Below are 141494 nucleotides of genomic sequence, written 5' to 3' on the forward strand. Positions count from 1 at the left end.
ATATGGTTATTGTTCATGTGTCCGACAGCAGAGGGGAAGAAACTGTTCTTATGGCGAGAGGTTCTGGTGCGAATGGACCGGAGCCTCCTGCCTGAGGGGAGCAGGTCAAACAGACTGTGTCCAGGGTGTGAAGGGTCAGCTGAGATCCGAGCTGCACGCCCCAGTGTCCTGGAGGTGTACAGGTCCTGCAGAGATGGGAGTCTGCAGCCAATCACCTTCTCAGCAGAGCGCACAACACGCTGCAGTCTCTGTTTGTCCCTGGTAGTGGCTCCAGCGTACCACACGGTGATGGAGGAGGTGAGGATGGACTCGATGATTGCAGTGTAGAATTGCATCATCGTCCGTGTTGGCAGGTTGAATTTCTTCAGCTGCCTCAGGAAGTACATCCTCTGCTGGGCTTTCTTAATGACGGAGGTGATGGTGGGCTCCCACCATCTTATATCTTATATTAAATATAAGAGAAAGAGAGAACTTTAAGAAATTAATATAGCCACTACAGTGACCATCAAAACGATGAAAAAATATTGCCGTAAACAGTTTATTTTGCGACACCATGAAACAAACGATAGCGTAAAATGAAACGATAGACGTTTTTATATCGTCATCCGATATATATCCTTATATCAAACAGCCCTACTGGATTGTACTACTTTTACTGACAATTAATAATAGTCTCTGCAAAACAGCTACTGCACTGCTGTTGGGTTAATCTGTGAAACATATACTCAGACAGCTAGTGAGTGTTTGATAGGTCAAAGAGTTGTAAAAGTGTATGAGGAAGTTTAAAATTTAGCACAGTGTAGCAGAAAAAAATACACTTAACCACAAGCAATGACTCTTATACAATGAAATATGCAAAATACAAATACAACACACTGCAATAAATACTAATCTAGTAAGACGTGTAACCTTTTAAAAGTAATCAAAAAATATTCATTTAGGTTCACCAAATGTCATGCACTCCTCTGTTGCTTCATCAGTGTATATTGAGGCATTTCTGTTATTTTGTCTTTTCATTTCTCTGTGTGAGTATTGCCTCATCTGCAGCAACTCAGAGGGAGGAGTAATCGAAGATAGAGAGCAAGTATAAGCAGCAACAGATAGAGATCAATTTAGAATAACGTCTGTCAGCTAAAAGAAACATGACTGGGGGTAAGATGATTTACTTTAAATATAAAATGTATTAGCATTGAATGCTGATATGAATTCCTGCTAAAGGGATTTAGATGAGCATGCATGCCTGTTATCATTTCTGATTACAACATAAATTAAGTTAAACAAATTCAAAATTTCAGCTTGCATAAAGTACTTGACATAATCTAGTAGCATATTGGAAGTAAGGGTTGCATAGTGGATGTGACACGGTCAAGATATATCTTGACCGTATATATATATATATATATATATATATATATATATATATATATATATATATATATATATATATATATATATATATATATATATATATATATATATACGTATATATATGTATATGCATGCACACACACACACACACACACACTCACTCATTACCGGTCAAAAGTTGTAGAACACCCCAATTTTTCCAGTTATTTATTGCAGTTCAGTTCAGATCAAGCTTGAAGTGGTACATAGCTAAATGGTTGACTGCCACAGGTTAAAAAAAGGTAAGGTTATCTAAAACTGAGAAGTAATGTATATTTTAAAATTACACAAAAAGACCTGTTTCAGCAAACACAAAATGAGTTAACAATTTAAAGCTGTTCTGCAGCAATGGAGGTTGTCATGCCTTGAAAGCTGGTACTACTAATTCCTACAGGTGTTCCAACTTTTTTGGAGTACTTACAACCCCCTCTGTCTGCATAAAAGCAGTGTTGGAACACACTGTGGTACCATAACCTCGTGAGCATCAGTTGAACAATATTGTACTGCAGAAAGTAGTGTGTTGCTACAAAAATTGTGGGAAAAAAAAGCAATTAGCAACGGAAGAGTGACTGACCCTTGTAACACTTAAAAATGTAGGTCTTTCCTACAAAGAAATTGCAAAGAAAGTCAAGGTGTCAGTGAGTACTTTTTCTTTCACCATCAAAAGGCACTCAGAAACTGGGGAAACTCTGACAGGAAGAGGTTTGGCACAGAGAGTTAACAGCTTGCGTGATAGACAGCTCACACAGCAACAGCTTTAAGCACAGCTTAATATTAGTCTCAGTTTTAACTTTAAGGAGAATACTTCCAGCTGCAGATTTGACAGAATGAGTTGCAGCAAGAAAGCCATTGCTAAGATGTCAGAATAAGACAAAGAGGCTTGGCCATGAAACACTACCACTGGACTACTGAATACTGGAAGAAGGTATTATGGACTGATGAATCAAAATTCGAAATCTTTATTCATCGCGCAGGGTTCTTTGTACGCCGTCAAGAAGGCGAAGTGGTGGTTCCACAGTGTGTGGCATTAATGTCAAACATGGAGGAGGAAGTGTGAAGGTCTGGGTGTTTTGCTGGATTGAGGGTCAGTGACTTGTACAGAGTGAGAGGCACCCTGAACAAAAATGGCTACCACAACATTCTCCATCACCATGCAATACCCTCTGGTATGTGCCTAGTTGGTCAGGGGTTCATCCTACAGCAAGATAATGACCCAAAACATAAGTCCAAACTAACTACCTCAGGAAAAAAGAACAAGATGGTAAACATGGAGTCGCCAGCACAGTCTCCAGACCATCGAGCCGGTTTGGGATGAATTGGACAGAACAGTGAAAGCAAACTAACCTACAAGTGCCACATGTTTATGGGAAATTCTTTAACAGATATGGGAAGAACTTTCTGAAGAATATTTGATTTCTATTGTAGAAAGAATGCCACGGGTGTGTTCAGCTGTTATATTTGCCAAAGGTGGCTGCTTTGATGAGTCAAAGGTTTAGAAAACATTTTGGTCTATAAATTGATTCCATTATCTGTTTGTTTGTTTTTAACTCCAATTGCTTATTTGTACTATGCTTTCATTTCAGAATGCAATTAGAAATTAAACTGCATAATTTTTAATAAAAAACTGAAAAAATTGGAGTGTTCTAAAACTTCTGAAGGTATCTATTTATCTATCTATATATATATATTAGGGGTGCAACAATACACAAAATTCACGGTTCGGTTCGGTTCGATACTTTGGTGTCACGGTTCGATATTTTTTCGATACATAAAAATGTTCATGCCTTTTTAATTTGTCATTTATTAAAATTATAAATATATATTTTAACTCAAAAGTACAGTTTTTAAATTTAACCCTAACCCTTGTGCGTGTTTTTTATTTTGACAGCGAATGCGCACCTGCGGACCACTTATGTGCAGCCCTGGTTATTTAGCTTGTCATATTGCAGCCACAGAAATTCTTTTGTCCATGAAACCATAAAGCTGCACTTTCTTTTTGCCTTATAGTCTGATTTGTCCTAACTTTTCCGTTTTGTGGTAAGCTTTTCTTTGGCTGTCACTTCTTCACCCTGACCTCTCTTATTTGGCTCAGCAGAACTGAAATGCTTTTACACGCTCACTCACATAAGCTCAGCGATTCTCTGCACGATCAACCTCTCACATGTTTAAGCTTGCTGCGGGAGATTTCACTTGTCATGTTTGCATAGTAAGCTAACGATTAATAAGACGATGTCAGAGGAATTGGTGCACAAATTATCATCACTCACAGATCAGTGCTGTCGCTCTCTATACACAGTTCGCACGATTGCAAAGTGAAAGCAAAAAAACAAGCGCAAATTCAAACGCGATTTCAATATGTCACATATTGACAGTGGCTCACCGATGCCAATGACATAATTACCCAGCTACATTTCTGAAAGAATGCAAAAGCATTGACATATATTTTTCCTACAATAGCCCGACGGGCAGGGAAGAGATAGATTTTGGTAGCCCGACTGAAAAAATCGCTAGCCCCGGGACGTCGGGCTAGCGATATTGCGAGCCCTGTATCTGATTGAGGAATCACTCATCTTTGGAAAAGAGAGTTTATTACAGAGAAATGTCTCCTTCCAAAATAAAAGCTATACTATCCGCTTCTTCTGGGCTATATTCTCAGCAGCATATTAAACAGCTGTCTAAATGACTCGGCTAAAGTTAGTAGCATGCTTGCTTGTTTTTGTCTGCTTCCACTTGTCTTTGCACTAGGATGATGTCGGCGTAAATGTGCAGTCATATTCGTTGTGTTCCCACTAGTGCTTTCAGGTTAATCTCGTTGAAATGACCTTAACGCCACAAGACGGCAAATCTCCGTTAACGAGCTACCGCCGATCGCCCCGTGCATGGGGCTAGACGGCCAACACGTTAACGAGCTAACTGCGCTAACACACTAGTTCCCACCCATGTAATTGAGCATTGCATGGCACATCCAACATACTGTTTTACTTTAGTCCATGACTCGCTTACCTTCAGGGTCATACGTCACATGAAAACCAAAATAATTCCAAACACCAGATCTGAATGAGGGTGGGGGAGGTCCATGTTGCAAGGAGAGCTTAGCTAGCTTGCCCTGCTCTCTTCCTTCTGACGATGCTGTCTGTGTTGAGCGCTCAGTGGATCTGCGCTCGACAGTGCAGCCTAGGCGGAGTAGTCGAACGCAGATTCACTGAGCGCTCAACACAGACAGCATCGTCAGAAGGAAAGTTGATAAAATAAATTACAAATGTTGTATTGTTCGATACATATGCGTACCGAACCGAAAGCACTGTATTGAACGGTTCAATATCGATACGAATATCGTTGCACCCCTAATATATATATATATATATATATATATATATATATATATATATATAGTGCATGTAATCAAATATTATTTTTTGTTCTTTTGCCCTATTTTTCTGTGTATGCTGTATAATGTGTTAAATAATAATCTTTCTTAAAATACTTTCCTTCTTGTTTTCAGGTAACATCAGTTCCACAACAGATCAATCATCTGAACAAGATGCAGCTTCCACACACATACAAACAGCCTCTATTGTCATCTACTGTATGATAGTTATAGCTGGAACTTTGGGCAATGCTCTGGTTATCTATGTGACGGGCTTCAAAATGAAGAAAACAGTCGACTCAGTTTGGTTTCTCAACCTGGCCATAGCTGACTTCCTCTTCACAGCCTTCCTGATTTTCTCGATCATTTCTCTCTCTCAGAGTCACCGATGGCCTTTTGGACAATTCATGTGCAAGCTCAACAGTTTTTTGAGTTTAGTCAACATGTTTGCCAGTGTCTTCATTTTAACAGCCATGAGTTTGGATCGTTGTTTGTCCATCTGGGTGGTGGTGTGGGCACACAACAAGCGCACAGTCTGCAAAGCTCGGCTCATATGTGTTGGTATCTGGGTGATTGCTGCGGTCTGCAGCACTCCTTATGCCACTTTTCGCACTGTTTCAGAATACAATGGGGTACATTACTGTGGTTATTCTATGACACATGAACAGAAATGGAGTCTCCACATTTTTCGCTTTCTTATGGGCTTTGTGATCCCATTCCTGGTCATATTTGTGTCTTATGTGGCCATAGGCATACGTGCAATGCGCATGTCAAGAACAAGGAGACGCAGATCTCGCCGAATCATTTTCTCAATCATTTTTGCATTCTTCATCTGTTGGTTGCCCTTCCATGTTTGCAATTTTATAGAATTAAATATGACTAACCCTAAAACCTTGCCCATTGTTAGAATCATGGGTCCTCTGACTTTGAGTCTGGCTTTTCTGAACAGCTGCTTGAACCCCATCCTTTATGTTTTCATGTGTGAAGAATTCATAAAAAAGCTTCGGCAGTCCATATGTTTTGTACTCGAAAGTGCTCTGGCAGAGGACCATTTATCGTTTATGTCCACTCGCTCTGTGTCATCAACCTTTTCAAGGATTTCCCAAAAGTCAGAAGCTGCTGCAACTTTGGAGAAGATCGACCCAGCTGCTTTTGAATCCTGCACAGAAAGCAAAGTAGTCATCACTGAGGAGACACCAAACCCCGAATAAAAACTTACCGTTGGCAATGTAAATTTGAATTAATTTTTTAATGTAAAATTTAATCTCAGGATGATTCAGATTGTAAATTTGTGCAAAAAAATCTAAAATGTTTTGTTGTTTTGTTTTTGTGACCCCTACCGTTTTCTTTAGATTTTTCTAACTATTCCAGGGGAAATCTCACTATGCTCCATGCAGTAGTAAGAAAACTAAACTAGCCATTATAATAGAAAACCTATGAAGCTTTGAATTGTGGTATTTAATTTGTTAAAAATGAATTATGTAATCCATACAGTCATATTAACATTTTTCATTTAAGAACAGCTTTATATTTGTGTATATGAGTTTCTAATGCTCTAGATTATTTCATGTTTTTTAATATCAGCATCCACTGAACGGGGTATTAATTATGCACATAATTAACCTGAATAATTGTCTTGTTTCTTTAAAAATTCGTAATAAACCATACCTTACAGATTTTATATTGTTATCAATCTCAAAACCCACAGTAGCCATTTGTTGTCTTATCTCTGTGTTCTGTAGCAATTTAAAATTGTTCTGTCGGAGGTCCTCTGATTCCTCTCTATTCATCCTCATCCTCTGAACTGTGCTCTTGCTTATGTTCCTGTTGTTTTTCTGTTTTTGCTTTCTCAGTTCTGCATGTCAGTTGAATTTTTCCACTGGCAAGAAGTCACACGACTGCAGGAGGTTCCTGTGGACAACCCTGATATGCCCCTTGACATTCTCTGGCTTGATTTCATATACTGGGCTATCCTTATGTTTCCTTTGTGTCACCCAAAACACCTAGCCCTCCCAGAATGATCTCAATTTCCTCTGGTCCTCTATCTGGTCCTCTATCTTTCCCTGGTCCTCTATCTCGCAGCCATGAAGTTGTCCACTAGACAGTCCCAGATGGCCGTCGCTACCTGGGGGGTGATCTGGCTCACCGTGGACACACCGACTCTGTAACTGAACGCTTGGTCGTGAAGGAGTCCCCGGTGACAAGGAACCTGGACAAAATTGTTCAAAATTAGTATTATGTGTACTGCAGTTACAAAATACATTATTCAAATTCCAAAATACTTTTGTGATGTCAGATTTAAATCACAAAACTTAAATCTTACATAAAACATTTTGTAATTATAAGGATAATTACAAAATGTATATTAGATAATATCTAAAACAGTTGTGTTTTGTTTTAACTTTAACATATCATAATTTGATTGGTAGCAACTTTTACCACTACAGTGTGCCAATCACGCATAATTCCTAAACATGTCAATCAGGTAGGAATGAAGTAAGACATTAATAGAAATGAAGAGTTGTATGTTGACATGTAGCCCTTTCCTTGCTTAAATCATTAATATTTTTGAAAAATTAATCTGTGATAAGACATATCTTATCAAGATAGAACCATGTAACTAAAGATGAACCAAACTGTTCAGTTTTATATAACTCTGTTTTAATAAAGGCTGGTGACCCCTGTTATAGTCTGACAGCTGCAGGGATATATATATATACAAATATTCAACTATACCAGAATTAAACCAGGTCTAAATAAAAAAAGGAGTGAGTATCACTACAAAGATTAACCTACAGTGGTCCTAATACCAGTTTGATATCAGCAAACACCGAGAGCATACGTATGACACCACAGCCATGTTATCAATGCAAACACTGATAACAGCATAAATTGAATTAAATCAGGACTTGATGAGACCTTTCGAGTATCACTAGAAATATTATAAACAGTCGTCTCCGTACCACAGTTTGCTATCAGTAAACACCAACGGCATTCATTGATAGCATAGCACATCCATGTTAGCAGTCTATAAACGATAGTTTAGCATATTAGCACAGGTATCAATAAAGGATTACCGTATTAAACACTTTTACTAACCTCAGGCAGACGGACAGGCGCTCTGCAGGTGGGATTGAGCGCCTGTAGTTGGTGTCTAGGCGGGCGATTCTTGGACAAACGCGGGACAGCAGGTCCTCAAACTGGGCGAGGGGAAGACGGCGATATCGCTGAAGTCGGTCGTCATCCAGGCGCAGCTCCTGGAGCAAGTGTTGAAACTCACCAAACTGCTCACGCGTCTGGAGGACCTGATGGACCCAGGTACGGCGAGGACGTCCTTAACGCTGCTGCTCTGCTCTCCACAGTAAATAGAGAAGGGAGACTCTCTCTTCAAACACTAGCTCGACAGCTGACAAAGATACCGGTCTGGCACAACTTCCTCCCACATCCCTCCCACATTTCCGGTTCACGCGCGTCAAAATATGCAATTTTGAGGCGCGATGGATTTTTCTTGGACACGCGTTGAGGTGCGAATGTGCACGCGTCAAATTAGGGGCGTTTGGGGCGTTTTCGTTCGCGTCTATCGCGTTCGGGGTGAACACACCGTAAGAGAGCGTGTAGGAGAGGAAGGTGCTGGGGAATAGAATTGTGATGTCATTGTTACACTTCTGGGAGTTGCAGTAGGGATCAATGTTTGTCAATGTTGTCAGTTTATTGGAGATTATGTATCGGAATTTCAGGAGCAGGACCATGCCTCCAAACACGCTCCTTCCGACTGTCATCTATATAGGTTCCCCCAGTTCTGCAAGCTGATCATTCTCGTTTACGTGCCCCACCCTCCCTCCCTCCTTGTTCTCTATTCTTTAACTTCTTCGCTTCTATTTAGTACATGGGGATCTGCCAGGCCCGGGAGACATCGCCAGTCCCCTTCGAGGCCTTCCCCAAACTGCAGCTTAATTCATGTCAAAGCCATTCACCTTTACCTACTAAAACGCTGTCAAACCTAAAATGAGGACGTGGGCCCAGCTAGTGAATTGTAGTTTCATAGTTAAGTGAAACATTTATTCTTTCAGGTTTAAAGTTGATAGTGAATTTGATGTTGTAAAGTACATTTCAAGTGTGCTGCAGAGGTTCACATGACGTTATGGACTTTGGTCACAAGGTGCCAGAATTCAGAAAGGTGAGGGTTAAGCCGGAAAGATTTTAATACATTACATTGCCAAAAGTATTCTCTGTAAACCCCTAACTCGAGTGACATCGCATTCTTCAAACTATAAGGTTTAATATGAAGCAGGTCCACCCTACAAATCTTCAGGGAAAGCTATCCACAAGGTTTAGGAGTGTGTTTAAGGGAAGTTTTGGCCATTCTTCCAGAAGCAGATTTATTAGGATGAGAAATCCTGGCTCACACCAAACTTTACACTTGCTGCAATGCAATCAGACAAGTAGCATTTACCTGGGAACCACCAAACCCAGATTTGTCAGTGGAATTTCCAAATGGAGAGGTGTGATTGGTCACTCCAGAGAACAAGTTGTCATGGTCCTTGTGCCTCGCTGGTCGACTCTCCATTAGGCAACATAGTTGTTTCTGTTTTTTACTCTCTCCCTCCTTCCTCTCCCGCTCTCGCTCTCTGTCTTTCGCCGCAGCGATGCTCATTATGGGCTCCCACTGCTGGCCCACACACCTGCTCTCATCACCACACCGGTCGCTGATCACAGCTGATTGCTATTTAAGATGGCGGATCTGCGCTAGTCTTCGCTGAATCGTTGAGCTATCGGCGTCAGTCAAACCTGCAAATCTGAACCTGTGTATCTGTGCGTGTTGTGACTATCCTGCTAACCGGACCTTTTGTGTGTGTAGATCTTTTCTGGAACCTGATTACGGACTACAAGAGGAGTGGCAGTGGAGAAGGAGTTGGAGTTTTGTACAGAAGGTGTGGAGCACCTCTTCCCAACCTGTTTCCCCACGGACCCCTTTCCCCTGCACATTGTGTATATTCACTTGGTGTTGTGTTCACTGTAAATAAATGCACTATCTTTCACCTAAGGAAAACCTGGCCTGTGTGTGAGTCCCTTTAAGAAACCTTATCACAAGTCTTCACTGCTTTAGAATCTAGTGCCAGCCTACTTTACCGCACTGCATCTAATGCTGTCCATTGTGCTCGGTGATCTAAGGCCTGGAAGTAGCTGCTCAGCCATGGAAATTCCATGGAGCTCTCTATGTGCTGTTTTTGAGCTCATCTGGAGCCCATGTGAAGTTTCAACGTCTGCAGCAACTGATTCTGCAGAAAGTGACTTCTACACACCAATTGTCTCAGCATACACTGACCCCACTGTGTGATTTTCCGTTGCCTACAACTTTATGGCTGAGTTGCTGTTGTCCCTTAAACTTTATTATAATACCACAAACAGCTGACTCTGGAATGTTTAGTAATGAGGAAATTTCATGACTGAACTTGTTAGTAGTTTGTAGCATTCTAGTCTGGTACCACACTGGAATTCCCTGAGCTCCTGAAAGCTACACTTTCTTTCACAAATGTTTGCTGAAGCAGTCTGCATGGCTACCTGCTTGATTATATACACTGTTGACATGAAAGTGATCGAAACACCTAAATTCAATGATTTGGATGGGTGAGTGAATACTTTTAGAGAAATAGCATTGATGCATCTTGTCTGTTTCACTTCCACCTTTCTATGAAGCTGTTTGCATTTATCTTGGGTGAAGCTTGAGATGCATAGAGAATAATGATGTCATAATGCTGTGTAAAGTTCTTGGTAAATGTGTATTTGCTTAGGTGAACACTTTTAAGGAGTCACCCGTCCATATTTAACAAGATGATCTATGTTGTGTATTTATTTATTTATCTAATTATTGACCTGTTGGTGCTTTTGTCCTATACTTGCTTAGTGCCTATAGGCCACCATCAAAGGCAGGCAGAGGCTTGGAGCCCAATGCCAGACTTTGACATTTAACAATAGTTATCTTAGCTAGTACCTTAGTATGTCTTGCTAGGCACACCAAAGTCTGTTGTTACTGAGTCAGGTGCACCAAACTGGGGGTCAGAGTGGGAAAAGCAGCAGTTGACTGCACTGCCTTGACTTGTTAGTACACATGACTGTTTAAGTTGATCAGTGAGAGATTTCGCACGTTCACACCTCTAATTTCACACCTCTAAAAGGTGTTTCCAGCAATGTTTCCAGGAAAACATTAATAAAATATATGTAACTACAAATAATTTCTCAGTGAAATATGATAACACTCTTAGTGAAATAAATACTGCTCTTCCAAGATTTGTTCAACCTTTCAGTTTAATCATGGAAATATTAAATAATATCCAGCAAATATATCACTCAGCCTTTCCTGCTGCATGAGCATATTCTGAGATGTGTCTCTTCTCTTTTGCATAAACTGAGAGGGAGGAGTAATGGCAGCAAATAAAAGCAGTAAAAGACAGAGACGAGTGTAGATTAAAGACCGACTCTCTCAGCTAAAAGGAACATGGGGTCTGGTGAGAAACTTTCGACATACATTAGCATTTCTTTTAAACTATGTCAGCTAAAAGATAATATGAACTTTTGATAAACTGAATAAAGTGATTTTTGTTTTAGGTAACATCAGTTCGGCTTTTCTGTGTATGCTGTATAATGTGTTAAATAATAATCTTTCTTAAAATACTTTCCTTCTTGTTTTCAGGTAACATCAGTTCCACAACAGATCAATCATCTGAACAAGATGCAGCTTCCACACACATACAAACAGCCTCTATTGTCATCTACTGTGTGATATTTATAGTTGGAACTTTGGGCAATGCTCTGGTTATCTATGTGACGGGCTTCAAAATGAAGAAAACAGTGGAAACAGTTTGGTTTCTCAACCTGGCCATAGCTGACTTCCTCTTCACAGCCTTCCTGATTTTCTCGATCATTTCTCTCTCTCAGAGTCACCGATGGCCTTTTGGACAATTCATGTGCAAGCTCAACAACTTTGTCACTTTAGTCAACATGTTTGCCAGCATTTTTACTCTGACAACTATGAGTGCTGATCGTTGTTTGTCCATCTGGGCGGTGGTGTGGGCACACAACAAGCGCACAGTCTGCAAAGCTCGGCTCATATGTGTTGGTATCTGGGTGATTGCTGCGATCTGCAGCACTCCTTATGCCACTTTTCGCACTGTTGTGGAATACAATGGGGCACATTCCTGTGGTTATTCTATGACACATGAACAGAAATGGAGTCTCCACATTTTTCGCTTTCTTATGGGCTTTGTGATCCCATTCCTGGTCATATTTGTGTCTTATGTGGCCATAGGCATACGTGCAATGAGCATGTCAAGAACAAGGAGACGCAGATCTCGCCGAATCATTTTCTCCATCATTTTTGCATTCTTCATCTGCTGGTTGCCCTTCCATGTTTGCAGTTTTATAGAAATAAAGGCTGTGAATAACCCAGACCTCAGGAACATTGTTAGAATCATGGGTCCTCTGACTTTGAGTCTGGCTTTTCTGAACAGCTGCCTGAACCCCATCCTTTATGTTTTCATGTGTGAAGAATTCATGAAGAAGCTTCGGCAGTCCGTATGTTTTGTACTTGAGAGTGCTCTGGCAGAGGACCACATGTCGTTCTTGTCCACTCGCTCCATGTCAACCTTTTCAAATACTGCCCAAAAGTCAGAAGCTGCTGCAACTTCAAAGAGGACTGACACGGCCGATTTGAAATCCTTCACAGAAAGCAAAGTGATCGTCACTCAGGAGACACCGAGCACTGAATAAGATTTCAACATCAGGTAATTTCAACTGAAAAAAAAAACTTTTTTAATTGTTCGTGTCAAATTGACTGACACAGTGCACTCATGCATAGATATTAAAAAGTGTGTGTTAAATTGTTACTTTGTTATAAATTGTTCTTACTGTTGCAGGGAGTATCTCGCTGTGCTCCCTCCAAGTGTAAGAAAGAAATGTTACGACTTTTCTGATTAGTCACAGTAACAGAAACCCTTTGTGGCTTTGCTTCAGCTTAAAGTTGTGATTATTGATTTACTGATTAAAACAACCAATGTTACATGAAATGTGTTTTTTAAGGGTTTTCAAGATTACATTTGGTAAGATTTCTATTTGTGTACATAACTTTTTCATCTTCGAGCTTGTTAAACCATGTTTATTAGTATCTGCATCTATTACACTGTCAGAGACTCAACATTTATTGGTCTCTATGTATTTTTAACCTGTGAATAAAAACATGCCGATTAAATGCTTTTGTCTGTCTTCATGACAAACCTGACATACACACTGCTTCACTGCTGATCTAACAGGATGTCACAGTGTTCTATATTTGACTTGGAACACACTATGTAAATAACTATGAAGTGCAGGAAATGAACCACAGATTCACTCAGCTAGTTCTAGGTATCTTGCTGCACGCATATACTGTTCAGGCCTTTCTCACTCTGGGACTCAATATCAGAGCAGTAGTAATTACACTATTCACTCTAAATGTTTTTACTAAAAAAGTTGCTAAAAGTTTGCCTTTCATGAGGAAAGATATTGAACTGTAAAAGCCATAGTAAATATCAGTAATGTTTGGTTTTCACTAAGGATTTCCAGAGGTAAGCAAGGTTATTTGCCAAGTCAGCATCATCAAAACTTTCTATGATTTATATCCAGTAGATTCTGCAGAACTGTAAAATTATACAATATATTGCTATATATTATACTGATATATTTATCACTTTGCCTACACTACACTGCACTTAACATACATTTCTGAACTGGTCTTCGTCATTTGTGTCCTTTCTTCTACTAGCTGCAATTCTAGCAGTATAAAAGGAAGTAAGAAGAAGGAGTGTAAAAACATTTTATATATGTTATAAATCACTCACATCAATCATACACACATTCCTGTGACAATGCAATGCACAGTTCTTCAGTGGTTTTAATGAGGTGTGGCTTTTGATGGATCTTTCAGTCCAGTCCTTGTTCAGCATTCCTCAGCTATTTTTCCCTGTTTCCCTACCTTAAAAGTGGCTTCTTGACAGCCACCTTGATGAGCCTTCATCATGAGCAGTAGATGGATCAGCTGAAGGGCCAGATGCATGTCTAATGTTTTGTGTCAATTTTATGCTTGTTTTTTCTCCTAACTCTTAAGGACATGACTTTCAGATACTTTTTGTAGTACTGAAAGAGAGTACTACACTATTTGACTGCAAATAGTCTGTAGGCCTGCTACTTCTTTTCTACATTTGCCCGGTTCCTCATTTTTTAAGCACACAAAAATGCAATTTTATGAATGTCAAACTGTGTCATCATTGACATTTTTTCACAGAGCCAACAAAAGAAATGAAAACAAATTATGTTTTTGTGAGTCTGCTAATAACAAATTGCAAACTGAAAGGAACAATTTAAAATGAGTCCGTTGCTAAGTTGTCTGTTATGTGTTGACACAACACTCATTCATTCCTTGAGCTAGATGCATTTTTATACTTATCATATCTTACTTACTATCTTACTATCTTACTCATATGTCAGTGTTAAATGGCTTTAAAAAATCCTCTGAAAATGATCAGCTACAAGGACTGAACTGAAAGTGAATGAAAAAGCAGCTGATGTCAAAAGAAAAACCTTCAGGAAGGCTGAAGAACTATTGCTCAAGATCCCTTGATCAACTGCAAAACATTACAAGAAAGTCAGATTCCTTGGAAGAGAAATACAAGAAGCACTTCAAGAACACACCCTTCCACCAACGCAGTTCACTCTCTGGGCAGCATTTACTTTTAAGGAAATAGTGCTGTAATTTTTAAATATTTGTTTTTGTTTTGTTCTTTTTAAACATAGCCTACTTTACAAAGTTTGTAGCGGAGTAAAAGAAAAGAATAGAAGTTTGATCTTAACCCTTTAAGACCTACCATAGAACCAAGTCCGCCAGAGCTTATATTATATTTTTACATGCTGTAGTGCCATTTTTGGGAGCATTTCAAGTTGCTATACATCAATACAACCATTATAGCCCAAATTTTAATAATATGTCTGCATTAAGTGCATAGAAATTACATAAATTGCAAGAAAGTGCAATAAACTACAAAAAAATTGAAAATCGTTTTTGTTTTTTTTAACATATATTTCTAGTTAGAGAAATTTAAGAGGCTTATCCCTCAAAACTGTAAATACAAAAAAGTTGCACAAAATAGTTTCCCACCACAGGAAATTTATTTTGAGTGTCTTCATAGTTTTATTTTTGAAATACACCAATTTTTATACACTGCAGGAAAAACGAAAATAAATATTATAATGCAAATTTGCAAAAAAGCAGCATATGCATCAAAATAAACTATTTCCAGCAGTGCAATTTTAGTTCTAAGCATCCCAGAAACGACACAGAAAGTCATAAAGTCAAACATAACTTTTAAAAACACCAGTATAGGCTCATGAGGCCCTGATGGTAAAAAAAACTACATTTCCGCGAAAATGACGTCACTTCCGGTTTCGGCCAGGTAATGGCGGACATGCGATAGTTCACGCTGACGTCTATTCTAACGTAGGAAGTGGTATGAACAGCTGATTGGATCGGCAAAGCGTGTTTCTGGAATATTATATTTTTGTTGCTGCAAGCGCTTTTTATGCAGTTTTTGCAAAACCATATGTGGAAGGAAACTGTGACCGAGGACAAGCTGATGGCATAAGATGTAAGTACAACTCCTCCGGTTTCATATGCAAAAAAAATTATTTTTAGAAAATAATTGACCTGTAGTCTATGAAGAGCATTTTAACATAATTCCCCCTTCTAGTGTTATAATATCTTATAATTGTAAATAATATCTGGAAGGCAAATTATTCAGACGAATTTACACACAAACACAGACATACACACACACACACACTCGTCTGGTTTGCTATCCTTGTGGGGATATCCCATTAAAATAATGCTTCCCCTAGCCGCTTACTCTAACCCTAACCATCAAAAATTAATACTAACCCTTACCCCAAACCTAACCAGAACCCAACTGTAACCCTGACACTAAAACCACATTTTGACTGTCAAAAATGCCTTCAACTTCATGAGGACATGGATTTTGGTCTCCACGAGGGCTCTTGGTCCCACCAGTATAGTAAATTTCAGGTTTTGGTCCCCATCAAGATAGTAAGAACCCGTACACACACACACACACACCAGCTTAGAGTTTGATTTCATGTCAGAGCTCAAGTCAAGGCTGCCCACAACAACCAAACAGGTAGTATTGATGGGAATTCCGGCACTAAAAAGAGCTGGCTCTTTCCGCACCCAACCGGCTCTTCAGGTTGTTTTGTAGCTTTAATTAATTTATTATCAACAACAATATAAAATTATGCACAAAGGAAATTACTAATGTAAAAAAAAATGTGGTTTTATTTATATATGTTTATATATAAATATATACGGTGGCCCCCAGAGACAAAGCATGTACAAACGCCAAAACACGTACAAACTCCAAAAAGCACGTACAAGCTCCGAAGCATGTCCAAACTCCAAAACACATTGCTAGCGTTAACTGATCTTCCAAAACAGAGCTACCTAGATCACTTAAATTACACAATTGTTTGTGTATTTATACACAAGCACTCATATATATTCAAATAACTTTTAAAAAAAGAGTTTATTTACCTGTTACTCCCACACACCAAATCCGGTCATTGGTACTTGCTGGCTTGTGTAGCCACTAGGTAGCAAAAGCTCAACACTGTCCCTAGCATCCTGGAGCACTTCTGTCGTGTTTTGGAGTTTCTACGTGTTTTGGAGGTTTCACATGCTTCGAAGTTTGTACGTGTTTTGGAGTTTGTACATGCTTTGTCTCTAGGGGCCACCTTAAATATACTTTTGTTTATTCACTCCACATAAAATGTAATAAACAAATCATATAATACAAAGACCAACTATTTACATTTCAACTTTTAAGTATTTAAATTTTCAGCGTTTTCTTTTTAAACAAATTTAAAGTGAAACAACACAAAACACTGCAAACCACAACACAATTAAATATAAATTAAAACGTGCAAAACAAAAAGAAGATGCACATTCTCTGTCATATGGGCCTGCATGACTAAACTTTCTGAATCCTCTATCATCCGCAACTGAAAATAGTTGTGCATGATTACTATACCTTTCTAATGTGACGTTGTTGTCCCCTGCTCTCATTCTTTGTCTTTCCCTCCCGCTCTCTTCCTGTGCTACTGCGAGTGTAACTACCGCCCCTCCCCCCCTCTGCCCATAGCAAGCACAAGGCTCGCATGCGAGTGAAGCAGGAAAAAAGTGCACGAGAGAGGGTGAGAGAAAGAAAAAACACGTCGTTCACTTCAAAGAGTCGGCTCTAACAGCCGTTTTGTTCGCAATCGACACATCACTAACAGGTAGTCCTCTGATTACATGCAACAGAAAACAGGTTACCCGGTTTTACAAAATAAAAAAAAATAAAAAATCTGCACAACCCAGAGGGAGATGGTTATTTCTGAAGGTACCATTAAAACTGGTAACATTTTTCAATGAGAACTTTCCTAATCAGAATGTAACAAGGCAGCAAATCATTGATCTCTATGTCATTTTAGTAACTCTCCTGTCTTGATATGATCGGCCCTACAATTCAGAACCAATTCAGATCAGGGGCTGCTAGGCTTGATCTCTTTTCTTTTATGTTCTCAGCAAGCCCGCGCTACCTTCAACTTAATGCATTTTTGACACTTATATACACCATCAGTGTAATTTTTTTTAAAACCATAAACATATGTTTTTGTTTGCTTAAGCCATCTTAAGCCTTAAGTTAACCATGAGCCTTAACTTGCACAAAATGGCAGATGTAACAATGATACAAATTACTAAGCTGGTTTTTATTATGGTCTTTGGGTCCAGTGTTTTGAGTTTCGTCTGATTTCATCATTTCCTCATTTGTTTCTTTATATTTATATTCCCAGATTTCGGTTTCCTATCCATCCTGTATTGTCCCTATGAATTCTTGTCTCCCTTATGTTCCCGTGTCTGGTCTGTTGCCATTTTTGTGTTGTATATAATATCCCTTTGTATCAAGTTAGTTGTAATTTCTCTGTGGTTATCCCTTTGTTCTTGATATCCTCATTTTTCACTCCATGTTTAGTGTTTATAAACTTAAAATAGTATTCCTAGTTTCAGTGATTCTGGGTTATGTACTAGTTTAAGTTGTTTGTATTCTGTCCCTTGTTTTAGTCATCAAGCTTTGCCTCTGTTCCCCAGGTGTTTCTTTTCCCCTCATTATCTTGTGACTATGTATTGTCTGAGTCTTATGGGCAGAAATCTGTGCCATCAGAAACTGAATTTGAATAAGTTCAATTTGAATTTGAATTGCTCAGATTGAATCTGAATTGTAACTTGAATAAATGCTTTTGAAAACTGAATTTGAATTAGTCTAAATTGAAATTGAATTTATACTTTGAAAATGAATTGATTTGCTTTGAAACTGCATTTTATCCTTTAAAAATTCAGCTCTCGAATAATTTCAGTTTCACTTCTCACCATTCAGTTTCAGTTCTACAATTCAATTTCAGTTCCAAAATTCAGTTTTTTGGAACTTACATCCGGTTCCGGTTCAAGCGCAGATTAATAGAACTACGTTTTACTAGCGGACCGAAAGTGTTACTGACGGGAATCTACAGCGTCTTGAGCTGAATTAAGACTTCAGAAGTCATTCGTCATGTCGAATGACCAGCGGATAAACTCTCAGGTTGGTAATAAATGTATTACATGTATAAGAACAAGCGTCATGTTAACAAATGATAGCCGTAAGGTAACTTTTATGCTTATTGTAGCTGTTAGCTCAAAACGCTAATTTAGCGTAGTTTGCCCTGAATTCAGCTTTGACAAACAAATATGATCGACTGTTTCTAGTAGAATTCCAAAGTTGTCATCTTGGACCCTCTCAGAGTACCCCCTCTGTATGCTTGCAGAGACCCCTACAGTAGGGAAACATGCAAAACGGTGTCCAAACCTTTGTATTTTAGCTTTATTTATGTCTTGTACAGCATCCCAACTCTTTAGCTAACTTAATAACTTTAGCTAAAGTGAATAGTTAGTCTAATTCATTAGTGCAGCATTACTACTTGGTGTGAAAAAAATCAACTGTGGGAGCAATCATCAGAAAATGGAAGACATACAAGACCACTGATAATCTCCCACGATCTGGGGCTCCACGCAAGATCTCATCCCGTGGGGTCAAAATGATCATGAGAACGGTGAGCAAAGATCCCAGAACCACACGGGGGGACCTGGTGAATGACCTGCAGAGAGCTGGGACCAAAGTAACAAAGGTCACCATCAGTAACACACTACAACGGCAGGGAATCAAATCCCGCAGTGCCAGACGTGTTCCGCTGCTGAAGCCAGTGCATGTCCAGGCCCGTCTGAAGTTTGCCAGAGAGCACATGGATGATACAGCAGAGGATTGGGAGAATGTCATGTGGTCAGATGAAACCAAAGTAGAACTTTTTGGTATAAACTCAACTCGTCGTGTTTGGAGGAAGAAGAATACTGAGTTGCATCCCAAGAACACCATACCTACTGTGAAGCATGGGGGTGGAAACATCATGCTATGGGGCTGTTTTTCTGCCAAGGGGACAGGACGACTGATCCGTGTTAAGGACAGAATGAATGGGGCCATGTATCGTGAGATTTTGAGCCAAAACCTCCTTCCATCAGTGAGAACTTTGAAGATGAAACGAGGCTGGGTCTTCCAACATGACAATGATCCAAAACACACCGCCCGGGCAACAAAGGAGTGGCTCCGTAAGAAGCATTTGAAAGTCCTGGAGTGGCCTAGCCAGTCTCCAGACCTCAACCCCATAGAAAATCTGTGGCGGGAGTTGAAAGTCCGTGTTGCTCGGCGACAGCCCCAAAACATCACTGCTCTCGAGAAGATCTGCATGGAGGAATGGGCCAAAATACCAGCTACTGTGTGTGCAAACCTGGTAAAGACCTATAGTAAACGTTTGACCTCTGTTATTGCCAACAAAGGTTATGTTACAAAGTATTGAGTTGTATTTTTGTTATTGACCAAATACTTATTTTCCACCCTGATTTACGAATAAATTCTTTACAAATCCTACCATGTGGATTCATGGATTTTTTTTTCACATTCTGTCTCTCACAGTTGAAGTGTACCTCTGGTGCAAATTACTGACCTCTGTCATCATTTTAGGTGGGGGAACTTGCACAATCGGTGGCTGACTAAATATTTTTTTGCCCCACTGTACAATAACTCCTGGACCTGGGATATAGAGTATGTTTGGGGAGTGTGATTGTGTGTACAGTGTCTGTTTCTGTCTGTCTCCACGTCGGGTGAGTGCTGAATGTTTGCTTATGTGTATATGGGGGTGGGAATGCGGTCCTCTCTGGCACAGCTGGCTGCCAGCAGAGCCCACGGACATGCCACTGCAACCCCCTCTGGCCTCTGCTCCGTGGCTGCTGGGTGACCCCTCGTCTGGGGCTTTCCTCAGCTCTTCCCAGGAGGGTGGCACAGTTGCCCCTTTGGTGGTCCCCCTTTGGTCCTCATACTCTGGGTCCTCTGGATGTCTGGGGTCTGGACCTCCTCCATACCTGCTTCATGCCCTGGGGGACGGGGCTATGGCTCCCCACACTCCCTAGCAGATCGTTACATGGAGAAACCTTTTGAATACAAGCGTGCTGATCCACACAGGGTGTACACACAGGGGTTCACAGACACAAACTACACCTTTCTTGGCAAAGGACATTGTGCGCTCTCTATCTTGCGTGCTGCACAATAACATTTAATTTTTAGTATCTATTGTTAAAAACAGGGCATAATGACTGGATTTCTTGCTGTAGTGTCGAAAAGGACACTAGTTTAATTTACAATCACTTATATCATATTGATACACATGTGAGGACATGGCAGGCCTCTAGTACAAGTGTCAAATGCAGTGTATTAGCACCAGGAGCTAAAGAAAAATCTTGATAAATTATGCACTTTTCAGGAAACTAGGATATCAGGAAACTATAGAATAGATTAGAATAGAATAAACCTTTATTATCCCATGAATGAGAAATTTGGGTGTTACACAGCTCTTATAGCAAGAGGAATATAGACATAAAGTGGTCCTATAAACATAAGCAACCGAAGTTCTTATGCCTAAATAAAATTGTACAGAGATATGTATAAAATTTATATTCATAAAGTTATATTCATATTTACCAGTTACTTTACACAGCAATCTTACTTCACCACCATCTGCAGCTTTACCCAAAGCAAACACAAGCTCTTATAGCAAACTTGAAGTTAACATAGAGTGGTGTGCACATGTCAAAATCTTGGCAGAGTACCCACTCTCTTTTACAGTGCTGCCACCTTGTGAGCAAAGTCTAAAACTTCAGGTGAACTTCTACAGTACACTTGAAATGTACATTAAAACATCAAATTCAGTTCAGATCAAGTACATTTTCAGGGTAAACAACAATACAACACAAAGCTCTGTTTATCAGTAATGTCATTACCACAAATTATATACATTTATGTATCAGAGTACAGGACTGGTTTATGTGTGGTTTATCCTCAACTCCCATTCAGGCCATCTTTGATCCCTACTGCAACTCCCAGAAGTGTAACAGTGTCATCATACTTCTAAAGCTGTCCTCCTCAGCACAGGTATACTGTGCTTCATCTGTTTGTCTACTCTTATCCAACAGCAGCATCCACTGAACCAAATGTGTGGTCACTGGCTGGAGCTGGACTGAACAAACCTGTGACTTTATTTCCAAAGTTAAATTTGCATAAATATTTGCACAGTTTTGCCTACACAAATGTAAAAAAAACCAACAACCCCAAAACCAAAAAAACCAACACTTCTACATAACCAGAATATCTCCCAGAGAAAAATGGGAGGGGGGGCATCATTTTCCATTAGACTCATTAATTTTGCATCCTAGCAAGCCCTCGCTATGTAAAACAAACTGATGCACCCCTGCTCAGTCCTGATCCATCATCAGTGTGTCCTACCTGCAACACTGGATTAACCACACTATTGCTTATAACGTGCAATGTGCAAACAAATACAAAATCTCCAACACATGCATGCAAGAAGGAATACTGTGCTTTATGGCACAGCTAAGGAGGAGCCTAACAAAAACACGTGGTTACTAGGGGTGCAACGATACACAAAATTCACGGTTCGGTTCGGTTCGATACTTTGGTGTCACGGTTCGATATTTTTTCGATACAAAAAAAATGTTCATGCCTTTTTAATTTGTCATTTATTAAAATTATAAATATATATTTTAACTCAAAAGTACAGTTTTTAAATTTAACCCTAACCCTTGTGCGTGTTTTTTATTTTGACAGCGAATGCGCACCTGCGGACCACTTATGTGCAGCCCTGGTTATTTAGCTCGTCATATTGCAGCTACAGAAATTATTTTGTCCATGAAACCATAAAGCTGCACTTTCTTTTTGCCTTATAGTCTGATTTGTCATAACTTCTCCGTTTTGTGGTAAGCTTTTCTTTGGCTGTCACTTCTTCACCCTGACCTCTCTTATTTGGCTCAGCAGAACTAAAATATATATCGTGCTGCTTTTACACACGCACTCACATAAGCTCAGCGATTCTCTGCGCGATCAACCTCTCACATGTTTAAGCTTGCTGCGGGAGATTTCACTTGTCATGTTTGCATAGTAAGCTAACGATTAATAAGACGATGTCAGAGGAATTGGTGCACAAATTATCATCACTCACAGATCAGTGCTGTCGCTCTCTATACACAGTTCGCACGATTGCAAAGTGAAAGCAAAAAAAACAAGCGCAAATTCAAACGCGATTACAATATGTCACATATTGACAGTGACTCACCAATGCCAATGACATAATTACCCAGCTACATTTCTGAAAGAATGCAAAAGCATTGACATATATTTTTCCTTCCTACAATAGCCCGACGGGCAGGGAAGAGATAGATTTTGGTAGCCCGACTGAAAAAAATCGCTAGCCCCAGGACGTCGGGCTAGCGATATTGCAAGCCCTGTATCTGATTGAGGAATCACTCATCTTTGGAAAAGAGAGTTTATTACAGAGAAATGTCTCTTTCCAAAATAAAAGCTATACTATCCACTTCTTCTGGGCTATATTCTCAGCAGCATAAGGAGAATCATGTGCTAACAGCTGTCTAAATGACTCGGCTAAAGTTAGTAGCATGCTTGTTTTTTTTGTCTTTGCACTAGGATGATGTCGGCGTAAATGTGCAGTCATATTCGTTGTGTTCCCACTAGTGCTTTCAGGTTGATCTCGTTGAAATGACGTTAACGCCACAACACGGCAAATCCCCGTTAACGAGCTACCGCCGATCGCCCCGGTGCATGGGGCTAGACGGCCAACACGTTAACGAGCTAACTGCGCTAACACACTAGTTCACACCAATGTAATTGAGCATTGCATGGCACAGCCAACATACTGTTTTACTTTAGTCCATGACTCGCTTACCTTCAGGGTCATACGTCACATGAAAAACAAAATAATTCCAAACGCCAGATCTGAATGTTGCAAGGAGAGCTTAACTTCTGTCTTGCTAGCTTGCCCTGCGCTCTTCCTTCTGACGATGCTGTCTGTGTTGAGCGCTCAGTGGATCTGCGCTCGACAGTGCAGCCTAGGCGGAGTAGTCGAACGCAGATTCACTGAGCGCTCAACACAGACAGCATCGTCAGAAGGAAAGTTGATAAAATAAATTACAAATGTTGTATTGTTCGATACATATGCGTACCGAACCGAAAGCACTGTATCGAACGGTTCAATATCGATACGAATATCGTTGCACCCCTAGTGGTTACATATTTACCATCTCTCAATGTATGTTATATGTACGATAAACAGCACACTAAAACTAACAATCTATATACAGCTGTCTTGGTTTGTTGTTTTTCATATCCAGTGTCTGTGAGGATTTTTGAAAGTGGGCAAAGTGCACCAGACTGTGCTGAAGCTTTGGGTTGTAATTATTGATTTCTTGACTACAACAATCAATGTGACAAATAATGTGATTTAAAAAAAAAAAAAACTTTTAGGTTTTTAGCTGATAATTTTTTTATTTGCAAATGTAACTTTTCATCCTCAAGCTTTTTAAACCATGTTTATTAGTACTGGAATCCACTACACTGCCTTTATACAGATTTTAACCTGTGAATAAAACATGCTGATTAAGTGCCCCTTGAGCTCACTGCAAGACCCCTCCCATGCAACAATCAATTCACTGCCAACCTTAAAGCAAACAGAATAAATCTTTCACATTACTCAGAAATTAAACTATAAAATTATGTGTTTGCCCTCTGGATGCTTATGCATCTTCTTTATTGCAGGATGGCAGTTGATACAGACTATTGTAAGTCACTAATAGTGTCCCATAACAATACACCTTCTTTGTTTTCTTCAGTCCACTGTGGGATCCTGGAAGAATATGATCACCCCTACAATGAAGAGTCAATTCAGATAAAGTATATTTTCAGGTTTAGCAACAACACCAGACGAATTAAAGCTCTCTTAAAATGCGAGCCCTTGTCTGAATGTATTTACTACCCACCAGCTACCTGTCCACCTTCTTTATTGCAGAATGGGAGTATTTTATGTACGGTTTATTACCACATCTTTATTCAGGCCATGACTGTGTGTCACTTGTTTGCCTGCTGTCGTCTATCAGTATTTTCTCTGGTATTTCCTCATCAGTGGATGAGGCTAGACTAAACTGCAGGTACATTTACATGAACATTTGCACAGTTTTGCTTACACAAATGAAATGCTAAAAATAATCATAATAAAATAAATAAATGTAAAAAAAAAACATAATATGCCATCAGACTCTTCCCACTTCATTCTTGGTCCTGTGATGGAATTTTCTGTTAATAAAGTCTGCAACATGATCAGCTGTGGCCAAGCTTTTTGAATTATTGCATGCAGGAGAGCTGACACAAATCAAACATCACAGTTCTACAGTCACGACAGCTCTGTCTTTGGGACATTGCAGCTCGTCTTTTATACCTTCACACACACAGCTCCTATACCTTAGAGTTTCTTTCCCACCCGCGTTGCTGCTGGGCAGAGAGCCACTCCCACTATCTTTCTCCAAGAAGCACCTGGTGCTGGCCTCCCTGGGAATTTTCATATAGTCAGCAGATAACATAGTTGAGCATGCTACACCATGTCATATTGACCTTCAAATAAAGGCTATGCAAAACTCTATGGTGAATTTCAAACCACCTAAATCCGAATGTTAGAATAAACTAGAATTTTTTTTCATCACAGTCCCAGCAAGCCAATCCATGCTGATCCATAAGTGAGTCCTACCTGCAAAACTGGATAAACGAAACTATTGCTTATCACTAATGTGCAAACACATGTAAAATCTGCAGCAAATGCATGCAAGAAGGATTACTCTACTTTAGAGCACAGCTAATAGGGATCCTATAAAAGACAAAAACACATGATTACAAGTTTCCCACCTTCCACAGAGCATTGATATTTCACCTGATGCTTCTATCTGTTTTGATATCTTGTGTTGAAATCCTCAAAGAGTTACTAAATGAAAATGTAACATAGACACAATGCACTGCAATAAATGCTACTCTTTTAAGGTTTGTCCAACCTTTTTAGTGTAATTAGAAAAATGGGTAGAGGTGTGGTGGAGAAACATAAAGGTGTTTCTGTTCTCTGGTGCATAATCTGAGGGGGAGGAGTAACAAGAGCAAATAAAAGCAGCAAAAGATCAAGTTCAACATTGAATAAACACAGACTCTCTCAGCTAAAAGGAACATGGGGAATGGTGAGATCGTTTAAACACATATTAGCATTTCTTTTAAATGTCATCAGGTGAAAGGTGATATGATTTCACGAACTTTTTTGTTTTGTTTTTAGGTAACATCAGTTCAGCTGCATATCAATCCTCTGGGCTGGAAGCAGCTTCCAGACACATACAAACAGCCTCTATTGTCATCTACTGTGTGATATTTATAGTTGGCACTCTGGGAAATGGTTTGGTTATCTACGTGACGGGCTTCAAAATGCAGAAAACAGTGGAGACAGTTTGGTTTCTCAACCTGGCCATAGCTGACTTTCTCTTCACAGCCTTCCTGATTTTCTCGATCATTTCTCTCTCTCAGAGTCACCAGTGGCCTTTTGGACAATTCATGTGCAAGCTCAACACCTTTGTGAGTGTAGTCAACATGTTTGCCAGTATCTTTACTCTGATGGTGATGAGTTTGGATCGTTATTTGTCCATCTGGATGGTGGTGTGGGCCCACAACAAGCGCACAGTCTGCAAAGCTCAGCTCATATGTGTTGGTATCTGGGTGATTGCTGCGGTCTGCAGCACTCCTTATGCCACTTTTCGCACTGTTTCAGAAAGCAATGGGAGTCATTATTGTCACTATAATTTTACAAGCAAGGAATCAACATGGAGTCTATATACTCTTCGCTTTCTTATGGGCTTTGTGATTCCATTCCTGGTAATACTTGTGACTTATGTAGCCATAGGCATCCGTGCAATGCGCATGCCGAGAACAAGGCGACAGAGATCTTGTCGAATCATTTTCGCCATCATTTTTACATTCTTCATCTGCTGGTTACCCTTCCACGTTTTCAACTTCATAGAACCAGCTTCAACTAACCCAGACCTCAGGAACATTGTTAGAATCATGGGTCCTCTGACTGTGAGTCTGGCTTTTCTGAACAGCTGCCTGAACCCCATCCTCTATGTTTTCATGTGTGAAGAATTCATGAAGAAGCTTCGGCAGTCCATATGTTTTGTACTTGAGAGTGCTCTGGCAGAGGACCACATATCATTTATGTCCACTCACTCCATGTCATTAACTTTGTTAAAGACTTTCCAAAAGTCAGACGCTGCAGCAACTTCAAAGAGGACGGACACAGCTGATTTGAAATCCTTCACAGAAAGCAAAGTGATCACAGAGGAGACACCGAACACTGAATAAGATTTCAACATCAGCCAATGTAAACTGAAATACATTATTTTTTAAGCATATCAAACTGAGTTAAATCGTGCACTCATGCACAGAACTGTGTTAATACGTTACTTCATGTTAAAGCACAGATTTACTTTTAACTGTTCTTACTATTGCAGGGAGTACTCTCACTGTACTCTCTTCAAGTGTAAGAAAGAAAAGTTACTACTTCTCTGATCAATCTTAGTACCAGAAAAACTATGTGGAAGTGCTGCAGCTTTGGGTTGTAATTATTAATTTATTGATTAAAAAAAACAATGTGACTTTTATGTGAATTTTTTTTAGACTTTCAAGATTACATTTAATAAGTTTTCTATTTGTGTACATAACTTTTTCATGTTTGAGCTTATTATGCCATGTTTATTAGTATCCAGCATTCAGTAGTCAGCATCCATTTCCAGTGTTGGGAAGGTTACTTTTAAAAATTTATTAAACTATTGATTACAGAATACATGCCCCAGAATGTAATTTGTAACGTATTCTGTTAAGTTACTCAATGAGAGTATAACACATCCTGAATATTTTGTATTGTTTAATACATTATCATGCTTTTTACAACTACATGAGTGTACTATTGCTGTGTGATTTATTAATATTACTGAAGGCTACTCGTCATACCAATACAAACTAGATTTTTAAATAATATAATATGAGTAACATATAAATTTATATAATTAATTAATATAAAATGAGCAACAGTAGGGTGGGCGTAGAAAACTATTTCTGTATCAGTAATATGTTTTCTTTTTGTCTGCTTTCAGAACTGCACGTGATTATTTGCAGCTACCAGGTTGTTAGTTATCCACCAAGTCTAACAGTCTGCAGTCTATTATGAACTAACCTCAGCTAAAGCCAACTAATAATGTTAGCTCAGTGCCGAGTAGCCTTCAGTAATAGTAATAAATCACACAGCAATACTACATCGAAGATACTGAGGTGGCTCATAACCAGGTGGCTACCACAACTAAAACAAGGTAGTTGCAGTAAACTAATGTTAGTTTTGTTTTTGTTTGTTTTAAAGAACTTGCTTCCAGATGTGTCTTTAAGTTGGAGTCTTTTGACCCTGAGAGCAGCTTGGTTGCTGGCAAACAGAGTTTGCATTGAACAGTCAGATTTCGCCCATCCCTTTCTTCTTTAAATGTGAAATTGTGTCAGAATTTCCTAGTAGAGAATGCATTCCTGCCCGTGCACTGCTGGCTTTGTTGTGCTGGCTCCGGGTCCATTGTGTTACGGACTCCGGCAACATTAACAGGACGCTTACATTAGAGCATCTTATTGCGTGTTTGTTTGGGTTTCTAACAAAGCGTGGAATTACCAAAATTAAAGAGGGGATAGGCTAACATATGAAACAAGAAAAGACCGCCGTGTAATCAATTTATTTCAACAAAGTAACTGTATTCTAATTATAATCTTTTTAAACGGTAACTGTAGCGGAATACAGTTACTCATATTTTATTATTTAAATATGTAACACTGGTACATGTATTCTGTTACTTCCCAACACTTTCCATTAAACTGTAATAATAGATTTATTAACACTTATTGCACTTTTTTTTCACTTTTTTAACACTGCAAATAAAAAGATACTCATCAGTTTGATTACCACTCTAAGACTAAAAGATAAAAAACATTGAAATGTTTTTGCTAAAAAAGAGTTTTAAAGAGCATTTGCCTAACACGAGAATCAATACTGAACTGTAACACACAGAGGCAAGGTACACCGTTGGTATATGGCCAGTCTTTCACAGGGCTAACACAAACAGCCAACCATTTGCACTCACATTCACACCTATGGGCAATTTAGAGCCATCAATTAACATAACCCTACTAATTGCATGTATTTTTACTGTGGGATGAACTTCATCGCTCTCTTGATTGCTTCCTTTAGCATGGGATACACTGGACCATCCTTTAAGAAAGGAGAAGAATGCGTACAATATAATCCACAAGATAAACTAAGCTTGACAAATGTGTGCCGTGATGTGTGTGTAACTTTTGAAGACTCACAAGCACATGATCCAGTCCACACACAAATATGAATAAATATATAATCCTTGTAGAACACCTGGTAGAACAGAATTTAGCGTGGAAGAAGTAGTTGATAAAGATGGAAAAAAAATTTAAAAGTGAAAAGGTATTAATAAAAATGCAAACAAGAAAACAAAATTAAAAGTAGATGAAGAAAAATGTGTCCGATTATGCGAAGTTAGCTGTTCGGGATGCACCAACAACAGTAGTACTAGAAGCCCTCACTGTCTTTTCATCAATCTATTTGAAATTGGAAAATTTTAATTTTAATCTATCAGAATCAGAGTACTTTATTAATCCCAGAGGAATCACTGGTCACAGTTGCTCCAAGTCAGTAAGAACAGTAACTAAAGTAAATTAAATAACACACTATATTACAAAGTTACAAAATACAATCATGATGGGCTGCCTAGACCAAAAATGCCCCAGCCCGGAATAGACCAATGTGCACATTCTAACTACTGTATTTCACAATGCTGCCACCTTGTGACCAAGGTCACAAGTGGTCTCAAGAACCGACAATGCCCAGAGCCTTTAGCATCCCGAGAGGAATCTCAATCCAAACCTTGCACCTTGCCACTGGGGAGCTTCTCAGCAACCTCTGCCCTCTTCATAGAGGATATTTTGATTGGGAATTGGAGTTCCTCAAAGTTATCTTTCCACAGTCTTTGTCAGCAACTGTCCTCACTGACCATACATGACCTGAATAAAGCCCTTTTTTTCTTGTGGTATTAACCCAACAGTTTGTCAGAATCTCCTTGAGGTAAGCTGAAAGTCCTCCTGACCTACTCACACAAGTTTTTACTTCTGTTAATTCAGAAACCACAGCCCTTTTGGCCCTTCACTACCCATCTGCTGCTTCAGAAGATCCAAGGGTCAACCAGGCCTAGAAATCCTCCTTCTTTACCCTGACCAGTGTAAACCACTAGTACCTAGCAGTACATCTCATCCTTAGGTTGCCAACACAACAGGCACCAATAACTTTATAAATACAACCTCTGCTTGCTGGCTCTGCAATAGAGGTCTTAAACATGGAGTGAAAAACCTATGGACTGGGCCATCTGCCAGACACTCCTAAATTTTCCCCATTTAGATTTTCCAGGTCAGACAGCCTTCACCATCATGTAATCCAGTTCACCATTGCTAGTCACATTACCCAAGTATCCACAAGGCCTCAGATGACAAAACTATAAAGTCAATCATTGACCTTTGGCCTAAAGGGGCACTGACACCAAGCACACTTATAAGCAACCTTGTGCTTGAACCTGGTTAACTGGTTAACACATAATAAAGCACCACACTGATTCAGAACAAACACGCTATTCTTCCCATTCACCTCTCTTAGGTGTCCGTGTAATTGTGCTTGTGAGTGCCAAAGTCTTGCAAAAGAACTGCAGCTGGCAAGTTATTCTGAACTAAGATATTCTGAACTATAGATGTGAGATATAGATGTGATATTATTTGTCCTTAAAAGTAAAAATAAAAAATAATGAATTGGCAGATGTAAATAGGCTTTTTCCAGAAGATGAACAGTCATGTCTTTAAAAAACTGGTGGAAAACATCGAGCAAAGACCTGACACAGGACCCGAGAGATGTATTGGACCCTTCAGTTGATCCATCTACTGTTCACTGAAACTTCATCAGAAATGGTCTCAGTGTAAGGGTAGCTGTCAGAAGCAGTCCTTAAGGAAGGGAAGTAGGGATAAAAGGCAGAGGTATGCCAAATTAGACAAAAACTAGACTGAAAAGGAACAACAGTGACAACAGGTCTTACAAAGTAAAGAATCCAAATTTGAACATTTTATGTTCAAATGGTCGTCAATATTCATGGACGGGGGCCTAGAGTCTCACAACAGTGTTTCTAGCCACTCAGCATAGAAAACACAGTGGAGGCCCCGCCATGGCTTGGTGCTGCATTACCACCAGTAGCCGTGACGATCTTGTCAAAACTGAAACATGAACGCAGAAATGTGCCATGAAATTTTGATCCGCCTTGCAATATCACCTGGAAAGCATGCAATTCCCATAGCTTTATTGTTCAGCATGATAAAAGTAACAGTAAAAGCATACCTGGATAGAAAAAACAAACAAAAAAACAAACAAAAAAAAAAAACTGTTGGCACTGGAACTGACCTCACCAGAACTCAGATCTCAGCAATATTGAAGCAATGTGGGATCATCTTGACAGTGAACAGATGAAAAAGACAGCTAACATCCCAAGCAGAGCTTTGAATGTTCTTCAAGAAGCCTGGAGAACTACACCTGGAGACTACTTAAAGAAATGACAAGAAAGCTTGCCTAAGAGAGTCCAAAATATAAAGTTATGAAAAGTGGCTCAAGAATTTTGCACAGTTGTGTATTTTACTCTATACAAAATGACATGCAAATTTTAAGACATAAGCAGGTTTTGGTACTTCATCAATGACTATTATAAGTGTGACGTGAATACAAATGAAAGAATGAGTCATGATATATACCTCATTACCTGCAGGATGCTCGTCAACACATGCCAAGATTAAAGAAGTAAAACTAAAAGTGGAAGAGATTTATATTAAAGCACTTTAATACACATTTCATTAATCTTGAGATTTTACAAGTCATTGTGTCTGGAAAGTACTACTGATGAAACAGTTAGACGTATACTCTAGATTTTTACAAATTAATTTAAAAAAATGTACACGCTTTTCTATGAGTCAGACTGTGTAGAAACAGGTGCATTCAAGCACTGACTGCTTCTTTCCAACAAAGTCCTCTCTGTACTGTAGAGCTACAGAGTAGCCAGTCAGTGATCATAGAGCTCCTTCATTTCCTTAAGGACCTTTATGCTCTCACTGTATCTTAATTGATTCTTGTTGGAGCACTCCTTCCATCTATGGAAAAAAAGAAAGAAAAAAAAAAGAAATAGTTTAATTGTGCACCTTTTACCTTTTCATTGAAATAAACTGAAATTATATTATTTTCCTTCTTAAAAGATTCATAAAAATTTTCATACATGATGCTTGCTACATAACAAAATCTGATTTTGAACATTTCTAACTGAAAATTCATACACAGTTTTCATCCAGCAATAACAATATTAGAAGGAGGAGGAATGGCAGTTCAGAGGTGGGCTAAATGTTCAATTTTTATGAGCCAGCCTTTTGAAGTAATTTTCCCACAACTGCTCAACTGTGATCGCTCCTTTTATCCAGCTGTTTCCAAATGAAACAGACACATACTAAATTTTACTGTTTAGTCTCCCTTCTTAATTCAATAAAGTTATTAAACAGCAGGTGGCACTCATGGAGGATCAAACTTTGCAAAGCTATATTTTGGGTCCCATGACAAAGATTACTTCATACCCACAAGACGACAGCTCGTCAATCACCAAAGACACTGAACAGAGTAAACACTGGCAGATGAACTTTAAGTCTGAGCATTATTGAAGGTCATATTTTTACATTTCAATATCCATGGCTCAGTCTATTGTAAAACCTGTGCCCTTGTTTTATCTTTTCTTTCTTTCTTTTGACTTTCTAGAGTCACTGAACATGCTGACTGGCTGGCTTTGCACAAGCTGTGAAATCAAACTGTGAAAGGTGCAATGACTAACTTCACAAATCCACCTGTTTGAGCCCAAATCTGATCAGATAACATATAGGTGTCTTTCAGGAATACTTAAAATCCTTTATATTAAAAAAAGGCATAGAATAACTACACCGTCTGTTATTGACAAATGTTGTTTTTGTGAGGCAGTTTTACTTCACAGGCACATTGGTTGTACCACAGTACCACACACAGCTCTATGCTGAGCTGACACCTTGACATAACAAGGAAAAAATAGTTTTTTGTTTAAAAAAAAATAAAATGCTATTTATGTTTATGTTTAGACGATTAAATATTAATTTATTATTTTAAACATGTATTACATCCTCTATTAATCTTATAATTTGGATTTCCACAGTTAGTCAAAACAGCTCATAGCCTCATTTATTCATTTCTTTGTTAGCTCTATTCAGCCTGTTGCTGTCCTCTTGTGGTAAATCACACTGTAAAAACTTTTCATTATCCATTAAAAGATTTGACGTTTGCCTTCACTCATTTGTACCTGGTCATTAGTGTTACACCCCTTTCTCCCTAAAGAGTTGGTGAAATTAATAACATCTGAATAAGTACGTCCAGAGGTGAAGCCTTGAACAAAGTAGGTTGTTTACAGTGTGTGACTAAATCATTTCAAACCAAGAACATATTATTTTTTGTCATAACTGACTTTTCAAGAAAAACACACTTTTGCCTTATCTTTTTCCAACGTTCCATGTGGTCACATATGAGAGAACCTGACACAGCAACATCTGTCAACTGTGAAAAGAGAGGTAGTTAAAATTCATGGTTTTGTCTTACTACCTGAAGACCTTCATGTATGAACAGATCTGTAAAATTAAACAAATCACAATGCAATAACTTTGGTGAAAGGCATATTATACAAGAACCTTGGTAACAGTTGGTTTTTCAGTAGGCGGGATCCTGAGATTGATGGGTTCACCAGAGGAGTTGACTGGACAGGCGGTCGGAGGAGGAAGTCGGTACACATTCTGACCTTTACCGTTGATTGTGTCTGTAACCTAGGGCAAAAAAAAAAAAAAGATTACTGCTAAACGCTTATTTCCAATAACAATACTTATTGATGCCATAACATGCCATTTTGTTTTTGGGGAGGCATTGACTAAAACAAAAGTACGAGTACACAATCAGATTCAATCAGGTTTCAAATACATTTTATGCACCATTTCCTCTCACAAACAACCTCACTCAAAAATATTGTCACCGTAGGGATCATCCATTAAAAACAGTTTCATTATGTCTTATTCAGATAACGTTGATTAAAACATGTGTAACAAGTCAGTTACATTTGCACTAGGGAAAACAAAAGGAGACAATAGTTTGGCACACAGCGTACTGCAGTTACTTTGAAAACAATTAATTTAATTACATTAGACCTTGTGAAATATTAATAATAATCAAATTATGAGACTGCAAAAGAGATAAGACCCTTTAATAGTAGATGTGGCATGACCTGTGCTAACTGCTAACTAGAGCGAAGGACCCCAAATTTGTGTTGCACTGGTTACTGCGCCCTGATTGTGTGTCATCTTTTGTGGCCGCTCTACACATACTAGATACGTCTGCTCCTTTTCATTTCAAAACATGTATGTCTCTGACTTGTCTCTGACATATCGTCTGCAAGATGTTTAATTAAAATAAAAAAAATGTGCTCATTCATAAAGAACAAGCTTTGTAACTATCCTACTAGTGAAGAGTGTGTCGTTTCCTCAAGACTGCTTTCCTCTTAGGCCCCCAGAGTCGTTGAAATGAATTACTTACTCAAAGGCTCTATAGATCCCTATATATGCACATAAACCTGTGCCAAAAAATTCACAGAACTCAGATACGCACAGAATGTTTCCCTTCATTATTTGGTTAAACTTAGAGCAGCTGTAGGCATCGTTTCTATTGGTCACGTGAAGGTAAGTCACAACACGCAGTGGTCAAAGTCCAACTTGTTTGAACTTTGACCGCTGCATGCATGAGTACCCCTCGCTGGCACGCTTGGGCTGTGCTTTGCTCAGAGCTTTGGTTGGCACAGCGGTACAACGTTAATGTGTGGCGCAAGCAACAGAAATGAATGGGGTTAAGAGCGCAGAGCTGCGCGTGCCACATCCTATGAGAAAGGGCCCTTACACTCTACCCTGCAAAGTTCCACATTAGCAAAATTTAAAAGACCTCATTTTAAGTTACCGTAGATGTAAGAGATAAGTTTAAATTTAAATCAATGTGCCCCTGTGTTTTTTTGTGCATTTGTTGGTTGTACATTTGAATAAAAGCTCCAGCATCTTATCCATTTATGACCCCACCTCTTCCTCTACCATGCTCTGTGGGGAGCTGGGGGAAGCAGCTGGTTCTCGAACGGAAGGATTATTCCTCATCCATGCACGGCAGATAGGATACAGTGGGGTGGCGGTGTTGAACTGAGCCAGATCTACACTGCGGTCAAACAACTTAATAACGTAAGCATCTAGTAAAGGCAGAACAAGAGAAAAATTAATTAAAGGTAAGAAAATGGTCACAAGTGCAACAGACAAGATGGTTACACAGTAACCAAGGTACATCAAAGAAAAATTCCAATCATTTTTCATTCATTTACTTTGCTTATGCTGATTGCTTTCTGGAATGCTCTCATCCATCTCTTTTCGCTTCTTTCTCCGGTGCTGTGGAAATCGAGCCGATGGTCTGCAAAAGAAATGTTTTTTTAAGTAATATATTTTTGGAGCTTAAAAGAGATTCAAAGTAATTTCTCATACAATTTACGTAAAATTATATTTTCATTTCCAGACAAACAGATAAAAAAAAAGTCTAAATATACCCTGTTTTGAATGCCCTGGTATTTCTTTGTGAAGCACTTTGTGATCTTTGTTTTGGAAGGTGCTATATAAATAAAATTTTACTTACTAAATAGAAAAAAAGTTACTGACAAGTCAAGTTTAATTAAAACATAAACACTTGCCTTTTTCCAGCCGATGTTGGCGATAAATCCCTAGAGACAACAGGTGGAATATGCATAAATTGCAATTAAAAAATAAATGTTTAAATAAAATCATTGAATCAGCACACCCAATTGTAAAATATTATATTAGCAGATCATTAAAAACTAAATAAAACCAAAATCACTGGTCCATACTTGTTCAAAGAGTCTGCTGACAATTTTCCTGGATCACCTTCATTTTGTTCCCTGCTGAAAACATCTTTATATTAGTTTTGTTATTAAGAATAAATCGATTCTGTAATAATTATATGCTAAACAATTAATTTTGCTAACCTTTCATTTTCACTCTTCTCTACCAGTCCCTTTAAGACAGCTTCTAATTTGCTGCGTGCACCAGCCCCGTCTAAGTCTGCAAAAGTAATAATGAAATAATTAATGACAACAACAATACTCACTTTAGGTGACACTCGCCACCTGTATTAATTAGCTTTTAAGAATCCTGTATAATCCGAACCACTCAAGTTTACAAGCGAATGTACTCCAAAACAATCACAAGAATTTATACCACACAAAAATTTGGAAAATCTGAAACGTTTTCAGGAAATATTGAGAGCTGCTGGTACCTGGCCTTTCCGTCTTGATCTTGACGTGTTGCATTGTGTCCGCCTTTCTATAAACACCCCGTGGGAACTGACGGACTTTTAAAACCACACTTTTGCTGTTTCGATTATTTAGATTTACAATAAATTATGTTTGATTCCTTGCTAATGGCGCCGTTAGCCAAGCTAGCTGTGTAGTACCGTTTACAACCAGTTAGCTGCATTAGCCGTAACCACTGGTTAACAGTTAAGCTATATAACGTTATTTACGTTTAGCTATTAAAACCATTAAGCAAATAACGGTTATCCCTATCGACTTCCATATAGTTAATAGAAAGATACAGCACAATAGTCGTTTATGATTTATACCAAGGTTTGTGGAGTAATGGCCAAACTACTGTTGCTAACTTAGCTTATTTTTGACAAACGCATACCCTTACTAGACTTTCCTCTTCCGCGCGCTGCCAATTTCCTATTAGCTGATTGGTGCCTGTGCAAACCGGGCCGTCTATATGATTGGTCAAATGTTATATCAATCATTTTTAATTCGTTCCCTATTGGCTGTATGTCGTGTAGTAAATAACGTTCGGGATACACAACAAAAGCTCTCTTCCACTTTCATCGAGAATGTGGTGGGTTTGTAAAATAAACGCGAAGTTACTATGTTTTTAGTCAGAACGTTAAATTTGAATGATAAATAGATGTTCATAGAGCCTAACGGAGAAGCGTAATTTATATTCTTAAAGGGAATTTCTGGCATTTGAAGTAACTTTGTGTGTAGACAAGTAAACTCGGAAGAGTTTAGTAATGGGGGCATCGTCTTTTTGTTAGCTAAGTAACCCACTCAGATTAACACCTCAGTCCAGATATGATTTGGGGTGCACGAGGTAAACCAAGCCCACGTTGAAACTGTGTGTGCTTTCTTGTGGTCGTTGATGTCTCATCGGTCACCTCCAAAGGTTGCTATGAATTCCAGGTGAGGATCTAATGACACATTTTGTAGCACCCTAAACAGAAGAAGTTATAGTTAGTAATATGTGTTCTTCTTACAGTGGACCTGTGCTCACAAAGCAGAATCCCTTCCCACCAGCACCGAAAGTGAGGACGGCACACTACCACCCATCCAGCAACCAACCCCTTTCAAAGAAAGAGAAAAAAACTGTATGTTTTATTTTCAAAAACACTTAATATACTGCAGGAAAAACAGATTCTCATTGTGATATATATATATATCCTTTTTGTTCTTCTTGCAGACACTAAGTCCTGTACGTTTAAACCAGCAATCCAGAACAAAGTTACATAATCTAAACCGAGAGAGCCAGCAGCAGTCTAAGAAGCATGACCGTTTTTCCTCCATTGATGGACAACCTGTTCTTAAAGAGTCCCAGGCCTCCACTGTCTTTGAATTCTCTCCTGATAGAAATACTGCCTTATCTGACATGGACGAACCCAAACAATCTGGAAAAATGGGGAATTTCAGTGTTTCCCAAGTTCAAGGATGCCAGGAGGATTCTATGCTGGCAAAGTATGTTTTAATGCCTTCTGTAATTTTCTTAAACAGAACTAAAAAATAGTTTCACAGTGACAATGGGACAATTTTTCATGATTAGATGACAATGTCATAGTGACCTAGATTATTTTTATTTCATTTTGCATGTGACTTCTTTTAACTAAATCTGACCTTTGCTTTGTCAGATATGTAGAGCGTTTTCGCCATGGTCGGCCACAGAGTCGAGAGGAGCGCCATCAGGTGGCTTCTGCCAGTGGAGAAGAGCAGGCACCTTTTTGGTGGATGTCACATTCATCTCTCAGCAGTTCAACACCAACTAAAACAACAGACGAAGGTGCACTATATTTATGGTCATTGGTGTATTTTATTCCTCGTTACCAGCTGCTTAATTCTATCAAATCTTTCTGTGTACTGCATTTCTCTGAAAAGATGTTATCCAACTTCTGAAAGAGGACCAGGATGCTGCTCTTTATGATCCATCTGCACGGCGTGACCATAACAGATCCCCTTCTCCCTACAGAGGATCCAATAGTGTGAGTTGTATTTATAAGCTAAGAAGAAATAAGCCATAATTTATCAATTTTTGTAGCAAATCTGCTTCGGTTTCTTGAAAAAAAATAACAGATCCATAAGATGGGGGGGAAAGGCACCACCAATTATTCAGTTTTTATTGTTTGTGTATGCCGTCACAGTGGATTATAGGGTTTACATTGTCCCTTGATTTACACCACACATGTCCAAAGTGCCTGGGATTCTGATTGTCTGCAGAAGCAACACTTTATTCCGACTAAGTTTGCATATAAACATTTCCATTTCAGCACCACACTCCATTTGGAAGTCTATGTGTTTATTAAATGCCTGGGAAGTCGCCGTTTATGCAACCAGATTTGACACGTTGTTCAGCCTGCTAAGAACAAATGCATCACCCTTTTAATTAAAATCCTGCAAACGTGTTTATTTATTTATTTATTTATTTGGGAGGATTTATTTACACGGTATTGCAAGTCTTTATATGAAAAAACATGTTTTTTGTTTCCCAGCTTTTGTCCGACACATCACAGGGTGAATTTGATGACAGGGAGATCCTGCACCTTCAAGAAAAGGCCAGCAGACTTCTTCTGAGGGGGTATGAAAACTGTTGAGCAATATTAAAGATAAATGGCTTCAGTTGTAGTAACTTTTTTTTTTTCTAACAGTGAATGTTCTGTGAGTGATGGATCTGTCCCTGTCAGCTCAGAGGGGCTGGGATGCTCAGATTTCTCCTCTCCCATCAGTATAGATGAGCCAGTGAAGCAACCTTTGATTCCCAGTTTATTCAAAAATACTACTGGTAGGGGAAGAGTGTGGACTAGAATACCTTTTGTTATTTATAGACAGATTCTATTTTGCGTGCTGCTGTGTTTTAAACTGTGTGTTAACATTTACAGCAAAGGCCAGCTCAGACTCAGCTCATGGTGTGTCCTTCCAAAAATCTGTCATGCCTTCTTTGGTGCCTCCTACCCGTCCAGAGGAAGACGTATTGTTCCAGTGGCGTTTAAGGAGGAAAATGGAACAAGCCAGAGAGAGGCCCCTGTCTGTGCAAGCCTCGAGTCCTCATGCATTTGGTTGGCAGTCCATGAGGTTAAGCTATCCCTCCATCAGTGAACAAGCTTACAAGGTTGGAATCAAACTGTTTGTTATATTATCCATATTCTTTGCACAAATTTACAGAATAACATTAATTTGCTCTTCAGGAACAGCAGGGTACCCAACCCCCTCAATTCTCACAAAGAGATACTCATTCACACATCACTGCTGCCCAGCCAGAAACCACTGAGGCCCAGAGGTTCTGTCCCCCAGCTCCAGGCCCTTCGCTATTCCCCACCATCAATGTTTCTGGTTCAGTCCCTCAGCCGCAGAGCATTGCCCATGTTCCTTCCCACATGCATTTTCTCTGTGACGTCTTGCCATGTCCCATCCAGTCATCTCATGCCAAAGTGCACCAGAGCATTTCACAAAGGTTAGACGAGTCACAAACCAAAGTTCTTCACAAAAAGACCCAAGTCCCTGAAAGCCTTGGAGAATTAACTCTTTGTGAACGCGTGTCACTCACTCTACCTGCGCCATCTGAGAGAGAGTGGCCTGATCACCAAAAAATGTCTGAGAAGAACAAGAAAAAGAAAATGGGGATGAAGCAATCAGAGGTAAATGGGAAGGAGGAAGCAGCACTCGCTAGACAGCAAAAGAAATCAGCAAGGTGAATTATTGAAATATGGGCACTGTTTAAAAGTCTTAGTGATAAAAATATGTGTTTGATACCGTTAACATTTTGTGGGATTTATTCTTCACAAACAGGATTTCATTACATCAAAAGCTTCCCAAAAAGGTCACATCATGTAAAGAGCAGCATCAACCAGAGAGAAGAGAGGAGCTTCCCAGTGAAAGCTGTGCTGGTGATCATGAACCACCACCATCTCCTATCCGCAATGCATTAGGACAGGTAAACATGCAAATGTTCAGTGTTATTTCTTTATTTGAAATAACACTGAACTTATTCTTTTCTGGTTTTTCTCTTCTCCCACATTTGTGACATCTCTGCAGTATATTTGATAAAGTGAAAGAAAGCTGTGTGTTTGTTCTCAGACTTTGGCAATTTATGATTGTTTACAAATCTTAATTAATCATTTGTAAAGGCCACCGACAGATCTGGTCTTTAGAAGACTGTATATGAAATATTTAAATAAAATACACACAAGTTTTTATTGAATATAATTACAGGTCTACCTTCACTATGCATGTCTGCACATCTTTTTTTAGATGCCACACTAGTCATAAGGTTCAATGTGATCAAGGTAATTAATATGCATTAACTGGGGTGTTTTCATTTGACCTTAACAGGTAGTTTCAGAGGTACTGTTTCCTACGGTGGATTCCTCTTCTCCAAAAAAGATTCCTGTTTCATCTGATTCTCCTTCCTGCACCGTCTCTGCACCTTCACCACCGCCAATTCCTCCAAGCAATGCCCTGAACTCTATGGAGGTCATTTCACAGCTGCTGCAAGAGGCCGAAGGTAAGCTTATGGTGGCAAAAGGCACCAGTCTTTAGCCCGTAAACAGCTGCGGTGATTACATAAATAGATGCTTTTTCCCATATTTTAACTTTTTAGTTCAAAAACCCTACAGCAGTTTTTTTTTGTTGGTGTATTTTTTTGTGTTATGGGAAATAACATAGAAAAAAAACTGTTATCTCAATCCTTTTTTAAGCATAAGCTTATAATATTGTAGTATCTGTCCTCTCACTCAGATTAAACTTTTTGTTTTAGATTCGGATGAAAAAGAGTTTGGAGATGATCCTTTGTTACAAGTTCTTCGCAAACAGAGAAAATGGGTGAAGGAGCAGATCAGGTAAAACTGAATTAGATTATCACCATTACTGTAATGATTAGAATCCTTTCCTGTTTATATTTCTAGCATTAATTTTTTCTTATAATCTATTGGAATCAATTGGCAGTCATGTAAATAGAGTCGATTGCCAGAAAAAGAATGATTTTTTTTTTTATGTTGTTGTTGTTTTGTTTGTTTGTTTTTTTGTTAGTGAGGTGGACTCCATCTTAAATGAATTTGTGGAAGAGCAACAAGTTACTTGAAGAACATCAAGAGACAGTTTGTGTAGTCACATTTATTTATTTTTTATTTTATAAAGAAATAAAGTTAATTTATATTTTTGAGGACATTTTTCTACAATAAAGGTTGGAGATGTGTCTCGGTGGATTATTATTCACAACACTGTGCGTGTACAAAAGTTGCACACAAAAAGCAGGAGTTGGAAATGCTAACAGAGAATATTTACAAAGTAGAGTGGTTACTTGAAACATTATGTAACATTGAGTACTAGCAGAGCAGTATATACAAACCTTGGAGTGCAGGGAACATTAGAACTGTGCCAGGAACAGAGCAGATGGGTGTTTTGGCACATACCAAGTTCTGCTGGGAGCGCAGGAGCTTGAAGTTATTGCCATTTTTGTCAGTGTGACCATAAAGGCTTCCGCTGATTTATTTTTGTGTACGGTAAGGATGGCAGAGGTTTTAGTGTCGTCTGTTAATGCAATTTAAGTAAGAGGTGTGTAGCTCTGAGTGTGCAGCATAGGTGCAGATATGATAAGGATCCCATCTGGAGAGACCGCTGACTCCAAAGCCATGGTGTCCACTCCCTTTGGAATGCGGTAGCGACGGTTAAACTGCCGTGTTGTAAATCCAGGACCATCCTTCTAACATAAAAGAGATGAAAAGTGAGATGTGTAGCACAAAAATGGAGAAAAAATATCCATGTACCTCAGCATACCAACCTTTCTCTCTTCATGCTTTCCTTGCACTTCTACAAAGTCTCCTATGACTTTGACGATCAGGTCCTCTGGGTTGAAATGTTTCACATCAACTTGAACTGTAAATCCGCTGTCATCACAGGTCACCTAACAACAGGAGTCAACACTTCTGCATGATTAAACAAGACATAAAGTTCCTTACAGCAGCCTGCACTCAGTAGATATCCTTAACCATATTTCAGTGTGGGGAAACTGAAAACAGCTTTTCAATAAGACGTGGATCTGACTGAAAGCTCAGAAAAATGTAAAGGACTCCTTTTTTTTCCTTTTACTTTAAGCCAGGGGTTGTCAAACATGTCCAGGGGCCAGAATTGGCCTGACAAAGACTCCAGTCTGATCCGCTGAACTTCTTTTGAAAATGTGGAGGGGATACTTTTTTTGTGTACTTTTACCTGTATTTTTGGTGGTTTAACAGCTTTTACTCCTGATAAATACCTCCCCCAGGCCATTATTTCTGCACTAAAGTATTAAAAATAAATAAATCTATGAATAAGCAAAAAGTGTTACTATTACAGGACAGTCTGTGCAATGAGCAACCAGGACTCTTTCTGTAATTTTACACATTAAATTTTTACAATTTAAGAGCCTTGATGACAGATGTCTTACATTTACTACAGCAGGATTTCTTTATCAGATGTATTGTTTAAATTCTTTTTTTTTTCTTATACTAAGATAAATCAGGGATATCTGCTGGTTAAACCTCTTTACATTGACAGAAAGGGGAGTTTCAAAGGTTTTACACCACAGCCTGACCTTAAGTGGGTATGTGGTTCACAGTGTAAAATGAGTTAAAATGAGAACCATGGACAATTTATACTAACATATGTTAGTATAAAATGTAAATAAATTAAGTGACCTACCTCTGCAGAGCTGGCATTATCAGTCTCTGGAATGATTAATTTTGGGGACCAATTATATTGTCCATAAGTCCCGTTGAGCCGTGGAATAAGAGGTGGTAAAACCTTCTCCCAGGGGATACCACCAGCTGGCATAGTGGGTGGCAGGATGAAGTCCATTTCTAGTAGGCACAAAGTTTGAAAAATCAAGAGCTGACTAAACAGCAGTTAAGCCTACAGCACCCGAGGCTACAAGACATAAAGCACTGAGCAGTTACCTTTGCTTAAATTCTCTGGAGTGGAAAGGAGAGCTCTAGTTACAGCGCTTGTGTTCTCTGTGCTTCTCTCGGCTCCTGGATGAGACTGGCTTGTTGCGTGCCGCGTGTTTTATAGTGGAGTTGCATAATAAGTTGGGAATTCATCCTGGGACACCTTGCTTCTGTTATGTTCTGGACTGCGTACCCTTGGGTGTTCCAGCATGGTCACAGATAAACGTGTAGGCCTATTATTTTGAGAGTGACACAGCTGTTGCAGGCTTATTGTTAATTAACGTTGTTATTGGCCATTATCAAAGTTACAGCATGCAGCCTTTTTACACGGTCAGTGGCACCAACGCGGACTATTCATGTGTAATTATCAAAGCTGTTAAGAGCTGTATGCCTAAGGTTGGTTGTCAAGGAAGGTTTGTCCAAAAATAAATTCAAAAGACGACGTTAACCCTTGTTGGTTGACACCAGACGGACAGTGACAGCAGGGGCGTGCTAAACACATGCTACAGCACGTGTACTACCAGTAAACCACTGTCCTTCCCCATAGTTATGAGGTTTTTTAGACCTTTAGCAATATAATGTAAACATAAAATACATTTAGATTGCATATTACTCGAGTTTTGGCTTATTTTTATTGACTGCCAGTAAAATTTTAGATTTCACTTTAAAATTTTCGTTTTAACTTAACTTTTAGCTCTACATGGTCAGTTCCCCGGTATATCTCTGACCTGTTGAAAGCTCGTTCTTCTTCCCAAACACTTAGGTCTTCAGGTCAGAGGTTGCTGTAGGTCACATGTACTAGTTTCAAAATTCGTGGTGATCGGGCTTTGCAGGCAGTGGCACAGAGGTTGTGGGATTCTCTTCCACCGTCTGTACAGACTCCACTGACTCTTTTAAAAAGCAGTTGAAGACATTTCTATACAGACAATCTTTTAATGAACTTGTTGCTTTATGTTTTCACTTTATTGTTTTATATTATTATTTTATTTTTATTTCTGGTTTTTTAATGTGAAACAATTTTTACCTGTGAAAAGTGCTGAATAAATACATTTTACCTACTTACTAGTTCTTTTCAACCACTTCAGTCCTAATACATCAGATTTAATGAGTCAGTTTTATAAATGGACTGCCTGCTTTACTTAGTCTACCCTCTGTGTTAATGCTTTTTGTTTTTAGTGCAGTTCAGTGAAGCCAACTGTCATATATGGTTGCCGCGTTTCCCCCTGTTAGCAGTGTCATTTAAGCTTGGACTGTGACTAAAATTGGCTCTCAATGTTATGACTCATAAAGGATGACAGGGAAGTGGAGACATTTGGAGGGCTTAACTTATTGGATTTCACAACAGGCGCCAGTGGTCGTCTGGGCTTTGGGAGATTTGGCATATGTGACAATGAGAGGTATATACATTCTATAAGGAGACAAAACAGTTCACTGATCACATATGACAAAAAAACAAAACACAACTATACAGGTTTGTGCATTTAGTGGTATAACAATATTCTAACAACTTCCAAATTCAACTGAGTAAGATTGTAACTTGGCAGCATTGTGGACACTTTTTATTTATTCACACAGAAGTAAAAATAGTGCACAATCATACCATACCACAATAAACAGTTCAAAGACAAAAAAACAAAAACATTAGTGAGTTGTTCATTATCTTATCATTACAAAATTTCCATGATCATAAACATTGCCTATTTCAAAAGATGAATTACCCTTCTCTAAAGCCAAATAACTTACTCAAATGTCTTGGTGAGCACAGAAATGGTTTTGGGTCCTACATTGTTTATCTTGTGAAGATAGGTAACATTTACTCTTCCATTTAGTTGGATTTAGTTGACCAGAAACCAGGAAAACAACTGCCAAAAATCATTCACTGTTGTTCAGGGAGAAAAAAAAAATTGGCCCATTACAGTGGATCATTAGTTTTACTGAAAAGACTAATCAGTTGAAATGAGGGGGAAAAAAAAAAAAAAAAACAACCTCAAGGGATACCTAGAGGAATGGTAAAGGAGAGGTAATCTCCCACCTCCCCCCACTCTGCTCTAAAGTGCTGGTATATGGTGATCCACGTGGTGAGCACTGCTACCCATAACAGTAACCCTAGCGCCGAACGCTTCACATCTAGACGGACAGACAGAAAAACAAGCAATAAAATTAGTTACTGTCCAACAGTGGTCAAAACAACACAGTACAGTATCAAGTTGGCTGCTTAAAGCATTGCTTTAAAAACAAACAATACGTACATGGTTATAGGGCAGTGTTTTTAAAAAAAAAAGTGGATAAAACCTTTCTCAAGTTCTTATCAGAAAATTAGAATTTAAGCCCAAATTATTCTATACAAGGCCACATTATCATAAGAATTATATTTGTATAAATATAGCAAAAGTACTTACTATATTATTAAAAACTAATTTATTTTTAAAATCCTTTTTTCCCCTTTTAGGTAAGAGATCATGTATATTGATGAATACAACTTCTGTAAAAAAAAAAAAAAAAACAACCAGATCTAAAAAGTTACTTGGTCAACTTTTCCTACAAAAACAAACTATTTCATTTTCTCAAGCATTATGAAAGTGCAGTATTACCCAAAACTCTTTAAACAGGATGAAGACACACTTGGTAATGTGCAAGCATTTAAAATGAACATGGAATTCACACTGACAACCTTTGTCAATATCATATGTCATGACTGAATGTTTATTGAGGAAACAAATTGAATCCTACAAGAGTGACATCCAAAGAACAGCTACTGAGAAAAAATTACAAGACTGAATACAGAGTGCAAAACTGAATACTAAATACATTTTTAAAAGGTTCTGAAACTCACATGCTTTTATCTGTAGCTGTTCAGTGTAGGCTGGCTTTAAGAAGGCCTCCCGAAAAAACCAAACAACATTGACAAGCCACAGGAAGGGGAGAAACGCAAAGCCACCTGGAGAAATAAATAAAAATATTTTACAGAAATAATCATTTACTAACCACTGAAATATTTTTAGGCGCATTAGTTCAAAATTTCGCCTTAACTGAAAAAAAAAAGACTCACAGCCAGTGTAACTAACCTAGAATAAACAAAACAGGAATAGGAGGTACAACTGTATAAAAAAGGAACATGAGGATTAATATTAATACTCTCACCTAGATAATATTTTCGGCAAAGGCTGAGCTTCTCCTCATTGGGCAGTCGCTCCAGGTTCATAGTGATATTGTACGTTCCTGCACACAGAAAGAAAACAAAACAGATTACAGTGCTGGACTAGCTCTGTCCAGCATCCAAAAAGAATGATTTTTTTTTTTTTTTTTTTTTACAAATAAAGGAATGCTTGTTATACAGACATTTAAAACACGCTCTTCCGCTGATTCTGAGACGATAATAAATCCGCTTTTTACTGCTTGACCGCTGAGCTAGTTCCTCAGATGACTGAAAAATTCACCTCAGGCTAAAGTTAGCAATCGTTAGCTTAGCAACGTAACATAAAGGCGTTACAAAATCGCTTGCTGTAAGTTTCCAGACTAACTCTCCAGATTGGGTAAATGTTATATAGTGTTTCCAAAATTATGAATATCGTACATTAAGGTAATAATGTAATATCTTACCTTATCGTTTCACAGCCAAAAGTTAAAGAAAAACAAAACAATCAACACTTCCTCCTCCTTCTTCTTCAGAAGCGCTAGCTTCTTCTTCTTCGAAGGCTAACGCCAAGACTGAGATGTTTCAGCGCCACCTACTAGGCTGTGCATCAGATTGCAGATTCTGCAATCACAGAATTTGAGACTGCTCCCATCCCACAAAGAACCTGTAGACCGTAAAAAAGCATTTTCTGCGGTCACTGGTACCGATAGAAACATCTTCTATTATTATTATTATTATTATTATTATTATTATTATTATTATTATTATTATTATTTATTTCTCTACATTTTATTTACTAGTCCCGTGTCCCTTTAAAAAAAGTCAACAACTCAGAGTACTGCAGTGCCACTATTAGTACCCCTTGCGGTAAACTGAGAAATGAACAGGCGCTCAATTCAAGAGTATCTGTTCCAGTGTATCCTTTTCTTGACATTTTCCAATTTGCCCTGCATTATGTTTTCTTTATTCTGAGCACTGTTGGTGCTTTTGCTCCCATTTTAAAAAGCGCCACCTCTACACTGCCCTGTTTAAGTGACTAGTTTAGCCCCAGTGTCTGCCATTTCAGAAAAATAACACTGACAATCCTTTTCTTCAAAATATAAGTATAAAATTGAAATAGAAAAAGAGATAAAGTATAAGATATTAAGAAGAGAAAATAGATACTCAAATACAAATTTATTGTAGAAACAAAACTGGGCTGATGTCAAAATAAGTAAAAAATGATCAAATAATGCAATTCATTTTACAGCCTTCTTATCATTTGCAAGTTTTAACAACTTACTCAAGAGTTTAATTTCATTCAGCTCTCTGTTTGTGCATGGGTTGGATGTAAAATACCTACTTTTGGAAATAGTAATACAAAATAAAAAACAAAAAATATAGCCCTGATAACGGAACTAACCAACCTTTAACCTTTTTTTAAAACTCTGATGTTACCTGAATATTTGCATAATATATATTATTATTATTATTATTATATTATTATATTATATTCCTTACCCTGATCAACCAGGTCCTCTTATATATGGCATGATCTGCAACTCCGTTAATTAATTCCTAATTAACAATAAATAAACTAAGTGGATGAAGGTTTAAACACCTTCATCGTTAGCCTTTCATTATCGCAATAAGGATTCATACTGCCACCTAGTGTTTGACTATGTGTATAGTCAAGAATGCTGGTAGATGTAACGCATTTAATTATCAAAACATTCATTCAGTTATGCAGCCTTAACGCAGCTCTCCTTCAATTAAATTTCATTTCAGTGCTACCTCTGTCAATACTGTTAAATGGAGCGATTAAAAAAAGACGGTCACTGCTCTAATAAATGAACACGAAACTCACAATATTGTGCTAAGTTGCCATCTCTGCTTTGAAGATGATCTTGAACGCTGTGGTTCCATTTAATTATACCAATTGTCTTAAAACGCAAAAAGACACAACATTTGACCATTTTTTGAGATTTAATTATTTTTTTATGTTTTAATAGTATATACAGCTAAGCAACTTTTAAATTTTAAACCATAGCCAGTTGTGTCAAATAACAATTTGACGTACAACCGCACATGTACACGTCACTTTCCCCTCGCTAAGTGGGAAAATAAACTCATTTTCCCGTGCAGCACTGCGGCTCCCCCCTCCCATCTCGCGCCTTCCCTCTTGTCTCTCCTCGAGCTGCTAGCCGTCGGTGTGTGTTGTTGTTGAAGCAATGATGGCGGCAGCGGGATGCGGATCAGCAACCGCGGCTGCCGTAGGAGGCCAAGGTGGAACCGCTACGGCCAGAGGTCGTTTTCCCGGTCGGCCTTGGTCATCACGCAGTCGTTTGCGCTCTGAGAAGCGTTGGCAACTCGGGCGATCGGGCTTAGAAGCTGATGATGTGACTAACGGAGGGCCAAGGCCCGCAAACCTGGTTCTATCGTTAAACGAAGACCAGTCTCACTTGCGCTTGCTTGGAATACAGGAAAGCCACAAGATCCTTGGCCAGGCTGGATACAGCTCTAGTGGGAGTGAAGAGGTGAGGTCCCACACCCACCCAGGAGTTAGTATCTTTATTTCATCTTCTCACATTTTGTGTGATCGTTAATGCACCAGAAAGAGAGCAAGGCACAGCAGTGTGACTGCTTAGTACCATGGAGAAATGTCAACATCCTTCAGGCTAGCGTTAACTTTAGCTTCAAGCTTGCTAAGCTAAAACTGTATGCTAAGTGTTAGCACAGTGGAGCTCTCCATTACATTTAATGAACAGTCGTAACACAAAATAAGCACTTCAGCCAAAGCAGCAAAGCTGTTCAAGTCACCGCAGCACTGTTGCTTAATTTGCACCTAGAATTTTTAAACATTTAAAGGGTCATAGCATGCATAACTGCAAGAGTTTTAATTGTTAAAAAACACATTATGCGGGAACGCGAGTTTGTAATCAGGAGTCTCAGTTATTTCATTTATGGCCCACTCGTTATAGGGCCAGAGTAGCAGCTAGCTAGCTAATAGTGAACACAAAGAAGGGGAAGGATAGCGCCTCCGTACCCCGCACAGTGGCTAACTGCTAACACGCTGCATAGACTCGGGCAGAGTAGTCTGCTTAGCTAACGTTACTTTAAATAAGACCGCACATACGTCGGAGCTTATTTGTACCACATAGATAACTTTAACAAATTAGGTTGAATGCTTTATGGAGGGCTGGGTTTGCTAACCGCTAGCTAATGTCACCAAACACGTCAGGTTTAAATGGTGGTGCAGAAGTGTGCCAAAGTCAAATGCAACCTTGTTGGAATCGAAAGCGTTCAAACTCACCTCATAAAGTTTAAGTAAAATGCCAGCTCGTAAGAGTGGCGCTGTTTTATGAGTTAAGATCCCAGTTGTGGGTATGGGGATGTACAGTACAAAGAGAATAGTAATTATAGCAAGATTTACCAGCAGTTTTTTTTTTTTCGTAGCTGCTCATTTGACATTCATATTAAACCTGTTGACGTATCTTGTTGCATTAGGTAGTAAACGGTCTATATTATGTAATAACATTATAGGAAGTTTTCCTACTCAGCCACATGTTTTTTTTTTCTTTTTTGTTGTTGCTGTTACTAATGCACAACGTATTTATGATATCTGTATAACAACCCATGATGAATGACAGTAGTTGGTTTCAACCTTTACTTAGAAAGAGCAAAACAGTCATGTACTATTGATGAGTTTCATTTTAAAAAGTCAGACTTGTTTGCTATATTGTTAGAAAAGCCCTTGTTCAGATATGCTATGATCCACATATATTGATTTGTTAATGTGTTACGTGTTAAAAGCATGTGCATGCAAAGGATTTTTTTTTTCTGCACTCAGACCTAAAACTTTAGTTATTGTTTATCCTGATGGTTTAACAGTTTCCAGCAAAGTGCAAAGTGGCTTTAAGTGTTAATTGCGGTTTTATTTTTCAAGGGGGATGATTTCAAAGGATTTGAAGCTGAGACAAAAGGTTCCAAGGGACCCATATTGTCTCAACAAAATTCTTCCAAAGGTAAAGAGCAAGCTGTTATTTAATCTCATGAAATATTTGGTGTTATTTGTAAATAACCCACAAGTTAGGAAATGAATTAAGCACGAAATGCAATATAATATATTTTTTCTATATAGATTTGTCAGACGATTTTGTGTTCATTTAATACCTTTCTTTTGCAGGTGATGCTGCCAACACAAAATCGAAACGTCAAAGTGAGAAGCTACCGCTTAAAACGCCAGCAGTGAAGGCAGCTGCACCACCTGACCCGATAAAAGATGTAAAGTCTTCGGAGCAAATGCACGACGTGTCCCTCGAAGCAAAACCAGCAAAAGATTGCAAGAAAGGTTCGAAAGGAAAAAGCACCCTGGATCGACAGCCCGCCAAGAGCAGAGCTTCATCAGCAGCACCGAGGATTACTATAAAGTTGGTGGCCAAAAAGAAAATCAAAACTGTAAAGGAGCCTCAGAAAAAATCTGCAAAGAAGTTGAAGATGAAAGGAGATCAGGATGAGCCTAAAACCAAGGACATTGAGGGTGACCAGATTTTAAGTGCTCATGTCAAATTAAAAGCTGAACCACAAGAGGATGAGCATGGCACAGAAGATAAAGGAGGGGGGACGGTACCTGTGAGAAGGCGTGGGAGATCTGCTTTAAAAACAACAGAGCCTGTATGCCAGACTAGCGCCAAAGTTGTGGTTAGTGACCAAAAATCAAAGGAGAAAGAATCTGTTGATCAACCTGATTCTGTAAAAGAGAGTGGGACTGTAGAGCCAAAATCACATGCAAAGAAATTAAAGCATAAGGAAACTGCTGCTGGCCAGGGTCCTGAAGTTAATCAACTAGTGACTCGTAGGAGCAATAGAGTCACAAACCCACTCTCTAAAAGAGCCACGGTGAGCGCACCTGCAGCGGAAAGTTTGAGTACAAGTGATGCTGTTGTAGCAGCGTCCAAGTCAGAAGCTTCGCGGACAGTAGAGGCCAAACCATTAGCGGGAAGTAACAGACGAAGGCAAAGCAGGAGGCTGAATAAAAACGATACAGTGCCAGAAAACCAAGGTCTGTCATTGTCAGAGACTGATAACTCAGCTGTGCAACCCAGTGACAGTTTGCCTTTGAAAAATGAGGACACGAGGGTCCCAAGCTTAAAGTTAATAAAGATCAGAAACCCTAAATACAATGCGCAGTCCGCGGGGAAGAATACGTCTCGAAAGAAAAAACGAAGAAAATTTATCTGGACTTTGACGTTAGTAAAGGGAGGAAGTCAGACGCCACGCGCTGAAAACACTTTCACAGTAACACCTAATGCTGTAAGTGAGGTTGATCAGCCTGCTCTTTGTGATACCAGTGTCAGTGAAAATTTAAAGGGAATTGATGATGAATCCAAACTTGATGACACAGTTCCACAGGAGAGCGAAAGCACTGAGAAAAATGAGAGTAATCAGAAAGATTCCCAAAACAACGCAGAGGAGCCGTTGGAGGAAAAGACCTCTTTACAAGTTGAAGTTGCAGTGGAACACACGGCTGAAGCATCTCCACAAGAAATCACTAAAACGGACTGTGGGAAAGTTGTCCCCCCTCTTCAAATTAAAAAGGTCTCCTCTCCTGGCAAACATAAAAGTTCAAAGCCTTCTTTTTTAATTCAGCAGGTCAGCCCTGTGGCTGAAAAGATGTTGGAAAGAGAGGAGAAAGAGGATGTTTTAATAGATCAGAATGAAACTAATGAGGATAAATCAGCATGTCTGGATGTTGATGTCACACCAACAAGGAGGCTTAGGAGGAGAACATCAAGCCTTGATTCGTCACCAACAAAGTCTGTCAGTCAGAAGCTGGTGAACACTCCAAAACGAAAGCTTAGAGCAAGTGTACAGGATGAAGATGCCCCACAGGTTCATGTTGAAGATTCTTCTCAGGTTTCAACTGAAGATTCCAGTTCACAAGTTCTTCCCGAAAACCCTTGTCTTGATTTGACTGAGGAGCCATCGCAAACGACCTTTGTAAACTCCTCTGAAATTGTTGACAAGGATACCTCAAATATTGCTGAAGACCCCTCACAGTTGCCAGGTGACGCTTCCCCACCAAAGGTGGAGAATGAGGTAGAACCACAGATTAATGAGGCCGAACCACAGTTTAGTGAGGCCAAACCATTGCCTGTGCCTTCCAAGCCTAGAAGATGTAGGAATAACAAACTAGGGAAAAAGAAGTCTCTTCCCAGGAAGAAGGCTGTCGTTTCCACTGAAACTGCTGTCAACACAGAGCCTGTTACAGTTGACACTACTAACACAGAGCCTGTTCAAGAGGAAGACACTCAGCCTTTAGTAACAGAGGTAAGCCAGCCGGAAACAAAAGATTGCCCTCCGCCAGAGACCAAACAGGACCCTGTGTCAGTGGAGGAAGAGCAGATACAGCCATCAGTAAAGGAAGAAATGGACATTCAGTCAATTGAAAGTCAGCAATCTTTGTCACTGGAATGTCAAACGAGTGATCTAAATGCATCAATGGCATCTCAGAAAAAAGGAAAAAAGAAACGTAAAAACTTGATTGGTCAGCGCCAGAAACACAGACACAGGAGCAAAGATGGAAAATTTGCCCCACTCAAATTACCTGAAAGTGAACAAACTGAAGAGGGAGATGGTGACATTTCTACCCCACTGGCAGCTAACGCACCATCCCCAAGCTCCAAACTTATTGGGGTACATAAAAAGTACAAAAAGAAGCAGTCAAGTCTTCAGTTTATTGGCTCTAAGAGACCAAAACCTAAAGTCATTTCCAAGCTGATAGATACAGGACTTGACAAAGATAGTTTGAAGCAGGAGGAAACAGACACATTAGTTGATGGGGGGCAGGCAGATGTTGCAGAGGCTCAGCGCAGTAAGTCAAAGTTCATAAAAAACATTAAGCACTTCATAATGCCTGTGGTAACTGCCAGATCCTCTCGGGTGATCAAGACCCCGCAGAGGTTTATGGATGATGCAGGAATGTCTGTACTGCCTCGGAGAAACTCCCCAAAAAAGGGTTTACAACTGGGCTTGCAAATACGTCCAGGAAAGAGGCGAGATGATGGGGCAGAAAGAGCAATATCTCCAATCCTGCCTATTGACGAGGAGGACATATTGAGTGAAGCTCAACTGGACGTCGATCTGTTTTCAGCTCAGGACCTCGATGAAAGTATTGATCTCGCCGATAGCCTGTTTTCTGAGAGAAAAAGTGTCAAAAATGATAAGAACAGGTCCCTTCTAAAGAACTCTAGTTTTAAGTGGCATCTTCCAGAAAAGTCAGGCAAGGAAGTGAATACACTGGACAAAACTCCAGAAAACAAAGGTGAGGATCTGTTTTCACTGACACCAGTTGATAAGCCTACAGAACTATCTACTGACCTCCTTGATGTTCAGAAAAAGAAAAGCTGCCCTAAGTTCACTAAGCAAACGACTCACCTCAAGATATATCAGAGGCTGAAGAAGCCACAACTGGGACTTAAAAGCAAAAACCCAACAGAGCCCGATGGTGCGAGCAAACCACTCCAGCCTCCTGTTGATTTAGCAGAAGGACTTGATGATGAAGCCATGAGCATTAGTCTTAGGCAACGGGATACAAGCTTAGAGAAAGACAAGTCCAAGCTTAAGATCGAAGACCTAGATACGCCTGGAGTAGTGAGAAAAGTTTCTGTCTGTGTTAGGACTACTAACCCAAAGTCACTCACATTGCAACATGGCCAAGTGGAAGATATAGCTGCAAAAGACACTGCCCAGCCTCACTCAGGTAACACCATACTAATGTTAAGCAACTTTCGATTCATCACTTACACAATCGTGCAAACAAGACTATACCATAGACCTGAAAATGGCTTGTATTGCTTCCACAGGAGAGTTGCAGTCAGTACAGAACTCAGGCAGATGTGGGGGCATTTCTCTTGGGTCTGTGGAGAAGGGAGTACCACAAAGAGCACGACTCACTGGTGCAAATAAAAGAATGTTCAATCTCCTCAGGAAAGCCAAGGTTCAGCTTATTAAAATTGACCAGCAGAAACAGCTTAAGTCGTCTGGGGTAAGGTCACCGTCACCACAAGCGTGTTTTCAATTCATTGTATACATTGACTGTTTGTTAGTAGCTTAACCTGGCTTAATAACATGTCATAGAGGAAGAAGACATCATATAAAGACAGTTGTTTTGAGCGATACGTTATGGATCAGTGTTTTTTTTTATCTTTTCAAATTAACCTTGCAGCTGTTATCTGGCCCGGCTGGAGCCAGGTCTCAAGATATGACCTCTAAAAGACAAAGGAGGAAGCAGAGGGTGCAGCTTCATTCTGACGTTCCAGTCAAGACAGAACCGCCTCAAGTACAAGTAAGCGTGGAAATCAATAGGCTCGAGGGGAGCGAGCATTGATCTCACTAAAAATCTTGTTTCTGTCTGTGGTTGTACCAAGCGGATAAAAAAAACCCTTGTGTTGAGCTGAAATTGAACAATAATATAAACGGGGAAGCTCATCCCGTGTAAACTAAAGCCTCATGACATTTTTGTTTCCTTCCTCAGCCGCAGGTCATCTCCCCACTGTGCCAGGAGTTCCGTAGAGCAGGAGGTCCACGTATCAAGCACGTGTGCCGTGCTGCATCCGTGGTCCTCGGGCAGCCACGTGCCATGGTACCAGATGATATTCCCAGACTTAGTGCCTTGCCACTGCATGAAAGATCTGGCATTTCCCCATCAGCGGTCACTAAAGGTAGATATGACCAATGACATTACACTGCTTGTCTGAACAGTTCCTATAAACAAATTTGTTTCCTAACTCAAACATAAGTAACGCTATCTAACTTCCAGCAATCAGTTGTACAACTGATTAGTTTTTATTTGATATTCACTGTAACCAGACTTTCCTTGATCATTTATATATTTAGTGCCTCATCATTGCATCTTTACTATTTTTATCTATACCGCTGCTGTTTGATGTGGCTGAGAATGCATTTGGGAAAGAGAACAAGAGCTGCTGTTCAGATAATCGTGCATGAAAGGCATTATTTTCCCATTCTTATTGCATTTTTGTTCTTGCAGATGTTGGTTCTCCATCTGAATCTGACAGTCCTGGGCTGTCAGATCCAAAGGTCACCAAGGTCAAGAAACCATCAAATTTTGTAAAGCGGAAAGGACTTGGACCGTTTGGGTACCGATCTAGAAGGTGTGGCGTATGCAAAGGCTGCAATCACGAAGATGATTGTGGCAAGTGCATTAACTGCCTGGACAAGCCCAAGTTTGGTGGTCCCAATACCAAGCGGCAGTGTTGTGTGTAAGTTATGTTTGGTAGTTTTTGTGGCGCATAGGACAATGTGGTGAATTCTGATTTATTCTAAAAATTTGTATTTATTTTATTTTAATCACAAGGTATAAGAGATGTGACCAAATTGAGGAGAGGAAAGCACGCAGGTTAAGTGGGAGAACGGCACCCAAAGGTAATTTTTCCCCTTCTGTGCACACTTCATGTTGCAGTAGTTCTTACATATCAGTGTCACCACTGTTTTCTTTTAGGTTCCTCTAAGCGAAGGCGATCCTCTCTCAGTGGGGGTCATTCAAGTAACGACGAAGGGAATGACTCACCGTCTGGTCTCCAGAGTGACGGCCACAGTCCATCATTGAGAAAGCAGCCGAAGCGTGTTGTTAAACCCCGTGTCTATTTTGACCTGGTGGATTACGACTCAGATCTAGATGATAAAGCTCTCTCGAGCTCTGCCTCACCAGCAAGGAGAAGAGGTGTCGGACCCCGTTTCAGTCAAGGTAAATTAATACTCAGCGACTGCTTGACACAGTCTAGTTGCTTCTTTTGTTTTTTAAGAATAGCAAGTAGCTGTGTAGTCATTTAAGTTTGGATATTGTGTACTATTATGATTACAAAGCCTGTAATAAAGTAAATTGTTTTTTCCATGATGTTCTCAAGACTTTGTGTCGCTGGAAGGATTCTTGGGAGACATATCAGATGATGAGGTCAGGCATCGAAAGTCCAGTTCTCACCGTGTGCCGTCAGCTCGACGTAAACCTGAGAAGGTGGGTAATTCTGGATTTAATTGGTGCTTAAACTGTACTTAACTTATGTAATGGAAATTTGTGGCAATTGTATAGAAGTATATTGATGTTTGGCCAACAAGGACAAAAAATGTCCAGCTCTGGCACGCTGTGCTTAACATCACACTCGTTACTGTTACTGACCAAACAAACCGTCTCAGGATTTTCTTACATTCCCTTTCTTTTGCTAATTTAATGCAGTGAATTTTAGCAATCAGCAGTTTAATTAGCTATTATGCATGTCTGTAGGTTGCGGTGGTCTCTCAGGGTCTCCAGTCTCAGGGTCCTTTGGAGCAGACTCCTCCCAGTGTCCTGGCTGCATTGGCCCATGGATTTGAGCAGCGAACTGTCGAATCTTCTAAACCTACTCACAAAATCAGGGTTGATTTTAAGGTAGGGTTTTTTTTGTTTGTTTTGTCTTTGTTTCATATATTCCTAAATTCCAGAGTTGTATTCCCTGTCAGAAAGTAATAACTAGAGTTATGTATTTGGAGACATACTTGGTTTCTTATTTGCCTTCCTCAAATATTATTTACTCCACAGAAGATGTACACACAGCTAACACCTGTAATAATTTAAAATGCATTTCATGTTTTCACGTTAGTATAATGTTTTGCCCAGCAGGGGTCGGTGTTAATCTAAGTTCCCACATGTGGTTCCATACATTATTCATTAGAGTTTTGTTCCTTCTGATCTGTCGAATTATTTTTTTAATCTATGAATGAAAGTTTTACATGTGTGAAAATGCAAATTACAACTTGCATTAAATTTAATACACAAAGTTAATCCACAGTTCAATCAACAACATAGTGTAAATATCTATATGGGCATTGATTAATGGAAAGAGTAGGGTAATGGTAACTACTGTGAAAATCTTTAATTTTTTTTATTTATTTATCTTTTTAAATTTTTGTCTCATTTTCAGGAGGACTGTGCTTTGGAGAATGTCTGGAATATGAGTGGATTAAGTATACTGACCTCTGCGCCTCCCATGCCACCCTATGTCTGCTTCCTTTGTGCCAGTAAAGGGCAACACGAGGTAACTGATGATTTCTACTCAATTTTAATTTAAATATTCAGTCTCCTGCTTACCACCTTGTATTTTCAAAAAGTTTAGATAAACATTAAACACTACATGATTCAGATATCAAAGTGTCCTTTTTTGTTATTTACATGTTCTATTTTTTTCTTCCTCTGACCCTCATTTTACAGATGCTGTATTGCCAAGTGTGCTGTGAACCTTTCCACAAGTTTTGCCTTGAGCCAGCGGAGCGCCCCTCAGAGGAGAACAAAGAAAACTGGTGCTGCAGACGCTGCAAGTTTTGCCATGTGTGCGGAAGGAAAAACAAGCTCTCAAAGGTTAAAACATTTTATTTGTCTTGTTTAGCTGTCTTATTGGTATGTACTTAATCTGTTTGCTTCCATGTCTTCCTCAGCCTTTATTAGAGTGTGAACGATGCCAGAACTGCTATCATGCCTCCTGTTTGGGACCAAACTACCCAAAACAAAACAAGAAGAGGAAAGCCTGGGTAGGTTACTCAAAAAAACACAATTTTAGGGATATTTACTACAACCTGCCGATTTCTCATAGTAATATTTTGTGCAGGTGTGTATGACATGCACTAGGTGCAAAAGTTGTGGCGTCACACCAGGGAAGAGTTGGGACACTGAGTGGAACCATGACAAAGGACTATGTCCAGATTGTTCAAAACTCTATGACCAGGGTGAGGCGACAGTTTAACCTTAACAATAAGTTTATCATTTGCTGAATTTTCAGCTTCTTTAACTTGTCTGAATGTCTCTTTTTAGGTAACTACTGTCCAATCTGCTTCAAGTGTTATGAGGACAATGACTATGATAGTCAGATGATGCAGTGTGGCACCTGCAACCATTGGGTTCATGCCAAGTGTGAGGATCTAACAGGTGATTTTTATTATTGACTCTGTAAACATTGATGGTATACAGTTTTGAAGCTTCTTAATACTGGAACAGCATTATCAAACTTAAATGTTATCTGCTACTGTCAGCTGAGCATGAATATTTTTCTTAGATTGCATTTGTGAATTTTGATTATGAGTGGATTTCTCTGCCTCCATCCAAAATATCTCTCCTGTAAAATAATTTCAGATGAGCTGTATGAGATCCTGTCCAGCCTGCCAGAGAGTGTAGTGTATTCATGTCGACCATGTAGTGTGACCCAACCCAGTGCCTGGAGAGAGCTTCTCTACATTGAGCTCAGGGCTGGGGTGGAGAAGGTGCTAGCATGCTTGCTTTCGTCCACCCTCACCCAGCACCTTGTTACCTGCTCACAGGTAGGAGACTTTGCTTCTATTTTTATTAGTGATGCAATGATTGACTTGCCAGGGACTGGAATCGGATGATTTTCGGTGTTCTCAACACCAACCGGTGACCAGCCTGATATATGTGCCGTTATGAGCTGGTCCATTTCATGCATGCACAACATGCACAAGTACTCATGCACCCACTCACAGCCATATGTTAACATGTTGTGAGTGAAGTTTGCTAAAGTAACCTGCAAGGGAAAGCACTACGAAAACTTTTGCCGAAAACTTAATCAGATGCTTAATTCAAACTTATCCAGCCGAACATGGACATTTTTACAGAAGCTAACAAAAGAAAAGTGGTAAAGATAACCAAAGCTTAAAGAAGCCTTGGCATGAGCAAAAGATCAAAGCAGTTACAGGAAAACTTATGGAGACAAGTGAAAAAGAAAAAAGAATCAATGTCCTGTTATCTGTTGAAGTTCTACACATACTGGAAAATGATGCAAGTCCCTGACTCGTTTTTGTTTGTTTTTTTGTTATATGAATCTGCTGCACTTGCTTTTGTTTGCTAAAGGTAAGGTGAAATATGTCAGTTAAAGGTGGGTGCACAGAAACACGTTTTCATGTATGTGTTCCTCTTTACAGCAGTAGAGCACTTTATTTTCAGTTGTTAAAGTGAGAGAAGTTCCTGTAACTTACTGCATATTGGGATAAATTGTGAAGTTTAATAAGTTTATTTTTTATTATGAACATAAAATACATGATTCTTGTTTGTATATGCTGTCAATTGTAGTTCTTAGAAAGAAAATCATAACCAGGAAAAATCGGTATAGGCTGGTCACACATTGCAGTCGGTTCATCTCTAATTTTTATGACTCAAATGTTGGTTTTTATGCTACATATCATTGAATATAGCTAACAAAATATTTCCGTTTACTGTATTATTATTATTTTATTTTAGTAAACCACTCAAATTGCATGATGTTTAATTTTCTTCGACTTCTGTTGTAGTGTGAAAGATCGGTCGACCCTGACAGTGGCATAGAAGGAAAGCCAGCCTGTGACCTCCGAGCTGTAGGAAAGAAGTTTGACAAAGGCCTTTATACTACACTGGTGAGTACACGGCCCCTTATTTAATGTCACATAATCAGTTCAAGTAGATTAACTGGTATAAAACATTGTGCTTCCATTTAAACATTAGGTCTGTACCATCATAGTAAAAATGATGATCATGATCGTTCAGTTTTTATTGCAAATTGTAAACCGAACATTGCTTTCACATTTTCATATATGTACGAAAATATAAGTCAAAATAAAATCGGTCTTCCTTATTCTCCTTATGTTTTTCACTCCTTTCTTTATACCTGTATGATGTATGCAAATAAAACAGTACAAGTTTTGCCACTTTTGATAAAGAATTGCTCGAGCTCGACCTGTGTTTGTCTAATATGTTGACCATTTTCATGAAGCCTTCGTTACTCGCCTCATCTGGTTTGCACACAACTTTTTCCAAATAGAATCCGATTGGCTGGTGATTTCAGTGTACCCCTGTGAGCTACATGAACTGACTCCCTGTACAGGCGTATTTTTCTGGACGTGCGAGTTGATGCTAGACGATTCACATTAGCAACCATTGCATTTTTTTAGCCTTCATGTATTCAAACAGCAGCTTGTGAGTTTGTGGTGTATTCTCAGGCGGTTGAATAAATTAGTTGTGTTTTTCTTTACAGTGCAGATGCACCGCACTCTGATTTCTTCATGGTTAACATAACTTGCGCTAAGTCTTTCCCTGCTGCTGTGCATAGTTCAGTATTTCGAGTCATTGTTATATCTGTCTTTGAGTGTAGTTTCACATGGTCAGACTAGCACAGGAAACTTCAAACTTGGTGGGGGAAACAGCTGTGTTTGGCACATGGTCACGTGCTGATTTAAGAAACGCTTCATTTCTTAGGTGACGGTTTCCTCGTGGCTGCGTGCAGCGGGGCTAAGGGAGGGTCTGTGCTGACGGACGTGGGTTACTGACCTGGTAGCATGGCTGCCCCTGGGTGGGTCTGGGACGGGCGTGGGTTTCTGGGGGTGCTCCGTCTCTGGGCTGGGCCCCTGGCTGGGCCTTGGGTCCTGGTTGGTGTGTTGCCGGGGTTGTGGGTGTATGGGGGCCCAGCCCTGGCGCAGGGTGCCGCCAGTGCATCGAGCCACCTGGGGGGCTCTTCAACTGTTCGGGGAGGCTGTTACATCTTGCAGGAGGTCTCCTCTCTTCAGGAACTCACTCTGCAGGAGGGGGAGATACAGGAGAGGTGGAGGAAGATCTCAGCCTGGGCGTCTATTGTCTTGTGTAGTCTGGAAGATGAGTGGATGACGGGGTGGGTGCCGGTTTCTCTGTGGTGGGGTCGGGTGGGCTGTCCCGGTCTCTTTGGGGCCAGGCGGCGCTGCCGAACTGGGCCCTGGTCCGAATGGGCCTGGGCCCCCTTTTCCTGGCGGGTTGCAGAGTATGGGGGTGCCTACTGGGGTCAGCGGGGGAGCTGGCCCCAGGGAGGGGTCATCTGCCCCTCCCTTCCTTGCCTCCCCATCTCCAGCTGCCTCCCTCTTCCCGCTCCACCACAATCACCCACACATGCAGGGCCTTGGGGTAAAGATGTGTCACCAGGGTGCAGAGGAGGCTACCCCCCCCCCCCCCCCCCCCCCCCCGCGTCCCCTTCTGGCTGCCAGTGCCTCAATTTTATCCCACAACTTAGACATTCACATTACTCACACTCTCATTACACATACATATAGGACCTTGGGGGTGGGCACGCTACATGGAATCCAAAAGACCATCAGGGTGTACACCTCACCCCTGGCGTCGTTGCCCACCTCTTAATTTTAAATACACGTAGACATTGAGGGCTAGCAGGAGGGACTATGCGCTTACCTGCTGCTCTCTGGCAGGTAGCGCCATGCCCTCCTGGGTTTTAAATGCACCTTAGAACACACATGCATTAACACTACATATGAGCGGGCGGAGGGAGGTTCGGAGTCTTCACACACCCCCGTTCTCTGCAGCCTGCTGGAGCGGGGGGGGGGGGGGGGCTAGGAGGAGGAGTTGGCCGTCCGACTGGGGTCTGGAATGTGGGGCCTCCCTGCTGCTGCCGAGTCGGGGCGGTCTGCTTCTCTCCACCCCAGGGAAAAGGGTAACACTACCTGGGTCTGGGTGCAGTTTCCCCCTCCAGGGGCAAGGGTACCTAGACCTGGGGTACAGCTGGCTGAGCTCACGGGCACGTCACTGCAACCCCCCCTGGCTTCTGCTCCGCGGGGCTCTCCTCAGCTCTTTCTGGGACAGTGGCGCGGCTGCCCCTCTGTTGGTCTTCCTTGGTCTCTTGTGTTCTGGGGGCCTCTGGATGTCTGGAGTTTTGATCTCCTCCATACCTGCTTCATGCCCTGGAGGACGGGGCTGTGGCTCCCCCACACCCTCTAGCAGATCATTACATGAAGGAACCTTTTAATACAAGCGCGTTCGTGCTGACAGTTGTACACACGGGTGCTCACACACACAAACTACACCCTTTTTGGCTCCTACCTCAAAGCACACTGTGTTCTGTTGATCTTACGTGCTGCACAATAATGTTTAATATTTAGTATTTACTGTCATATTCCCATAGATCATCGTGATGTTGTTTATTATGTTGCTCTTTTTTTTCTTCTGCTTGTTTTCTCTTTTTTCTTTCTCAACATGTGATCCAGGTGATTGATATATGTATTTTTTTTCTGCTTATTTTGTTGGTTTTTGTTTTTTGCCCTTTATCCCTGTCCCTCTTCCCTGCTGTTTTTCTTTCCCTCTTTCTTTCTCCCCTTTCTTTTCCCCAGTCAAGTCTGTCCCGTATTTAGCAAGTAAAAATAAAATAAAATAAACAATAAAAGGTGAATCAAATGGACCATTACGGCAAGGCTGGGATGGTCTATTTGGTAAAGTAAATCTGTTGGGCATCTTTCTTCTCCTTTTAGACAATAATTCTGATGGCAAAAGAGCCAAACGGGACAGGCAAAAAAAAAAAAAAGAAACGCTTCATTTGCTTTTGCATTTTAATTAGCAAAACATGCATTTTAAATATTGCTCAATTTAATTGTGTAATGCCAAAATCGTCATCTAGATTCAAATTCAATTAATGTACAGCCTTATTATGTGATATAGAATGGTACAGTGGTCCCTCACTATAACGCAGTTCACCTTTCGTTCTCGCTGTTTGGCAGATTTTTTTGGTGCAATTTTGCATGCTTTTTTTTTTGTTTGTTTGTTTTTTACAGCGCATTGTGTTCTGCGTTCTGATTGGGTGTAGACCATTGTCAATCAATATCGTGCCGTGTGTCATCCTGTAATGTCGATGAAACGTTTTGCACCATCAAAGGCAACTGCGGGTGCCTTTGGTTTTATTCTGTAATACTGGACTTATTTTTCTACGAAGGATTGAACTTTGAGGGTGTTTAAACAAGAGAGATAAGTGTAAAATGTTCAAGCCTGTCAGAGAAAAGTGTATAAAGTGTGTAGTCACGGCGTTTAAAGCCATAAAACATCTATAATAATTGTAAAAAACAAAGTTGACTACTTTGTGGATTTCACATATCGGTTATGGTTATTTTTAGAACGTAACTACCGCGATAAATGAGGGACCACTGTAGTTACGTTCTTTTGTTGGAAATGCAGCCGCCCTATCAGCACAAGATTGAACATCCCAAAATATTTTTTCTTTCTTTTTTTTAATAGAAAATGTTCCATGAGGATGTGGTCCAGGTGGTGCGAAAGAGGCTAGAGCAAGAGGAAGATCTTCCAGAGGAGCGGAGACCTACTGCCTTGGCACGATCCTACTACTTAAAGGTGCTGTATGGCTGAAAACACATAAAGTCTCCTGAAGTTATGCATAATTGGCTTTAAGCATGATTTATCTTTTTGTTTGTTTGTTTTCAGTTTTATAACATTTATAATTATGGAGTGATTTTTCTCTTTTAGTTGCTCGAGGAGGTATTTAATTGGTTCAACAGCCAAGACCCAAAGGTGTGGGACCCTTGTACCAAAGACTTGCCAGTGTGAGTATTACATTTTTAACATTTTATAAGTTTAAGAAATACTCCATTAAAGTTATGTACCTAGATAGTGTTGAAGTACACCGATTTCACTGATTATTTTAATGGTAGTGATCAGGCGGAGACTCTTACTTCCAAAATCAGACATCTTTTTATTTGCGCTTTACAATAAAATACAGATGCATCCGGAGACCTAGCCTACTTCCGCTACGTCTAGCGAGGTCTGGCTCACAACTGGAAATCAACACAATCTTATGGGTTCGGTGTCCCGCCCATTGTACCGTCCCCTTCAGCTGTCCTGCCTCCGGTCTTCCCCACCTCAGCACTACAAACAAAATCCTAAATTTACACGTAGCTCTCTAATCTTCTCTACCTACAGTGAAAATATAAAAACACGAGTCCATAATCACATTTCCCTCAAGTACCCCTTTTCACAATAGATACAACAGAAATGAGCACATCTGTGTAAAGCATCACTATAACTAACTATAAAATTAGCTAAAGTCATGTCTCCTTACAGTAAAATACAAAACAAAAAACAAACAGTTTAGATTTACTATATTAGAAGTACAGGCTTCACTGTAGATTAGATATTATTAATCCCTCGGATGGGTTCCTCCGGGAAATTCAGTTTCCGGTAGCACTGCACCAACAGAAGTTGCAGAATATGAGCAGAAATATACCATATATACACATATATAAATACAGAGACATATATAAATACAGAGTATATAATAGGGATAAATAGGAATAGGAATACCAGGGAATTGCACATTTCAACTATTGTGAATAGGAATGTAGGAATATCCTACAACCACTGAGGGTTTTTTAACCAAGACTGAAATCTTTGATTTTTTTTTAATCAATATGTCCACCTTTCTTTGATGGCATACTTTGTCAGCATCTTCACTGCTAGTGTTGCACAGCAGAAAGACAATCTGTCTTTGGTCAGAAAATATGTCTCTACTCGGGCGGTTCTCTTGGCTAGAGATGGTGCATTTTTCTTTCTTTCTTCATAAAATGATCCAAAGGTCTTCTATTAGATTCATGTCAAGTGATTGGATCATAGTCTTTCAGTTCTTTTACATGTATGTCCAACCCTGTGAAATGTCTGGTGTTCATTTAATAACTGTCTGGAAATCACAGGTCTGCTTAATTTTGTTTCAATGACAATAGGTTTTCTAACTTCATCGCCACAGTATTTGCTTTAGTTTCTAATTTTGAGGCTTTATTATTAGTTTAAGCCTGCAGTTATTGAGATACAAGACATTATATAGAACTGTAAATATTTTAAGTGTTAAATATTTTTATCAAGTAGGTAAATTTATGTGGGTTTCTTCACTTCTGATGTGTGCTGTATAATGAAAAGGGAAAGCACCATTCTGTTTTTGTCCTGCTTCAATTTTTGAACTTCTGAACTCTCTCTTCAGGGGGATGTTGTCCCAGGCTGTTCATCCTCCTACAACAGAGCATGTTTATGCTCAGTGGCAGGAGAGAGAGGATCTTTCATCTAGAACTCCACTGGGACTCCTGCAGGAAGACAATGGACAAAGCTTGGATATAAAGGAAGAAGAGGCTCTTTCTCCAATGTCTAGGGAATCTTCAAGCCTGAACCATTTTAAAAGCAGCAGACTCAAATTCAAAGGTGACGTATTTAGTTTATGAGAAAATGTTCTTTTTTTTCTCTGTTTTTTCTCTTCCACTAAATATTTACTTTTGTGTGTTTACTTAGGAAAAAGAGGTCGGCTTTCAAAAGCTGATCTAGACACTGGATGGTCTAAAGATGATGAGAGACAGTGCTCTTTGTGTCAAAAATATGGAGACCTCAAATCGAATGTAAATAATTCCCAAAACATTAAAATTGAGTGGTTCACAGAAGAATGCAAACCCAATTCACTTATTTTTGTAAATTCTCCATTCTCTTTGATTAATTTCATGTTGGATTGTGTTGTTTCCTTTCTCAGGAAGCAGGCAGGTTACTGTATTTGGGCCAGAATGAATGGGCTCATGTCAACTGCTGCCTGTGGTCTGCAGAAGTTTTTGAAGAGGACAATGGCTCTCTGCTGCATGTACACAGCGCTGTCACAAGGGGGCGTTTGATGGTTAGTTGTTATCACCCTGATAAACTGAAAATTGCTTAAAATCTGTAGAGTTGAACCAGATCAGTCTTTGTCTTTTTATTGTAATTACGTTAACCCAAACTTTATTCTTCACTCTTCACTGTCATTAACCCCAATCGTCTTCAGCGATGTGAACGTTGCAATCAGTCGGGTGCCACTGTGGGCTGCTGTCTGACATCTTGTCAAAGCAACTACCACTTCATGTGCGCCCGCTCCCGTCAGTGTGTCTTCCAGGATGATAAAAAGGTCTACTGCTATAAACACCGACATCTCATCAGTGGCAGGGTAAATTCTCCTCTCCCACCTCGCCTCTTTCAGGATTTAAACAAGTTTGAAGTACATTTAAAAAAAAAAAAAAAAGAATATTTTTATTTAAACCCTAATTTTAGTTATGTACCTTTGTTTTACAGATGATAACTGGTCAGGAATTTGAAGTAAACCGCAGAGTGTATGTTGATTTTGAGGGGATCAGTCTCCGCAGAAAGTTCTTGACTGGGTTGGAGCCAGACCTTATCAATGTGATGATCGGTAAGCTGTTTTGTTTTAGTTGATTGCTTGTTTGGGCCCTTAAAGGCGTTCATTAGAATCGGCTTTTGTTAAACTCAGAATTGGTCTCCACATTGTTATGGCACAGGTTCCCTGCAGATTGAAAATCTAGGCGTGCTGACAGAACTTTCAGCGAACAAAGGAAAATTGTTTCCTGTTGGTTTTCAGTGAGTTGTATATTCTGCTTTTAACATTAATTATACTTGATAACACTTGATTATATAAAGAAATTATATTTGCAACATTGAATGAAATTCCCTCTTCCATAATAAGGTGTTCTCGGTGGTATTGGAGTACGGTTAACCCATTGCGGCGGTGCAAATACACATGTACAGTCCGAGAGGTCCGGCCAATTGTCCCAGAGAAGCCAGTTGAGGAGATGCCGAACCAGGGAGATAATCACACCATTGCTCACAGCCCCCGTCCAATACCTGGTGTGTTGATTTGTTTGTTTGTTTTGGGGTTTTTCTTTACTTCTGAAAACTAGATTGCCTTAACAAGTGATTCGCTGTATTCATAAATCATTTCTATCACTCTTCAGTATCAAAAGCTCAAGACACTTATATATCAGAGTGCCACCCCACAATGGAGGAAACCTCGATTCCAGGTATCCACCCAAAGTCAGATCACGGTGCAAGGCCAAAGATTCCCCAACCCAGGAGACCAGCTGGAGGAATGTCAAGACCTCTGCCTTCCCCAGGTATGATAGAAATTGTAACCTGTTCTTATTTAGAAACATAATAAATAAGCCATCACAGAATGTAAATATAGCTGATTATTTCTGTTTTCCTCTTAGGAGTAGCCCAGCCCCACCACATACTGACCATTAGTGATCTAGAAGAGACTCGAGGAGTTCGTCGCCACGGCCCACACTCACAGACAACAGGTCTGCGCAGTCACAGGTCCCCCCCTCCTCTGGGTCCTGTAACTGGACCAGTCACTCTCCGCACTGGAAAAAATTCCCTCCCTACCTCCCCCTTGTTCCCACTTGGTGCAACAGACAGCCTGATAAATTCTACATCATCCCGCCCAGTTGGAAGTAGAGGTTCTTCCTCTGTACGATCCTCTGGGAATACAGCCCACTGTAACTCGTTATTCTTTCCCCAGTCTCCCTGGCAGGAAGGTGCTGGAAATTTTCCCTCTCAAAGTCTACCCTTCTCTTCACCTGTACAACATTTACCCAGAAGTCGACTGTCGTTTGATCTAAGCCAGTCGGACTCAGTCGAGGTGCCACACAACTTCTTAGCTTCACCAGAGCCAGAGGATGTCTCTCCAGCAAATGGTACATCACCCCAGGAGGACTTGGACCAACAGAAAGATGAAGAAGAGTTTCCCTACAGTTCATTCCACAAGGACCCCAACTTGAGTCTGGGCCAAGAGATGCGGACAGAACTTGAAATTGAAGAAACCCTCTTAAATGAGGGGGTGGCAATGAATTGTGGGGAGCAAATAGTGGTGGAAGGTGATGATCAAGAGGAATTTTGGGGAGCAGCCCAAGAAGTACAGAAGAAGAAGACCCTTGTTGCCAGTTTGCCACGGTCTGCAGCCTCAGCCAGGGATGACCTGGGTAACACATCCTCAGATGAAGATATGGAGCACTATTTTGACTTCTCTCGCACAATAGTCAGCTGCCCGGGATCAAAAGATCACTCGAAGTCTCCATCCTCGCCTTCCTCTCGACCTATGGCTCAACTGGATGGGGTAGATGACGGCACAGAGAGTGATGCAAGTATAGCAACCAGTGATGATGCTCAAAAAGTTAACAGTCAAACTCAGATACAAGCCAAAAAACTAAATGATAAAAATCTTCCTGACTTTGAAACCGCTAGCAGCACACAACCTTCCAAAGCATCATCTGATGATAAGCGAACAGATTCTTCTCCAGTCACGATTTCAGAAGCCACAAAAGATCCCGCTGATGGTTCAACCCAAGATGCACCTAAATCTTTTGATACCAGTCAAAGCTCTGAAACCCCTTTAGTAAACCAAGAGCCCATGCTTTCTTCTCCAGTTGATAACATTCTGCCTAACCTAACTACAAATGTGCCTGAAATCCCATATTCAGAGGGGTTATTGCCAGGTTCCAGTTCAGGGTTGTCCTCTGAAACACCTCTTCTTCTTGAGAGATGTGACACTAACCCACAGTTCACCGAAATGCTTCCCGTGCTGCAAGACACACCACTTGAGACCCCCGAACCTTGTAAAGCCCTGAACTCATCACCTGACTGCAGCAGGTTTATATCACCAGCTGAGGGGGCTAGTGTGTTGATGAATGACTTATCATCTACTGCAACAGAGGCCCCAGTAGCAGGTTCTGCTGATAACAGTCAATGCTCTCTGTTGAGTCTTCTTCAGCCTTCCCCTTTAATGTCAACAGATGTACCAAACCCCTCTCAAGGACTAGTAGACCCTCTCCAGATGTATTCTTTGCCTACTTTCAGTCAGCCTCCCTTAACAAGTATTACATTGCAACCAGTGACCGCTGTACAAGAGTCAACAACTTTACCGTCCCTGGAACCTGCTAAACTGACAACTCTTAGTCCCATTGGAGATATGACACAGACACTACTAAATGTCGTGCCTCAGAATGATCCAAGCTTATCAGCTACTGTTTCTCTACCGGTGTATGCCACACAAACACAGCCACTAGGCTCTACAGCTGTCAGCATTGTTTCCTCCTCTGCAGCAATATCGCCTCTGTCTGGACTGTCAACACACTGTTCAGCTGCTCCCACACAGGTACAAACCACCTCAGCTCCGATGATCCTAAATGGTTACAGTTCTTCTGTCCAGAAGGAATCTACAGCTGGCCATACAATCTCCATCAATTTCGCTACACCCAGGCCAACTATCGAACCTCAGCAACCAGTGGTACCCCAGGCATTACCGGGTCATGCCATTCTTACTGTGAAGGAGGTGGGAGGTCCAAATGTAGACCCTACACCACATGTACTACTGGTGAACCGCCTTGGGCAGATCTTTGTGAAAAACCCTGAAAGCAACACTTTCCAGCTGCCTACTCCCAACTCCCCATCCTACAACTGTGTCACTCAGATTGCTAGCCTTTTGCAGAGCAACGCACTGTCAGCCACACTAGCTGCAGCTGGTAATATGACTGCACCACCATCTGTGGCCAATGTGACGACAGTACCTCCTCCACTAGTCACGCCTGCAGTTCAGAATCCATCTGCTGTCACACAGCTGCTCACACACAAAAACAATGACACAATGGTAATGTCCAATGTGAAGAAATCAAGAAAAACTTCAAAAACACCAAAAGATGAAACTGTTCCAGATTCAAGAAAACCAAAGAAGAAGAAGGATTCCAGCGCGTCAAAGAAATCTAAGTCCTCCAAGGCCTCAGGGCAGCCTGCTCTGCCATCCGAGAATCCTCCCATGAGTCCTGCTGAAAGTGCCCAAGCAATTATTAATCAAGCAATGGCGAGTAACTACACCCCCAAGTGGAGTGGGCTTCGAACAATGAGCCCTTCCTCACTAGTTTTGCCACCCGGCCTGTTAATTGAACCAGATCCTCCAGAGTCACCCCGCTCTCCATCACCACAACCTAAACCAGTTCCCCCACCCCGCCCTCGCACCCATGTCCGCATGAAAAGAGTGTCTTCACTTTCAGACCGCATCGTCACAAAGAAATCTAAGGTTGACTTCCTGCAACCAGAGCCCGTCATCGAGGATGAGGAGCGTCGCAAACCAGCTTTTCCAAGCATCTCCAGCAGGGCCTCAGGAGTCCGAATCAAGACCCCCACAGTGAAAGGAGTACTGAACTTGGACGAGTTAAAAGAGGAGCATCTAAGTGATTCTGATAGCTCAGGGTACGTTTTTACCTATCTGAAGTCATTTTTTTAGCTGCCCTGCTGGTTATTGTGTCAGTGATCATTTAGGCTGACAAAAGAAAGAAAAATTCACGTAGTCAAGCAATTGGTGGCTATTGGCTATTGGTGGTATTTTGCTATGTTTCCATTACTCAACGAATTGATGTCTTTCGATTTTTAAATACAGTCCACTTCAAAGAAGTTGGAACGTTGTGTAAAATGTAAATAAAGCATTTCAGTGACTTTTAAATTATTTCAGTCCATTGCTTAACTGAAAAAAGTACAAAGGAGTCATGAAATGTTCATTGTTTTAACACAGGCTCATTCTGAATTCTTTGCCACCAGCATGTTTGAAATATCTGGGACAGCAGTGAGTTTATCACTGTGCCGCGTCACCTGTTCTTTGAAGTAGCGTTTGGAAACTGAGACCACATTGCTGTAGTTTTGAAAGTGAAATGTTTTCACAATCTTTCTTGATACCGTATTTCAGCAGCCCAAAGACAAAACCTACAAATCCTGTATACCTTATGCAGTATTTTATTCAGCTTTAAAGGGTGCCTTCGTAGATGTGCAATTTACCCACGCAGTTAGTACTAATGAGGCCTTGTACTATCTCAAATTATGGCTTTCATGGAGTTTGTGGATAATAGGTCTGATGATTGTTCTTCTCTTTCATAGAAAAACAATGATTTTGCGTCAGAGAGCCTGAGAAACAAATATTTATGTATATGAAGTCATTTTTAAAAACAAAATAATTGTTTCCACTTGCTTTTCCCAGATCAGAGCCTTGGAGTTTCATGTCTGTGAGTGAACAAGGCAAACAGCAGGCCTGGGAACCAGTGGGACACAGCACACTGACTGACTGGAAGAAATATTCTGGTATTCTTGAGTTAAAACTGTATAATTTCACGAGTTTAAAAATACCAGCCACATTTAATATATCACTGATTAATGAATGGTACCTTTTCACTTCTGCGTCCTTTAAATGTGTTGAATTGTTTAAGAACAATGTGAAAAAGGAGCTCTACGGATTGTGTTTTGTTAGGCGCTGCTTCTGCCTCAGATGACGAACCACCTCCATCTGATGATGAGGGATGTCCAACAAATAGAGACCAGCCACACTTACGATTCGAGATAACCAGCGATGACGGCTTTAGTGTAGAGGCAGACACCATTGAAGGTAAGGCCAGTGTTACATTTTAAAAAATTAGCATCGTAATGTTCTCGTTTTTTATGCTCATTGCTTTGAGCTAATCCCATCTAATTGTAAACTCTTCCTTCAGTGGCTTGGAAAGCAGTCACAGATGGGGTGCAGGAGGCTCGAGCAATTGCAAGGTTGAGGCCACTGACGTTTCAGTGGCTCAGCGGTCCCCGTATGCTGGGTCTGGTCCATGACGCATTAGTGTTCTTGCTGGAGCAGCTTGAAGGAGCTCACCGTTGCCAGCGCCATAGTTTCCGTTTCTTCAAACAGTTCAGCCAGGAGGATGATCTACCCGTCAACCCCAGTGGCTGTGCCCGTTCGGAGCTTTACCTTAGGTATGTTTGCCCTTTAGCCTTTTTTCCATTAGTACCTGCTTGTGACTTGAGGCAGTACAACTCGGCTTGACTCATTTTCCATTACAGTTGAGCAGCACCAATGTGCGTGGGGTTGTTATAGCAACACGCCCGGCCCTCCTGTGGCGTCATTTGTATGCAACACAAACGCTACAACAAAGATGGACGTCAAGGCGATGCAATTCCTGCTGCTCAGCCTGTGGCTTTTAATTAGACCACCATGGTGTTGTTTCTGTGCCATTTCCCTCATCGCCGGGTTTCAAAAATGGCGGTTTTGATTTTTGGAAGAAGAATCCAAACTCAGGGTACCAGTACTATCAATTACTCAATTGACCGTACTGGTACTGTCACCTCATGTAAAGCCACCCAGAGTAGGTACTAATGGAAAAGGGCTGTTGGATTCATCCTGGAGAAAGTGAGTCAGAAAGATATAACTCTTCTAGAACTAACAGCAGTTTATTTGCTCCAACAGGAAGTCTACATTTGATATGTTCAACTTCCTGGCTTCTCAGCACAGACAGCTTCCTGACATTGGGCCTTACGATGATGAGGAAGACGAGGTTCTTTTGAAGTCCACGAGGTCAGGCTTTAGTTTATATTTCCTGGATTGTAATGCCATATTAGGACTTTCAAACCGCTTTTCTCTGAAATATGTTGTGCAGCTTCATATTGTAACTGCACACCACTTTTTTTTCAAAACTAAAGTATACTTTTTCATAAATATATTGACTATTTTTATTTTTTTTAGTATGTTGCAAAACAGTGGTGTTGAAGTTTTGGGTCAATTAATTTCTGCTCCCTTTACCAGACGAGCCACCAGTTTGGAGTTGCCCATGGCCATGCGCTTCAGACATCTGAAAAAGACTTCCAAGGAGGCAGTAGGAGTGTACAGGCGAGTTACATTTGCAATTCATCATTGCTACATTAAAATAGTAAAATGCATTGCTATACGATGCTTAAAATACTCAGTTGACAACATCATAGTTTTAAGGCTTTTAAAGTTCATAGCCTTGGCTGCAAAAGCCACAAATATTTAAAAAAAACCCTCAGAATTGGTTTCACTTCTTAATCTTAATGCCAGCATGGCATTTAAGTTCCTGTTGCATGTAATGAACTCAGAGCTCTAACTGTATCATCTTCCATCTCTTTAAAACCAACACAGGATATGACTTGTCTCTCTTTGGAATCTTTTATCATTTTCACACTTTGGTTTGATTCCAAAGAATTGCCTATTTATAAGATTAACAGAGAAAACCAAAGCATTCCCTGTCAAGAGCAGCGTGAGCAGGAGGATTCAAAACTGAAAAAAGCATCCTTCAGTGATGTTCAATGAATATTCAGCATTGAAGTCCAGTTTGTTTTATTTTGTTCCAGTATGGATGACTCTTTAAAACATTTTCTGTTCAGTTTACCTGTCTAAGTTTAATATGTATGACTATTTTTTTACAGTGTAGTATAGAATTGTATCTGTGATCATGTTAATGGAAAAGCAAGTTGGAGAAAACACTTTAGCCTTTAGCTCTACCAGAGGTTTCTGTATATTAAAAAGGAGTTTTTCTTTCCCCCTGTCACCAAGTGGGGTTTCCTCTCTATTATTGTAGGGTCTTTTCCTTACAATATAAAGCTCTTACCATCCTGTGGCGATGAGAACCACATGACTTAAATGGCATTAGCTTTCATAAAACAAGGGTGATACATAGATAGTCATTTGAATGCAAGTAACAGCTCTTTGGCAGTAATGTGTCATTATTGCTAGCCAGACAACAGAGTCACACCAAACCATTATTCAACACAAATGAATCATAGCTAGCATACATGCACAACAATTCTGCTTTTTCTAACAGCTGTTCAAACATCTGTTTCATGTTAATCCTAGTGAGGCTGAAGAAAAAGCAGCCGTTGGGAAATGAAACAGTGCCTTGGCCAGACATTATGGAGACAGCCTGTTCAACGAGAGCTTTTTTAAAAAAAACTACAAAAGCATTCCCACTCTTTGTTTATACTTTGGCCGCAGTTAACACGTTTTGCAAGTACTTCTGCAAGACATTGGCTGCGCTGTGACCTCACTCAATTTCTAAGAAAGAAGGTCTTGTTAAACAGAAAACTTTTTTTTCACTGCACAATACAGCTTTGTCACTCTGTAATGTCACTGCTACCCAGGAAGCACAAAAGGAGAAGTGGTGGGGGTGGGGGCAATCCTGAGAAAAGTGTCAAAATCTAGTGACAAAGAGCATGTAGGGTAGAGCAGGGCGATATGACCAAAAATATTTATCACGATATACATTAGAAAATTTGCGATAACGATAACATATCCTCAGCATAACCATGTATAATATCCACAAAACTTAAAAAGAGGTTATACACACACAATAGGGTAATATTATGTTAAAGCACAGTACGTATCACTCCACGAGGCTCCTGACTATGATAGCCGTAATGCTCCGACAATCCATCAAGCGGTGCAGATTCGTAGCTCAGCAAAGTTGTACTAAAACATTTGATAGATTTTCGAGCGCCGTGTAACACATAAAATCGTTTCGAGGTCAGTAAACACAACCAGAATTCATACATAAGGCACACAGGGTTATAAGGGGCACTGATGTATTTTTAGAAAGATCAAAGGATTGATTTTAAATGTGCCGTATTTTCCAAAAATATGGGATTTTTTTGGGAATCAAACGAAGTGTGGAAATGATAAGATTCCAAAGAGAGACAAGTCGTATACTGTGTTGGTTTTAAAGAGACACACGATGAAACAATTAGATGTCTGAGTTCATCACATGCAACAGGAACTTGCCTCCGGTGCATTCACTGGAGTTTGAATTTGTGTGAATGTTAGATAGAAAGTACTTAAGTAGACAAAGCATAGAGAAAAGTGCTTGTAAGAATGTATGTGAATTGGTGAATGAGGCATATAATGTGCTTTGAGTGCTTGAGTAGCAAAAGCTATATAAGAGCTGGTCCATTTACCATTTATATTAAAATAAGACAAACAAAAACCCCAATAAAATGAAAAAAGATCAAAGTGGCTGAATTTGGGTATATATTTTGGGTATAGCCCTAGCTCCTGTGTTTACCATGTTAGTGCTTGTGTGCCAACATTCATGCAAAGGTAAAAGATTGTAAACTAAAAAAGTGGGCACATTAAAGTTTGGCCTGTATCAGCAATATAATATACAAATGTGTTATTGTATAGATTTTTTAAATATCTTCCTATTGCTTTACAATCAGTTTTCATCTTGATAACACTTCCTGTAGGTCTGCTATCCACGGCCGTGGTCTTTTCTGCAAGAGGAACATTGAAGCAGGAGAGATGGTTATCGAATACGCGGGCATCGTCATTCGCTCCGTGCTCACTGATAAAAGGGAGAAGTACTATGATGGGAAGGTTTGTGCATCTTCATCATTGTCATTCTAGTTTTGGTCAGGTATTTCATAGCAACTGGCGGTTCATGCTGAGAGATTTCATGAAAAACACCAACAGGTTTCATTTCTGCTCCCTGCAGGGTATCGGTTGTTACATGTTCCGCATCGATGACTTCGATGTAGTGGATGCGACTATGCATGGCAACGCGGCGAGGTTTATCAACCACTCATGTGAACCTAACTGCTACTCTCGAGTGATCAACGTGGAAGGTCGGAAGCACATCGTCATCTTTGCTCTTAGGAAAATCTACAGGGGGGAGGAGCTCACCTACGACTACAAGTTCCCCATCGAAGACGCCAGCAACAAACTCAACTGTAATTGTGGGGCCCGGAGATGTCGTCGTTTCCTCAACTAAGAAATCTCTTGGATACAAAAAGGGGGAGGATCCTGTTTACTAGTAAGCCTTAAATTGTGGTGACACTGGATTGGGGCTTGAGGAGGCTGCGGTCAGTCTGCCCAGCAGGGGGATTAAGCCACTATGAGACTGGCCAGAAACATGGCTAGTGAGAAGTGAGGACATTTTTTGTTTTTTGGGGTCTTTTGTTTTTTTTGGGGGGGGGGGGGTCAAGCGGAAGAGGATGAGAACCAGCACAAAAAACAAACTTTGCAGAGTTTCTTGCCTCACAGTGTACTAAAAGGTATGGCTCCCCGAATAATGTAATTGCAGCTGTAATTAAATCAGAGGAAGTAGTTTTGGGTGCTTGTGACAACTGGAGATTTCAAAGTGTGGAGAGTTTCTGGATTTGAGCAGATAACCTCAGATCAAGCCTTATCTGTCACATTACATTACAGCTCCATCCCTGTAGTTGTGAAGTCAGTTCTCAAGCCATACATCACCCAGACCTTTATTTGTACGATTCAGTACTTCTTATGTTAACTCTTTCCCTTTTTTTTCCTTTTTTCTGTCTTTTTTGTGAATAACAGAAAATCAAAACAAAAACATGGTGCTAAGCTTTTTAAAAGCTTTGTCTTTAGTTGGACTAAGATGTCTTGCGAATCAGGAATTGTTTAGCTCTTTCTTTACCCTGCTGAGATCTTAAATTTATGCACTCTTATAAGTCCTCCTGTTGTTATCTGTAAAATCTCACATTCAAAACCTGCTATTCGTCACCCACTTTCTTCCTGTCTTGAGTGTAAAATTAGTGTCTGGTTTCAGAGCAGAAAAACAGTGTCATAGAAACGTCCTCTTGGTATTTTTTTTTTTCTTTCTTTCTTTGGTTGTTTTTTTTTTTTTTCATGTAAAGTGTATGTAGCAAAACACTACCCAAGCCAAAATTGAAGATTTCCTTCCTTTTTCTTTCTTTCTTTTTTTTTTTTAAATATATATATTTTAATACTCTCATGGCAGATGCTCATCGTTACCTATTGCAATAAGACTTTGCTGCCCTGCAGTTGCACATAATTACCCATCAAACATCCAAATTATCTTCATCTTCGTGAAATCTTCTGCAGTTTCTCTTGATCAGGGAGGGCATTGGTGTAAGGCATTGCTACTGAGCATGTACATTGAGCTCCTGCACCGTGATGGTTGAGAAGACGGTGTAGGTGCGGGACTTTTCTAGGTATTGCTGCCTTTAAAATAATGATTGTTGTAGGTGGATGTTCAGTGGTGTCATTGGTGAGGCTAATTGAATTCACACACTGTTCAAATTGGTAGTTATATTTATTCATGTTTTGATTTCTATTTTAAATGGTTAAAGGTTGTGCTTTGTACAAATTGGTGGCGGTCTAGTGAACCCCCCCTTCCCCTTTCCCCTTTCCCATATGTATGCTTTGTTTACACATCATGTCTTTTGTTTCACTAACTTACTTGAATTTTTTTTCTCTCTTTGGGGCAGTTGTGGTGTGCGATTAAGCCTTTATGACAGATTGTTCTAAAGCAGGTATTTTTAAAGAATCTTTATTTTATTTTACTTTTATTTTTTTTATGTAGATTACTGATGGTCTTAGAATCAGCCACAGGAGTAAAGTGAGCACTGTTTGCCTACTCAAGCCCATAATTATGTTTTCCAAAATTATGTCATGTTTTGTCTTTTATCACCCACCCACCCCTCCCCCCACCTTGCATGTCCAATCACTGGGATGGAGCCCAGGTTAACTTGTGTCAATCACCTAGCTGATAACAAGAGCAGAGTCACTCCCAACTCCTTGCAAGGATTCTACCTCAGCTGTTTAGACAGATGTTTGGGAATACTGATGCAAAAAGAGAGGATGATGATTTAAAAAAAAAAAATAGCTTGGTTTTAATATCCAGGTGTGTGTGTGTGTGTGTGTGTGTGTGTGTGTGTGTGTATTTGGAAATGTTTGTCATTTCTATGTATGTGTGCGTGCGTGCGTGCCATGAAGGATGCAAGGCACTAGTCAAAACCTGAAGTTATCATGACCATCTCGCCCAGAATCTGTTAAGAAAGCTGTATGTTCTATATACACATATATATAAATATACATATAAATATATATATAGTAGGGTTATTTTAACGTAAGTGTAAAAGACATCAAAATGAGAAAATATGTGCTCTTTAAATTTACGTCTTTGTTACCATGTACAAATAAACCTTGAGTTTGTAAATATTTGTATACATATTTCTAAACCTGTTTAATTTTTCTATGCACTTTTTTTATTTATAATGTTATTTGCTTAATAAAGATGTTAAGATGTTTGATGAAATGACTGATTGAATGATTTTATTTGCATAGGTCAATAGTATTATAAAGGCAACAACAATTGGAAACAGATTAACATTTAAAAAAAAAAACATTACTCATTTGTTCTATTTTGACAAGAATACTGTCGCGGTAAATATGATGGTGGGGAAAACAGGAACTGTGGAATTTTGGTTGAGTTCACTGGAGGAAAAGGCATCTCGTTAGCTGGATGGGTAAAGATAAAGCCTGGCTAAAATTCTGATTCTTTGTCCTTCATGCACGTGTTAAGCAGTTTATATGGGATACAGCAGTCGAGGTTAAATGTTTTCCAGGAGGTAGGTAATAATACATTAATTATTCAAACGTAATAACAAATGAAGCTGCAAATATGGAAGAAGCTATTTAATTTTTTATGGAATGCTTGACTTCCCCCGTCATCAACTTGGACGCATAAGGCATGCGATATCGCTCCGCTTCTCTCCGTGCTCGTAGCAGCCTTTTTGGGAGTCGGGCTAAACAGTCGCTACACTTCAGTCTTATTTGTTTTAAGTTTTGCAAGAGCAGCTATGGCGTCATTACGCTCCATGTGTTTGAGCAGTTTAGCCAGGTGCCCTACAGTCCAGTCGGGGTTCTTGCAGGTCACGCCCTCCAGCACAGCTTTTAGGGGGCTTTTGCTGTCCTTCATAGAGTAGGTGTAAGTAATCCAGGTGGAGGGGAAGGCGCAGTGCGACGCCAGATGTTTTGTGCTCTTTCTTACGTGGCTCTCTGGATCCAGCAAAATCACCAGCTCTTCCAAAACATCCAAGTTGTCCAGCACGGTCTGTAGAGGTGCAGACAGGATGTCTGCACCTGAATTTTGAAAGGGGAAAACAGAGCATCAATGAATGATGTCAGTAGGTTAATGAAACAGACTTTCATTCGTCAACAGGAACACAAAATGGCAGTTTCCGCCCACTTTTACCCCTCACTAGACAGTGGTTTGGATAGGCGTTGTACATTTTGAGATAACATTAAGTTCGACTCACAAAGTATGTCCTCTACGTCACTGCCATTAGATGAACCTGTCAGGGGGGCGAATCCGTCATTTATATATGCGGGTTGCCTGCAAAAAGCCTTTGCTGTTTACATAAGGCAGAGGAGAGAGTGTCAGAATCATATTCGCCAGCTTGAAGCTAGAGGGTATTTTAAAGTTATTTTAAAATAACCCTACTATATTGGTTGTAAAATTACATTCTGTAACATTTTATGGCAACTTCTCTTTATAAACCCAGTGCTCAGCTTTTATGTCGTTTCTTAAGTTCCTAAGACCTTGATGTGTGCACATTTGTTTATCTTCGATCGTCTAGTTTCGGTATACATACCTCTTTTCCGTTTGAGACCAAACACATAAGCAGACAAGGCAGCGAGCAAAATGGAAATTAAAATGGCTAATGGTACTGCCCCTGCAGACACAGGAAAAAGTCAAGGTTACATTTAAATGTAACTGTCAAGAAAGGTGTCTCAGGTGTACAGTGAAGTGCACGCGTAACTTACAGGCTGCCCATGACACATTGTGAGGACGTGATGGTGGTGAGGTTGGTGTCAAGTTAGGTCCTTGATATGCCAGAGTCTGGAATGAAAAGAGAATGGATGTTTTGGCTGTTGCTGATGAGGAAGAAACTCCTTCTTAACCAGCTCTCCACAAATATCTTCTGTTGCTTCTTTCTGTTGTGTTTCATATTTTTAGTACCACTACTGCCACAGACAGGCAACCCCTATATATTTATTTATTACTGGTAAAATTTACAATTTACACTAAATGCAAAAAGCCTACTCACTGTGACAGGGAAATCTGTTGTCGGGATTCTGCAGAAAAACAGAAAAGGGGTGGGGAGGAATGAAAGTCTGTAGATAAAACAGCGAGAGTTTTAAGAGGAAAGCGCTCTTATTGTGCCTGCTTATTAAGCCGTAAAAGAGATAGTGAAACACACACACACACTTTGATGAAAATCCCCTGCGGTTCAGAGAGACCATCACATCCCCTCAGCTGTTTACCTGTTTCTCACGGTGATGTGCTTGTTGTCTTACCTTTGCGTAACAGGCACCTTGCCGCAAACGGTGTCAGCTGTTGTGTTGCAAGGTCTCTCAGTCTGAAACCGAAGCGGACACGTGCTACAGGGTTTGCAGTGGAAGCTGCTGCCATTGTTAAAAGTGTTTGTCTTGCACGGTTTTGTTGTTGCCTCGTGTCGCCCTCCGTCATCATCAAGCCCACAGTTGGGGGTAATTTCGTGACCTACATGAATAATATAATATAATATAATATAATATAATATAATATAATATAATATAATATTTGACCTACCTGGCTTTATAGGGGTATTCGTACACGGGATGCATGTTCGTTGCGCCTTATCCCAGAAGGTTGTTAGATCGTGGCATTTTTGTGAGTGTCCAGTGTTACTCATCGTTACTGAACTGAGCTTTAGAGCAAAGATTCTGTCTCTATAACAGCCCCATAGCACCACCCCTTCTTCTACATAAGTGCGGTTAGAGTTCCGTAGTACGTGTCATCGTTTCTTCTTTCTCGCTGACCCAAATGTTCTGATATGCTTTTGTTTGTTTGTTTGTTCTTTTAATGAAAGCTGGTCAAATGTTAGACCAGTTTAATATGCAAGCAAGGGACAAATCATACAAACTATTTCGGAGCGAAATCGAAATATTTAAACTCACTCCGTTATTGGGCTATAAAGTGACGGTGTAGAGTTTAAAATGCCCTTACCCGTTACTGAGGCAAAGTAAAGGTAGGGCAGTTGTTTTCTTAGGGAGTCGCCTGTCTGCGTGTTCGCTTTGGAACCGATATCACGGATGCGCCTCCCTTCCTCCCTTTGTGAGACAAAGCAGGTGGTGTACTAATCTGACTGGAGTACCCTGGCCAGGGATGAGTCAGCGGGGAAAAAAAGACTGACTTTTCAAAAAAAAAAAAAAAAAAAAAACATTTTAAGGAATTTTTTATACAAGGTCAGATGACTTTCACAACTGCTGACAGCCAAATGACTACCTTTGTGTGTTGCAATGGTAAGTGACTTGTCGCGGGCGTGACATGTAACTCACTTGTGTGAGCAGTGGCGGTCCTAGCCTGTTTGGCGCCCCGGGCGAACACTCCCTCTGGCGCCCCCCCACACACACAAAACATATTAAGGATTGTACATTAACATAAAACTGTTGTCGGAACCATACTGAATTTCACCAGAGACACAAACACACATATGAAGAGAGTAGGGGAGACCGGGGATAGTTGTAACGTGGGTCAGTTGTAACACTTCCAATTTCTCCAATCAGGGCTAAGTTTCAAATGATGTGACTCATGCTGTGCATGCCCAACTCAGTTCTGCTATCACATGTGAAAAATCAGCACATTTTGTCAAACACAGACAATTTAACACAAAAAAAAGTAATTTGTATGCCAAAAAGTAAGTTTTTCTACTTTATTTCAATTTCTAATAGCATTATCTGCTTTGCAGCTAAACTCATCAAACTTAAATTATGTTATTTGTATGTCTATGGGGATATATTCTGTGTAGGTCTTTAGTGCTAATGTTTTAGCCGTTGGCTGTAATGTTAGCTAGTTCATGGCTATAGGAGTCTGGGTCAGTTGTAACAATAACGCAGATGTTAAAACTTACCACACTATTACTTTAACTTATATTAAACAAGTTGGGGCAACGACATCAGCAGAGAGAGGTTCACTGGTCGCATTTGTATATGCGGTTAATGCCATTGGCAACACAATTCCTCCACTGTTTGTGTTCCCACACATACATTATGCAGACCACTGTGTCAGAGATGGACCAGTAGGAAGTACTGGTAGTGGAAATAATTCAGGATGGGTGCAAGAAACAGATTTCCTCATCTTTCTGAAGCACTTTGAAAACCACACCAATGTAAGCCATGATAAAAAGTAATGGAATTGCGATGCTGGTGAACAACTACATTTTTTCAGCTTCATTGTTATGTTCAAAATTGGTGCAAGAGTTGTAGGTTATGATGCCCACTGAGCCAATGGGACCAAACTCAAGAAAGACCAACCAAAATTAATGATATATTCAGTTGCAGAAAATTCCATAATTTGTCTTTTTTGGGGGGGTTGGAATATGTTCAAAAGCTAGATTTCTGCATTCTGTCACACACACACAGAGCTACATAAATGGCTCTAAGTGCATTCATGTGTTGAATAAACAAAGATTACATGTTAATGTTTTGTTAGTACCCTTATTTCATTGTGTTACATTTCACCCCAGGATATGTTACAACTAACCCAGACTATGGGGTTAATTGTAACATTTCACTCTTTGTGTTTGAGACCATACCATGCAATGGGTAATTGTGCTGCAGAGAAAATAGCTGCACTATTTAATAGCAGAGACATGTAAATACTTTGCATTACATTTTGAATCCACTACCTTAAAAGAGCTCCAATTTACAGACAGAAATGTCAAAAATGTTACAACTATCCCCGGTCTCCCCTATGCATTGTATGCAAACGGCTACCAAACACCCATCATAATTCGTCATACAATGAGAACAGGACAAATCAACAATTGACACTGACTAATTAATATTAAAATCTGTAACATAATGTATTGTTTGGAGTTTAGTCTGTTACTGTTACTGTTTTTTACCATTTCTCTTTGGAGCAACTGTAACCCACATTATTTCCTTAGGGATTAATTCTGATTCTTTCTATTCTGATTCTTTCAGGATACCTGCCATTATCCAATGACACATCTGCTTACCTGTATCTTTTGCTCGTTTCTCCTCCTCTTCTTTTCTCTTTTTTCTAAACTGAGCACCTGGCTTTGAACTTTTCTTGTCCATCTTTCATTGGTTTTAATTTTGCACTCCAGTATGAACACAAATCCCCCAACTCGAGGATCACCACAACATAACCTAATAGACCTACACCTTAGTTCACAGATTCACTTTGTCTAGGGTGCATTTCTGGGATTTCACACAACCCAGGATTCAGATCATGAATACATAATGGGCTTGGATTTACGTCATTATGAATGAAATGTGCTCTATCTGGAAGCAGCCGGCCTCCCTCCCCTGTCGACAGGTTGTGTGTGAGATCATCAAACTGCAAATTATAAATTTTAAATTGTTATTGATCCCTTTACCCCTGGTCCTAAAGTGTGTATTTATTTTCTTACTCTTCTTATATTTGTTGTTTGTTTACTTGCACTGCTGTAACTGGAGCCTCGTCGTCTCGTCTCTCTATATACTTGACTGTATGTAGCGGAGATGACAATAAAGTTTACTTTGACTTCAGCAGCGCGCAGGCGCACCGAGGGCTCTCGCGCTCACTTTTCGCGTATAGAATTTCAAAAAAACATCGGTGCAAATTATAAGTCTGTCTCATAATGTCTCGTGTTTTCGTGTTTGTTGGTTTGTTTTTATTTTGTTTTATTTTTTGAGTTGGTTATTAGATGCTGCTCCAGCCAGCCACAGAATCCCCCGCCGCCCCGCCCTCTCCTCCCTGTGCCGCAAGCAGCAGGCGCACCTCGCAAACGGAGGGCGCCCTTACTCCCAGCAAATGGGCGATAGAAAACCGATCGGTGCCTATGACATACCCAATATGCGCTGGCTGATGTCGGGGCAGCATGAGTACAAGCAATTTATTATTATTATTATTTTTTTGCCCGTGAATCCACCCCCCACCACGATGCTGCCCCGGGCAACCGCCCGTGTCGCCCGTATCAAAAACCGCTACTGTGTGTGAGTAAAGGGCTGGAGTGTGAGAAAAAGTAGAATAGAAAGGATGTATAGAATTTGCACGTTTTTTGGTTATCCATTTTTAAAAGCTAAACTTCACTTATCACGTCAACATTTACCTATAGCAACCACCTACTAATGGGCTAACATGACATATTTATAGTGTTTATGCACCACTGATGCCCTTTAAAAAGCATAATATCGTTTTAACTTCATTTCACATACGGGATTAAAAAAAAAGATCCTCTGTAAGGATTACGTAGATATTACCATCACTTTTTTTCACCTGGTAACTTAATATATATTAAGTTATATATAAAGGAGGTCACATAGGCCTATAGGCCTATGTGACCTCCGGCACATTTCCAAACTTTCTGTCGCGTTAGTCATTTTTAGATTTTTAGCCTTTTTAGGATTATTTGAACTAAGCCTTGGGTCACATAACCTTAGTACTCTGTCCTTTCTATATAAGACAGTAGCTGAGTCCACTCTACCCTACTCTGCAGAAGGCTGAGACAGCATGATTAGGCTTAGTCCAGCTTACCTAGCTAATGCTTTCTGTTTGAGTGTGTTTTGCTCGTCAGTGTTCCTTTTTATTTCTTTAGAAACATTGCTTTAAAGGGAAATGCTTTGAATCTGGCTGCCACAGAGCGACTCAGAGAATAGCTCACTCTGGAAGTAAGCACTGGATTAATTTACTCTGCGAGTCATCCAGAAATACCTCGGAATTTTATTGCCAGTCACGATGGTGCTAGCAAGAATAATAGTGTTAACTCTATTATTGCATGTTTAAAAGTTCAAACCCTGTTGAAAATCTGGTCTTTTGTTCTAGTATTTACAATCAATGGGAAGACTTTGCACTCGATCACAATTCTCTGCTGCAAGTGTTTTTTGCTTTTGGATTTCTTTGATGTGATCTAGTGGAAGAAAAGACTATAATCTGAAGAGGACATGCTGTCCTGGCTCCAAGTTAACATAAATTAGTAGGGTAGCCATGGGACCTCCCACAACCACCCAGGATGAGATGAGGGGACGGCGAACATCTATGCCCTGTCAACCGAAATCTGTCATGGTTGTCCATTCCACACCTTCGGGGGACGAGGTTAGGTGCAAGAGTTATTCAATAAATGTAAGACAGTGAGTTTTGTTTTCCAAACTTTTTTCCCCCCAAATGTCTTTGTAAAGTCAAACCTGAGAGTTTTGTGATAAAAAAAAATCTTACAAGTTGGGCACACACAGTCTTTTCCAGTCTGCCCTTGTGTGATAATATTATGAATGTGACATTTTTCCGAGCACTTACTCCCAGAACAAAATAGTCTTTGACCAATCAACCGTATTCTTATTTTGACTAAGTCCTGATGTGGCCTTTCCAATGATGTCTCATGTGTTTGGGTGGTCTCTTTTAGCCCCAGTGAGGCAGGGAATCACAAAAGTTAGTTAAACTGAAAGTTTTTTCTCAGTTCTCAGGAGACCATATTTACATTATCCCTGTACTTGTGGGCTGTATTACGAAGTACTGATTTAATAGGGTGATTCATATTTTGATTTCCAAAAAAAAGGACACTTGGCCCAGTCATGAAGAACTTTAATAATACTGTTTGCTTAAAGAAAACAATGCCTTCTCTGTGCGGTTAATGAATGGTGAAATAAAAAATGTCATGTAAGCTTTTAGTCAACAAAAGTCACTAAAAGCTAAGTCAACAAGTTCAAAAAAATGTTTGCTCCCCCAAGATTTACCATGTAGTTGCTTTTCCTCCTGTGTTTTTCCCACCATTCAGCCATGACCTATTTTAGCCTCAGTGAAGCTGGAGTCTATCCCAGTGAACTGAAATGACCTTCATGAATTTGCAAGCACACTAAAAATGCACTTTTCTTTCCCCTTCCAGCCAGATACAGACATGACGCTTCCTCTCCCAGATATCATGCCAGGGACTTTTTCTGACCTTACAACAGCAAGGCAACGCCACAAAAGCACAACAGACTTTCCTCACCAAAGCAACATTTCTTTGCTTCCCTCTTATACTCATTGTCTTATAGATAGAGAACAAGACCTCTTGCGTCGTTGCTCACTCAGGGAGACCAAGAGTCTTTCACGCTACCCTCGCCATGCCCTCAGCGTGCCTGAAATCGGCTGCATTAGTCCCCTTCATGTCATTACCCACAGTCCGCTCCACAGCACGCCGCTCTCACCGGCAAAAAGCAACATATCCAGCCCTGCTAGAGAGATGGAGAAGCTTGCAAAGGCCAGGAGTAAACTTCTAGAGAGTGAAAGTAACCAAACCCCTACCATCACTCCAGAAACAAGAGAACAACTTCGCTATGTCGCCAAAGATGGAAAGTGCCGAGTCAACCTTTGTCATATTTCAGAAAGGGGCCGTTTCCTGTCTGATATCTTTACTTCTTTTGTGGACCTCCAGTACAGATGGTTCTTATTTGTCTTCATGATGTGCTACATTGTCACCTGGTTTTTCTTTGCTGTGCTCTACTTCTTGAATGCTTTCTTTAGAGGTGACCTAGAAAAGGAGAAGCCACTCACCACCCCTGAAGAAAACCTCATAGACCGCGCACCCTGCTATTTGGGTGTAGATGATTTTATCTCTGCTCTTCTTTTCTCAGTGGAGACACAGCGCACCATTGGTTATGGATCACGCACAGTGTCTCCCAGCTGCCACGAAGGTGTGGTGCTGGTCATGACGCAATGCATTGTTGGGTCCATGATAGATGCTCTCATGGTAGGCTGCATGTTTGTTAAAATATCCCGACCCAAGAAGCGAGCGGAGACACTTCTTTTCAGTCGCACTTGTGTCATTGCTAACCGGGATGACCAGCTCTGCTTGATGTTCCGCCTGGGAGACCTCAGAGAAAGTCACATGGTGGACGCAAAGGTTCGTGCAAAGTTAATCAAGTCCCGGCAAACAGCAGAGGGAGAGTTCTTGCCTCTCGAGCAGACAGAGATTAACCTTGGTTATGAAACTGGCTCAGACCGACTTTTCCTGGTGGAGCCTCAAGTCATTCAGCACAATATTGACTGCGACAGTCCGCTGTGGGAGCTGGGTCCAGAGCAACTCAGAAGACAGCAGTTTGAGATCATTGTTATTTTAGAAGGAATTGTTGAGGCCACAGGTGAGTAATTGACATTCAAAAAGAAACTACTTGTACCTCCAAAAGTCTCATTTTAATATAAAACAACTGCAAAAAACTTTACTTTGACTTTGTTTTTGAGAATAAGATGGGTTTTTTTGCAAGAATGTCATAGGAGGTGAGAGAAAGCATGTTCAGTGAGAGGAAGCATGGGATTTCCACATAAAAGCTGTGCAAGTACAGAGAAATGATCAAAACTCCATCCAGAGCAACCCTCTCAATCTGAGGCTGCAGTGCTAACCATTTACCCCTGCACTACCAGTTAGTAGCCTCATTAATAATAGTTTTCAGGAATTAGGAAACTGGGATGCAGTATTCTCTCAGTCATTGATTTTTTCCCTCTCTTTTTTTGTGGACCAGACATTTAATGATTGCCAAAAAACCACACCTGAAAAAATCCCACCCACCACTTTTTCTGGAAGAGGGCTTGGTAAAATTCTGTAATACTTGAACTTGGCTATAACTAAGGTTTATGCTAATTATTTACAGCTGTTGACTACACCCAACCCCATGGTTCTCATGCAGTCATTACAGTTCAGTTTTACCCTGCTCTTTTGCTGTGTATTCACATACTGTGTGCACTCTTTGACACACAGAAACCTTGGATACCCCTGCGATTTTGCAGACACAGCTTAGAATGTTGCTGCAGAAACTTCAGGGGCCCAGGTGGGGGTTATTTGCGATAGTGTTCGTTTCCTCCTCCTCTGGAAGTTAAACACTTGCAGATGTTTCTTATTCTTTGTTTACCGTTTCTCCACAAAAATGTCCTTGGTGCTGGCTGCACAGTTGTTATTGAATGTGGATAATCAGGTCAAGTAGATAAATGTTGTAATGTTTAAAGAACTCTTCATTTGGGTCATGGTTTGCTGTGTATAAATAGTTAAGAGTTAGTAAGTATTAAGAAGGTTTATTTATAGGTTAAAAGGTTTTTTAAAAAGCAATTTCCACTGAAACAGCAACAACAAGCTTTCCCTTATTTAATTTCCAGCCTTCTGAGCTGTAAAAGCACACCGAGGTTGAGTGTCACAAAAGATAACAGACTTTGATGAAGCATCTGATGAGTAAACTGTGCAATTCCCTAAAACTATGATTGTTTATCAAGAGCAAGTCTGTCTGCCAAGTTCTAAATCTTGGAATATTTATATTTATGAGAAGGCCAACAAGTCATTCAGTTTCCTGGGTAAATGATGGGAAAACTGTCTTTCCACAATGCAGTCAGAATGTAAATATTTAACAGCTTATTTGGCATCTTTTTGGTATGGAAAGCAGGAAAACAAACCTTGCAGAAGGTTTTTTATAGAAAAAAAAATCACATATCTACATCTGAGTTTCCTTTCCCATGTAGTGCTCAAGCTCAACTGCATCATTCTGAAACTATTAGAGTGGTGACAATATCTGGTATTGTCACCACAGATGTTTTTTTAGGCTTTTTAAAAAACAAAAAACAAAAAAAGTTTTATTTCTGTTGGTTTTTTTGAAACCCTTTTTTTTCTTCTTAATTTTAGACTTTGTCCACCGTTGTGGAAAAAAGTGCAAAATAATACACCAAAAACCCAAACTTCTGATACTGCTTTTTTTTGACGTGGTTCCTAAAGATTCTAGATAGTTTTCTTGCAGCAAATTATGACCTTGTGGTTTGTTTCATACATTCTTCAGCAACTGTGAAAAATAAAGTGCACGCTCTTTTTATATGCTAGTCCATAATAAAAATCAATCAATTAAGACGAATAACAACAGACACATATCACATGGTATCATGCTGTGTCATTGTTTATTTAACAAAAACTGAAGCAAAATCTAGAAGCAGTGTGTGAAAAATTGAAGCTAGGACTGCAGGTACGTGTTTAAACACAGCTCTTGCAGAGCTCAAGCACAACATTTCAAACATGTTAAGGTCCAGACAAAATAAGTTGTATAGTGAAGGGCCACTGCAATACTGTGGGTTTTTTTTTTTCTATTCTGTTTCAGATTTGGCTGCTGGGCTTAACATCCTGATCCTCTTGCATTACCTAATATGGGTAAAGCTTTAGCTGTCAGACAGCTGGTACTATATTTTTCACCCACTACTTCTGCATTTTGGCTCATTTTTTGTCACATAAATAATGACACACTGCAATAAATCATCATATTTTCCTTTATTCTGGAAGGAATAGACCATTTTTCTTATTATAATGTGTCAAACCTTAGACTTGAAAGAAAGTGTGCTTTCTTTTTCACATGACTGTACAGTAGGTATTCAAACCTTTCAGTGATGCTATCTTTACAAGATAGCATCAAGTTCAAATAGAAACTGTTCTTCCGGCTAAAGTGTTTCCAATCTCAGTTTAAAAGAAAATATAATTTCTTATGGTGAAACTCTTTAGGAACAACAAACAAACTAAATAATTTGTACATAGATATTTCTAGTAAAATCAAAACCTTCCTTTTTTCCCCAATACTTTTGCTGTTGGAAATTGTTAATGTCAATGTCAAAATAAAGCTCAAGAATTAAAAAAAAATTATTGCAAAAAAATAAATAAATAAATCAGTATTGCTCATCTAAATTTGGCCAGTTGATACTTTTAATGACAAGTTCCTACTTTCTTATTTTGGTAAGTCCGAATGGATTCAAACACACCAGAGACATCTTGTGGCAAATGATGCGTACTTCAGTTTAAGACGGTGATTTCACTTCACTTCAAAACTAACAGGCACTTCCATGTCATTATTTTAAACACAGGGATGATGTGCCAAGCCAAAACATCCTATATTGAAACAGAGATTGAGTGGGGCGCTCGCTTTGAACCATGCATGACGCTGGAGAAGGGCTCATTCAGAGTGGACCTGCGTCGGTTCCACACCACCTACAAGGTACCACTACCTAACTGCAGTGCCAGCCAGGCACACCAGCTAATGGCTCTGGCTGACTGCAAAGTCCAAAACCACAGAACCAGCCAAAACTGGGAAAGCTGGGCAGAGGGAATGACCGAAGAAGACAAAGACAAGCAACCATCCCATGGAGGATTCACTATTGCTAATATTCAGGAGGAGAGAGCATCAGAAGGCAATGAAAGTGAAGAGGGTACCGAAAAAAGCACGCCATAAGACATTTTAACCTTTTTAAAGCTGAATTGGTCATAAACACTTTCTCAGTATGAAGCTTTTTTTCTTTTTTTTAAAAGATGATACCAGCATTTCACTGTAGAAGAAGGGCAGGTGTAAATATACATAATAAATATTTTGAATTGACTATTTGCTAAACTTTATCCCAAAGTATTTTTGGCACACAGGTCCAGCTTTAAACTATAGCAATACACATAGAATTTTACAGCATAAATGCTTGCAGATTTACTATTCTTAGTAAAGTTGAAGCACCAGCAGATTCTTGATTTTAATTGTTACCGAAATGTCTTTTTTCCTCATCTATGGCATGTCCAAAACAAACCTGCGTTTAATCTCATGCAACTAAATAAATAGCAGCACTGTATTTCAGCATTGCAATGTTGTGTTAATCACTCCCTGTGGTTTCGGAGGAAAGGGCAAGAGCAGACCAATGTTCCCTCTAATTTTTCATGTGTCTGAGCGAACACACAAACTCCCTGAGCGGTCCCTTGGACCACTGTGAGCAAAATTAGACGTGTGCACTGTGGACACGCCAGCATCGAATCCATCCAAGTTACATGGTTTATTAAAATTACAGCATTTACATTTTTTTTTTTTTTTTTTTTTTTTTTTTTAAATGACATCAGAAACAGCAGTATGCGACATTACGTGATGGCAGAGCTTCAGTTCATCCTTTGTCATTTTTTTTTTTTTTTTTTTTTTTTAATAAATAGGACAGGGGGAATGAATGAGAGAAAGAGGGGGAGAGAAAGAGAGAAAACCAAAGGGGAGAAGAGACGGTGAGAAGGGGGGGGAAGAGAGAGAAAAACAAACAAAAAAAAAACAAAACTCCTGGGTCACCTGTATGGAGAAAGAAAAAACAAACAAAAAACAAACAAACAGAGGAGACAGCAAACAACAAAGAGCAACATAATAATAGAGAAAACAAAGCACCATCACAATAAACTAGCTAGTCATAGATATCAATAGTTACTAAATAATAAACGATATTGTGCAGCACGCAAGATAGACAGCGCACAATGTGCTTTGAGGCAGCAGCCAAGAAAGCTGTAGTCCGCGTCTGTGAATACCCGTGTGTACACCTGTGTGCATACCTGTGTGGATCAGCATGCTTGCATTCCAAAGGTTTCTCCATGTAACGATCTGCTAGGGAGTGTGGGGGGGCCACAGCCCCGTCCTCCAGGGCATGAAGCAGGTATGGAGGAGATCAAGACTCCAGACATCCAGAGGCCCCCAGAACACAAGAGACCAAGGAAGACCAACAGAGGGGCAGCCGCGCCACTGTCCCAGTAAGAGCTGAGGAGAGTCCCAGATGAGGGCTCACTCAGCAGCCGCGGAGCAGAAGCCAGGGGGAGTTGCAGTGACGCGCCCGTGAGCTCCGCCGGCAGCCAGCTGTGCCTGAGTGACCGAGCCCCAGGCCGAGAGGCCGGGGGCACCCCACCTCCGGAGTGGCCCGAGCGAGCCCCAGGCTCCAGGCCCCGATAAGCGGCCGCCAAGGAGTGAGCCGGTGTGTACCCGGACGCCCACCCCCAGACACAAAGAACCACCAACGCACCGACACCTGAGGGAGTCTGCCACTGGCAGGGGAAGTGGTGGTGGGTGGAGATAGGCCTCCAAACCTTGGAGGGCCTGAGATGTCCCCAGAGAGGTGGCGTCTGATACCCAACCTGACATATAGACACAGACATACAGGCACACACAGACACAAACATCCATTCCCACCCTCATGCTCTCATATGCACTCACTCCACACTCAACCAACGTGGAGACAGACATAAAGAGACACTGTACACACAATCACACTCCCCAAGCGTACTCTACAAACCGGGTCTAGGTACCCTTGCCCCTGGAGGGGGGAATTGCACCCAGACCCAGGTGGTGTTACCCTTTTCCCTGGGGTGGGGAGAGGCAGACCACCCCGACTCCGCAGCAGCAGGGAGGCCCCACACCCCAGACCGCAGTCGGACGGCCAACTCCTCCTCCTAGCCCCCCCGCTCCAGCAGGCCGCAGAGAATGGGGGTGGGAGAAGACTCCAAACCTCCCTCCACCCGCTCATTGTAGTGTTGATGCATATGTGTTCTAAGGTGCAATTAAAACCCAGGAGGGCATGGAGCTACCTGCCAAGGAGCAGCAGGTAGGCGCATAGTCCCTCCTGCTAGCATTTACATTTATGTTAGACTACTTTTAATTAACTGCTTATGAAAATAAATAAAAAAATAAAAAAATCTTGTTCATGACCTGTGTAGTATGTTAACACTATTGGAAGTAAAAATAACTTGAACTCCAATTTTGAAAACACAACTTTCTTTTTTTAAAATTTTTTAATAAAGCTCTGACTTGTATTATGAGTCTGTGGTCTGGGAGAGAGTCCTGTAACTCTCTGTCTGCAAAATACAGTATATAATGAGCAATTCTGGGCAATTAATTATATAGTTACTTCATCAAAAAAGTAACTGAGTAATTCAAACAAAGTTTTTTGCAGCGGTGTACCTAAAAATGCAGCCAAGGCGTTTTTTAAATAAACATTTCAAACTATTTACAGAACAATCAAATTGACCCTGTGCACGAGAAAATGCTAACTTCCTGGTTTGAGACCGGATGTGGGGTTGTACATTTCCGGTAGCTTTACTTTGCGGTCAATCGCTACTGTGAAGATATACTCCAAAATCATGTCCAAAACTCGAAAACGGAAAGATCGCGTTAAGTTACAAAGAGCAGAAGGTGGGAACACTCACCACTGTTGTGTCATAAAAAAATCTAATGATCAATTTTGACGTTTAAAGAGTTTAGATCGATCAGTTGTTTACATCACTCAACACAAGCAGAACTGCATTACTGCATGCAGAAGACACCTCGTCCACATTCAGAAGCACATCTCTGTATAGTGACTGGTCTTATGATTTAAACAGGCAAATGTTCAGCATTCAAACTACAGGTGAAGAATAGTCAAACCAGATGTTTCCCGTTATGTCGATATCAGCTAGTCAAGTACACACCCACACAGCATGTTAACAAACCGTGAAAAAAAGCCACACAAAAAATTAATGACTGCTGGTAACGGTTTCTATACATTAGTATGTACGAAGCGTATGTTGTGACTTACCTTAAAAATTACAGCGGTCCCTCGCTATAACGCGGTTCACCTTTCACCTCGCTGTTTCGCAGATTTTTTAGTGCAAGTTTGCATGTTTTTTTTGTTTTTTTTACATCACATTGTGTCCTGCGTCCTGATCGCTGCAGACGATCTCCTCCGTGACGTCTCTCCTGTACAGTACAGAATCGCTGCATCGATCGCTAGCAGTGTGACTCTGAAGTGCAGTACTGTATGGCCACGATGTCCACGAAACGTTTTGCACCGTCAAAAAATAAAATTGGCTACTTGATTTCACCCATCGCTAGTTATTTCTAGAACATAACACCCGCGATAAACGAGGGACAGCTGAGAAATATAACATTTGAATCCATTTTCTCTTTTGCCCTGAGGCGCAGGGAAAAAATATTGACAAGTCGATGAACATCATTTACAGATATATTGGGTAAATGCCCAAGACATCTATAGAAATGTAAATCGCCGCTTGATGCATTCATTTGCTTAACTTGTTTTGGACCGTAAACAGGGCGCGAATAGGACACCGGAAACAAAGCTCCCCACAGGAGTTTCCGCACCGGAAGTAGCATATGCTAACGTGCACATAGTCAATTTGATGCCACACAAATTATTTGTGCCACTCCAAAAAATAATTTCTGTCCACTATGAGATAAAGGAGAACAACAGCCTGATACCTGCAGGCCTGACAACAGGAGATGTATCACTCCTGTAACACCTGTAACATTTAGTCACCTCATTGTTCTGATGCACACAACAAAACTATTGACTACACTACACACTAACTACACAAGATTTGCGCTAAACGTCGCAAATCTCTCACACCTCAAAACACCGCCGTCACTCCTAAAACTTCCCCCTTCCTAAACAACTAAATGGCATGTTGCCATATCATTTCTGATTGGTCGACATGGTACATTTTTCCACCAATACGAAAGGGTGGGGGTTTTTTTTAGTTTGTTTTTGCTCACAGGCAGGGCTGGATGTGGACAAAAAAATCAGCCCGGGCATTTTGACTAGAAACCGGCCCACCAGGTATTATCCGGTTGTTCAGTCTGACGTCACTAGCCGTGTCTGGACCTAAACTCCGCTGCAGGTCCATATATCAAACGATCACTATGGCATTACTGAGAGTTGAAAAACTGTCTAAAGTCTTTCATCTTTAATAAAATGATCAGCGTTCTGCTCTACCAGGTGTAACAACTGAGTTTAACATCCAGGCATCCATGAAAACGGAATTTATGACATTTAACGGAGTTAGAAGTTAGCAGGGAGTTAGCTCGCTAGCTTCTATCTAAATACAATATAGCATGTCCTGACTGCGGGGTTTTGGAAACAAATTAAAACGTACAGCTCTGTTATCACTTCCAGCATAAATGAAGACAGAAAACTAAAAAGCAGTGACGTTTGTAGGGTTACTGAAGTTGGGCTAGCTGGTACATAATGATGTGCTACGTGACCGCTAGCGACACAGCTATGTTAGCATAATATAAACAAGCTAACTTTTTTTCCACTCAATAAAAGTTAACGTGAGTGTTCTCTGTGGTCAGGAACAAATGTAATCGCATGGCAGGATGCTGTAAAAGGACCAAACTTCAGCCAGGAGAACAACTGAGATAATCCATCCACAATACGAGGTTAGTCATTCATATACTGCTGCATGGGATGGGCTGTAGTTACATCCTAAGGTTTTAAAAACTGAGCTTAAATAAATGATTAGCGGTAATAAAAGCCGAGGGAGGTCAACAGTGATCACTGACTGTTTTAGGAGCTTTTTGAGATCAAATAGAAGAAAATACATAACATTAAACATGTTAACAACACAAAAGCCATATTAAACGCAGACTACTTTAGGCCCGGAAGTAGGATTCGTCGCGTCATCACTGAACAACCGGATAGGAAAAACCATAAAGCCTTTGAATGAAAACAAACGCTGTTGTCACAGTGATGTACACTGTCTTGTTGGTATATATGTATCAATCTAATAAACTTAAACCTACACCATCCTCCCTATTCTGGTATTCTAAACAGTACTTAGTTGAAACCCAAAAACTGCTTGGTTGAGTTAACCTCCTGAACTATCTACAACATATGGTGGAAACCTGAAATTAAGACAGAGAAGACTAGAGGTGAGACATGATCATTACTGAATATTAAAAATAATAAATGACAGATTTAGTGACATTTTCATAAACTATTTATTTACCACATCAATAAACAGCATGGCAGGGCAAAATATTTTTTCTAACATGGGAACCTTTAAAAAGTGAAAGGAGACAGAAAAACAGGTGAGAAAGAATAAAACTTAATTGACTTTTTGATGGCATTTTACACAAAGTACTGGTACAGTATCTAGAAAATGTGGGAAAATACTGGCATCGTGTACAGTACTTTCTCCTGAAGGAATTATGTTGGGACCCTGAAAAAAATTACTATGTACAATAATGGATTTCTATACATTTGACATCAGATGAAAACTTTGATTGTAAGATTCGGATAATTATTTGTTAAAAGATAGAAATTTGGTGTTATTTGTCTCTCAGAAACCCTTCATAACTTTCCTTCAACTCATTCATGTCACCTAAAGGGTAAACCTGTTTCTCCATCACCTGTTCAGCTCTGATGATTCAGTAAGGACATCTCCTGGTTTCATCTTCATGTTTCCCTCTCACCAGAAAACCAAACCGATATCATGACCAGCAGCTTTACAGCTGTGGCTCCAGCAAACATCAGCTGATCCTAGAAAGTAATATTAAATAAATTCTAACAACAGCGCTTCTGCTGTTTAATGCGACCTCCGCTAGTTTCCTCTTTCTGGCGCAAAGTGGGAGATAAACAAACAAGAGAGACGGGACTTGCGGCAGAAACGCCGATCAGCTGATCATTGATCAGTTTCGTGATTGAAGTAGCAGCATGATAGGGTGGGAGGAGAATGAGAGAAGAAGAGGCAGCTGACAGCGTAAAGACGCAGAATAACTCCAGCTTTTTGTCTTTTTTTTTTTTTTATTGTAGCTGAAGTACGGGACAAATCGCGTTTATTTTCAGCTTAATACGAAACGCATAATAGTAACTCTGAACAGGGGCAATTCTAGGATCAGAGCTTTGGGGGTGCTGAGCACCCAGAGAGCTGCCCAGCCAGGCAAGGTAAACTTTACTCGTCATAATGAGACTTCTTCCCCGTCTCTGTCAGTCCCTGCATCCTTAAATGTCTCCAGTTGTCCCGAGTTCCCTCTGACTGTCTCCTTGGTGCATTTAAACCCCTGTTCCTCCCTGTCCTCATCGTCTGTTGTCTTCATCTCCATTATCACTCATCATAATTGTACCCTCTCTGTGCAAGTCTGCAAATTTCTTTATTAAATCATAAGATTCTTAAATTCATCAAGTCTCTCTGTCCCTGGGTCCTCGTCACAAAACATGACATCACTGTTTTGTACATTTTAACACAATTGAATCCCCACATTTGTGAAAGAAAAGCAAAACACTTTTTTGAAAAGTCTGTAACAAAACCATCAAATCTGATAAAGGTTATTTAAATGCTGCCAAAGAAGAATGGATTGGAATTTAAAAAAAAAAAAAAAAAATACACATCCTAACATTAATTACTGCGGGAGAATAATGAATGATGCTCACAGTGAGTAAAAAGTAAACTGAGTGCATTTTTTGGACAGAGATTAACTTTTAATGTGTATGTGTAATATAATACAGATACATAAAAATACACTCCAAAAATAGAAGAGTCCTTGAAATGTACAAAATATCATTACAAAATTAGAAAAATTGAGACACCTTGGCCTCTGGTACAATGTATACAATGTATGAAAAGATCTTTACTGCAGATACTACTATGGCTCTGCAGATTTTTTCTTTTCTTTTATCCTATGTCGCCTCACCTTGAGGTTGGTAAATCTGTCTATCACATTTTGGTGGTCAAGTTTCTCAAGCATTTCTCAACTGACATCACAGCCAGGTGCTGGAGTCTGCTTTGACCCATGGTCCTTCTCAGCCAGGTATGGAGCTGACTCAAGACACTAAAAGACCTTTCACAGCTACAGCTGCTAGCTGGGTTTGTTAGGGCAACCTGAATAACAGTTTTCAGTGTGGGGACGATCTGATTATCCAGAAGATTGTACAATGTTAACATATCTGGAATGGCACCAGCCTCATTCTTGAGCTTCAAAAAGTTTTTGGCAACCGTGACTTCCTCTGACTGAAGCTCAATATGGTAATGCTGTGCCAGGGCTGACAACCCAGTTTGTTTTGCAGATTCTGTACAGCAGCTTTAATATAGGAAGAACACAACTTCCAGATTGTATGAGTAAAATTAGTTGGTTTTTTTTTCTTTGCCAGTTTAACAGTTTCTGTTTTGCCTGTTAGTACTCCCTGTCTGATTTCTTACCTGGTTCTTCCTGATCATGTACTTTCTCCTCATATTCCCCTCTTTCCTCTCTCCCTCTTTGTACTGACAGTCATACACAAATAGATTGTATTCAATTAGATTTAAAAAAAAAAAATACTATTAAGAGCACTAATAAAAAAGTCCTATCTCAGTGTACTTTCAACCAAAGGGCAAATAACCAAACCACGTGTACATCTAATAAAGGATATAAATATTGAAACACTGATCCAACATTATCCTTTATTGATGGATCATTTGATCTTACACTTTTACCTGAATGTTGCTCCTTTTTTTGAAAAAAAATTCCTTATATCCATTATGAACCTGGCTGTCTCTCTGTACACAACATGAGTTATAAGGTTAATGGGCATCCAGTCAGCTAGTTAGTACCTTGGGTTCAATATCGGCACATATGACAAAATAACCAGTTTCTCTCATTACATTTCAAACAGGACAGTGGTAACAACAGCAGGCTATGGATAATGTTAAGTTATATATTTTAAATAGGCTGTATACATTTCAATGGGAGCAACGGGACGGTCAAAAATCGCTGATTTTACTACAGAGGAGTCCTGCTGCAGGACGGATTGTAGGGTAGCAAACATCCTCGAGAAACGCGTTTTCAACACAGCAGGTTACCTGGGTGTAATGTTTTTCAGCTAAAAAGAAACATGGCCTGACTCCTACCTAACTATATAAAGAGTAAGTGAAGGTTAAACGCAGCTAATATGCCCTGTTTTAAACCAGGCACTTACACCTCCGCTCTGCTGCGTCTCAGCCACTATCGCTCTGGCAGCAACAGCACTAGAGTCAGAGCAGCAGGGGAGAGGCGAGCTGGAACAAACCATTTTGGGAGGGGGGGGTATCTATACTTTTGTTGTTGAAATGTTCCATCTCAAACAAGTACTGAACGCTTTTTATATTTTTAGTAGTGTGTCACACAAACAACAAATATTGTCAAAAAAAGTAAGAAATCTTTGGGGGTGCTGTGATTCATTTCAGCACCCCCAAAAATGGCCTAAAATCGCCCCTGACTCTGAATACCAGAGGATTCCGTTTTTTACAGGACGGTAGGCAACTCTACTCAGTGTTGCCAACTTAGCGACTTTGTCGCTATATTTAGCGAGTTTTCAGACCCCTTAAAAAGACGTAAAAGCGCGTATCGCTTTTACTCTCAACAAGCAGCGGGTGCTGTAACGCAGTCAGTTCTTCTTTTACTCTTATGCTGTTTTGTGGATCACAAGGTTTAAAACTACTTATAAACACACACACACACACACACACACACACACACACACACACACACACAAAGTAACTCCACCAGAGTGCCTATTTCGGGTCACTTTTGCCGGTCCAAGCCCGGGTAAAGGAGGAGGGTTGGAATTGTGACATTAAAAAAAAACAATAATTGCTAAAAGAAATTTAATTTGTAGTTCTAAATAAACTCTAAATGCATTTAGGACGTTTTTACTCACTTTATGTCTCTTCCACGATGTTATTTCTCTCTCCAACAACATAGGTTACAATTAGATTAGCATGACCAATTATGCAAATTAGGCAATGACGTCATTTAGCGACTTTTAGGACAACCAATAGCGATTTTCCTTACTGAGGAGTTGGCAACACTGACTCTACTAAGCTTATGAATAAAATAAAGTTCAGCAGTCACATCATAGCACCCACCCAGCTGTATAGAAACTCCGTCATGCTAGCTAGCACGCAGTACGAGTTATTGTAACTGACTGTAAAAAGTTAGCACAACGAAAATAAACTACACCTAAACTTGGTTTATATCTGACCCAGATAGACTGCAGGTCATAACTTCTCACCTGAAGCTCAGTTCACCTGACAGTCGGACCGGCGGCCGCCTCGGGTCTCTCCTCCTCCGCCTCTCCTTTCCCTCATCCACCTGCTGGCCTCCACCACTTGCTAATTTTACTGAATCTGTGAAAGCTCCTCCATAGCCACTACCAAACAATTGAGTTATTTTTACACGTCTGCCAGCATCTGTCCAATCCGCCACCTTTCACTGTTTACACCGTTACGGGAAAAAAGACAACAACAAAAAAAACATCGGCCCATTTAAAACGAAACATTACCATTTGCCCGGTGGGCCGATGGCCACTCCAGCTATGCTCACAGGCGGAGAGTGCTTTCGAGCGCTTTCCTTATAAAACGCAGTTTTTACCGTTTCTTCCCGCAGTAAATATAAACAACAATAGTATTCAGGAAGAAAACCAAACATTGCATATATTTTTATCATAACTCTGGTTTTACGTGGCCTATCAACACAATTTAAAAACTGGTATAAAGTCCACACTTTTTCCATCAATTGTTCCGACTGTCCTGCTCACATCTCCAATGGTTGTACACGTTGTCATTAACGTGGCTTCACTCCACATCAGCCACGCCGCTTTGCTAGCTAACACCGGTGTCGGCACATAAGGACGTTGATTAGCTCCATATATACGAATGTGAATCGCATTATTGGCTGGATTGTGGGATAAGATGGGATCGTTCTAATTCCATATGGGAGCAGCCAGTCACTTACTGACTAACACTGCAAAACAGAATTGTTAAAGTTTTAATTTTAATTTTAATTCAGGTTGGATTTTTTTTGTGCGCAACCCAGATTTTCTGTGCGCAGAGACCGTGCCAGCAGTGCGCAATTGCGCACGTGCGCAGCTTAGAGGGAACATTACAACAGACTGTACTATGCAAGTGGTAAATGGAGCTTTTAAGATAGCAGATTAGAGCAGGGAGCCAATAAGGCCTTAGCCAGCCTTCCTAATAACTCTGCTCTTGTACTGTGCATAGTTAGCCAAGGTACTTTGCTAACATGACACATGCAACATATTTCTACTTTTGTGCTTTTACTGCTACAATTGGCCCATTATCACAGTTTCAGCCACTGGCTTCGACAGAGGCCCAAAAGAGTCGGGCTTGCAACATGTTTCAAATTCTTTTGTTGTAATTTGGCACAAAAATCTGCAGCATATGAATACTCAGTAGTATGGTTCACGCATTTCACTTTAAAGAAAAAAAAAGTTTTGTAAAAGTGGTTGGGAAAAACGAGCTTGGTAAGAATATGATGCATAAATGTAAATGAGTACATCAAAATGTCAAATTTCACAGCGGTTGTGTTATTTTGGTACGTTTTATTTACACAAACGAAATTCGACATGTCACTGATCTGTGACTGGTATTGTACCTACGGACTTGGTTCTCGTACCCCCCATCCCCACCGCCCTCCAATTGCCCGGGAATACCCACTTGCGACTGCGTCACTTTCCGGCTCCTACGCAGCAGTCGGAGCTGATAGCGCCCACTCACAAAAAAAAAATAACCAGACGCGCCGCAACGCGTTTCAGAAGCGTACTAGTGTATCTCCGCCTCGTATCGCTTAAAATAGTCCCCCCTCTCTTTTTTTTAACGGAAGCAGCGTGAAGCTGCACCGAGCAGTGAAGGAAGTCAGACACAGGAGCGGCGCCGAGAATCCGACCACTTTTGTACGTGCAGACGTCTTCTATTACGCCCTATGTGAAACCGTGCAAGGACAGAACTAAGCGGCGCGACTTTTAACAAACGTAATCATTTTTTTTTTTTTTTTTGCTGCGAGGTGCTGCACCGCTGTTTTGGATGAATTACAGCCTTTGTGAGATGCACCGTACATGTACTAAATATAAGAGGACACGGAACACACCGCCACACAAACACACAATATGTGACTTATAAGGCCATTATATTGACTTTAACCAATACCAAACAGACCGACTGGAACCAAACCTTGAAAAGGGGACCAGGAAAACAACTGCTTGTCTTTATAACATGTACTACCACTGCATTGATCACAATTGGACGCATCCTGTGTGAGGTTCTAATGGCTAACTGAACATTTAAATATATTATATCTAAATTATACTATAATATAATCACATTATATCATAAAATAATGTGACACAAATTCTCAGATTCTGATGTGTTTAGTTAATGGGACCTCTCATCTTATTATAGTGACTTCAAAGCTATGTACACTCTCACTCACACACACACACACACACACACACACACACATATATATATATATATATATATATACACACACACACACACACACACATATATATATATATATATATATATATATATATATACATACACACACACACACACACACACACATATATATGCACTTTGCCTTTTTTCTTCATATCTATGTGTATTTACGTCAACGTATGTATTTATGTATTTTTAAAAAATAAGGTGAAAAATAAGGGTACTTGCTATGTGTAATTACTGTAAAGATTTTTCACTTTGCATTTTATGTTTATATCTACGTGCATTTACATCAACATCTGTATGAAAAAAAATTAGAGTGAAAGATGAATAATGTTTATTTATTTATTTCACAGCTAATACACATTTAGGATAATGCTGTACAAATCAACAAATACATTTTGATGGAAACAGACCCAAGAGTTTCACTGAAAGCTCATTCCAGGAAGCAGTGTGCAAACATACATAATATGTATGTAATAATTTCAATCCTGAAACTTGTATGGAGCTTTTATGGAGGTATTTAAGTTGGCAGGCCTACCTCTGAGTGACTTTTACTACAGCACGTCCAAATAAAGAAAAGAAAGCGCTCAACTATTCTCACTATCAAGCTTGGTATAGATGCAAAAGCTCTGTGATAATACTGATAATATAAGCTAACTAGTCACTATTAATGAGAGGACAGGTGTCATCTTTGCTAAATTTTAGCCTCTTTTAAACTGTTTTTTGTATATTAACATTTTTGCTGCCAGTTCTCTCACCAGTACTGCTACAGCTTAAACTCATCTTGATTGTTTCTGGAGAAATCGCCTTTCTTTCTGTCCAGAATAAGATAGATGTGGACACTATGTTGCATATTTCAGTTGAAATTTGTCATAATGTTACTGTGGTTCTCCTCAAGAGGGTGCTGTAAACCTAAGTCAGACACACAAAGATTATACAACAGTCAAGTGATAATGAAAGTCGGAGAGAAGATGCCTGCGTCATTCGATGAGGATAAGCTGTTGATGTGGCTTTAATGCATGGTAAACACTTTCAATATCTTTTTCTGACATGTCACTGGAAATTAGTGCTGTATTGATCTGATCTGTAGTTTTGACGGCGAATACAGAACAGTTGCAGTTTGTATACAAGTTATTGCTACACTCCAGTTTGTAATCTTGCATTTCACTTAGGGGTAAGTGTTTAATGGCCCTCTAGATTTCTCAAACATTACCATACATACTTTTTTTTTAATTTTACCTTTAGAAATATAATTGATGCTTAGCTGTGTGTAGGCTATGTAATGATTATAGCTGAGAGGTGCACATTACAGCTACACTCTTGAGAACTTCGCGTCGATGGAGGCAGTTGGATTGTGAGGCGTGGCTCAGATGTGGGAGATATACAGGTAGGTGCTGTTGATGCTCCAGTCAGGGGGGAAGTCTTGCACTGCGTGGCTCTTGATGTGTCTTTGCATGGCGACCAGGCTGCTGCAGAACTCCAGGCACACTGTGCACTGGTACGGCGCGGCCCCACCGTGAGTCCGCAGGTGCTTGATCATGGCCGAGTAGTCCCGTGAACGTTGACCACAGAGGCGACACTCGAATGGTTTTTCGCCTTGAAGCAGAAAGAAGAAAGAGCAGGGTAGGGGGCACAGGAAGGAAGAGAAAGGAGGTGGAAGAGAGGAGCGCTCACTTGAGAAAGGGTGTTTAAAACATATTTATTTTCAGCGTTTTACAATCTGTTTAGCACGGGCCTCTGTGCCAGTAGATGTAGTATGTGGGGTTATGTTTTTCTGGGTTGTCTGTATTTATGTAGGCTACATACGACCTTGAAAGCCTCAAGGGATTTTTTTTTTCCTTCTTCATAATTTGCACAAACATTCACTTGTTATCAAGAACGCACTGATGAATTTGATTGTCAAAGTCAGTTTCACACGGTGAACTCTCGAAGTACCTATTTTAGCCCTACTTGAAGAAATTCATCAGATAAATAAAAGATTTTGTACAAATGTCTGTTAGGGTAAAATTACATTTTATATCTGTAAGGTCAAAGGTCAATTTTACTGTGCCATTATCATTTTCTGTAAAAACATTTTTTCCCCGCTGATCACTATTAAATGCCATGACCAAGAGACTGTACTATAGATCGTGAGAACACATCTCACAATTTGAATACTGAATTGGTTCTATTCTGGTTGCAGATATAAATTTACTGATTGGCATAAATTCTGGTATACATGCAATGTTTAATATTTAGTCAAATCCTAAAACTGTTTATTGGGTCAATTTTTCTTTCGCTCTCAACAGACACACTTCTTAAATGAGTAAACATGAGTAGATTAAACTGGGGCACTTTTATGCAAATCATCCAGCTTTGCACCACTTGCATCTGCTTTCCACTAAGTCGGTTTTTCTATTTGATTGTAGGTCAAAGCAACACAAAATGAAATAGATAAATATCAGCTTAGTCATTCTGAGAAAAAAAACTTACATTTTCATATTAATAAAATGTGCTGACAAAATCTGTGCTTATAAAAAAAGTCTACTGGTTTAACAGGTAGTGTTAAAAGTCTAAAACAAAATCCTTTCCAAAGAGCTTTTAAACATCTAAGTGTGTGAACGCCTGAAAAAGAAGTGACTTATTTATGAAGTAATATACCCGGGAATTTCTTTTTAGTGTCTTCTTTCAGTCTTTCAGATACTCGTTGATATGTGAGACATCAAAATTGCTCTTAAAAGATGTTATTATGAAGCAGATCTATCCTAGAACACACTGGCCTATCTGAAAGACCGACTCATGTTCATTACCATTTCTGTAGCTAAACAGACCTCAACTTAAACAAATTAGCTCATGTCCTTTCCATCAGTGCATTTCATTTTTAAATTCTCTTCTTTTGCTTTAAGCTTCTGAATCCTACACTCCCAAAAACCCAATATGCAGAGCAAATGCTAGACATTCATCATGGTGAATATTTCTAATGTCAGTGTCTCCAAAGTAATCTTAATAATAAAGCTTTAAGGAGTGTTTTGGAAATGTATTTTCTTTACTATTTAGTATTTCCTCAATGTATAGAATTGCTTTGCAGTTAAATACAGACACGATGCCCTTTGTTGACTAGATTCTCTGTTGCGTGCAAGTTTCAAGTCTGCAAGTTTCATATTCTGCAAGGTTAACTTCATAGTATTAGAATGAGTGGAAAACTCTCTACTTCCGAAGATGTTCTGCAGTAATGCACATGGGCCCGGTTGTACATTTAAAAAGTGCAGACACTTTTTAAATGTACTGAAAAACACAAAAACTTCTTAGTTATTATAATGAGGATACTTAAAAAATGGTATAACTGTGACAGTTATTCATAAATTCCTTAATTTGGCTGTAGCCTGCCATGCCATGTCTCTGATATGATTTTCCAAGTCCCACTGACTAAAACAACGTCAGACCTTTGTTGCTGTTGTTATTTTTAAACATGCTTTTCAAAGTCAGAGTTGGTAAATACATACTGGGCAGATTTATCGGACGTCATTTTGTAACTAGGTTAACACTTGTGACCTATGTTTATAGATTTTATTTAATTTCTTTTTTTTCTAAATTATTAGTCATTGCTGTGGGTAATCATTTTCCATCAGTGTCAAGCCAGAGGATTCTTTGCTGCACTATAAGTCGAAAATTCTCACAGCTATCTTTGAAAAAAAAGTAAATAATCTGATACGCTGATGCACTGCTGTTGAAGAGATGCGCTTACCAGTGTGTACTCGGTGGTGTGTGTCCAGCTGATGTTTCAGACTAAACTTCTTAGGGCAATGTTGGCACTGATAGGGTTTTTCTCCTCTGTGGTCTCCTCTGGTCTCTGATTCATGCGGTGTAACGTCTCCTCGTCCGCAGAACCGACATCCTGTGCAGGTTTTGCCTTTGAAAACAATCAGATTTTAATATAAAAAACAGATCTTGGTGCGAATATTGTGGTGACCTTTTCTGTTGTAAGTTGTATGTTGTCAGATAGAAGCTGCTTGCATTGCTTGCTGGAATGGAACTACACAACAACAAGATATTGCATAAATGTGGCTGAATCTATAGTAGAGCTGCGACGCTGAACAATCAGGTAGTGGATCACCAGGAAATGTATCTGAAAATAATTTTGAAAATAATTTGATTAATGCTGGCATGTTTGTATCTTGCAAAAAAGAGAAGATCTAACGGGTTCACAGCTGGCTCTGCAAAATTGTGTGTTAATCGATTTCTTGATAAATAACTGTCAGATAACTGTTAGTGATAATCCCGCCTTAGCTGATGTTAGTAGTCATGCTCGCAGAGTCTCTTGCTCTGACTTGCTAACTCAACCAGCTGTTTCAAAATAAATAACCACAGTTTTTGCCAGACCTTTAAAAACCGATTTTAGTCGCACAGCATTAGACATACAGCATTTCACTTGCATTTCTAAGGCACGTCTATTTTTGTTAAGCATCCTGTTGCAAGACAATAAATTCAGTTGGTACAAGCTTACCTTCCTGTCACTATGCACGCATATCACCTCTAAAAATTATAAAGGTGTGATTTTTGAGGTTAAGGTAGCACCACTGAAGCTTTACACTACCTTATATTTTTTAGGGTCTATCAAGTAAAAACATGGGCCTCATAGTTTTAGACAGGATGCTGAAAGGAGAAGGGGGTGTACTGTAGTAGGGGAAATTGAAAGAATAAACCACAACAATCGAACACTTACCACTCTAAACACAAGCTACTGAGACCTGTTGTCATTAGTGCATTTCCTGTCCAATATATCACTTCTTGCTAAAAAATACCTAACCTCATATAAGGTTTGAACACGTCTCTCTCTGTTTTGTAAAGATCTAGAAATAATATGTGTGTTTCTCGGTTGACTTTTACAAAAATAATAATACTAATAAAGATTGTTTTACTGTTATCCTTACTCTATGCAGCAGCAAGAAAACTCTGAATTTTATTTAAGATGCAGCTGCTGGTAAGACACAGTTTTACCATTGCCTAATCTGTTTAAGCATGATCATAATGTTCCATTGAGCAAAGATATTCAACATCTGATAAAATATTTATCAGGCTGATTGTACACTTTCGTGTGCACACACTCACCCACACAAACATGCACACGCACAGATTGTGTAACTCATTTTTGTGTGGATGAAATGAATATTAGAACGACATAATAAATCAATATGTTTGACTTTTTTGGCATGGGACAAACCACTGTTGCGATGCAGTACATACTGTACTGCATGTATCTAGCTGTATCTAGTAACCACACTACTGCTCCTGCTGCACCCTGCTTTCAAAAACCACAACTCTTTTTATCACTTTCCATTGCGTTGCTACACAGCTGGAGTCTGCAGAGGTTAGGGGTCATGAAAAGAACTTTTTACTGTTATCTTGTTAAAATTATCATTTCTACACAGGATGATCACTTTTACAATAATAATGTAGCTTCAGCGTGTTTTGATTATTGAAAGTGTGTGTTTTGTGTTTCTCATATCATTACCTAACTGTGTGGAGACTGACTCCCGCAGCACCGGATCATTGCGTAGACTGCAATGTTGGCAGTCTTGACCTCTGTCTTTGCTGGCTTTGGACACTTCGGGGTAACTGAGGACACACAAATTAACAGTTGCAAAAAAACAAATGTACTAATTATACCTTTAATTTAAAATGTAAACCTTCATTTGTCTCCCAAAGTCACAAACCGCAAATATATATATAAAAAAAAGATTTCTGTGTGCCGACTTCTAAGGCACACCTTCATAATGGCACATGGAAAAAAGTCAGTCTGCATACGTTTTACTGCTTTACGTGTTATCACAAATTACGTCCCTTAGACACTTAAAACTTCCTTCCTCTCAAATTTCAACCACAATATACTTATATGTTTAGTACATGCTCAATGCTAAAGAAAAGACTGAAAAGAGGTAGACCAGACTAAACAGTAAAGGAAGATTTCAGTGTGTGGAAACTCTCGAATTTGCAAAGGAGGGGAGAAATTTAGGGGGCTCCCCGTTATGTTCTATTTGGTTTTGCTGTGAGGAACAGTGCGCAATGTGTATACGCTAAATTATCACATAAAAACAAAACAAGGTGAAGTGGGTTATTACTTTGATGATAAATGAAACTTACTATATATATATATATATATATATATATATATATACATATACATATATATATATATATATATATACATATATATATATATATATATATATATATATATATATATATATATATATATATATATACACACACACACACATATATATATACACACACACACACACATATATATATATATATAAACATTTATAAATATATCTCTTTTTTTAGCCCTTTTGCGCAGTGGAAGCTAGGATGATAACTTCTCAAAAATGAATTTCACAGACCTGGACTGGCAAGGAAGGGTTAACAGGTGAAACTGATGTAGCTGGAAAATGCAGGAGGCTTGTTAACACATATCTACCCAAAAAGCAGTGAGTCAGGTGTGGTAGCTGTCACAAAGGAAAAATTGAGCAAATCGGGGGATTCTAAATTACTCTATTAGAGGAAAAATTTGGAGATAATGACTAGAAAAAAAAAAAAAACAAGTTTCCAAAATCATGTCCGAACTGTGTCTTACCTTGGTTCACCAGGTTGAACAGTCCCAGGAAATGCTTTCTGGCTAGATCTTTTTCTTTTTAAAAGGCTCTGTTTGATTATGTTTCCCATTCGAGTCGGACCAGTGTAAATGTTTTGTGCATAGCGGGGGTGGAAGCCTGAGTAGCCCATTATGGGGTTCTGACCTGGGGTTTGAAAATGAGAACTTAGTAGGGGGAACATTTGGGGACTGGAGAGAGAGTATGGGTAGGGTATAGAGGACTGGTTGGGTGACTGAAGAGGGTGAGCTGCAAGTAAGCTTGGATAGTTTTCTGCTATTCGCCGCAAGGTGCTCACAGAGTCCCACATGTTTGTAGAGAAAGTCCATGGATAAGAGAAAGAGGAATTGCTACTAGCAGGCTTGGCAACAGCACTGTTTCTGCTGTGAATTGGTTCTGAAATAGGGGACAGTTTGGCCTTCTTTCTTGGGGGTGATGGACTGCTGTGGGTCTTAGTAGGAGTAGAGGGTGAAAGGTTTTCCAAGGCAGTGCCTGCCTCATTCCCAGGGAAGGACCTCTTAAGCAGTTTATCCTCATTAAATGGACTTGCATTTGGATGTTGATTTTGTCCCTCTGGAGTCTCCTTTTCTACTTTGACGTCAGTGGTTTTGTCTCTTTTTTCCTGCTTTTCTGCTCTGCAGTCAAGAGTGTCCAGCTGCTTCCTGCACTGATCCTCCAGTGGCTGCATCTCCAGCAGTTGTGCAGCTTTCAACAGTAGTTGCAGATCATCCACAGAGACCTCAAGAGCTTGCGTGTAGGTGAAATCCAGAACTTGCTGGAAGGTGTGAGGTGAAAAATACTCTAGAGTGCAGCGTACAGGGCTGTCTATGTCTCCGCGGGCTAGCTGCTGTGCTAAAGTTCTGCTAGCACAGGCTAGTACTAGACGATGAGCCCTGAAAGTTTGACTCTTTACCGAAATTATAGCATCACAGAGTGACCCTGAGCGGCGTAAGGCATCTGCCTGCTCCAGGAAGTGGAAGTATTGGGTGTTGTTGATTCTGATCATGTCTGAAGGTGTAGATGTATAATCAAAAGTCTGAGAAGAGAAAACCAAAACCAAAAGAGATATCCCATCAGATTATGCCCACTCTATCTGAAAGTTTGTTCCATCTATTTGCCACATTGCTATGTGACATTTCCAGAAATGCTAAATTGTATGTTGGAAAATCAGGTTGAAAAACAGCAGCACAGATTGGCTTGTGATTAACATATATACTTCTCTGTGGTTTGCACTGTTTTTTTCCACCCTTTCCAAAGAGCATTACCTATAGTGAAAGCTGAGGGGGCAGAATGTACCCAACATGATTATTACAAAGATATTTATTATTTGTGTAATTACAAAGAACCGGTGTAACTCAATTTCATTTTCAGGGAATTTTCAAAACAGTTTTTTAAAAGTATTCTTTAAAAAAAATCCTGTATCTTTTTGTAGAGTCATATTTGCAAGAAAACTTTCCTCAATCACTACTGTGTCTGTTATCATGTTTGAATGCCTGGCTGCTGTGTGGAAATGTACTCTTATGTGAAAGCTTTGATATTCAGAGTTCACATACACACTCTAAAGCCACAAAGCCCTAACAGTATATGAAACCATGACTAATGACTGTACACGCGTAAACATGAGTAAAAAGTTTGAACATCAACAACAATAAGACCATATTTGAGTACAGTAAACATCAGATGCAAGATATTGCAGGGGTGGAATATGTAAATATGTAAGTATTTTTTTGGAATTTAACATTAATATTGAGAATACATGGATGAAGAGGCTGTGGCTGTACGCTAAAACTACCGGATGCCTGAAAGTTTTGTCATCTTCACACCGTCTGAAGTCTATAATGAACCTTTATGATTATACAGTGTGCGGTCGGTTTCTGAAGCAGAGGTCACAAGTACTGTGAGCTATTTCAGAAGGTTTTTTTGTTGTCTTTTTTTGCGCAATTGCAAACCCATACCCGTACCTCGATGGTGACTGTAAATGAAAAGTAAATGTGAAACAAAATGACATTTAGTTGTCTCATTACTGGAATTTAAAAAAAATATGTGCATAAATGATGCACCAATCAAAATCTTTTGTCTTGCGTAAAAATTTACGAAAATATTTTACATGAGCGATTTAATCCTTTAAAGCCTTTTAAAAGCGTTTTAGCTTGCTTTAATTAATTTCAAATTATTTTTAGTTTTTATGTTTGTCAATTATTTGGCTGTGTCTCATATGTAGGTGTAAGTGGTACAGCATGGAGCAGTGAGAGTGAAAGTGACAGTGGCGCAAGGCCATTATCGAAAGTACAAAGTTACTTAGTGCTTCTGTGTACTTGGGTTTGAAGACAAGCTTGAGTTTTCATTTGAGCATGCATTTATCGGTTTTGGTTTTTTTTTTTAAAGTCAAGACAATTATTAAATGTTTAATTCTACATAAACAGTGTCGAAAGCACATAGGGAATTCAGTGTGCAAATCGAGCTTATGTCAGTTTAGTGACGGGTATCGTCCGCATAGATGAATATAAAGTGCGTTGACCCGTATTTCCCAGTATGGCATTTACGGCTTCAAATATAAAGATATATTAAGTATACGCGCATATAATGCTTTGATTTTGCAAAGCTACATATAAAGTAACTTTCTTTTCAGAACAATTAAAATTTCTGGAGTACAATTTTCGTCATTTTCCACATAGTCATTTTAAGTGACCTGCATTTACGTTAAAACAGCGCCAATAATGATAATAAAATACCAATGTCATTATTAAAATATTATCGTATTAGTTGTCACAGTCGTGACGACAATATAATTAAGCATGTGGATACACACTAACATTACATAATGTATTTATAATCATTAAAAAAAATTTTTTAATTAACATTATTTTAAATCCAAGGAGATTTTGGTGAGATGTGAAAAGAAATGTGTCATAAACAAATCTTTGATCTGTATATTGATGCTCTTGTCTTACTTGCAAAGGCCTTTCAGGATTATTGATGTCTTTCAGAGTGCATTATGTGCCAATTCATGCACTTTCATTTTAACTGTGATTAGAATGTGTTTTCAAATACTGTGCTGACTTTCTGGTGACATTTATGTAATTCCAATAGTACTGTATAATTTATGATTGTTCACTGTAGTGCATATAGAGGTGCTCTCCTGGAAGCTGCTGGCCTATAAATGTTATTTTATGCTGTGCCCAAAGTTCACGCTTACCTGGTTTAAATCTATTTGTCTTAATCTAACTGTTTATTTGTCATAAACTGCCTGGTATAATATATTGTTCCCACTGCAGCTGCTCGGATCAATGTAGACCTGAGTTGTGCCATAGTTAGCAGGTGTTTGATCTCCTTTTAGTAAAAGTATAATCAATGTCAATGTAAAGCCTTACACATTTGACAAGAGAAGTAGTTAAAGTAAACCCTTCCAGAGCTCACACGTAAAGCACTAGAGTTGAAACCCAATTGATAAAACCCTCAACGGGCAACATATCAGTAGCACAGTGCTAAGTTGTGTTTACAGTAGATCAAAGATTAGACAGTTAAAAAGAGCAAAGATGAGAAATGTTGAGGTGCATCTTCTTGTGGTTTCAAGTGTTGGAAACCTAAGAAGCAACAAGCTGCATGAATGAGGCACTTACCAGATGTTTAGTGAATATTCTCCAAGGCGAACGATGAGCTACCTCGCATCATGACTGTGAAGCGACTTCTAAAGTGACATGTCTGTCAGGGCACAGGTTATACTGTGGGGCAGGGTGGTTTCCTCTTTTGTCTCTTCAGTCCCTCCTCTTCATGTTAACTCTCTCTGATTGGTGCTCTGATTACAGTGCTAAAAGGCTTGCCTTTTGTGATTAAAGATGGGGACTTTCTGTTAACTAAACCAGTACTTTGTTAAATTTTGCTTTGCTCAAACCACGGAGGAAGTTTTGATAAGGAATAATTTCTACTTCTTGTATAAGTGTCATACAGCTATTGTTGTCGAATACAAAACACAAACCAAACCAAATTAACAATGAAAACTTTTTTGAAAATGAGAGAGAAAAATGAGGACAGTGGTTGAATGGTAATGTTGCACACCTGTACATGTTGTACATGATTTCCTCTCCTCCTACTTCATTTGCTGGTCACTACATTAATAGACTGTTCTCTGCTGAGACAAAAACCACTTCAAAGACAGTCATCTGTGACAGGAAACATACAGACCAAAGCCCAGTGGTACTGATATGTAGGGCCGAGCTTTACTAAAAGCTGCGCTCTGAAAATAGAAATATCTGCTTTGGCCTTTCGATATGTCAGATGTTGGCGTGACAACCTGTAAAAATAGGCCAACTGTAGCGAGCTGGTCAGTTTGTCAGCCCGTGATGGTGGAGTATACTCTGTGCCTTTGCTTGCATTTAACGGTTTGTTTTGCCATATTCCTAAATTAGCTTTAATTTTTAAGCTAGTTATTTTTTTCTGCTACATTTTTAAAACTTAAAGGTTGTTTCTTTACATTTTTTTGTTCAGCTCAGGGGGAGACATCATGTGATAGGAAAAACATGCAGATGTGCCATCTTTTTAAAGAATTCTTGTTATACAGTATAATTTGGGCTCTTCATACAAGTGTAAAGAAAATCAGCAGTTTGTCAACACAGATGAGCATTTTCCACCTAAAAATGATTAGAGACCACCGAGTGAACCACACTCGTCATTAGAAATATTTGCATTTACAAAAATTTAATTGCAGTTACAAATGCCTGACAGATTATTGAGAACGTGGGCGTGTGTCTGTCTGTGAATGTGGGCGGACCACATTTTGCCATTATTACACAAACAAAGATACGCGCACGCACAGAGGCAAGGCTCACAAAGTGAAAACAGTAACTGCCGAGCTGTTAGGAGGGCAGAACAATCAAAAACGACATTAAAGCTTGTTCTCGAATATTTGTGTTAGAGTCCTGCTGTTCAAAGAGCTGTGACCCACTCGGGTATGATGTGCATTCTGGATGCTCATTTGGTCAAAATCTGGGGAGATTCAAGGCTGATTCAAGATCTTTGGCTCTTTTTGTAACTTCCTTAAACTGTTCAACTGAAGGAAGGTGTGATGTTTAGACAGGCAGATGCTTTTCAGGAGTGCAGTTGTCATGAGGGGGTTACCTTGGTCTGCCGCAATATTTACTTAGGTGGTTGGTATTACCATTATATCCACATAAATTTAATGATCCTTGGTTTACCAATATAGTATGCCAGTGTAATATGATGACCAGTGTTATTTACTTCACAAAGTGGTTTTACCACCTTCAAGATAGTTCCGGCTATAATGGAACCTTTCTTTGTGTACACGCAGGTGTGGACACACATACACACACCAGATACACACACAGTGAGAGTGACAACGTGACAAAACAACATGAGCTATGCTGTCATGGTTGGCACAGAAGAAACACAGTAGACTATTTAGCACAATTGAACATGCTGCAAGTGTAAAAACCAAACAATCATGGTTACAAATTGAAACAAAACATATGTACAAGACAGAGCTAGGACTTTATGTAGTGTTCATTTCAGCAGCACGGTAGCACATAAACTACAACTGGAAAGCAAGTATCAATACTTATGAGGCTGTCAATGGTATTACTTGTAAGCCAGTGTTGTCTAAACTTGTTTATTGTAGAAGCTCTATAAAGTAGCTTTTAGTTTGAGTCAACATGCAAAAACTGTTAAAAGAGAACATGGTAAAATACTATTGTGTGTGGTCAAAAGCCTGAAAACACCTTTTTGCATGAATTATATTAATTTTAGCTTTGCTTAGTGAAATTATTTCTTTGCTTTTACTGATGACTGCCATGTTCACTTTTACTGAAACTACAAGCACAGTGAAATGTAATGTTAATAACATATCTAATACTCCATTGCACACAGAATAATGATTCTCTTTGGCTAACTTGCTAGCTAGCATTACATAGACTCGGTTCCAGTAACAAGCCATTTGTGGATGACTAAAGTTTAAACAGTTTCATGTAAGTATTTCAGTTCTTAATTGAGTAATGCTTACTAAAATGTAGTGTATATACCTGATGTTTACAAAGTGCAAGAACATTTGCAAAGACATTTTTAAAGCATTATACAGTCATGAAAAAAGAAAGTAGTACAACTTTCATTGCTACGGTTTTACATTTCAGAATGCAATATAAAATCATCTGTTCCTTACTTGATTCTAAAATAATTTAAATAGAAGCTCATTTTTACAACAGCATAGTTAATACAGAAGCCACAATACAAAAACTACGTGGAAAGTTCATACTAAACTCGTGCTACATCCATGGAAATTAAGAGGGAAAGTAGCAACCAGTTGGTGCTAATCAAATGCAGCCAGTTAGCTGATCATCAGTGAGTTAGAGCATCTCTACAAAAACAAGACTTTTGGCAGTTATGGAGGATTCAGATGTACATTAACACAATGCCAAGAAGGAAAGATCAGGTATGTTCTAACACAAGCAACTGTTGTTGTCTGTCAGTCTGGGAAGATTTATGAGACAGTTTCCAAACAATCTGAAGTCTACAGTAAGAATGATTATTCATAAGTGGAAAACATTCAAGACATGATATGTGGACGCCCGGCAAATTCACTCAAAAATCAGAGCGTCTATTTCTCTGAGAAACTGCAAAAACCCAAGAGCTACATGTGAGACTCTACTTGCCTCAATTAGCATGTTGAATTTTAAAGTTATTAACAGGAACTGGTAAAAATCTTCTTCTCTCTAAAAGAACATGGCAGCATAGCCTAAGCTCTGCAAACCGCCATCTGTGCTCCTCTGTATACCAATATATTCTAGAGACAAATGAGGTTGTATGTCCAACAGCTAAAACTTGGCTGAAATGGGGTCATGCAACAGGACAAAGATCCCAAGCACAGCAGCAAAACTAAAACAGGATGCCAGAAAAAGAAAAGAATCAAGGTGTTGCAATAGCCCAGTTAAAAACCCGGCCTCAACCCAACTGAAATGCTGCGGTGGGACCTTAAGGTAGTTGTGCACAAACAATTTCCCCCAAACCACAATAAATTGAAGCAAAGTTGTAAAAAAAGAGTGGTCAGAATTTCTCCACTATGATGCAAGAGATATACTAGCTAAAGATGGTTCTGCACGCTAGTGAATCACAAAGTGTTCTCAGTTTTTGATTCACTGATTCTGATTTTTTTCTTTTTTTAAATAAATGATGGCACAGTGCTTTATTTCATGTGTTCTTGTCTTGTTCATCTGAGGTTGTAGGCTTTTTTAATTATGTCCTTGCATGTAAAACTATAGAACTTAGAGTGCACTTTCTTTTTCAAATCAAATTGTTAATGCTCTGTTTACTAGAAAACAGATTTAGCACATCTCTGCACATGTCAGTATGTTTCTACCACCTGTTTTTCAGTGAAATATTAGAAAAGGCATCGGTGGGGACTTGCAAGGCCTCACTGGCCTTTATGTACTAATACACACACCCAAAACAGGCAAGGGAAGTGCCCATTTGTTGAAAAACAGCTCCATAGCACCACTTGAGGTAAAAACCTCAGCAGGAAACTTTGTTTTCTGCATTTTCTTTACATTCAGGAAGTTGCTCTTGGAAATGCAGAAAAAAACAACAACACTTTGTTCGACCTACTGTTTAAAGTAAATCTAACACGTTATATTACACAGTAAAAACGCCATTACTTTTATTTGACTATCAGCTTATTATAACTACATACATTTCGTATTTACATCAACACCTTCAGAACTAATCTTTGATTAAATGCTGACTGGATTACTGACCTTGTCAATTACATTTATTTAGAAACACATGGATCAGATTTTTCCCATTGTGCACTGTATTGTTAAAACCTGCCAAAGAATCCCAATTGTCTCATATGAGCTGTATAAATCAAGCTGTTTTGATATTTATTTTTTAACTCAAGTCTCGTAGAGGAATCATAGTGCGATTGCTATCATTTGCTATTTCTGTTGTATTAATACATTGTTGTGCATGGCTTTTAAGTTACTATAAAGAACACTGTTCCTGCCCTTATTGTTCTTGCAATGTCCAGTTGTCATGAGGGATATAAATTGACATGATTACTTCTTCTTATATATTACAATAAACACCACCTAATGTGTTGTATCGTATGCTATATTTTGGTTTGTGGTGAGTAGTTTGTTTTAAGCAGAGATAAGATCTTGCTCAAGAATTTTTTCTCTGCAAGGTTTCTGTTTGCATATTAAGACAAAGAAGAAATGAATAGCGTATTAAAAAACCCCCCACTTGACTCTGTTCAGAGTTGCAGAATTAAAAAGGCGACACATAAAAAGTGATTTTGTTTCTCCACATGCACGATCATGCATGATCTTAGAGAATTTTAAGTTAACTTTGGGGGGGGTTTTTTGCTTTTTTTTCCATTTTGACTTTGGCAGCATGTTTTGGATATGTGAATTTCCTATGTGGTGAATACAGTGCGCAAACCGCTTTTCCCAATAATTTTCAAGAGTTCATCATTTACATAGAACTTAATTCCAAATATAAGATTAAGTAGTATTCGTCATAAATGCTTCTCACCTATATGATAAAGGGACATGCATAAAGTGTGAACCACAAGGTGGTTTCCTGTAATGGCTGTGATCACAGGTTTGACAGGTTGTTGCATTAAGAAGGGAAAAAACTAGAAACTGTCATTTCGTGTGTGTTTGTTTTTTTTCAGCTTACTTTTTTTATTTAATAGGTTTTCTCGCAGTTATTAGTGCATTACTGCCATACGTTACAATTCCGCGATGTAATATACGATATCTGACCATTCGTGGTAGCTTAATCACGTATAGGTATCGTGCTGTGTGCATGCTTAGAAGAAAGTCGGTGACATTTGGGGGCTATTCTTCACACCCTTGTTTGTGCAGTTATTGTCAAATGTTGCTCAAACCACTGGACAGTCTGATCTCATCGATTCCTCTCAGTGAAATTAGCAATATACCAATGCTTAAATGTCACCTTGCACTATATAGGAAGAAAAAGCCAGAACTGATGCAAAGGGCTTCACCTACCAGTAATCTCAAGACTCTCAGGCCCCCCTAACACCCCACTCCTCAACACCTGCTGTCCCACCCGCCGTCAGTTGACAATCACCATCAGACACTTTACCCATCATCAGTGCTGACTCACCGAGGTGTCTAACCGTGTGGGGTACTTGCGCTCATCTGCACATTCCACATTAGTGCGTCCACCGCCCACGTGTCATATGATAAAAATGACATTTATCTTTTATTTGGTCAAATGCACATTTCATGCAGTAACATCTTTGATCCACCTACGGAGGCTTTTAATCTCTGCATTTTAAGGAGTTTCATGTTGTTGTTTTGTTGAATGAATCAAAGCGTTACTGAACTAAACAAAAAGCACACTCAGAATGCAACTTGATTAAAGTCTGGTTTAATATGAGTTGTCGTACATTACCACAGTAGCGGTATGTGAGCAGTTGACTTCAGAGGAACCACTACCAAGATGAGTTATGTGTGTTGGAAGCATCAATGGCAAACTGTCACTGTACAGCCACACAGAGTTTTCACAGTAATCTGGGTAAGCAGGACTACCCGTCAGTGTTGTGGTTTGGAAGAAGTGAACCTGTGTAAAGACAGGGGCTGGGGCTTGACACTTCTTTGTAATTTGTGGGTGAAGGAAATGTGAGACCTGCCCACGCTGGTGACTCTCAGGTGAATAGCTACTTGAGAACTGTGTCAAGGCAACTTTAAAATTAATTTTTTTTTTTTTTTTAAAAAAAAGCAGGCATAAAAAAAAAAAGAAAAACACACACAGCGCATTTACAGTATAGCATTACTCATTGCATGACATTCATTTCAAAGGAAAATACCAGTAAGCTACTAACGTACTAAATACCCATTAGAATGAATGGGTAATTAGAACTGTATGTACTGTATATGTCTAGAACTGCAATGCAAGGTAAAAGTTTTCCACTCTGACACCCCATACAGAAGTCATCTAAAGCTGAGCTCAAGTGTATTTGTTGAAACAGTTTTGTTTTTAGAGGTTAAAGAAATGATGGTATCATCGTAGCTTTTCCTGACAAAGGAAGTGAACTGCAATTTTGGCTTCACAGAAGTGACAGTGTGGCTTTAGGAGTCACTGAAACTCCATACTGAAAGCTGAGAGAAAACCTTATCTTAACCTTGGTTAAGATTTTTATCATGCAGAAAGTCTTACTACCAAATATTACATCAATGCGTGGCACACAAGTGAGCAGGACTTTGAAAACTTTCACCTTTAAGTTAAGAAAAACAGGCAATTCACTAATGAAACTAACATATTGTTAATTAGCAAAAGAAACAGTGTAAACCGATTTTACGTTAGGTTTCTCTTTCCCAAGAAAAACGAGCCTGTAGTAGAAAAAAAGAAAAGAAGCTAATTTTCCAGTGTGAGTAAGCCAGATTTCCCCCCTTTGACTGTGGCTTTTACATCATAGGTTGTATTGCACAAGTTACAAGGTGATCAAAATTCAATATTCATTTTGCCTTCGTGAGGAGCATGACAGTGAATTTCCTTTCATGCGATTGTGGTAAAGAGGAGTGCTGTCTATGTCTAACTCACTACTGTTGTGCTTTTGCGCTGGACCAGCATATAAAACTTATATATATATATATATATATATATATATATATATATATATATATATATATATATATATATATATATATATATATATATGTACTCTCTCTTTTAGTGTGAGTAACATCTTTTCAGATAAAAGATGATGAAGACCCAGATTACAAAGAAATGTTAATGTAGTTAACCAAAGAAATGCATCATCACTGATCTTAGCTCAGTGTGGTAGGCTATGCGATAAGTAATGTCTTTGGACAGCTCTCATGGTGTGCTTTGTCATTAAAGTCATGCTTTACAATGCTTCCTGGTTCAAAACAAAATGAAAAATCCACCATTTTTTCTTACATTTTCACCGTTTTCAGAGCCATCAACCCTGTAGGCCATCTGTTTGACACCCCTGGTACATTGTATAGACAGAGAAACACGCATGGAAGTACATTTAAAAAGCAGAGACAATATTTTATGGGTCACTCATTTTTATTAGACTGTTAATTAGCTTCACCAGTTTCAGTTTGTCAGATTGCTTGCAGTACAGTTACACAGGAAAACATTTTGCCAAATTTGATGATCTGTCTCATTATTTATGGATCATGTCTTTGGTTAAAACTCTTAATGAAAATGAAGACCAACATTACTATCAACACCCCTAAAATCCTGCAGTGTAATTGAAACCAGACAGACGGGATCGGTGTCTAACATTTAGCAATCTGTACACAATTGGATCAATTTGGCTCATCTTGTGCTTAGTGCCACCCCTTGTCAATTAGGCAGAGGCAATGTGTCTGTCTGTAGTTCACATTTACTTGTCAGTGTTTCTTGTCCAAGCTTCTAAAATTACACGTGAAAAGCATGACCCTTGATCCAAATGATTATTACATACAAATAAAAAATACAGAATCATTACATCCAAAACACAGCATTGTAAAAGGCAATAATGCAGCAATTAAAATTTCAATAACATTGTTTATAGTTCATTGGGAAGTAAGGGGGACAGACCAACAAAGAAGTCTAGAATTCGACAGAGGACAGAAGTACAAATGTGATTTGAGTAACTACAGTATACACCGTTCTAAGTCTGCTAAATGCTGGTAGGAAACCTTCAGTGGTTTGGGAAACACAGGCAAGCTTATTCTCATCTATGGTTTCAGTAGTATCATTACAAGATCAACTGACTTAAACTGCGAACATACAATGTTTTCATTCACTAACGTAGCTGTACAAATTATACAGGAGCTATGACTTCTCTTTACCTGTCATAACACGACCGCAACCTGCAATGAACGCACCTAACAAGAAGGAACAGAAGACTGGATAGTCCAATAGTCAAAATCTCTCGCTTATTTCAAAACAAGCTTCACACAAAAACAAATCTAACGTTCGTTACAGTGAACAAAAGCCGCTTTTCTTTCTTGCTGTCTTTGTTTTTTGTTTTTACAGTAAATGTCACCCAGAAATAAACAAATAAACGATAACCTGATTTTGGTACTGATTATCTGTACTATGTCGCACATAGTTAAAGACTGATGAATCAAAAGCAACATCCCACAACGTGACCTTTTTAACCTAGCCGATCTGACACGATGTTGCTAAATGAAATCAAATCGATACACTAAGCACTTAACAATTAATCAGAAAAAAAAGGGGGGGGGGGGGGGGCAGTCCCTTTTCGTAGTACCTATATGGTGTACTATGTTGTTCATAAATATGACAAACTACCATGAATCATTTAGTGAAAAAGCTTCTTGATGATGATAGGAACTTTAGTACAGCGTCTATACTAGATTACTAATGCTCAAATGTTGTAGTGTTCAAAGGTGTTAAACAGTACGACTATCATGCCAGAGTGTGGTCAGTTTTTTGGGAGTTACTGCACACGCTGACACTTCACATTACTATAGCTGTGCCCTCTTTCCACTCACTGCTCTGTGCGGTACGATACGTCTAACTGTTAAGCCGCTCCGCTCTAATTCAAACCTGCCAAAAGATGTGACGATGAACAGGCTGCTACACAAGGTGATGAGAAAGGGCATCAGGCATGTAGTCTGTTGGAGGTGCTGAAGTTAACTACTCCTACTAAGGTTTTCTAAGGGAATGATGCAGTACCGAAAAGAAGATGGAGCCTCAACATCTACCTTAAATACATTCAGAAAGTAATTGCTGTGTCGTTGTCTTGTGCTGGTTTTTACAACAGTCCGTTTTCAATCAGCCATGTTAGGAAAGTGTTTCTCCTTCTCATAACAGCACAATGTACTATTTTTATGTATTATTCCATTACATCAATGCAAATTAATCATAGAAATGTCTACATCTAGCAGTATGTACTTCTTACGTTATTTACAGTGTCCATTTTGAACTGTGACATTTCCGACTTTTCAAAAGCAATGACAGGAACAACACAAATAAATACTGCAGCATCATACACCAAGTTGTCATGCTTTCATCAAAATAACGGACTTCTGATTATTCTGTTTTACAGTTCTTTAGATAGCAGAACAAATAAAACAAACTCATTCACTGACTAAATAAGCTAAATTAAATATTTGGTGTTTTTTTTGTTGTTTTTTTAAAAAAAACAAACATTTTTCTTTTGTACCACCAGCACATAGCTCTGTATCGATTAGTGTGGCCTATTTCTGTGTTTCAAATCAAAGCCTGATGTCTCACACATTCAAAGTTAACACCTCGCCATTCTTGCCTAATGTAGTCGTACTTTGCACTGTGCGATGAAACAGTAGCTCATGGAGGTAAGTTTGAGAATACGCTGGATATTTTTTTGTTTTTATCACTAACTCTTACTTAAATCGGGATTTATGCCATGTTTAAACTCAGCTGTCACTCACACTCATCTACACAGATACATCACATCTAATTGTGGTACAATCTGAACAGAGACACTACTACTGAAAATAAATACTATAAAGCATTATGCACCGTTCAAATTCAGCTTCTCACGAGGAGCAGTAGGTCAAGTCATGCCACTGGGAGGAGGTGAATGGTTTTAGGATTATGAAATGTTGTGACACTGCTAATGCAAAGAAACATCCTCAGACTCTAAGCCGAAGGAGTATTATAGGTGATGAATCGGATGATTGGTTGTTGTCGGGTCATTTACAATGGGTTTGGGATGTAACCCCGTACTTATTCAGTTACTTTACATTTGCGACATATCATAAATCCAACATAGGGAGTGTAGCTGGGACATCACTGTTGGGAAGAGTCGAGGGACACAACGTGTGGTCAGGCATGACTTGCTGGCTGCCCCGATGCTTCAGTTCATCTGTTCAAAGAATTTGTAGGTGGGGTTTTCGTAGCCATGGTTTTGCATTTTGTTGAGCTGTCGTTCTTCTGGCGTGAGCATCGGGTCAACCTGCTGAGAGACACACAAGACCCTGAGTCATAACACACTAAAGACAAAGTCAGAAGCAATGATCACACCATGACCTGAGAAATAACTAAACTGTGGGCTAGATGTGACAGAATGACAGAATGAGAGGATGAGGTCCACTATAATTTAATGTTTTTATGATGGATTCAACACAGTTTTTATACTTGGAAACTCACAAGAGCTACTTGGATAATACTGATGATACAGCACGGTCTTTAAGAAAAGTTGGTAAACCTGGGATGCTTTGAACAGCATGATTTTATGATAACATGATAGATGGCATCTTAGATTGCAGTTACAGTCAGTAAAAAAAAAAAGTTTGGAAACTTTTCACATTGTTTGCAGCTTAAATTTGCAAATGAATCAGCAATGCTGAGGTTACATGCTTTAGAAACATTGAATACACAGGCAAGAAGGACAGGAAGACATTTAGTGACGCACTGTATGACAGGAAGGATACTGTTTGAGGTCTAGCCCAGATTCTGAACTTTGAAAAACATTTCAAAATTTGATAATAATCATTATATGGATCTTAAAGTAACAGTACTGTTATTGATCTTAGTGCGAGCTCAATAGAAAGACTTGTACATGTAGGTGGAGCTAGCTGCCCATCACCAGTTAGAACAGGGGTGTCAAACTCAAATACACAGTGGGCCAAAATTCAAAACTGGAACAAGGTCGCGGGCTAACATTAATATTTATTGAAAAAAAATCTTCCTCCAGATTTAAGAATGAATCTCTTCTTATGGACTCAAACACGTTTTGCTGAAAAACTGAATATGGAACAAGCAAAGCTTAATACTAAACAATATATATATATTAATAATAATGGATTGGATTTATATAGCGCTTTTCAAGGCACCCAAAGCACTTTACAATGCCACTATTCATCCACTCTCACATTCACACACTGGTGGAGGCAAGCTACAGTTGTAGCCACAGCTGCCCTGGGGCAGACTGACAGAAGCGAGGCTGCCATATCGCGCCATCGGCCCCTCGGGCCAACACCAGTAGGCAGTAGGGTAAAGTGTCTTGCCCAAGGACACAACGACCAGGACAGAGAGCCCGGGGATCGAAACGGCGACCTTCCAGTTACAGATGCGCTTCCCAACCCCCTGAGCCACGGTATATTAGCTGTATAATACCAGTAAGCCAGCTCTAATAATAATTTGGTATGGCTTCGCGGGCCAAATGTAATTAGGCTGCGGGCCAAATTTGGCCCGCAGGCCAGAGTTTGACACCTATGAGTTAGAATCTCTAATTCTCAGTGTGCTTAATCTATGCAGTGTTGTTACATTGTTCAATGTGCTGAATATACATTTTATGTTAACAAGAACCTTTTAATATGAATAATAATAGCAACCGCTTGCATATTTTAGCACACAGGAAGTTACCATACTTTACATTTTGGCAAGAATAATGCTTTCCTGAAATGTTTGGATTGACATCCATCCTTCCAGTGAGTTGCTATGATCTTCACAGCTAAATATCAGAATGTAAAATTTAAAAAGAGTCTTTAAAAAGAGTTTAAACACCTTTAATATGTAGAAGTAAAGTGTTTTAAGGTCAAGTATGAATTGCATGTTCATAGGAACTTCACTTAAATGAATGGTCTAGCTGGGGTCGTACCTCAACAATGCCATGGCTGATAGTGCCGTATGGCTTCCTGCGCACGAGCAGCAGGCTTATTACCATCACCATGGCGATAGCCACAGCTACGACCAGCAGGCCCACCATGGCACCACGGTTGAATGTCTCCAAAGCATCAGGCTGCTGTGGAAAGACAGAAATATGTGCCAATAAACACAAGCACACATCGAGGCAAGAAATTGGTTTTTTGGCTTGAAGGAAATTATAATGCATATACTCTTACCAGTTCATCTCTAGCGATCTCATTAGGTCTGATCGCCTGCTTGAGCTCTGCAGAGGTGTTGATCTAAGAGCAGCAAGGGTAAGCAAAATTTTGGGTCACAGAAAACAGAACCTTTACACACACATAAGTCTATCAAAGATATGAAAAGCCTTTTAGACTGGCTACAATCTTACCTTTACCTCATATTCATAAGTAGGCCCTCTCTCAGATGTAGTGTAATCATATTCATCATCTGCAGACAAAAGTGCAGCAACATGTTTAGCTATGAGAAGTGTAACTCAAAACATACTACAATTCATACAAAAGAGGAAAATTCAGTATTAAAACAATAGGAAACCCTATCTTACCGTTCTTGTTGTTAGGCTGCAGCTCTATGAGAAAATCAGGGGGGAAAAAAAGCATCATTAACGAGAGCAACCTGGATGTCAAATTTTGCTTAAGTGCATATGATTAACAGGGACTGTGTACCAATGCGAGGGGGATAGGGCCTGTTCTGGAAGGCTCTCTCCTCTTCTTCTTCATCATCCTTCTCCTCCTCGCTGTCAGCAGGCAGAAGCTCCTCAGTCGTGCGGGTCTCAGAGAAGGAGGTGGTCATCAGCTCACTGATGTCACCTCGCTCTGCTCTGACCAGCTCCTCTGTGAATGAGAGTCAAAGTCATCAACACAGATTTTAAAAGCATTAAAACAACAACAACAACAACAACAACAACACAGAACAGAAGCCATAGATGCGAAAATCTCTGTCAGGGCAGTATAACTTACGAATGTCACTGTGCAGTTCCTCAGCCAGTGTAGGATCCTTGTAAAGCAGGGCAAGACTCTGGTTCATTCTCTCCTCAATCACATGAAGGTGTGTGTACACCTGCAGGAAATACAAATTGATTCTGCTCATGCTTCTGACCAAAAGAGCTTAAACTGTGAGTTACAAAGGGGCGATATTAGCTTAAAATATTACATTTGTAATCCAAATTATTACTGATATCGTCCCTGTTTTTGTGTATTTTAGCAGGTTACTGTATAGCCTCCAAAATATTAATATGCTACTGGTATGCTTTAGTGTATTTTCTCTTTATTAGGATATGTTTCTGATCCCCTAGCACCCTACAGCAAAAATATGAGTCTTAGCTTTAACCAAATACACCCACTGTTAACAGTGTGTAATAACATAATTATTACCTGTTCATTTTTAAATGTTATTACTGAATTAAAATGAAAAGTGCTGCCAGATTGTAAATCTTTTGGTGTCAGAAAAGACTGGCTTTGCTTTCTAGTTGAATGAAAAGAGGATTTGTAGCTGCCTCACATCGTTGAGTTCTCTGTTTTCTGTGTGTTTCAGGGTCAGCAGACAAGAGACTCACGTGTGCAGAGCACAGGTGTGTGCTCACCTCATCCAAATACCTCACACGCTCTCACACACACACCTGGAATTTCATCTGCTCTGCCTTCTGGGGGTCAACCGCCACAATATGCTGGTAATGTCTCAATGTGTGTCTGCGGTCCTTCTGCTCTGCAGCCATGTAGCGCTTCAGTGCCTGCAGCACACGCTCTGGCTGGAAGACACAGTTCAGCAGCAGATAAGAGTGAGAAGTAAAATACCAGAAAATGAGACAAAGGCTCCTCTAATTTGCTGCCGGGTATAAATATAGACAGATCGACAAGATATCTGCAATTGTTTATCTCTGTCTTCTCTCCTCCTCTGTACTCCAGGGTAGTTTTACCTGAGGGGGATCAGACTGTACAGCTGTCAGATAGTTCTCCAGGGCCAGGCGGCGGTTGTTGTTGAGAATGGCCTCAACCCGGGCAAGATGAGTCTCCACAAGTCTCTGTCTCTCTCCAGCAACTTGCTCCTCCAGCGTCTGCAGCACAGACTGGAAATGCTGGTAGAGAAAAGACCATAATTATTCATTTTATCTGGGATACTGCAACTGTAAGTCAGTAAAGCGGGTTTGATAAATGCCTGCCTACCTCATTCAGGTCCTGTCTCTCTGACCTTGGCAGATTTTTTGACTGGTTGTCTGCCTCTGCCCATTCCTTCATGATCTGAGGGATTCAAACACACAGAATGTGTCCAGAGTGTGTGACGGAGACAGTCTTCTCATGAAACTCGGAGCACAAAAGACACCATCTTTTGTCACTTCAAAACTGATAGGGCTTGTAGATACAGCTATCGTATTTGCTAACTAGGTTTTCTTTTTGGGGTTTAGGCATCGGTTCAACAACATGGTCTGACTGCATTTATAACAAATAAAACGCTGCAGTGGTGCTATGCAATACCACAAAGAAAACCCAAATCAAAAAAACAATCTTGAAGTTGTGTGACAGCTTTCTTGTGATCATGACCAAAGATGCCGGTCAAATATCCGAAGAATATCCGATTAGAGAAGAAAATAACTGAAGTTATTTTCTTCTTTAATCTTTGTTTTGTGAAGAAATGTAAGAAAACAACTTGAAAATCTTGTTGTCACAGGATTGTCAGAGTAACATCTTCTAATTTTGTCATTCACACATTTTGTCATTTCCACATCGCACGATAAAATCTTAAACCCAGCCCTAATCGACATTTTTTTGGGAGCTATTTAAGAAATGTCTTTCAGTATCAGCTCCCCTGAATGGAGGTTGAACATGGACAGGCCTACTGTACTGTCATTTTCAGAATTAGATTAGAAGACAAGAGCAATGGATGAGCAAATCTCATTCCAGATTAATGAATCACCTGTCAAAAGTGTGACCTGCCAGCCAAGATGCCATTAGCCTGCTCTTAGCCCTGTGAAATTTACCTCATTGATGCGCTTCATTCTGCGTTCCTCCAGGTCTGTTTTGGCACGAAGGAAGTTGGCATGCTCAGTGTCGTCTACTGGCTTCTCAAAATAAACATCGACACCATCTGTGGGCCTAGCTGTAGTCACTAGATGGGAAAGACAGGAAACAGGTTGTTACTGTCACGTAGGCTGCAAGAGCCAAAGCGAAATTATCTTGCAATTAAAAAGGACAGTACAGGTCACAGAGCAACACCATCAAGAAAGAAGCAATGTTTAAAAAACTTGGAGTAAATATGTTTAAGTTCAAGCTATTTCATAATTTGTTTGTGATAACATTGTTTTTTTTAAGCTCGGAGGCCCAGATTGAGTATTTGACCTCAGCTTGGTTGGACTGGAAGTTACACCACGTCTTTTAATGAAATTAATATATATTCAGTATATCTAACACAATGTTAGGATTAATACTTCTAGTGGTAACAGGTAATACTAAGCCACTGGATTTAACTTCATTTTTTTCTCATGTTTTTTTATAGCTTCCTTTACTTGAAATGAGCAGAAAGTAAAAGAAAAAACTGTAAAAAAAAAAAAAAAAAAGTGTAAATATACAGTCACAGAGTTTAAACAGTTTAATCCCTAACCACATAATTATGCTAGTTTGTTGTACCTGACAAGTTTTTTTCTTAATTAAAATCTATTTGTCAAATTTGATTAATTTGATTTAAATACAATAAAATAATAATTACAATTCATTTACATTTTTTAAAATTATATATTTTCTTTATGTGCTGTAATTTATTTCTTTTAATTTTTTAAATCTTGTATAAAACCTGCCTTTGCAGTTTACATTTTAACGTTTCCTGCAGTTGTTTACTCCCAGAGACCACAGTTTGTAGTACTCATAGTCCAGTATAAGATAAACGTACTGATGGGGTGAAGGTTAAAAATATTTTGAGTAAAAATAAACCACTGACAACACCATAACATCACCCAACACAAATATGACTAAAAATGATCAACCAGTTTTGGTTTTTCATTGTTTACTGTGTTTCCCACACATAATGAGTACTATCAATATTTACTGCTCTGAAATTTAGAGTGAAGTGGTCAATTGCTCCATTTATTGCACGCCCCATAGTGAACCCTGCTGAGGTCTTGCTGTGCTATGCACCAGACTGATGTGACACACACACACACGCACACACACACACGCACGCACGCACGCACGCACGCACGCACGCACGCACGCACGCGCGCGCGCACACACACACACACACACACACACACAGACATACACTCATTTCATGAACTGAGCTGAGCTACAGAAAAGTAGAGCATGAAACCAACATGTGTGCATGTCTGTGGTGTAGATTTCCTACATCCAAGCATGAGGCGCACTGGTGAGTCCGTATGTGTCTGGAAATGGCAGAGAACCTAGTTGACATTTTTGGTAACAACAGTTACTAAACCATGAGCGGGGCATGATTTTTTTTTCTCTCTCTCTCAGCAATAGAAAGATGAACAGAAACAGTGAGGCAGACTTACAGCTGTCTCCCTTCATCAGAGGAGAAGAGGTGGTGGGTTTTTGGCTTTTCTCATAGTAGAAGGTGTCCAAGTAGTCCGATGTTTGGTAGGGACCCGAGTCGATAGGGTATTCATACTCTGTATCCTTCGTGGCCATTTCCTCTTCTTCCTCCTCTCCTTCTGCCTCATCCTCATCAACTTCTTCCTCCTCCTCTTCCTCCTGCTCCTCGTCCTCGTCTTCGTCTTCTACCACTTCATTATCTTCAAATTCCAAATCATCATCAAGATCTATTTCAGGAAAGGGGCTCGGAGTGGGTGCTGTCACTTTGGTTCTGTGTGGAAAAATGGGTGACTATAAATATTTCACACAAACCACAGCCTCATCCTACAACATGTCTGCATGGTCAAGCTGAATCATCTTACACAGAGCTGAGTTTTCCACTCGTCTGGAATGCAAGTGTCTTAGGACCAGCAGGGACGTCTCTTTCTTCTGCCTCTCCTTTATCACCAGAACTTCCGCGCCCCGGGCAGCACACGTATTCAACACCCCGGTAATGGTCCCCGCATGGCAACAGCAACCCGTAGCTGTGGAGCTCCAGATTGTCTGAAGTGCACTCCTAACACAGAGTCAAATTTCGAGTGTATTCAGAAGCAAATACATAGTGTCACAGTGTTTCAACATAGTGTCAAAAATACGTCGTTCATGACAGAAATTGCATTAAAAGTAGACAATTCTAGAAATAAAAACAAAATGATTCATTTCTATTCTGAAAGCAAAACTTTAACATGAGATGTTATGAAGGAGTGTGGCACCTCTCTCTGCCAGAAAATCGTCTCTAGTGGGAGTTCTGACGAAGTATGACATCAAGAACAATACACCACAAAGACCACTAATAGCCAGCTAGCTCTGACTGTAATAACAGTCAGAGCTAGCTGGCTGTATTAGTGTTTTTAATTGTGCGCCAGCTGAATGATTACAGAATGTGTCAGTCACATAAAGATTTCCCATCTTCTTTAAAATGATTGACCTCTCATGTCTTCATTGTGCAATTTTTAAATTGGTCTACAGTAGTCTGTTCCACACCTCCTTAGCAATGTTGTGCCAGTACACGAAACTCTCGCAGACATCCATCTGCTCCTTGTGGAGAAAACGGCATCGGTCGGGCACGAGCAAGGCCTCGCTTACGTACTCGCCCTCTGCAGCAGGAGAGAAAAAAAGGTATGTCAAGCAGTAGGACTATGATGACAGTTGAGATTCTTATTTGAATAGATTTATCAATACATATCAAACACGGACAGGCTATAGCAGACACTAAATGCAAGAGTGTACACAAAGTTTAGGGACTCCACCTAATAAAAAAAAATGTTTTTTAAAAACCCCCAAAACATAATGTATGTAAGTATGAGCAGTTACTCATACTCATGTACGCCATCACTGTTGATGAGAGCATGGTTTTGGTCTACGAGCAAGAGACGAAACAACAGTTTTCAGTTGAAAAGTCTCTAAGTTTCTAAGCCCAAAGGTGGTGCATTATGTCAAAAGCTCAAAAGCCCAATCAGGACCATCGTCTCACACCATTTTTTTTCATGGTGGGGTGTACAAATCTACAGAACAAGGAGTTGCGTGTGGTGGTCCAGAGGTGCAAGAGTAGATGACCACAAGGCTGTGATCAGCTATATTTAAATCAGGTATTTTCTTTTCTTTTGTATCAATACCGATGAACCTTATCATGATGCCTTGTGTGCGTGAACACCAGATGTGCGTTGCATAGATTACACAGATCAGAGGAAGGACAGTGAATTGGAAGTCTTAAATGAAGACCGGTGCACCAGTAACAACCGAAAGAGCATAAATGTATAATGAGCGAGCACGTTAGACAGATAAAATGCAGTTACAGTAGCAAATCAAGGACACAGAAAAAATGTACTTTGCTTAAAATGAATGTAAAATATTTATTTCAGAGATCATAAATGCAGAATATTAACTGCCTTTCTTAATAAACCGAGCAGAAATGAACAGTTTACACAGTCTACACCCCTGTTTCCTTTTAATCTCTTACTGTTATCGTTACTCTTCATTTAAGCTCATGCATGAGGAAAAACCCATATGAAAGGCATTGCTGTAGATATCAAACAAGCTATAGCAGGTTTCACAGTAAGATGCATGAACATGTAAGTTTTTAATTAATCCAGACTGACTTACTGTTCATTACATTTCATTTAGTCACTCATCCATCGTTAGCCTATTTGGCCACCTAGTGGCCAATAGCACACTTGACCTGTTTGTCTGCAAGTCTTTTCTGTCTCACAGTCCAGTTTTTAAGTGCTGCCTAACTACACTTCTAATAGTAATGCATTTACAAATGTGAAGTGATGGGAGACATGAAAATGCTGGTATTTGAACTATAAATTAAACATCCTGTGTTTATCTTGTTGTCTTGTGTATTAGTTACATATGTGTGAACACATTCACTTATTTATTTTTTTACCCAGAATAAAACAAAACAGAACTAATCAGGATCACAGCCTTCACGGTTTAATTTAGACAATTAGCTTTTAAATTGCACATTAAAAGCTAATTAGAAAAAAAACAAAACAACACAACCAAACATGAAGCACAATCATCATAGGAATATGTGAAATATACTCTGTTGTTTAAAAAATATATAAATTGGTTATGTTTGTTATTGTGTTAGAGTGATTTGTGTTGTTCTTACCCAGGCAGCGGTAGGGCAGGACTATGAACAGGTGTGTCTGGCAGTGCCCCCAACCTTTCTTACACCAGGCAGGGATGGTGACTGGTCTTTTGGACTCCTCTATATGGGAGATTGAGAGCCCTGGGTACATCTGAGTGTATAGGTACATGCAGAGATAACGGAGACACAGAAACAAATAGGTAGATGGACAAAACAGAGGGAATTAAGACAAAAGGAAGAGCAGATAGGGGTAAAATTGGTAAATTTGGGGCAGAGCAGAAGCAGCAGGATCAGGGAAGAAGAGGAGGGAGAGCAGTATCAGTGGGGAGAAGACTAACAAGGGCGAGCCATGCAATATATATATATATATATATATATATATATATATATTTTAACTTCATGGAGCCGTGTAGGGGCATTAGTCTATAAAGCCACATTAGATATAATAATTTCAATGGCCATTCTTGTCTTTCAATATTTCTAATTTGACACTGGACTATTTCCATTTTCAATTTAGGCCAATCATTTGAAGCACAAGCACATAATGAGATTTAATAAGCGAAAGAAATATGGCTGTAGCCTGCAGTCTGAATACACACTAAAATGCTTTCCTCACAAATATCAAGGAAAACGAGGGCTTTGTGTAAAAGCCATTTCAAATGCATAATATGTCAGCTAATCGGATTACTGTCCATTCAAGCTCATGGCTGCTGCTGTCTGTAGCTGCTGCATCTGCTTTGGCCTCCAGATGGTGCCTGGCTGCCTTTTCTATCATAATGTCAGCCTAAGGAGTGTGTGGAGAGCATGTGTACCACTAATAACTTTACAGCAGATGCTAAAGAGTACGCATACAGTAGCAGGTAACAAGAGGACAGAAAGGTAGATGGTAGGCCAGGTGAAATATTGTAATATTCCAACAGACCGCCATCACTCCACTATATATTTGTGAATATATAGGTTTGATAGGACATGTGTTAGACAAATCAAATTAGAGAAAAAGAATGTGAAATTTTACTTGACTCCCTTTGTTTTATACAATTTGTTTTTTATTTATTTATTCATTTTTGCTGAGATCATGAAATACTATTCCTAAACCAGCAATTTCATAATGCTGCTGTTCTAGTCTGGTCTTCATCAGAGTTGTTTAGTTTCCATTCGCTGAATTTCAATCCCCCTGCAAAGTTTTGCTTCCTACCTCCTGACAGTAGGACTGGATTTGGCTGGGCTCTTTGAAGCAGCTCTGGCGGCCCTGAGGATCCGGTTCCCACTGGCCGGTCTGTGTGTTCATGTGCAGGAGCTGACGGCCACAGAACATGGCAATCTGCGGCTCGGCCACCTGGGGGACTGGCCCGTTCACCTCAGCCATGGCCAAAGCCTAGAAAGCAAAAGGGGAGGGACGGGGGCAAGACAGATGAGGAGGAGTTAATATAAACACAGAAGCTGAGAATATTCTGTCTGAAGCCGATCCATGGTGGAGAGACCACAGATAATTCCTAAATGCACTCTAGCACTCTCCGACATTATAGACCAAGAGTGTAAGCCTGAGTGCAAGACAGAGTGAGCGAGAGATCGAAAGAGAAAGGGGAAAATGTGGAGGAAGTGAGAAGAGACTAATGTAGAAGTCTGCACACCGCTCGCTTTACGAGAAAACCTAAAATTCAGAAAAGATAGAACCATAGAACGTCACTCTTGAAATGCCCCAAAATAAATGAAGGAACAAATTAAATGCCCAACTGTGAACTGGTGGGCCTGTGCTCCCTGTCTGCTGACACCACTGACATCTGAGGAAACAAGGAACGGCCGGTAGAAGAAGGTGGGGGGTCTGTTGCAAAAAAACAAACAAAAAAAAAAAAACATACAAGAGCACGTAAAAGACTGCTTCCCCTCTCTCTTCTCCTTTCCCTCATCCGTGGCCTTCTAGGATGTTGCTATTGATTGTGGGATATGTTGCCTCTGCCTGTGGGGAGGGCCCATGGGACCCCAGTAGAGGAACAAACAGCAGCTAGGGCTGGGAGTCAGGTGTTAATACAAGCTCATTGACCGATGCACCACTTCACTACATTAACACACAGGACAGACACAGAGAGAGTCCAGGGAGGAATAAAGAAGAGGAGGGTTTAGGGAGAGAGGAAAAGGGTCTAAAAATGAACAAACACAGACTTCTTTTTAACAAAACATAAGTGAAGGGAGCCTTAAAGTAAAAGTGAAGAAATACAGTGTATGCTTCATGTTCAGCTGGATCCCTGAATCATGTCTGCTGGAGAAAACGACACATTTACAGAACATATTCAAAGACTCCTGCAGGCCATGTAAAGTAAAAGGATGCAGGTTTCTTAGTAACAATTGAACATTCACAGAGACAACATGCAATGTTATTTATTGTCTAACCACGAAACTCCACAAAAAAGGGATTCCACACCCCAGAGTCTGTATACAGCTCATATGCTTTCATCTGTGCTGACAGAGAGAGAGACAGGCCCACTGACGACAGACAAGATGAGCGACGCTGAGCCAATTAGAAGGAAGTTGCCCAAAGGGAAGAAATAGAGGAGAAAAAATATGGGAGAGTGACGCCTGATCAAAGGAAAGCCCTGCTTTGGCCAAATGGAGCTAAAGTGTTTGAAGTCCTAATTAAAATTCATACTGGGTAAAATAAATATATAAACCTCTCTGAGTAAATGTACAATAAATATAATAAGCCCTGAGCAGTCTGTGCATTATAATTATGCTGGGCAGGGTTTGTGTTTCTGCATGTCTTAGCAGATTTCTAACAAATTACGCATCTACTTTTCATTACCGCTCCCCATTTCCCAGAGCAGTTTTTTTTTTTAAGATTTGTGAATGACTTTATAGACCTCTTTAGAAATTGATTTATGTTTATTCATTTACATTATATGAATATCTCTTAGAGAGATATGCCTGAGATGACACAATGAGCACAAGTATCTCTTTCTAAAATCTAAACTACTTCCAGGGTCATAGGCTGTTAACATAATGCTCATAAGTGGTAGTTGTGATTTAAAGTCTGTAATTTTCTATAGTCATTTCATAAAAGTACTTTCTCCCTGATTAGCTTTTTTTTTCAATGCTGCAAAACTGACTCTCTGAAAGAATGACGTTCTAGCGTTTTTAGCTGTCAGCACTTGCTGACATATTCATTGGGATAATTTACCCATCAAACAAGTTTCGGGTACCTGCAAGTCACAACTAGTTAATAATGGTAGCGAAGATAAACAAATGGAAACAATGGCTGCTTAAAAGGCAGGGGTTCCAAATTTCGAAACGTCTTGATTTACACAACCTCATTTCCCAAAAGCGATGTGATGCTGTGGAAAACTGTCATTTAACGACTGTCTTAAACTGCACTGGAAACGGAGATGATTTTCTGGTGAAAGTCACTGCGTAACGCAAAGGATCGTGTCAAAACAAAAAACTCCAGAGCACAGTTTTTGTGCTGATATTAATGCAAGAGGTGGTTTGTTTAACTCTGCAGTTATTGAGCCAGCAGAGTATTGATGAGTTTGATGACCATATAGTGCATGTTGCTTGATGGCAACACAACAACACTAAACTAGTTGGCCTGCCGGAAGTCCAGAGCTGCTATCAACCAAAAACTATGAAACAAATAATAAACTAAAGAAGGCCTTGAATTGTTTAGCATATTAAATTCAATGTCACACAAGAGAAAAGATATAACTCCTCTTAAAAGAAGAGATGATTGAACGCAGGAGCTTTTTGGAATTTAAAATATGTGCAAAATTCAAAAAGAAAGGCAACACGATTCCACACAGTTTAAACACATGAGAACTGGTACTATCTGCATCCAAATATGGGTTTAAACCATCAACTAACAGCAACAGGGCTCTGTGTTTACATCTGATGGTCAGCTAGGACTAAGCATGAAAGTCATGAGTGGTTTGTCTCTGGGTGATTTACTCCCACATGTCAAAGACTTTCTTGTTAGGGTAACTGATTATCCTAAATTTGCTGTAATTGTGGATGGGAATGGTCTGTCCCACCAATGTATGAGCCCTGCGATGGACTGACAGCCTCTCTGGAGTCTATCAAAGCTCTCCCCTGATAGCAGCTTGGATAGGCTCCAACCCCCTGCAATTCTAGCTGGATAGTTGGTTATGTGAACAGAATTATATTCAGTAGTATAACATGTTTAGGTTAAAACTCTTTTATTGCAGCTCAACATTATTAAATATTATACCTGCTTAAAAACCAACTGTTGCTTGTTACTGACAGAGCTGAATTGGATCGTTTAATTGGTTAAGTGTACTGTAAGATAAGCAGAGGGGAAGACTGCTGAAGTTGCTGAAACAATCTGTCTAGAGGAGCTGCTGAGCTAATGTCTAAATAGATATATCTCTTTGAGTCAGGGAAGGTCAGTGCCACAACGAAAAAGAAAGAAAGAAAGAAAAAAACTTCCGGATATTTGAGAAGATAACCTGGCAGCTCCCTCTGGTCCAGCTCTCTCATTCTGTCTGCTCTCCACTACTGCACTTGCAGAAAATCAATGCTCAGCGACTGCAACTGTATCGCCACGTTCCCCCAATCAATAGCAGTCCATCAGGAGCCTGAGGCCCTGACCTCGAGCCTCACAAGTCTGCACTTCCAATCTCTAGTCAGATGCAGGACTAGATTAGACATTCCCTTATAACCAATACAACTGTACGATCTACAGTGTGTACACTTCTGGTCTGCTGCTCCACAAAGAAGCAGAAGCCTTAATTGTTGAACGCGACAAGTAGAAGCATTTTTCTTCTCCACATTCTTTTCACCACTATAATCATCAACAACATCACATAAACATCAATCAGCGGCTGAAATCACATAAGCGACGAGGCCCATTTTACCCTGCTGCGTGAATACCACGTAATGTCTTTGTTTCACTGTTTTTGTGCCATTGTATTATTACAGCAATAACAGGAACTGTCATCAACATGCATCACATCTATTTATTCTTACCAAAATGGTAAAAATGCTTTTAAGAAGCATTAGTTGGGGGGGCATAAATATATTTTATGGTATTCCACTTTTTTTTTTAAAGAAATGGAAATGGAAAATCACTTAATTCAATACTTAACAATCTCAGAAATACATTTGCCGAGGCTGTCTATGAATCTGATCGTGGCAGCTCTTATGTGTCATACCCCAGTTCAACACAGTCTTTAACTGCAGTGAATATTGCTGCTGAGTGTCCATATTTGGAAAACATGGGACGTTCATTTGCTTTATTTATGTGCTCATAATGCAACTTTATTGCTATGGCAGAAACGAATCCTGACATATATACTACCATGCAGCCATACTTGAGCGCACATGTTGTTCACTTCAGTAAATAGCATTCTGACTCGAGACTAGAATGGGCAGTTCATAGAGAAACTGACTGCTGAAAGCTGATGTGGCTTGCTTGAACCTGTTGAAGCTTGCAGCAGCCTGTAGTTTCACCTGCCGAGTGTCAGGCGTCGCTGTGTGGATGTGAGGAAGAGAAGACCCAAATGCAACACTCACAGGTTTGTTAAGGCTGGTGTTTATTGTGATGTACGGATGAACTCAACATGAGAAGTATAGCTGATTGACCGGAAAGACTGGTTGAATTACTGAACTGGAACACACATGCGGGATCGACGATGACAAGACAATGAACTGGAGGAAACTAAGGATTTAAATACACAGGCTAATGACCGGTCAATACACAGCTGAACATAATCTGACTAATAAGACATAGGAGGTAGAACTAGACATGATGCACACAGACAGAAAGCTGGTATGGTGAAACAGGAAACATAGACATGTGGAAAATAAACAGAACAAGAAGAAATTGAAAACACTGGGTCAAAGGCCCCGGAACCATGACACCAAGCATGTGAGATATGGAAGAAAAGTTTATATTTGAGTGTGAGAACAGCTGCAGTGGCTGGCCATTTGATAGTGAAAGGTTTTCAATTTGTTTGGAACTTCATTGTGGGCCAAATTCAGTAAGCTGTAAAGTTTTAAAGGAAATTATTTTTATGCCATCAACATCCATCCATAGCACATTCATCCATCCATCAACCACATATTTATACTTGGCCTAATTATGCTTAATATTTAAGAACAGAACTATGTTTCTAGTGTTTAATATGTAGTATTCTTACTATAGGGTCATCTGGTGGAAAAATTGAGTGAAATTCAGCAGCACTTGAAGCACTTTGAATTGATTTGACCTTACCAAAAAATGAAATTGGTAACTTAAGCAAGTGCAAAATCTGCCTTGTGAATTTCAGTTGCACAACACTTTCTTGACAGGTTGCGGAAAAAGATGCGTGCTAACATTCATCCATTTTGTTAGCCACGTAATCCAGGGTCATGGGCATACCAACGCACACGCAACAGAGCTTCTGCTGAGAGCACCGTTCTCTAGATTAAAGAGGCTTTGATGATCACGTGACTCTTCTTCTGCTGACATGTTCGGGCTAAACGTTAAACATGTCCAGAACTCACACATACCCATTATCAAAGTTGTGAGTAGAGTTCACCACTGAGCACTGCTGTGTTTCTGTAGAGGCTTACAGAGCTGGTAGACTTCAGCCATGTCTTAATATTAAAAGGCGTTATTTTTAAAAATTCAAATTAGCTTTAAAGAGTTTTTAACTGTAATTTAACTGAAGTAATGTTTTCAAATATTCAAACACTAAGTGTTTTCATCAAAATGCTGTACTCACTGGCTATATCACTTAAATAGACAATGTGAAGGATCAGGCTTTCATTCAGTTAAAAATAGCTTTTGCTACAATTAATTAATCACACTCTTGTGCTTTGATTAAGCATTTCCATCAATGTTTTATGCCTACAAATTATGGCTATAATTCCCAACATGCAGTACAAGATTTTTTAGTGCGTTCCTGGTATGTTATTCCCCTTTTAAAGCCAATTAGACTTCAGAGTGCTACCCCTGTTGTATTGTGACCATGAACACTCTGAACGCAGCGATCCAGCTGGCTTCCCAATAATGCATCACAATCTGTCAACAGTGACACTTCTCCAGTAACAGACAGGTTGCAGAGCCGCCCGCCATGTCTCGGGGAGAAAATGCCGTGGTGTACTGAAGCATCTCCGTACAGTACAGTCTGCAAGCATGCGGGGGAGAGTGAGGGGTTCACAAGTTGTCGAGGAAGTGCTGTTCAAACATCCTGAGCTCCACATATCATGTCCTTGTGCTGATGAGGCTGAACAGGCCGACAGCCCAGAAACCTGACAGCTCCCCACTGCAGGGGATGCTGCATCATTAATAACAACCTGGTGATATAAAGCCAGGAAACGTCGATTGGCTTTCTGCCTTTTCCCTGTATTCTTTGCCTATGTTAGCTCTCTTGGTATTTTATTATTATTCCTCTGCTCTCCTTCTCCATATGCACTGCATACTGACTGTGCCACTTTGTAATCACGGGTGTACCTCCACAGCAAAAAAAAAGCATCACAAGAAAAACTAAAAGCTCCCAGAGAGACGAGTACACAGTCCACTTGGACCAGACGCAGTGGAAAATTTTGCTCGGATATAATAATGTGTGATTACACTTTAGCAGATGCCTTTCCAGTAGAGGAAATTATGTTATGAGCACAAAATAACAGATATGATCTGGTGTATGCTGAACATAAACATAAACTGAGTTGTCTGTCGGGGGCGAGTTTGGGCAGTGTATTTACATGTTCCACCAGCATCTCCCATCCTTCTCTAATTAAATTTTCAGCACCTGTTCCACCCTTATGTTGCAGGATGACTTCATCCTCTGTAATGATGCAATTCCCTGGCCTTTGCAGGCAAGCCAGAGCAGAAGAGACAGAGGGGAGAAGCCCACCCATCATTTATCACTTTCTACAAGCCGCTGTTAGACTGTAGTTTGAAGAACCAACCCAACTGGTCGTAGTAATTCGAATGCTGAAGAGCTGGGAAGAACTTTGCTTTCATATCAAAACTCACTTTTACATTTATCATTGCTTTCATGTCACCATGTTTTGTGTGACTGTAGTTTATTTATTCAAAAACTCCTCTCAGTTATTAGAGGTACACAATGTGCATGTACATGTGTGGTTATCATGCGTTGTTGTGTATGTGTAAATCAACTCTCTCTGGGATATACTGAGAGTTTAGTTAACTACTGATAATTAACTACAGACATCAGAGCCCTGAGGAGCTCGTCCTTACTAATTCTCTTCTACTATGCAGCAATCTCTATTATAGTATCTTGTGACGATACCTTGATAATGACATCAGTGGGATATTGGACAATCTATTTAAACGTCACAAATGACAAAATGTAAATAATAAAAAGAAACATGTAACACTTAATAAAAAAATGTAAGTGCTAAATATGTGCCATAAGAATGATTTAACAGGTAGTCAGTAAATGATTATGGACCTATATTAGCAGTTCTGGCATCATCTTACCTTTTGTAAAAGTTCCAGGCAGCAAAACTTGCACAATACATATTTGCTGTCAATACAACTTTAAGTCATTGAAGATTTGATTATTTCAGGATACATAAAAGGTATCAAACTTTAGGCAAACTATGTGAAAAGGCTGATTAGTTAGGATCGCTCTTGATTAGTGTAACACCATCCAGCAACCAATAACTCGTGTGGAGGACTCGCCCACACCCCGTGTGAATAAGCACACACACACACACACACACACACACACACACACACACACACACACACACACACACACACACACACACAGGCCCTCGTCTTTGTGCTTTTCTGCAGCACAGATGGCTTAATAGTGGGTGTCTTCCTGCTTCTGAGCCCCTCCTTCACTCACTCTTTCTCCATTTTCCTTTTTTCCCCCTCTCTGCCTCCTCTACAGGCTGATCCACCTCCCTCTTCCTGATGTCCCTCTTGTCTCCCCTCTCCCTCCCTAACAGCTTTCACACAATGCGTGACACTCTGCTGTTTGGCCTCCCTCCCTAGACTAGTGCTAAATGGCCAGATAGATTTAGGGGCATTCATCATTGTAATCATGTTGCTTAATTATTCATAGGCTCCATCAGGCCTCTTCCTGGTGTTGCATGTAGTTATAAGAGGGTAAGCCAGACTCTCATGATGCAAAAGGGACAACGGGGGATAAAGCAGGTTAGCTCTGCATATTGACTCATTATTATACATCTCTAGCTAATGGCTAATTGAAGCCATTAATTTTCAATTCAGAGGAGACTGATGGGCAGAGCGGAACATATTGCATTGTGTTTTTTTCCTTTAGCTTCCTACTGTAAACCACACATTGCTGCAATGTTACTTATGGGATAATAAACTGAATGCTTTATTTCGATATAAGAAAAAAAAATTATGAGAGAGGCTTTTGGTTTTAGAGATGTGCAAACATCACAGGCTACATCAGTTCAGATTACAGTGGTCCAGCTTCCAGCTGGGCACACTGGGAGCAGATGGCCTTATAATCACCAGGGTTCATCTAGGTCTGGAACAGCAGCCAAAGTCAGCTCCCAATATTTGATTTAATTTCAAGTATAGCTTAAAAATACAGGACACGTCAGCTGGCATCACTGCAAGAGACTCCACAGAGCTCGAGGCTGGCAGCGCATGTCATTTTATGACTGAGGTTATTTAGAAGCAAAGATGTTTACTAAAAGATGATAGCCTATATCCAACCAGGACTCAAGGATCTTCCCTGCCATTGTTAGCTTCCAAAGCGTATGTGTTTCACGGAGTGCCTTACACAAAATTAATTAGGTTACCAGCAGAGGCAGTCCATAGGATTATGCACATACATAAAAACTGAACTGATGCCCTGTAAATATTATCTAAGCCTATATACATAAGCCATGCAAATGCATAAGAGCATCCTTTTTTCATATACCAAGAGTTTATTTTACATAACAGGCTACACCAATGCCAGCTAGAAATTCTTAGCATCCATCCAATTTTACTTCTCAGATTAATATTGCTTTAATTGCTCAACTGGCGTGGATTTCAACATCTTTTTAATATTAAATCTCAAGCATGTTAGTCAGTGAAATAAATTGAATATTGTTTGTAAGTACAATACATATTGCAAGCTTTAGCTCAAAAACATGGCACAAATCGAAGTCAGAAACAACACAAAAAAAAGTGTTGGTAAGTTAAAATTTTCCTCCATAAAATTCCAACCACCAACCCCTGACCCAGACATCACCTAAGCCCTCTGAAAAGCCCTGGGAAAACCCCACATGCTTCAGACTTCTGCAACTGGGCCATAGGAAAGATTTTGAATTTTGTCTTCTGTAAAAAGCCACATTGTCATCCTTTATGCCCACGTATTTAACTGGATACAGACCTCCCACATATACAATAGCAGCACGAGACCCAGCCAGAAAAACAAGGACTCACTTTACTTTTTCAAGATGAATATCCCATCTAAATGTCCTACAATATCCTTAACCTCCTTAAAGCGGCACCTTTATTGTCCTTCCATTATGCATTTATGCATAATCTCGCAGCTATATTTTCAGCAAGCGTTTTGCTTGTTTTCCTACATAGCCTTCTTATCGGCTGTAAAACTTGGTGAAAAGAAATGTCGACTATATAACACAAAACGAAACTCCCGCAGAGGTAAAATAAATTTGGGGTGGTGTCCCCACTTCAATGGAAAGGCAGTATTTAGCTATATTCAGACTGAGACGAGTGATTGCGATACTTGCGTTGCATAGAGCAGCTATACAAATGTGCCTCTCAGTTCCACCCACGTTTCAACAAATGCCTTATCTGAGTCACGCACCATAATGACGCCACACTGTGCATGTTTTTTTTTTTCTTCAGAAAAGACAAAAAAACACAAAACACACAAAGCATCGCTGGTCATTTTCACAAGCCTTTCTATGCAACCACCTCCTGCAGATATGTGGGAGGGAAACAACTGCGTAATAACGTTTCACAAATCCAGCCAAAAACAAGAGAGAGTCCGGAAACATTATGTGCCT

At 39.7% G+C, this 141494-nt stretch overlaps 12 protein-coding genes and 1 long non-coding RNA gene across 20 annotated transcripts in view; 6 read left to right on the forward strand and 7 right to left on the reverse strand.

The window, feature by feature from the left end:
- Positions 1-989: 989 nt before the first annotated feature.
- LOC120732121 (chemokine-like receptor 1) lies at positions 990-6419 on the forward strand. Its single transcript, XM_040029474.1, has 2 exons — positions 990-1152; positions 4910-6419. Exons 1-2 carry the CDS (start codon positions 1143-1145, stop codon positions 5983-5985), a joined length of 1086 nt encoding a protein of 361 aa, XP_039885408.1. The 5' UTR covers positions 990-1142; the 3' UTR covers positions 5986-6419.
- A 4787-nt stretch (positions 6420-11206) lies between these two features.
- On the forward strand, positions 11207-13007 carry LOC120732122 (chemokine-like receptor 1). Its single transcript, XM_040029475.1, has 2 exons — positions 11207-11280; positions 11466-13007. The coding sequence occupies exons 1-2, from the start codon at positions 11271-11273 to the stop codon at positions 12539-12541; spliced, it is 1086 nt and encodes a 361-aa protein (XP_039885409.1). The 5' UTR covers positions 11207-11270; the 3' UTR covers positions 12542-13007.
- Positions 13008-14214: 1207 nt separating this feature from the next.
- Positions 14215-16143, reverse strand: LOC120732124. Its single transcript, XR_005695534.1, has 3 exons — positions 15751-16143; positions 15625-15712; positions 14215-14224 (listed from the first exon to the last, which is right to left on the reverse strand). It is a non-coding gene; the product is annotated as an uncharacterized LOC120732124 (long non-coding RNA).
- A 9311-nt stretch (positions 16144-25454) lies between these two features.
- Positions 25455-27032, forward strand: LOC120732123 (C3a anaphylatoxin chemotactic receptor-like). Its single transcript, XM_040029477.1, has 2 exons — positions 25455-25571; positions 25664-27032. The coding sequence occupies exons 1-2, from the start codon at positions 25562-25564 to the stop codon at positions 26737-26739; spliced, it is 1086 nt and encodes a 361-aa protein (XP_039885411.1). The 5' UTR covers positions 25455-25561; the 3' UTR covers positions 26740-27032.
- Positions 27033-31339: 4307 nt separating this feature from the next.
- On the reverse strand, positions 31340-36346 carry lin37 (lin-37 DREAM MuvB core complex component). 2 transcript variants are annotated; one of them, XM_040029485.1, is made up of 9 exons: positions 35942-36346; positions 35652-35727; positions 35514-35564; positions 35340-35369; positions 34980-35065; positions 34690-34850; positions 33268-33399; positions 33066-33136; positions 31340-31668 (listed from the first exon to the last, which is right to left on the reverse strand). In XM_040029485.1, exons 1-9 carry the CDS (start codon positions 35973-35975, stop codon positions 31581-31583), a joined length of 729 nt encoding a protein of 242 aa, XP_039885419.1. In that variant the 5' UTR covers positions 35976-36346; the 3' UTR covers positions 31340-31580. The 2 variants fall into 2 exon arrangements, with proteins under 2 accessions (XP_039885419.1, XP_039885417.1); XM_040029483.1 differs by having other exon boundaries at positions 35514-35567.
- Position 36347: 1 nt separating this feature from the next.
- On the forward strand, positions 36348-41166 carry proser3 (proline and serine rich 3). Of its 2 annotated transcripts, XM_040029480.1 has the most exons (14): positions 36348-36549; positions 36877-36893; positions 36970-37078; positions 37171-37442; positions 37613-37761; positions 37857-37960; positions 38468-38553; positions 38624-38757; positions 38855-39084; positions 39161-39663; positions 39762-39906; positions 40305-40476; positions 40729-40810; positions 41001-41166. In XM_040029480.1, the coding sequence occupies exons 1-14, from the start codon at positions 36430-36432 to the stop codon at positions 41050-41052; spliced, it is 2175 nt and encodes a 724-aa protein (XP_039885414.1). In that variant the 5' UTR covers positions 36348-36429; the 3' UTR covers positions 41053-41166. The 2 variants fall into 2 exon arrangements, with proteins under 2 accessions (XP_039885414.1, XP_039885415.1); XM_040029481.1 differs by having other exon boundaries at positions 36429-36893.
- Positions 41074-43448, reverse strand: hspb6 (heat shock protein, alpha-crystallin-related, b6). 2 transcript variants are annotated; one of them, XM_040029487.1, is made up of 4 exons: positions 42902-43448; positions 42648-42805; positions 41752-41874; positions 41074-41670 (listed from the first exon to the last, which is right to left on the reverse strand). In XM_040029487.1, exons 2-4 carry the CDS (start codon positions 42801-42803, stop codon positions 41515-41517), a joined length of 435 nt encoding a protein of 144 aa, XP_039885421.1. In that variant the 5' UTR covers positions 42804-42805; positions 42902-43448; the 3' UTR covers positions 41074-41514. The 2 variants fall into 2 exon arrangements, with proteins under 2 accessions (XP_039885421.1, XP_039885420.1); XM_040029486.1 differs by having other exon boundaries at positions 41074-41673; positions 42902-43396.
- A 910-nt stretch (positions 43449-44358) lies between these two features.
- Positions 44359-46623, reverse strand: psenen (presenilin enhancer, gamma-secretase subunit). Its single transcript, XM_040029488.1, has 4 exons — positions 46493-46623; positions 46034-46111; positions 45726-45830; positions 44359-45019 (listed from the first exon to the last, which is right to left on the reverse strand). The coding sequence occupies exons 2-4, from the start codon at positions 46092-46094 to the stop codon at positions 44880-44882; spliced, it is 306 nt and encodes a 101-aa protein (XP_039885422.1). The 5' UTR covers positions 46095-46111; positions 46493-46623; the 3' UTR covers positions 44359-44879.
- A 1558-nt stretch (positions 46624-48181) lies between these two features.
- On the forward strand, positions 48182-77095 carry kmt2bb (lysine (K)-specific methyltransferase 2Bb). Of its 2 annotated transcripts, none has more exons than XM_040029478.1 (36): positions 48182-48568; positions 49954-50032; positions 50194-53769; positions 53873-54054; positions 54235-54354; positions 54544-54730; positions 55060-55291; positions 55387-55454; positions 55531-55776; positions 55937-56043; positions 56311-56454; positions 56987-57100; positions 57274-57420; positions 57498-57590; positions 57668-57785; positions 57871-57984; positions 58189-58373; positions 59358-59459; positions 63082-63192; positions 63325-63401; positions 64829-65043; positions 65131-65234; positions 65363-65500; positions 65645-65803; positions 65929-66046; positions 66153-66231; positions 66338-66498; positions 66606-66764; positions 66861-69894; positions 70673-70773; positions 70940-71074; positions 71178-71430; positions 71921-72028; positions 72257-72340; positions 74707-74836; positions 74955-77095. In XM_040029478.1, the coding sequence occupies exons 1-36, from the start codon at positions 48239-48241 to the stop codon at positions 75228-75230; spliced, it is 11586 nt and encodes a 3861-aa protein (XP_039885412.1). In that variant the 5' UTR covers positions 48182-48238; the 3' UTR covers positions 75231-77095. The 2 variants fall into 2 exon arrangements, with proteins under 2 accessions (XP_039885412.1, XP_039885413.1); XM_040029479.1 differs by having other exon boundaries at positions 48182-48544.
- Positions 77096-77533: 438 nt separating this feature from the next.
- igflr1 (IGF-like family receptor 1) lies at positions 77534-80356 on the reverse strand. The gene is made up of 7 exons (XM_040029482.1): positions 79863-80356; positions 79589-79793; positions 79339-79366; positions 79055-79130; positions 78883-78963; positions 78547-78639; positions 77534-78370 (listed from the first exon to the last, which is right to left on the reverse strand). The coding sequence occupies exons 1-7, from the start codon at positions 79963-79965 to the stop codon at positions 78045-78047; spliced, it is 912 nt and encodes a 303-aa protein (XP_039885416.1). The 5' UTR covers positions 79966-80356; the 3' UTR covers positions 77534-78044.
- A 3404-nt stretch (positions 80357-83760) lies between these two features.
- Positions 83761-89887, forward strand: LOC120732131 (G protein-activated inward rectifier potassium channel 3-like). The gene is made up of 3 exons (XM_040029489.1): positions 83761-84401; positions 85159-86395; positions 89133-89887. The coding sequence occupies exons 1-3, from the start codon at positions 84267-84269 to the stop codon at positions 89495-89497; spliced, it is 1737 nt and encodes a 578-aa protein (XP_039885423.1). The 5' UTR covers positions 83761-84266; the 3' UTR covers positions 89498-89887.
- An 11508-nt stretch (positions 89888-101395) lies between these two features.
- On the reverse strand, positions 101396-111418 carry zbtb32 (zinc finger and BTB domain containing 32). 2 transcript variants are annotated; one of them, XM_040029494.1, is made up of 5 exons: positions 111329-111418; positions 107693-108744; positions 106568-106671; positions 104801-104965; positions 101396-102672 (listed from the first exon to the last, which is right to left on the reverse strand). In XM_040029494.1, the coding sequence occupies exons 2-5, from the start codon at positions 108712-108714 to the stop codon at positions 102443-102445; spliced, it is 1521 nt and encodes a 506-aa protein (XP_039885428.1). In that variant the 5' UTR covers positions 108715-108744; positions 111329-111418; the 3' UTR covers positions 101396-102442. The 2 variants fall into 2 exon arrangements, with proteins under 2 accessions (XP_039885428.1, XP_039885429.1); XM_040029495.1 differs by having other exon boundaries at positions 107693-111411.
- A 7335-nt stretch (positions 111419-118753) lies between these two features.
- The window catches only part of aplp1 (amyloid beta (A4) precursor-like protein 1), a 34655-nt gene continuing 11914 nt past the window's right edge, over positions 118754-141494 (reverse strand). The window contains exons 2-17 of one of the 3 annotated variants that reach the window (XM_040029492.1): positions 131725-131904; positions 130551-130680; positions 128918-129030; positions 128257-128450; positions 127855-128165; positions 126331-126458; positions 125519-125593; positions 125272-125430; positions 124975-125103; positions 124316-124415; positions 124022-124189; positions 123901-123924; positions 123733-123785; positions 123554-123616; positions 123310-123453; positions 118754-121665 (exon numbers count right to left, since the gene is read on the reverse strand). In XM_040029492.1, coding sequence (XP_039885426.1) covers positions 121564-121665; positions 123310-123453; positions 123554-123616; positions 123733-123785; positions 123901-123924; positions 124022-124189; positions 124316-124415; positions 124975-125103; positions 125272-125430; positions 125519-125593; positions 126331-126458; positions 127855-128165; positions 128257-128450; positions 128918-129030; positions 130551-130680; positions 131725-131904 — 2073 coding nt within the window. In that variant the 3' untranslated portion in view covers positions 118754-121563. Of the gene's footprint in view, positions 121666-123309; positions 123454-123553; positions 123617-123726; positions 123786-123900; positions 123925-124021; positions 124190-124315; positions 124416-124974; positions 125104-125271; positions 125431-125518; positions 125594-126330; positions 126459-127854; positions 128166-128256; positions 128451-128917; positions 129031-130550; positions 130681-131724; positions 131905-141494 lie in introns of all 3 variants that reach the window. The other 2 variants (XM_040029490.1, XM_040029491.1) reach the window with 2 other exon arrangements.

Source organism: Simochromis diagramma, unplaced genomic scaffold (genome assembly GCF_900408965.1).
Source record: "Simochromis diagramma unplaced genomic scaffold, fSimDia1.1 OVJJ01000361.1, whole genome shotgun sequence".
In the NCBI taxonomy this organism is placed as follows: Eukaryota; Metazoa; Chordata; class Actinopteri; order Cichliformes; family Cichlidae; genus Simochromis; species Simochromis diagramma.

What these genes read in the sequence shown, in the direction of transcription:
- lin37 (XM_040029483.1), bottom strand. Translation starts at nt 35,975, where the DNA reads ATGCAACACGTCAAGATCAAGACGGAAAGGCCAG. An exon ending in GAGAAGAGTGAAAATGAAAG is followed by an intron (nt 35,568 to 35,651) that starts GTTAGCAAAATT and finishes AGATGTTTTCAG; the next exon opens with CAGGGAACAAAATGAAGGTG. An exon ending in AAGCAATCAGCATAAGCAAA is followed by an intron (nt 34,851 to 34,979) that starts GTAAATGAATGA and finishes TGCCTTTACTAG; the next exon opens with ATGCTTACGTTATTAAGTTG.
- proser3 (XM_040029480.1), top strand. Translation starts at nt 36,430, where the DNA reads ATGATTGGTCAAATGTTATATCAATCATTTTTAATTCGTTCCCTATTG. An exon ending in AGCAGACTTCTTCTGAGGGG is followed by an intron (nt 38,554 to 38,623) that starts GTATGAAAACTG and finishes TTTTTCTAACAG; the next exon opens with TGAATGTTCTGTGAGTGATG. An exon ending in GCTGCTGCAAGAGGCCGAAG is followed by an intron (nt 40,477 to 40,728) that starts GTAAGCTTATGG and finishes TTTTTGTTTTAG; the next exon opens with ATTCGGATGAAAAAGAGTTT.
- hspb6 (XM_040029486.1), bottom strand. Translation starts at nt 42,803, where the DNA reads ATGGACTTCATCCTGCCACCCACTATGCCAGCTGGTGGTATCCCCTGG. An exon ending in ATAATGCCAGCTCTGCAGAG is followed by an intron (nt 41,875 to 42,647) that starts GTAGGTCACTTA and finishes TCCTGTTGTTAG; the next exon opens with GTGACCTGTGATGACAGCGG. An exon ending in GAAAGCATGAAGAGAGAAAG is followed by an intron (nt 41,674 to 41,751) that starts GTTGGTATGCTG and finishes CTTTTATGTTAG; the next exon opens with AAGGATGGTCCTGGATTTAC.
- psenen (XM_040029488.1), bottom strand. Translation starts at nt 46,094, where the DNA reads ATGAACCTGGAGCGACTGCCCAATGAGGAGAAGCTCAGCCTTTGCCGA. An exon ending in TTGCCGAAAATATTATCTAG is followed by an intron (nt 45,831 to 46,033) that starts GTGAGAGTATTA and finishes TTATTTCTCCAG; the next exon opens with GTGGCTTTGCGTTTCTCCCC. An exon ending in ACAGCTACAGATAAAAGCAT is followed by an intron (nt 45,020 to 45,725) that starts GTGAGTTTCAGA and finishes CTGTCCGTCTAG; the next exon opens with ATGTGAAGCGTTCGGCGCTA.
- kmt2bb (XM_040029478.1), top strand. Translation starts at nt 48,239, where the DNA reads ATGATGGCGGCAGCGGGATGCGGATCAGCAACCGCGGCTGCCGTAGGA. An exon ending in CCAGTAAAGGGCAACACGAG is followed by an intron (nt 57,101 to 57,273) that starts GTAACTGATGAT and finishes CTCATTTTACAG; the next exon opens with ATGCTGTATTGCCAAGTGTG. An exon ending in TGACTGGAAGAAATATTCTG is followed by an intron (nt 70,774 to 70,939) that starts GTATTCTTGAGT and finishes GTGTTTTGTTAG; the next exon opens with GCGCTGCTTCTGCCTCAGAT.
- igflr1 (XM_040029482.1), bottom strand. Translation starts at nt 79,965, where the DNA reads ATGAGTAACACTGGACACTCACAAAAATGCCACGATCTAACAACCTTC. An exon ending in CAACAGATTTCCCTGTCACA is followed by an intron (nt 79,131 to 79,338) that starts GTGAGTAGGCTT and finishes TTTTCATTCCAG; the next exon opens with ACTCTGGCATATCAAGGACC. An exon ending in TGACGTAGAGGACATACTTT is followed by an intron (nt 78,371 to 78,546) that starts GTGAGTCGAACT and finishes TTCAAAATTCAG; the next exon opens with GTGCAGACATCCTGTCTGCA.
- LOC120732131 (XM_040029489.1), top strand. Translation starts at nt 84,267, where the DNA reads ATGGGACCTCCCACAACCACCCAGGATGAGATGAGGGGACGGCGAACA. An exon ending in GCAAGAGTTATTCAATAAAT is followed by an intron (nt 84,402 to 85,158) that starts GTAAGACAGTGA and finishes TTCCCCTTCCAG; the next exon opens with CCAGATACAGACATGACGCT. An exon ending in AGGAATTGTTGAGGCCACAG is followed by an intron (nt 86,396 to 89,132) that starts GTGAGTAATTGA and finishes TTTTAAACACAG; the next exon opens with GGATGATGTGCCAAGCCAAA.
- zbtb32 (XM_040029494.1), bottom strand. Translation starts at nt 108,714, where the DNA reads ATGATCAGAATCAACAACACCCAATACTTCCACTTCCTGGAGCAGGCA. An exon ending in GTTCAACCTGGTGAACCAAG is followed by an intron (nt 106,672 to 107,692) that starts GTAAGACACAGT and finishes GTGTGTCCTCAG; the next exon opens with TTACCCCGAAGTGTCCAAAG. An exon ending in GTCAGTCTCCACACAGTTAG is followed by an intron (nt 104,966 to 106,567) that starts GTAATGATATGA and finishes TTGTTTTCAAAG; the next exon opens with GCAAAACCTGCACAGGATGT.